At 38.5% G+C, this 130,648-nt stretch overlaps 1 protein-coding gene across 3 annotated transcripts; it reads right to left on the reverse strand.

The window, feature by feature from the left end:
• Window positions 1-45,963: 45,963 nt before the first annotated feature.
• LOC139991863 (neural cell adhesion molecule 1) lies at window positions 45,964-121,413 on the reverse strand. Of its 3 annotated transcripts, XM_072012226.1 has the most exons (10): window positions 121,243-121,413; window positions 120,607-121,134; window positions 58,535-58,879; window positions 56,758-57,069; window positions 55,223-55,374; window positions 54,984-55,128; window positions 53,927-54,220; window positions 52,989-53,378; window positions 51,302-51,619; window positions 45,964-46,805 (listed from the first exon to the last, which is right to left on the reverse strand). In XM_072012226.1, the coding sequence occupies exons 2-10, from the start codon at window positions 120,668-120,670 to the stop codon at window positions 46,264-46,266; spliced, it is 2,562 nt and encodes an 853-aa protein (XP_071868327.1). In that variant the 5' UTR covers window positions 120,671-121,134; window positions 121,243-121,413; the 3' UTR covers window positions 45,964-46,263. The 3 variants fall into 3 exon arrangements, with proteins under 3 accessions (XP_071868327.1, XP_071868326.1, XP_071868333.1); XM_072012225.1 differs by lacking the exons at window positions 120,607-121,134; window positions 121,243-121,413 and adding an exon at window positions 105,770-107,907; XM_072012232.1 differs by lacking the exons at window positions 120,607-121,134; window positions 121,243-121,413 and adding an exon at window positions 60,869-61,423.
• Between the last annotated feature and the right edge of the window lie 9,235 nt (window positions 121,414-130,648).

Genomic DNA, 130,648 nt, shown 5'->3' on the forward strand with positions numbered 1-130,648 from the left:
TATCGCTGTTACGATTACGAAACATTGTTGAAAATGTATGTATGAAATGATGTCTACAAAGTAGATTCAGACTAATCTTAAAATAAATCTTAAAATTTTCTGCATATCCGATACTTTTAAAAATAGCTTCGGATATTCGTTCAAATTGATCATATTAGATACAGGATGAAAACTCGCGTATCACTTTTCTTTTCCCCATCTTCTTCTTCGTTTCATCCTCGAGTATTGTTACTGCAATCTGATGAAAAACATCGTTCTTTTTCACGATATCTCCATACACCCAACTATACGAGTATGAAGGTTCTTGTTTCATCAATCATACCTCGAGCTTTCGCGTTCAGCGTGAGCCCAGTTGAGAGATAAAAAATCATTTCATTTTAAGGATCTTGGTTGATTGAAAGCTAGAATCGTCGCGAAACTCACGCGCCTTGTACGCAGCCAAGTAAATACATACTATGTATGTATTACGTGTACTTGGTGGAAGCGATATAGCGAGGTCGTAAAGTAAAGCATTAAGTAGAATCACCAATTGATATAGCCACGGTTACAGCTGTACTAATTCCTCACGTACGTAGACACTTGTGATAACTTTGGTAATAAATTATACCGAGCTACCATATAACAAGTCTGTCTATTCGTTCGTTACATCTAACGTTTTAAATGGGATATTAATTCTCTGAGAGTTTGCTAATATCCTATTAACTTTACAGATTTGCCAATTTTACGCTTCGTATTTTCGATTACGACAAACGTCATCGTTCGGTCGTCCGCTATTTTGTACGGTAATGAGTCGTAGCGTGATTTTCGTGGGTTTGTCAAGACGGTCTCCCTGGAGGAAAAAAAATACCGGAACGATCCTCCATTGGTATTTTTCCCCATAGGATGGAAGGATGAATGGAATAGAGTTTCTTAATCTCTCTTTATTGGCTGTAACTGGCTGTGACTTCCGGCCGTGCCTCGCAAGCCAAAGCCTTTTTCTTGTCTTCGATCTTCGCGCTTCCCCTCTTCACCCACACCGCGCACCCTTCTTCATTTGTTACCACCCTATCAGCTTTCGTTCCACATCCGCGCCTTCGATAAGAATGATCGAACGAGATACGTACATCTTCCGAACCGATTCGACGCTTCGCCTCTTGCATTTTCCAACTTTCATTTAGTCCTTTCCGTTTAATTTGACACGTGAGATCCAAGCGATCGCGTGACACGACTAAATTGAACAATCGATTATACCACGCTGAGTTTTTAATTGGCTTTCTGAAAATAATCCGATCCGAAATGTGACTGCAGATGTAAATGTAATTTGCTTTATTCGCACGATAACGTATATTACAAGAAAGAGTATATTTTTTATAAACTTGTGTATTTTTAACGTAGATATATCTTTGAGAGAACTAAACTCGATAAATTCATCTATGTACTTGTTTCGGTAATTGCGTTTTTATCGTGTTCGAATGAAGTTAAACAAGACTCGCGGTAATTCATCGTCGTTTATGAATCTCTGTGATAGTTTTACGAAGCTTCTAATGAAATATTTTTGTTTGGATGCCGTGCGATCCTTTCAAATTTCTTAATGTAATCCTTTCGAGTTCCTTCGATTATGGGAACAGATTCTACTTTATCAATTAGCGATATCGGAACTACGTGTAATCTTTTTCCGAAGAAAACAAAAGATACGTATGAAGTAAAACGTGTAATCTCAATCCCAAACCGAACAAATTTTGTGCCAGATTAAAACAAGCGGAACTTGTATATTTTATTACGAAAAAATCCACGGATGCCAGATCTCGTCGCCAAGAGAGACAGAGACAGAGAGAGACAGAGACAGAGAGAGACAGAGAGAGAGAGAGAGAGAGAGAGAGAAGAAAACGCTGCTAATCGAATCTCCGTATTTCCACACAAGCTGGACGAGAAACAAGAAAAAAAATACACACAATCAATAACGTGATATTTAACCGGAATCACTGGCAGATAGAAAATCGTCATTTCACTACTGTCGCGCCTCTTGCCTACGAGATGAAGAGTAACGAAACGCGTCGTCTAGCTAACTAACCGATTATCCGTCGCTATCAAATATCGAGAACTAATTGGTTTTGGGAGCGACCACCGCGGCCACGGGATCGGCGCTCGTTAAGTTTATTCGGTTACGATGTATCCACCGATTGCTCGGCCGTCGATCGGGGACGCTTGCAAAATGGCCTCCGTTGACGTAACTATTTTTTTTTCCCCCCCATTTCCCTCTATCCTCTTTTCTTCTTTTTTTGCGTTCGTCGATTAACCTCGGCTCTATCGTCCTCGGTTGAGCAGTCTGAATTCAATCCCGATCTAATTACGAGGAAAACTGATCTCCCAGGCGTCTGGGATGCCTTTCGTCGATGGTTCGCGTTCGATGCCGTAACTACATGTAGCATTCCTCTTTCTCACAGACGAATATCCAAACTCCATTTCGTACGCTTAATGGCCACGCGAGAGTTTACTTTCCTCTATGAAATTAGCTTTCACGCCAACCATCGCATTTTCAATTTCTCAGATAATAGATACACCCACGAGAGTATGCTTAATGCAAAAGTGGAATTCATAAAATTCTTGTTTGCTTCATTCATTTACTTGGTCATACGATTATGTTATACACATAAGTACCTATATATATATACATACTTTTATATGACTGCTGACATGGTTGCATTGTGTCATTTGGTCTTTTGGTTGAGGGATATACCGTAAATTATACAGCGAATTCTCTGTTAGTTCTGTTACAATTGAAAGAATTCTCTGTGAAGAATTTTCATTTTTTTTCTTTTTTTTTTTTTTTTTAATTAGTGCCTAAGTTCATTTATCAACTTTTGCTTGAAAATTTTTGATTCCCAAGTCGTTTACTTCGACTGACGTAAGATGTCTGAAATATTATCAACCTACTCAAGTGCTAATCAATACGATCGAATCGAGTTTTTCCATTGATCGTATAATATCGTTACAATAAGTTTCGGTATACTTATTTACCTCTACTTTCTTATACCATGATTGTTCACGTGAGTTTGTGAAAGTTCACGTAACAAGATGCATACGACATTGAAAAATCAATGGTATTTTGTGTTATATTACAAACTGACCTTTCTAGATTGGTACAAATATAACGCAACATACATAATGCAATTAGTTTGTTCAAATTTCTAATTCGTCTAAAATTATTCACTTTCTACAAACTACGAAGATTTATTCGTTATAACGTCAAACACTTTGCGTACGTATTGTTATTCTTACAAATAAACGAAATCGGTTTTGATTAATTCAAAGATTAATTCAAAACAGAATTTAAGCTCTTTAATATGCATGTATAAAATCGTAATAAATCGATCATATCGAAAGTTCAGAAAGACTGTGTCACCGTACGATCTAAATATCAAAAGCATTCGAGTAATAAAATGAATTTTATTAATAAAAATGTACAAAGTAGGTTTGAAAATACAAATGAATTATATTTTTTAATTATGTCCTTTCGGTTTCATCATGGAAATAAAATATTGACATTCTACATGGAAAAAGATGACTGTTATTACAGTAACAGTACACAGTTTGATATATATTTCACGGGAGAAGAGTACAAGTTTCAAATTTTAATTTTAACTTGCATCTTTTCTGTCGTACGACAAGTTTCCCGCAACTTGTACCCGTTAGCTCTCTCAATTCGAACGTACACGTTGCTTTCCTCGCATATAATTTCTGGACATTCTGTACATATTTACACGTGTACTTGCCAACATCTCTAAATTCAACATTTAGTTTGTAATTATTAGCTACTCAAAATTCAAGTATTTAGAAGTCGTTCTATATTTATAGCGGTTCAAAGGTGCGAGAAACGTATTTTTATATCCTACACGTCATAGGAAAAGAGATAAAAACAAACGCTCGTCGTCGTAATACAATTAGTTGAATTTAGGCAAATAGGCATTTTCCCCACTAACACACTTGCCATTGTACATTGTTGCGAGTACAGTCTAACCAAGAACGTAAAAAATGCTGAAAAGTTGCAATTTTTAATTAGATTTTATAATTAACCGCGTTTAATTAGAATGCGCAATTTCGACGCAGCAACCAATCAATTTAAATTCCAAAGTGCAAAGAGAGCACGGTTCTTAACAAATAAAAACAAACGTCTGCCTTTAACAACAATCGAACCGCAGTTGCAATGTTGAACTCATCGAACCGCAGTCGATTGTCGGGCGAACTCGCGGGAATTGTAACAAGCAAACAAATTACAAATATAGTTTCCACAATGCGCTCGAACGGTCAATCAATCACCGTTATCAACCGCTAAAACAACAATGTGTCGCGTGATTACGCGCATCGTTCGCAGCTGCATTCTATCTGCGATTTCTAAGTATTCGATGCACAATTGTGTATCTCTCTGCAAACTGCGAACTGCAAACGTATTTCGTACGAATAAATACAGATTAGAAATACTAATTAGTCAATAAATTATTATACGATGCTGCCTAAAATTCGTATTTAATTACTTTTAATCGTCGTACTCTCGGTATCGTTCTTTTTATTTTCAATCTCAATCACTGTCTTCTCGCCTTCGTTCGATCGCTATACCCACGTAAACTAAATGTAATGTAACAGAATTTAATAGTCGGCAAATAAATATATATATATTGTATATATAAGTAAATAAAGGACTATAACGATATAGCTGTTCTTGCAAATCTGTCTTTCTATTAAGGTTTCGATTCTTTTACGATAAAAATTTTCGCCTCAATTCTTCCTATCTCGCGCTACAGAATTATTCCAATCCATAAAGAAATAACGTCCGCAGCCTTTAAATTCTACCCGATAAAAGTAAAACGTGTTTCAATGCTTTTGAAATATAATGCGTGCAGTTTCTTTTGTAAAATGGTGAATGGGCACGCAAAACTTTCTATTAAAGATATCTGTGTTCGACAAATTATCGATGTTGCAAACATGTATATGCAAAGTTGCATGATTTTCTATTGTACGGATTGTAAAGAGCGTAGAACAATAGGTTGCCTACTTTTACTTGTTTTCTGAATGTACAATACTTTTATGTTTATCTCTTACCGTGTATGTGTACACCAATGTATGTACCATTTTGAAACGCTTTTCAACAAGTTGGACGAAATATTCGATAGACTGTGCATCGCTTCAATTAATGTGTTCAATGTTGGATGTAAAACACATTTTTTTTACACAAACTTTAACCATTAATTGCATTTGATTTATAATCGCATCCAAATTGCCATTGCCATAAATTATTACAGCGAAGGAATGCACGCAACAGATTATTAACAATGGAAACCGAAGAGAGGAATCCATTAAACGGTTAAGTGATATAGAAATTCCACAAGAATCGCAGTTTTCGCTGATCGTGAGCGTAAAGTATTCTCCTTCGCATACCATAAACGTAAAACGTTGAAATTATTGCAAACGCTTGACAATATAAAAATATAGTTTATCGTAAGTTTAAAAAATATCGTTTCAATTTCTCGCACAGTCTCGTTCGAAACTTTGCAGCGAGAGTTGCCATTCGCATGCTACGATAACGAAAGTTGTTCAGAAACAAATCAGCGAAAATGTTTCGACGGAAAACTGGTGTTTCACGCACGATACGTTTCATCAAGCAAATTCCAACAAAATATCACGTCGACATCAGGAATCCGCTCGCAACAATTTCTCACAGAGTTCACGAAACAAGCCGTACGTATCTAGTATCTACGCTTCAATGTGTACAGAGTTATCCATGAATAATGAGTAAGAATGTACCGTTTGCGTTGGAGCACGTGTACTTACGTGAGCTTCCTACCCTCGTACATGCTCCATCCCTTCGCGCGCGCACACACTCACGCACACCCATACACACACGACTCACATCGTATGCAAATGCGACAGATGTACGCGCGTTAAATAAGATTCGTTGCAACGATAGTATCTACAAATATTTGGCGTCAAGCGAACACGAAATCCGACGATTTAAGCTACTGTCACCGAAGCGTACGGTTTCACGCTCGTGAGCCACTGTTTGCGTTAACCGATGAAAATAAAGTAGAGCCTCGTAATGAATGACACGCGTATGCACTGAACAAGCACTCGAAAATGTCTTATTTATTTTGTGGACACGTTCGAAACGATCTTCGATAAGCGTTCTTCTATCACGTTGTGAGCTTGCAAATAATACGACACAAAGATCATTGTTATACATTGACATACTTTGACATTGTTTCACCGACGATTTCCCAACTATGAACGAGTACCGAAGAAATAAAAACTATTTTGGAAAAATCAGTGTCATTATTTTAGAGATTGTTTTCATCTTTTAATATACGGTAAATATATATCGCAACACGCGAATTATCGTATTCTAATATGTATATTCGTTTCATCGAAAATGTTTAATCAACTAATTATGATCGCAAGTACATTAAGGAACCGAACGATTCCAAATATTATACAAGCGATATGTTGATTATCGAACGAATAAGTTAATTAATTAAACGAATTCTAAAACGTATAAATCACGATTATATCGATTATAACATTAGCAAACTCAGAGGCTTAAAACTTAGTCGTATCAGCGCAAACTATTAATAATAATTATTTAATATTTATCATTTCCAAGCGTTACATATTCTATAGAATTATAATATTATTATGTTATTGAACGAATCTGACAAATCTCTTTCTCACAGCTAATTTCTAATTTCCTATCGCTGTTCAACTTAACGTCGATATAAAGTCGAAAATATGTTGCTAAAATATACGATACCCTGTAAACAGTTGCAGTTAATTATGCGATAATGAGCCGATCGTGGATCGATTCACGACATCTGTAATAATGCCTCCTATCTATGTAATTAATTTCATTCAGCTGGGACCACCGAACGAGTAGCTGTACGATCGTATTAATGGGTTCATTAATTTTCTTAATCAAACGTTCAGCTACCTATATTGTTGCCAAATTCAAGCCGCAGACCACGTGTAAGTGGAAACTGATGAACATAAATCGTTGCCGCGAAGGCGTAACGCGATCTAATTTCGACCAAATGATCTTCCTGCGATAGTAAGTATTAAACTATCAATTCCAGTGCAAATATGTAAAGCTAGCATTTCATTCGTCTTATAAAATATATTATCTGTCATACGTTACAACGAATACGTTGATAATATGGTATAATTGTATATATTTGTAGTATCGTAAATAATTGTGATTTATTTACAATGAATGCATGTATAGATGTTGATTAAACAGAAAAACGACGGTCGTTTAACGTGAACTAATCACGATAACGTACTATAACTTAGACAACTCAATAATTAATTTGCAACTCTCGTCACAACGGATCCAACGCTCTCTCTCTCTCTCTCTCTCTCTCTCTCTCTCTCTCTCTCTCTCTCTCTCTCTCTCTCTCTCTCTCTCACGCGGACCACACTATGTCGACAACGCAACTCGCACTCTCTGACTTCTCCACTGACACTGACTGTTAATTTGCCTTAGCATCCCCTTTGTCCCTTTGTTTCAGCCCCAACACGCACGTGTTCCGCAATCAGGGTCGCGTAGGCTTTTTCTACGAAACTATTCAATTGAAGGACCGACGACAATGTTTATGGCTTACCCGATATCTTTTAGGCCTTCTGTCCACGATACTACATATTTATAACACTTGCGTATCGAAAAAACTTCCGCGTTTTAATCACCTAAATAGGAACCATCTAGATAGGATTATCTAGATAGAAACGGCAGTCATGAGAGGATTGATTAAGTCGGATCAGCCGGAAAGTCGGTGATTCGACGCATCTTCCAAACGAGGCTTCAATCGTACGATTTACAAGCCACAGATACGATTTCCTTTGCGATAATAATTCCGCATCCCGTAGTTTGTCTGTCCGTGCTTCTTTCCATATTTTCGAAAGTATCGCGTGTCATCTGCATCAGCGGCAGCAGGAATTTTCAGATCGCCGCACCCAGTCGCGCCATCCTACGGCGTTGTCACTCCCTTTCGTTGGACTTTCTTTATTCCGATGGAAAGTTAACTTTAATTGGGTCGACATCGATCGCTTTAATGAGAAAAGTTGTGGAATCAGTGATAGGAAGAAGCGACAAACGAAGGGAACAGGGTGTGCCTTGCATGACTATCAGGAACAGGGCTACACGCTGTAACTTGTTTTCCCTTTAGCCGAATACATCCGTTCTCTCGTCTTTTACAATTTTTCCACTCTATTTCCCTTTCTCCCTTTGTTCCAAATTTCGAAAATTTGTATTTTCTAAGGAACTAGTCTGTTTCTAGCTATTCGCCATTTACGAATTACACCAACAACGCACAATGCAAGGAATGAAACTCATCGCAATATCACGCGCATATATCAGAAAGATTTTCTTCAGAAATATTCGCGGATGGTAATTCCAAGCGATGTAGTGTTCAAATTAAAAAATATCGTCTGCGGCCAAGTTGAAAAGTCTGGCAGCGTTGGTTAGGAAATTGTGCGCGCGAGATATTGTCGCGAATTTATTATGAAAATTTACGCACCGAGCACGCTACTGGAGTATGCTCGCGTCTTGGCGCGTAATTGGAAGAAACAACAGCCAAGGCAGGAGCAAGAAGAACGTAGCTTGCCAAGCACATTTTAATTGCGTAACGGCCACTTCTAATTATCGCGTCATGTTAATTTGCGACCAGAAGGACGATCGTTTCAGCGTTGTTTATACGGCGAGCCAAAGTTTCCGTGAAACAGAGGGAAATAGACAACGAGGCCGCCATTGCAACACGTAAATAGAAGCGATACAAACCACGGGAACAACGATCGTAGTTTGATCACGTGCAATTGCTGCTGACCGATATTATCATCGATAATAGAATCGTTTGATGTAGTTGCTTTCTCGCGAAACGTAATCAAAATATTAACTCGTTGGTGGAAATGCAGCGTTACACGGAGAGGAAAGAAAGTCTCGAATTTATTTTTCATTTTAATTTTAAAGAAGAGAATTTTTAAGAAATTTCCGAAGAAATAAATTTCTCAGGTGTGGAATTACTTTTGGCCGATTGAAACTATTGCCGAATTTGATTATTGGAAAAGTCCAAGCTCCTACAAGGAGAATCGCAATTTTCTTTTCACATTTCCGACAGCTCTGTCCGTGTTCAATTTTATATTTTATTTATTCGTTTAATTCTTTTTTTCTTTTTTCTTTTTTGTTTAACTGTCTCTTCGAGGAAATGGCTAACAACGTGATATAACAATTTAATTAATACTTTCAATCTAGATGCGAAAGAAACCGAAAGAAAAATTATTTTCAACTGCATTAAAAGAAAAAATTGGAACCATGTCTGAACGAATATAATTTCTCGTTTGGTTATTAACAACAAGAGTTTTATGTTAGTATTACGTTATCTTATAATGTGTGTGTTATAATATATTAAAGATGCGTAATATATAATATAGTCATCTACCATTTCGTAGTAAGTTGTGAAAAAGAGGCTGGAAAGGTAAGCTGATGCTTATTTCCTTTAACTTTGCATTCTTAAGTAAAATTCTTGATTTAATTTCTACGGAAATTGGATACGACGAAAATTAAACAACTCCAGGCGATTTGCGTTGATATTGTTCTTAATAGTACGTCGTTGCCAACCTCTCGCAAACTTGCAGAAACTAAATTAGCGAAATGAAATTGTCAAAGTTCAACTTTATTATACAGGATGATTCTGAATTACAGTGCTATGGTACTTCAAAAGATGAATCCAGATTCAAGAAGAAAATAAATATATACGGATATAAGTAATCGTAGCTTTACCTCTCGAAGATGGTACTAAAAACATTATGAACGAACCACCACTACGATAACATTTAAAATATTCGTATAAAATGAAAATAAAAATTCAATGATTCTCCCCTGTAGTCGTTACATCGCATGGATGTCAGACCTGTACCGATAATGGTAAGCAAAGTTTTCTTTAAAATGAAACTATAATTTCTATATTTACTTCACACTTTATACTTTTGCCATAATCTTTTAGTAAAACATTTAGCGGTCTCTCGGTAGATACACGTGGCACATAGATTTGCTTTTATTTACACAGCTCGCTATTTGAATTGAAACACTCTGCGCAACACTCTGTACATCTATTTATTTTCGTACCGTTTGAATTATAATTGTTTACGTACAGCATATTTAGATAAAGTTAATAATTCCAGAATTAAGCAAACTGAGTTTACGCTATAAACATTTCAACAGAATTCCCTCTAAAATTTCACGCTAAAAAGTAAAAAGAATCACGGAAATGGACAGGCATATCCGACACAACTCGCGCCAATTGAAACGTTCGCTTTCAGCGTTAAGAAGTTTCTAAACGTGTTCTTTCCTAGCGAAAGTTCATAAAAATATGTTAGTAACCATGCCGTCTATGTTCCGAGCGAAAGTACAGGCAGAATGAGGCGGTTAGTTGGTGCACCACAGAGTAAGGAAGGTGACAACATGAAAGAAGCTCAACGAAGAAGAGGACGAGGAGGAAGAAGAAGAGGAGGAGAGGAACGAGAAGAAGAGAAGAAAGTAGAAGAAGAAGAAGAAGAGAGCGGCACGAGGGATGATAGACAAGGGAGACTTTGCCGTCTCTGTTCGCGCCTCCTTTTCCCCTTTCCCGCTTAAAAAGCCGTTGCTTTCCTGGAAGAGCTTTCGTCGGATAAAGACACTTCTCTTTATGCGGTACGTGGAAAACCGTGGCGTCGCGTCACCAAGACGTGCATCTAACGCAGCGACAACGAGTTTTCAAGAAAAAGAACCGTGCCCCTTTCACGCGTCCCGTGTCCCCTATATAAACGTGTTTTACGAACTCGCCACTTCGTGTGTACAAGCGCAAAGGGGCCTTGGACAAAGAATACCGAGCCCGTGTGAACTTAAGACCGGATCGTTGATTCATGAAAAGCTTGTGCCTTGTGACTTCGTAACTTATATTTGATCGAGTAATAAAATCATTCATCTTTCAGCAGCGTGTGCATTTCGAGAAATATTATCAGAAAATTGTTTGAAGTACGTTATAGGAAATTTATTTATTTATAGAAAAAATGGGATACGCAAGTCACTTTTTAATTAGACAGGTTTTATACAAAGATAATACGAATGGCTTCTATGATAAAAGAACGTGGGTCCAGAGGTGATACAACCTATTTTGTTGTAAGCTACATATTCTTTTAAATTCACCGATCCAACGAAACCTTTTAACGTATGTAATTATTTATTTTTACAATATCCCTTTCATCGAGGAAATAGCTACGCTGAATTTTTTAAACAGGACGATATATAAATTATTGCAGATTTAACGTAAATAGTACAATTTTTTCATATTCAGTTAACGAATTGATACAAGCAATTACCTAATGAAATTAACTAACAAAATATTACGATTAAACTACGTCTGACAAAAGTAGAGAAATAAAATTTCTATTTATAAATTTGTACTTTTACCTCAAATATAAAATATTCTTATTTGTACGTTTTCCTACCGTATGAGCCATTATGTTACAATCTAATAATCCGTAACAAGACTGTACGATGTACAGGACCATATTCCGTGCAAACTAACGAAGGGTAAATATTTGAGTGCAGTTTCAAGTTCATTTTACCATCTGGGAATGGATACCATCCGAAAGCCACACGTATGAAAATTCACTAAACTAAATGGCACGCGTATGCGGAATAAACGAAAAATTATAAGTTATAAGAATGTTTTACTCCGTTGCAGAAATATTTTCAATTAGTATTACCAACTCGATGTGTATCTGTATCTGTATCGATTTTATGCCTCTCGTAAAATACGTACCCGTTAAAAAGCATAAGCAAAATTTGTGAGAACGTGTCGGATGGTGAATCGCGGCTATTCTTCCACGTGCAATCACGTTTGCGCCATGCGTCATAAAAATTCGTAAATCAAGCAAAATTTCGAATATGCGTAGTTTGACCTCGCGCAATAACATTTGAACGATTTTATTCAAGAACGCACGGAGTCGTGCACGCGGGAGACACACGATTGTAAATAATACGACTACAGCGATCGTTCGCGTTATTTTCAAATTTTCTCGTTTGCATGGAAACTATCGTTTTTGAGAAACGGATGAGCCACTCCATAGACGCGTGTAACTGTATCCAGGCCGTTCTCAAATCAAAGATTTTCTTATTTCCTCCTGAGTTTCTCAGTCAAGTAATTAATCTTAATCGTAACGGCACAAATTAAACCTTTAATCGTAAGCGTGAATCTCCCCTGATACATCCAGCCTCGATATTAAACGACTTTCTAAAGAAATGGAAATGGAAATCCAACTTAAAGAGCTCGAGGGACGTGGCAGCTTTAAGTAACATCTCCCTTGCGTCGCGTCGGTTACCGCCGTACAGAAACGTTGACAAGTTGAATAAGCAGGCCACAATGCAGCCATCGGCGGAGCCTCGTCCCCGTCTCTGATACGATCTTTCTATGCTCAACCCTTCTTGAAGGAACGCACGTTCGTAATTCGTCGAAGTGAAATTCATTTTTAAGGATCCATTATACCGCGATACAGACGGTTCCATTTTGGAATATTCAGGCCAGCTGCCTTACCGCGGCGAGCTTTAACTTCCACGTCCATGTGAATATCGCGCGCAGAAGGAGAGACGCGTGACGCGAGGAGAGAATCGCGAGAAAAGCAGGCAGAAGCGTGCAGCGAGGGGCGCACCGCGAGTTTTCATAACCGATCGATTTGGCCGCGAAGCAAAAGACAGCCAGCATGCGACGCACAGGCAACAGACAGAGAGAAAACGCTATGAAATCCTGCAGATCGCGAAGCAACCGGGGCATTCCCTCTGTCCGTACCCTTCCCACGCTCTTTTCCCTTTCGTATTTTCGGTGTCCATCGTAGCGTGAAGCAGTGATACCAACCGACCAACCAACCAACCAAACGCGATCGAGGAAGGACGCCGTAACGGATAGGAAAGAGAAACGAGGAAGTGATGCTGCCAGGAATATCTTTTTTTCTCTCTCTCTCTCTCTCTCTCTCTCTCTCTCTCTCTCTCTCTCTCTTTCTCTCTTGTTATCCCCCTCAAACGCTTTTCTAGCTGCACCATTGCTTTCGTACATGGAACAGGTTTTTCCATTTCGATCAGTTTGCGCGCGCGTTCCTGATTGTGCAATAGGGGATTACGAGAGCGTTTCACCCTGTAACCGAGAAATTCGATTCGTGAAACTTCCGACCTTTGCTCGAAGATGGGGGCGAGGCTTCTGATTCTTGGATCGGCCAGATTTCGTCATCGTCAAATTATGCTCCCTTCGGTGATTTTGCTGCGTTTACGGATGCTACTCGTACCTTTTTGGTGAATCGTAACGTCATGGTGTAGGTACCTCCTGGTGTAGCTAGGTCTGACGATGCCGGAGTATAGGACACGAGAAAATATGAAAGTCGATTATCGTCGAAATAGGCAAAGTATATTTACATTTTCGAATAAATGGGAATACATGCGCAGATATATGTATAATGGACAGAGGGATATAATTGAAAGCGATGAAAGTAGGTACGTATTTTCTAAAGGTATTTTCTAAAAAAAAAAGATAGAAATTTCAGTAAGTGGAAATGATCAGTTGCGTTTAATACGACGATCGGTGGCACGACAGAGCAGATAAACTTGAAGGAGGAGTAATTAGCACTTGCCTTTGCTTATTTTCGCTGAGATTGAGATTTCATTTCCTGACGCAGATCAGTTTTGGGGCAGGATGTGTAAAGATTACAGTTACTCGAAGCAAAATATAGCAAAGGTGGTAGGTATATTAATCAGGATGGTTATACAATTTCATGTAAATTCAATCGCAACTTCGATATTTCGTATACTCAACTTCGTAGCATATTTTTTAACAGTTCGTTGCTCGCCAAAATACAAAGATCCACCGGAACGACAGTGATACTTCTATGCAATTGACTTGGAATTTCTCCGAATCATTTATATTTGAAATTTTACGATCAATCGTGCGCTCTACTATATGGTTTGACGATCTAATGGCTTTAGGTAAATCTGCAAGCATCAACTACTTTGGCAGAAGTGTGTTAGGTTTGGCGAGTTCAGGAGTTTCTGAATTCAAAATTCGGGGCATCTAAACTTCGAAAATTGCAGAATTGAAAATCAGCAAATTAAAGTAGAACGTTTCACCCTTGACAAACGTTGTATCCCTTTTTGAACAGTATTTTCAGAAGTCAGAAGTTACGTCGGTCATGTTGAAATAACGTCTACTCTGGATGTATAGTGTTTGCAATAAGCTAAAAATAACTCCATTTTCCCGGCCATCCGTTGTTTAATTATCGAAGAAACATCAAATATTAGCATTTACCTTCAAATTTAACTTAATATAAGATACACCAAACTTTCGAATATTCGCAAATGTAAAGGTCGCTGTCGTAGTATTAATCGGTCCATCGCATTGGCGGAGATGCCTCCCTCGCACACCGCACAAAGTTTCACAAATCATCGTCAACGTCCGTCAATAATAAAGCCGGATTTCCGGAGAGGAACAACAAGATCACGAGCACCTCTTTCGCGAATTAAAACCACTGTGAATATTCGTTTCTAGCAAGCTTACAAATAAAGAACTCTTTCCCTCGATACGCCGGGAATGAACAAAATCCCGGATTTCCTCGATACCTTTCTACGGCACAGGGTAACCGCATCGAGCAAACGTCGAGTATCGGATGAAAGCAAGCCGAACCATTGGTCGCGTATCCGGTACGTGGTCGCGGGCGGAAGTACCGGTCGATTTTTCCGCGTGTTAACTGAAAAAGATTTAGATGAAAGTTTACGAGATACAAATCGCGAAAATGCCGCGTTCCACGACTTCCTCGTTATCGTTTGCTGTTTCTGTAACCTTTCTTCCGTTTCCCTATCTTCCATAATCTCTACTCTGCCCTTTCTTTTTTTTTTTTTTTATCTTTCTTCTCCCCCGCCATTGGTATTTATATTCTTTTTTTATTTTTCGTCGTCTGTTTCTTCCATTTTATCCAGTTTTTATTTTTCGTTATATATATACATATACTTCTTTTTTGTTTTCATTTCATAGTCATTGTCGTCTGTTTCCAACGAAAACGACCAACCCGCGCTTCGCTTTCAATTTCCCAGCTTTTAATACGGCCAGGTTTGCTGTTTTCCAACGGTTTGCTGTTACTCTGTCGCTATTGTCGTCCCAACGTTGCAGGCACGCCCGTAAATACGTGGCTTATGCTATAGCCGGAATTAATAGCTGGTGAGATACGCCAACAGTTATTACCATAATGACCGTTGCATAATTTGAATCAACCATAGAAAACGCGTCGCGGTCATCCACCGGTACCTGATGCTTTTTTCGTGTTCTCCGTCCACGTTGCACGTGGTTCACGAATGCCTGACAAAACACGTCGATGCTCAGAGATGAGACCGAAACGACAACTATTCGTCGCGATGCCACGCGTCCTTGAGCAAGAGAGTCGATACGCGCGATGCGTTCAAGAGTAAGAGTACAAACGCAGGCAAATCTTTTATATTTCGTAAACACTACGTTTCTTTCTTTATTCGATATCCTGCATAGATTGATTCTTCCGACGACCATGAGCATTCGCTCTCATAATTCTCTAAACTTTATCGCACGGATGTTTGCTATATGTCTATTTTACAATCCAATATACGACATCGTGAAACAGTAACCTCGTGTCTGGTTGTACTTTTATTATTGCGAACGAATTAACGCGAGTTGATCCGCCAAATGGTCACACGGAGTATTCGTAAAAATATTCTACAGATAAAATGTAGGCAATTATCGTCCTTCGTGGGGAAATATTTACGTTGGCCAAACTGTATTGCGATTAAAATTTCGCCTACAATTTTCAGCGAAGAGACAACGTTTTTAAAAATCGTCTCACGGGCAGCGTGTTTCTCCTTTTCCCATCCTTCTCCGACCACGCCACGTGGTTATCGAACCGTTGCGATGTCACGGCCAACGAACCGATGGTAATTAAAACGTATACGGTTAATTACGACGCGATACGCAATTTAAATGTTCCTCGCTGCTTTTTCCATGCGATTCGAAAATCGGCGATTACCAGATCGTACACGAAAATCGATTGCGAATATCCTTCGCTCGATTGAACGATGACACTGAGTCGTCGAAAATATTCGATGAAAAATTCAAACGGAAAGTAATTCCTCGCGCCTCGAAATAAATATCTTTTCTTCAAATTTCGTAAAGGAAATATTATCTAAATCTCTGAATGCATCGATTTTTCACAAGTTAAAACGTATTCCTCAAAATCTAAGCTTTACATTTTCATGCGACTATTTCCTTCTGTAACGAATCGCGTGAAATGCCTTGATTGATTTATCTCTTTTGTAACACGTAGCTCATAAACCGTAGACAGCTAGTTGTTCAAATATGTATGTATATCGTACAGATATCACGCAGTGGTTGGATATATTCTCGAGCATTGCCTTTTCTTGAACTGGCTGATTTAAAGTTGTACGGATGTTCCGCGTGTCTCGTCGTATACATCGTTTTATTTGGCAAGTCGACATTTCTTCTTATGCTCGTCCTATTTTCAGAAATTATGTTTTTTTCATTCGTTTATAGTTTTAAGCGTTCATACCTTTGCACATTTACATGCTTTTACGCGTCTACGTTTGTAAGCTTAAGAAATTCTGATTTTCCTTTAGCACCGATAACTCTATGAAGCCATTAAACACTTATTCTGTTGTCGGCAGTTGCCTGTCACGATCAGACACTCAAAACTTCCTTCAGACTTAATTCTCGACTTAGAAACATTTCGCACCGAACACATTCGGTTTATATACTGTCCGCTTCAAAATAAATATCACAGTTCTTTATACTAGTGAGTGGTTCTTGTCAGACATTTAGTTTACTGGCAAATACTCTTTGTCATTCCATTATTTCTCTGGCAAATAATCTTTGTCAGCTTATCGTTGCAGTGGCAAATGATCTTCGTTGCTACGTTCTCTCGAGCCCATTCAGTCTCGAACAAAAGTTAAACAGCATTTTCAGCAACAGAGTAAACATTTTCGAAATTATAACGTCTAGAAACTATAACGTCTTGAATTTCCATAAAAGAAACGGAGCTGATAATGGAAAATAAAAAGCGCAACGAAGCTTCTTCTTCTTCCGTTTTAAATAAAATCAAAATAGTTAGGTAACTACTGTTAACAGTTAGAAGCGTAATAAGATTTTCGTGCGTAATGTAAACAAATTGGAAAACAAGAATGAGAGGAAAATGGAAGGGTCGGTGTTGGTCTGCCAATTATGGCATAATAAATAAATGTAAAGTTATGGGTCGAGTAATTAGTTGGATAGAAGTTAAAGCGAGTTGCTGTAATCGAGGCTTCTCGTCAAGGTATCGTGCCAGGCCGCGATAGAGTTCGTCTTATACCAACCACAGTATATATTAATTACAACCTTCTGTTCGCATTATGCTTGAAAATCAAAAGATCCGCTCGGAAGGGCGCGAGTTTCCACCGGTGATGGAAATTTCGATATGTTGTCAGAGCATTGGGAAACTGGGACGAAATCAAAGCTACGTAGTTTCAACGTTAGATACGATGTGTTACACAGAAAATGAAACGAGATGTTATGCAAGTTTGCACGTTTATTCTGTTCGTTGTTCTAATTAACGTGATGCTATGTACGTGATATTCGTCAATTTTGATAATTATTATCTCCATTAATAATTGAATTTAATCGTGAACGATATTTGCGGTTGAAAGAGTTTTTAATCATAAAGATTTGAGCTCCTGAATATACACGAGAAAATTATTTTTCGCTGTATTTATTTAAACATACATATTGCAAGGAGCAAAAAAGGCAGAAGCACGTTTTTTTCGATGGAACTGCATTTTTTACGCGTGTCGATTTTTCAGAACTATCTATGTAAAAAGCTATTGGAGTACAATGTTTAAAAAATGAATAATGGCAAAAGCGAGGCAGTGGAAAAAGAGAACGAACGCTCGCTGTGAAACAATTTAAAACTGAATGAAAATGAGTTATCGCGTGAAATTATCGATGTTTAAGTAATGTGGCAGACGTTCTTAAAGTTTCCTTCCACTCCTGTTCTCTTGTATTCGACGAAAACGTCGAAGAAACCAATCGGTGAAAGGTGAACCCCAAAGCAACTGCTTCTTAGCTGGCAATTTCATAGAACTTGCTTCGTGACAAGGGGTCAAGCCACGGACTTGGTCGACAAGGCTTTATGTTTAACAATAAGTTTAAGCGGCAAATTGGCCGAAACGCGACCACTTACCGTATCAAATTACCCTCGCTCGATGACAGGGGCCAGCGTTGTTCTTCTTACTAAAAGCGTCAAGCTGCATCGCGTTGTTTTTCCACTTTCATGATCGTTGATTCAGTCTCGTATTTACGAGTTTTAATTTCTCTTATCTTACGGCAGCAGGGGTTAGCCCATAGCGACAGTGAGCTGTTTTCGAAGCAACGAGCAACTGACCGTGAATACGTGGCATGATGACGCCGAAATCGTGCGAAAACTGGTGGCTCGTGTTCCGCGCGTTTGATACACCTGCTGTCATTAATGCACTATGATCAAAGGATCAGCTCGACATTAATACATCGTTATATTATGCGTTATATACTCATCCTATAATCGATATTTATTTTTATAAATTTAATCTACGTTCTCTTGCATAAAATTATTCGATTTTGTACCGTACGCCTATCTTCAAATTAAGAGTGCCATTCTTTTCACATACTCGACCATTTCATTTTATTTGAACCTCTCTTTTATACGCGTGTTTTTTATTCAATATGGATGCTTTTTGTCCAAAGCACACGTTACATCCGCGCGTTCAATTTTCTCTCGAAACCATGTACAGAACACGGTACAGAAAGTAATGAAACGCTACGTAGAAAGCATGCGCGCAAATTAATTTGCCCGGTCGGAGTCTAAGAATCTTTGGGAAACGCGGTTTTTCTCTTGCCTCTTGATGTTGGATCGCATCAAATACAAATCGCGGTTAGGCAACGAATGCTAGGAATTAAACGTTGAACACTCTGTTACTCTTAATGACGTTGAAGTTTTCGAAGATCCTAGAGATCTCAAATCTGAAAGGTTTTGGCTCATTTTGCTCAATTTCCAGTCGATTCTCACCATCCGCGTAAGACACTTTCCAGTATTATATGCGTTGTAGAGGAAAATATTTTAATTTCTATTTCTATTTTAATTTTCATATTTTAATTTCTACTAATACACGTAGGGGCAAATTGTTATTTCGTAGATTCTGATACGTTTTAGCTGCAATTGTTTAATTAATATATATTACATACGAAAAGGGTAAATTTTCTTGAATCATAACTTTGATAAATACGTGGAACAAAAATATCATCCTTATGGACGATATAGGATATTTTTAAAAGAGATAGAAAGATATAATTTTGAGCTGATATCGTCAACTGAAAATTCGAGATTCGAGATCCTGGGCTTTTCAAAAGTTTCTACCAATTATGGCGAACCAAGCTTCTACCAAATTATTTCTACCAAATATTTCTACCAAAATATCAGTTCATACTAATTATAAGTTTCAGCACTCGAAACATGTAAACTTCAACTCGCAGCTAATTTTATGGCTACGTTATATCATTTCCACCTACAATACATTCGAGCCATTCGAATTTCCCTTGTAACTCGCAGATACGTATTTAATGTTACGCAGAAGTTCATCCCCCTCCGGTTCTCCGTTACTTTCATTGCGTCCAGCCTCGGGAAGAGACTCGGTTCTGTAATTTCACCCTTCGCTACCAACTCATTTCCATCGTCTATCGCCACCCTTCTGCCGTTGTTTCGTTACGCCACGCTCTTTCTTCCTATTTTTCTCCTGCCACTCCAGGAAGATTGTCCCAAAATATTTAAGCGTTAGAACATACACTGTCTACGCTTTATTTCAGCCAACACTGCACGATTTCCAGCAGGACGTTATTTGAGTTATTAAACGCGTAGAGAATGGTTTTCTAAATGGCAAAACGACATGAAATATTGTAAATTAATTTGCCTATATTATTTATAACTCGAGTATATGCAAGATATAATATTAAAATGTTTAATTCTTTGTTATTTTATTTCACGAAATTAAAATATGATAGAAAATTATGTATTTGAAAATATTTTACTTTTCGTTGTTCTAAAATAAAAAGAACAAGCGGTTGAAATAAACAATTTTTAAAACAGTTATTTTTTACTTATTTCATTCTTTATGCTTCGTTCGAAACAAAATTTGTTCAAGTCTGATTTTGACGTATAAATGGAAGGTCTTTACACTGTTACGGTTTATATTATTTTTTTAAAGAATTAAAACTGTGAGTCCGTGAATAATTGCATCGCAATTAACGATATAAAATAAATAATGAAACGAGAAAAAGACACAATGTAAATACGATCTATTCATCGATCTCGTTGATAAACGATCCAAGAGAGTCGTATATCGTGCGGTCATACTACTGTGCGTACCATAGAAATTTCTCTAATGCTGAAATTACGAATTAATCCTTTGATTATTTATCGTTAGAAATTGACAATTGACCATTTTTTCAATTTTAACTTGTTATTGAGAAATTGTTACGAATGATAGAGATTTTTGGACCAAGTTCTATCTGGTTTTTTCTATTTTAATTATTTCGATGATTCTGGTATACACGCCGTGGCTAAATTCACGATACAAGCGAAGCTAAAAAAGAAGGTTTCATCACGTACAAACAAGCTAAAATTTTTAAGTACATTTTTTGTCATGAAGTACAAACGTGCTTGTACATACAAGCGCGAATAGAAGTCTATTTATTCATAGCAGGCCTGGACAAAGTTTTAAACGAAGATAAAAAGTAACGATCTAAAATAATGAATCTATTATTTTTATTTTTAAAATAGCATAATCAGTTTGTGCTTTTTTGCATACGTTTGAGCCGCGAACGATATAGATGAATTATTTTATGACTTAGAAGAATTGTACGTTCTAAACTAAATAATTTTTCCAATAAGATGTTCGCATTAAACCTCGTTGCAAGGTCTATAATTTAATTTAATTCTAATTTCGGTTCTCTTTTTCCGAGATATAATAATATTTGAATTTTGATTGTCGTATTCTTGGCAATCCATGAACTTTAACTTTGGAAATCAATTTTGTAACGTTGGAATTCCAGGCGATTGAAAAAATTCGAGGGAACAAGTCCCAGACGTTTCAAAGAACAAACTGTTTTCCTCGTACCCGATGTCTCGAATCCTGCCGATAATTTTAGATTATTTGTATTTTTCAATTTTAGCTCTCCCATTTTCCTTGACGTCTGCAGTTTACACGCAACGAAATATTTTCTCGTTTTTCAAAAATCCCCGCGCTGCCACACATAACTGACACAAATTCATTTCCGCGCAACGCTCAAAAATTTTCAACAAACCTCCACTTGCGCGCTGTTCCATTAAAAATTGTTCTTGTTTCTGTGTTCTTCCTTTTTCCCACCGTTTCAGCTTGTGTTCCGTAACATTTGTACACTAATCTGGCCGTGCCTTCCGAGTCACCCTTTTCACACGCGAGTACAATTGCTCGTCAAGTGAGGAAAGTTCGCGCGATATCTCGTCACGTGCCATCCCGTCATCCTGCGTTTATCTTTTTGCCGGCTCGGTGAAATGTAAACGTTTTCGTCGAGTATGTGAAAAATTAATTATACAAATGTACCATGTGCGCGCTATTTCGCTCGTCCAGCGTTTCTTTCGCTACGTTTCACGCTCGTAATTTCATTTATCCTACCAGATGTTTGTGACATTAAGATGAAAGATCGCGTTTCCCTATTTCTCGTTTCATCCTGTAATTATTTGCCATCGTCAGACCTAATGATCTGTTGACAACGATAGAACGCACGAAGATTGATCTCGGTGATTTTTGCATTGCCGAAAACGTATCGGTAGCTTTTATTCGATGGACATGTTCGGAAGTCTTGTTGCGACCCTTTAATTTTACCTAGGTAGCTATATATGTACGTAAGGCAGTAAAATACTCTATGTTACGAATATTAAAATTATTCGATAATTAGCATCGTTAGGAAAAGCTTTATTATTTGATAATACCAGATTTATGGGTTCTAAGTCAATGTTTTTGCTATTCTATACTTTAGTTGCATGTTATTTTCGATATTGATTCGTCGAATTCGGTACGACGATATATTTTGTCAAAAGGGAAAACGTGTATTGAATCTGAACGTTTCGTTTAACGCATTCTTGATCCTTTTATCGAAAGAAAGGAAATTAAATTAAACATTGAACGTTTTCACGGTGCCTTGTCCATAATATATCGCGATATTATTTATAAGGTGAAACAATTTAGCATCGTAATAGATTTAATAAATGGAATACTAATTCTTCGCAAAATATCGATTTTCCCACATTTCTAGAATCATCGTTTCCCTTTCTCCGCGTGAAACGCGAATAAAAACCTCTGGGAACGGATTGAAAATAAAAAGTGTCCGTTCCACATTGTCAAAATGTTCTCTCTTCTCGTTGCCCAAAGAAAATCAATTCGTTGGTCCATTCACGCCAGAATTGTGAGTTCACTTGCATTTTGAAGTCACCGACGTAAATTACCGGGCCAACGACAGCCCAGCAGGAAGGTAGTCGAATAAATTTTTTAGGCGGAGGAAACACCAAGTCCCTTTCTCGTTTCTTCATCTTTCTTTTCTTATAGGGACGCGAAACGCGTTCATTCGACCATAGGGGAACGTGACCCTATGAAAGCGATATTCACGCGGCTCTGTGATCCCCGGCATCGCCTATATTTTCCAGCAACCTAGTAGTTTGCAAACAGTTTCTGAAACAAACAAGAAAGGTATTTCACTCCTAGCCGTTGTATTTTCGATAACCTTCGAAAACGATTACTACATTTTCCCTATCGAAATTCAAGAAAAATAACACGGTAAAAGATGTTAAAGATTCCACGTTGAAATTTCCAGCAAACATCAAACGTTCGATTCTTTCTCGTTCTTTGTTGACTCGTAAAAGAGTGCTGCTGTCGATCGATGTTTTTAGTGAAATTCACACAGGATATCGTTGAAATTTCTTCTTCTTCTAACCCGTGGCCAACTCCTTTTACCACTTTCTCTTCAGTTTTGTTTCGTATGAAAAACTGAGTAGAGAAAATAGGATATCGTAAGAAGGTGAAAATACAATGACACTTTTACCATTTCCCTTTTATGTTGGAAATATTGCATAGGTCGAGCGATAATCCGGAAACGTGCAGCAGAATTTTTCAATTTTCCTCCGAACAAACAGCACCGCCGCTCTCACGGATTCAAAGGATAACAGAGATCACCGAAGGGGAGGTCGTCGATAGGAATCACTTTCCGGAAGAGAAACAATATTACCCCTTTCTTCTGCTCGTCTAAGTTCACACGTGCTCATTGCGCGACTGCTAAAGCTACCTATTACTTTCTCGTATAAGGTTTCTCGTTTTAATTTCATTATCAACCATTTATTTGATTTTCTTCGCGACAAAAGCCATTCTATTCTTTATTCTGCTTCGCCTTGCCCCTCTCAACGATCCGGTGTAACCGAAAAAATGTTCCCCTGTGGAATTTAACGCAGCGCGTATATACAGTTCAATTTGAGGAGTCGCAAAGTAGAGAGTCGGATGTAATACATTTCACGCTGTTTCAAAGAACTTCTTAAATTTCTATTCAAATTTTTATCGATTTAATCGTAGTTGTTTTTTACGTAAAGATCTATAAATCTCTTTTTAGAGAATAATTTAATAAATACTTATCGATGAGCATTTTTCATACCGAGAATCGTACTGTTTTCCCTGAAATAAATTCTTCTTCGACATTCAGCGTTTTTCTTATGCTAATAAAATTATTAGCAGTAAGCGCAGGCTACGATGCAAGTCCTATAATATGCGTTCAACTGTGTGTGTTACGAGTTAATATCATTAACACTAGATGTGGAAAATAAAATGTCATCAACGATAGAAGATCGTTCTTATTAATAAGACTTTCAGCGTTTTTCTTATGCTAATAAAATTATTAGTAGTAAGCGTAGTAGTAAGGCTACGATACTAGTCCTATAATATGCGTTCAACTCCATGTGTTACGAGTTAATATCGTAACACTAGATGTGGAAAATAAAATGTCATCAACGATAGAAAATCGTTTTTATTAATAAGACATTCAGCATTTTTCTTATGCTAATAAAATTATTAGTAGTAAGCGTAGTAGTAAGGCTACGATACTAGTCCTATAATATGCGTTCAACTCTGTGTGTTACGAGTTAATATCGTAACACTAGATGTGGAAAATAAAATGTCATCACCGATAGAAGATCGTTCTTATTAATAAGACATTCAGTGTATCTCTTATGCTAATAAAATTATTAGTAGTAAGCGTAGTAGTAAGGCTACGATGCAAGTCCTATAATATGCGTTCAACTCTGTGTGTTACGAGTTAATATCGTAACACTAGATGTGGAAAATAAAATGTCATTAACGATAAAAAATCGTTCTTATTAATAAGACATTCAGTGTATTTCTTATGCTAATAAAATTATTAGTAGTAAACGTAGTAGTAAGGCTACGATACTAGTCCTATAATATGCGTTCAACTGTGTGTGTTACGAGTTAATATCGTAACACTAGATGTGGAAAATAAAATGTCATCAACGATAGAAGATCGTTCTTATTAATAAGAAGCTTAATTTTCTCCATCGATTTGAGATTAACTTTGTGAGACAAAGTTGATGGTAGAAGAACTAGACGATTGCACGGCGTCACGTCACAAGCCAATCTAATCTTTAAAAAATCAATGAAAGTACTGGTATACATACACACATATGTACATACCTTCGTATCTTTCTGCAATCGACGTGTTTTTGTCATCGAGATAGAATGTCTCTACTGCCGTTTTCGAAGATATTTCTATTCCGACTGTAGAAAAGCTTTCTAGTATTATCATCCTCAAGACTGATATCGCTGAAAGCAACGTCGCAAATTTTTCAAGCAACCCAATGCTCCTTCCTACAACGTCACTGAACGTAAATAAATGTTTCAACACTTTGAAACACACATTTCACGTGTTACGATCTATCTATGAATCTCTTGCGATCAACTTTTAAACACAAATGCTCGATTCCAGACTAATTAGCGTGATCAAGCGTTAGCCGAATTATCGTAATACGTAAACGATGCGATTTATACCCGGGGATAGCCAAGAATCACAGCTGAATTTCGAAGTTTATTGTTGTCAAAGAGGCTGCTATCGCGCGCGGGTCAGCCGTGTCACTTTTGGCAGTGTGCCGCGCGACATTAATCCTTGGGGAACGCGAGCTTAAAGGTGGTGCAGGTGGGTGTGAGCTCGCGGCAGAAGAGAAAAGTCTGGTCCTTCCCATTCCACCGTGACGAAAATACCCCTTTTGTTTCTTCTAACGCCGCCGTCCTTTTCTTCGTCCCTCGGCTACGTTCGTTTCTTTCGTTCGTGGATGCGCGCACGCGGCTTCTTCCTTCAACTTGCGTGCCTCTACCCTCTTTCTGTCTTCTTCCATTCGCCCATACGAACAGCTTCTCCGAAGGCCAGGTCCATGTTCCTGGGATAATGAAAGGACTCTCGAAACGAAGTCCATTGACGACGCCGGCCGATCCAGCTCGTTTAATCCGCACAGAGCACACTGCAATCCACTCGTATATCACGTGGAAATAAAGAGTTTACCGGCCGTGGCTAAAAGCATTATCCTGTGACGTGCCAGGAGAAAATCGCGCCGGTTACGTTCACGTGGACGTGCGCGGCCAAAAGACGCTATCGTAATTGCACCGACCACCAACTTTGGGTTTCCACCAATTGTCCAACTGTTTCCCTGTGTTTCTCTACCGGCTGATTCACGTACCTATTTAGTTTCCCACGAAACGAAGAATTACTGGGTTCGTATATATGAACAGTCGTTACTCTCAAGTTTAAACTTAACGAGTTAATCGTCGTATCATGATATATTTGTGGTTCTCTGAGCTTCCATCGTCTTTTTAACAGTACCTAGGTACGTAAATCGTGCTTTGTTCCGACATTTCGCCTCTTCGGGACGGACCTGAAACATCGTGCTACTAGAAATCTGTTCCTAATCGAACTAAACCCGAAGGATTGTAAATATATCGGTCGTGAAAGTTTAAAATCTAAGATTATCAGCCATATTGAGAAGCTTAATAAATCGTCTAGTTTCTTCGGAGGCTAGCGTAATTTCGTCCGGTCGAAGAAGATGGTTTAATCTTCAATTGCATTCGAGCGAAGTTGCCGAAGAAATTCGCCTTTCTTTCAATTCAAACGTACAATGAATTTTTTATAGGATGAAAGTTGAGAACCGCGACTGAATAAAGAATGTAGGGTAATCTTGCGAATTCTTAATTGGCGTTCTGATACTCTTCTGCCGCGGCGTATAAAAGTCTAGCTTATGCATATAAATGAAATAATAACGTTTTAAGTAAATAGAGAAAAAGAAACTTCTATACCTTCGATTGTACCAGCTATATATGTACTTGGCATATATCAGAAACTTTGAACCATTTCATTAAACTTCTTAGCCATTTTCATCGATGTTTGTCTACAATGGTATCTCAAGCGAATTACCTAAAAGGAACAGCGATTTAATCGTCGATAAAAGTACGAGTATCAGCCAAACGAAAAGCAACGTCGCTCAACGACATTAACGTGTTTTAATCACTCGTTCGATATACTTCTATACCTTTGTTATGTGTTCAATAAGCGAGAAATAATTATACGAAGAGATCACGCGATTATTACACCGATTGCAACTTTCTTCCAAAATTTATCTACGCGCAACATCTTCGAAACCATCGCCAACCAACGTCGAGCGAAACTGCTCGTTCAGATTTCGCTCGATGATCTTGAAGAAGTACCACAACGTCGCCTATCTTATCGCACATTAATTTCCACGAATCAATTTCGTCGTGCCATAATATTCCGCTATACGCAGCTATGCCAATTATGCAATGCCTTAAAACGATTCTTATCCAAAACTGACAAGTATCGAAATACCTCTGAACGGTACATGCACGTGCTAGCACGAGCTCTCGTTTTAATTTCTATTTGAAAGGAAAGCTACAGCCACAACGCTGCCGCACCTTTTCACGCACACTTCGGCGAGTTCTCACGAGCATTTGCACGCGATGCGAGCCGCTGCATTATGCACCAAGCACAAGGACCACATTACGGCGCATCCATTCCCGAATCCAACGCTCTCACGACAGATAGCGACGAATTATCTCGCTAAATTCTATCACAGTCGTGGCCGCGCGGATTATTTTCTACGGAATATCAAGCTTTGCTTTTACCCTGTGCCCCACACCCTTCCTTTCTGCCCCGATACTTTCCTCTCTCGTCTCCTCTTCTTTCTTTCTGTTTCACGCAGTCGCTCATCCTCCGGTTGGCCGCGTCGCGACGCGATCGTCGTAAAATGCTCTCGCAGCGCTGCGCCGTCGCGCGAAGAAGTTTCTGAGAAACCCGCCGGGAAATTAAAACTCCAACGAGTAGCTCCGAGTCGATGACAGCTATCCTTCCCCAGCCTCTTCTTCCTCGTCCCTATCATTTTCCTAATTCTCCTTCCACCAGCCTTCCTGAAAGCCCATCGTTAACGTAAGGCCGAGCTATTGGAATATTTCATTAACAATAGAACTTTTACAGGATCAAACCGGTCCGTTGCCCCGCGCTACGCCGCAGGAAACGAAAGGACGGGGCTGCTATCGGTTCGCGAGTCTCGTCCGTAGCCCACGGCTAAATACAGCCGGATAATTAATTGATATCGATTAGGTATTTATAACTGCAGAAGTCTTCCACGGCGTAATACTTTTATCTACATTTGCAACTATTGTTTCGTTTTATCGTAGAGAAGAGCAGCCAAAGTTTTGCGCGGAATGAATCGAGTCGAAGAATTTGTTGAGAAACGAGAAACAATTGGTGGTATTTATCGATTTAATTGCGTCTAATGATCGTACGCGTTTCATGGCGCAGAACGTTCTCTTTTTAATGTCTCTGGTAATTTATCGTTCGCTTCGAGCAACGTTTTCTTTATGTAATGTTATTATTCTTACCACATAGAATATTTGGTACGCTGTATACTATGATACTGTCACCGTTATTTATTCTTAAAATTGTGTAAAAGTGTAGCAGTAAAATATTAATTATTTCCGATACACGATAGATTTTTTATGTTATTTTTAATTTCTTGTTTACGCTATAAATAACGGTATCTAAATAACGAAATGTCCTCGTGAAATTGACTTAAACTGCTTCGTCTTTGTATGCTTATACGATTTGTTTTCGTCGAATTTTACTTATTAAGGAACTAATTACGAATGAGCATTGCGGTTTGTTTACACGAAACGTTATTATACATACGTATATTTATTTTCAAAATGATAATTTTAATAATTCATGTAGTTTGTACAGTCCTTTGGAATTCGTTTGTTACGCACGTGATTTCGCTGGTATCGAGATAGGGAGATGTTTCCCACTCATTCTTGTCACGATCTTACGGAATATTACGTAACTCCTTAGAGAGCAACGTGAACAAAATTTATTGGATAATTGTTTATCCACTATGCGACGAACGTTGAAATAATTTCAATATGCACGAGACATTGGACGTATCGTTTCGTTGTTACGTTTAATTATCGGAGCGCAACTAGTGCAATTATATCGCAGAGATTCTCAACTGAAACTTGGAACTGATAGCTAGAATGTATTGTATTTTAAAATTACGCGACACTTCTTTATTTATCATTACGAGTGTGTAACGTAGATAAAATATGCATTAAAAAAGAATCATGGCTTTAGGCTAAAAGAAGGCAATTTTCTGTCTTCTAAAAATTTCCCACCGGATAAAAGATCGCGTTATCAGAAACTTGCTACGAACTCACACCGCGATAGTTTTACTTTCGAGCTGATCGTGGCAGAATATTAAATCCAATTTAATAATACGATGCTGGAAGCAACGATACAAAATGGAACAAAGCTGGCCGTTTGCAATGAATAGGAAGAAAGAGCCGAACTCATATCCCAAATATTACAGCGGGACAGGTTTCTGTCGTGAAGCTTGCACTTCCCTTTAAGCCACTTTCAGATACTATCCTGTATTTCGACCTCGTTGCTTTCTACGTTCCTGATCCTTCTCTTCGTCAGTCAGCCGAATCGTCAAACGATTCCTTAAAATTGCTCTCCTTTCAGCAAAAGAGGAGATCGGTGATGGAATTTCGCGAAAGAAAGGCGAGAAAAGAGGAAGAAAATCAAAGGAAAGAGGAACGACGTTAATGATAGAAAAGGAAGAACTATTCGGCACTGAAAAGCCATGGAAACGAAACCAGCGAAAAAAATCACACGCAAAATCCTTTGATATTACGTAGTTTTGCAAAGAATATCTACAGGTTGTTGGTTTTTCGTTCGTTTAATTTACGCGCATCCCAAAAATATGATTCTTCTTGGACAAATTAAACGTACGCGTATTATAAAAATTCCAAAATAATAAATACAGAATTTAACGATTTACTTTACACAGGATGTTGAAAGAAAAGAGTCAAAGAAGTTTAATTCTTCAAAAGTTGTTCCTTTCAACATAAAATCCCCTAAATGTCAGTTCAAACATAACCATTTCTACCCCAATTGATTTCTATCTAGTATACTTACATAGTATCGTCGATAACGATAAGATTTCATTCTAATTCCATCGAACTAAAACTCACTAAGCCTGTCGACTCGTTCGCGCTCGCAAATTCTCTGGGTCGACTCGATCAGCGCGAGTCGTCAACGATTCCTGCAAAATAACCGTGGCCGCGATGAAAAGGAAACGATCGGGAACGGGGACCGCGCGGAAAGTCGGTGAAATTCCACGAAGAAGCGACGAGAGAAACGAGCGCACACCGGAAGAAAGGAACGAAACTCTCGACACGCGGAGAAACGGAGAGAAAAGGGACTAGCGGGACCAAGGAGAGAAAACGAGAACGACTGAGAGAAAGAGCAGAGAACGACAGTGGTCCGCGGTTACCACGAACTACACAATAGTTGGCCGTTTCACAATGGAGCAGCTCCGGGCTGCGGGCGAGCAGACGGAATGAGTTTTTCTCCGTTTGCCGCCGAGAAGACTATTTTAGTTCCTATTCTTTCGCCGCACGACACGCTCTTCCCTCTCTGTCTGCCGGAGACCTTTTCTTCGCCTCGAAGCGTCCCATTCAGGGCTTCGTGTGCCGTGTCCCGCCTCCATAAAGTTATTATTTTACGAAGCCCGCGATGGAAGAAACGTAAGGGCAGACACAAGGACAGAACCCACCTGGAAACTCATTTCGAACGAGCCGTGGCGTCAAGTCGAAATTAATTCGTTTCCGGCTCGCTGGGACCGCCATGGCGAATTCGAAGAATTTCGGGAACGCCAACTTTCTAACGCGCCACCAAAGCCCCGCAGATATTCGACAATGACCGGCCAAGAACAGGGTTGAGGCTGTGTACTGTACAAGTTCATTTACGAGTACTGGTATTCGTACCGCGATAAACATCGATTCATTGTCTGAACGTCGGCCGACTGACTGATAATTGAACGGCAACCTCGAAAACAGTCTAAAACACGTTTAACACGTTTTGGGCAAGTGTAGCTTTTAAATTATACCGTTTCACAAGGTTCGAACGTTTCACGCGTTTCTCGTATTCGATGCTGTTACATCGATTTCTGACGAAATAGTTCCAACCTTTACCGTTATACTACCGTTACTACTTTACCGTTGATTCAGCTTTGACCAAAATGTCCTATGGATTCTTAGAGTCCCAGGGTTTCCATTTAGTCGAAGCAGGTTGGTGAATCGTATTTGGATGGAATTAGAGACGTTGAAGGATTTGGGAAGGATGCGAGAAGTTTAGTATTTAATTAGGATCTGATCAAGTTAGTGTAATTATTTCAGAGAAAGCCGAGGAGGCGTGGTTATAGGGTTTCACAGGTCCTCAGGTATGAAAGGGTTCCCGACCAGACCGGCGTGAGACTGAAATTAATTTGTTTTCAGTTAATTTCAGGTTTAACCGGACCACCTTGATTGCTTCGAAGATTGTTTAGTCTAACACTGTGCCGCGCCGCTCCGCGCTTGTATAAATAGACGTTTCTGTAAAGCGATTATTAATTAGAACGCGATTGCGACTAATTATCAAGCGGAGAGGCAAAATAATTCGTTTCAATCTTCCACACGGCGGGACATCTTCTAGAAAAAAGTGGAATAATATTCGATTAGACGTCGTTTCGTTTTGACGATACGCCTTTTAGCGATGATTAGGGTAAATCGAAGAACGTAATGGTGTTCGTGTACGTGCAGCTCTCTAACACGTTTTTCACAAGTTGGTTTGCGTTTAACCTTCTGCGACTCTATTGTCGTTCTATCTATCGTTGAGCGGACATTTTATTTTATTCGATACTTTTCAATTTCATATAAAAAAATACATTCTGTTAAGCTTTCAGATCCTAATACAACTTAGAACGTTAGGTAAAGGAGCAGCCTTCGAAACAAAGAATTTGTTTCTATTTTTCTAAATTCCTCGCTTCTCCTACGCTAGACAACGTTTTCCTTTTTGGTGAAAATCTTCTCCCTGGAGTCTCGAAAATCATCTCTATTATACTCCATATACCGTGTAGAGAGATTATACTAAAGACTGTAGGGGATATTTTCAGTTGCTTCTAATTCTTTATCTTCTTTTACAAAGTTCGTAACGCGTAAAGTATCATAAATGCTCTTTGTCCAAAATTTCGTTGCTATTCTTTCATTATGTTAATCTCCCTTTCTTGTTAAAAATTAATTATAATCGTGCAACGGATTAAACAAAGACGAACAATAAGTAAAACATCTTATTCGATCTATTTCAAAGTTTATATATGTAATATGCTTATAAAATGAGCAAGGCAAGTTACTTCGGTTACTTAGTGTTCTAATTACTTAAATACATCAATAAAAACCGATAAAACGTTATTAAAGTTAAAGTTGGCTGCGAACTACCTTCTGCTGAAATAGCTTCGCATTAAGTAAATTTCAACTTTTTAAACACTAAATTAAAATGATAAATAGGTAAGAGGAAAAATATATTTGATATTTTTAATACTTTTCAAAGCAGTCGACGGGTGATTTATTAAAACAATCTTGTATTAATTTAATATAATATAAACTCTAACACGACGCACGGTATTTTGAAAATATTTGTCCCAATTCCTTTACTTCGCCTAATTTTACTTCCTTTCGATGAATTTATTTATCTCTTTCGTCACTAATATTTGTTATACTTTTACATTAATTTCAGTACTATAAAGTTGTTATATCTCTACAATAATTTCACGACTACGTTTTACAAAAAGTAACAGATTCAGAGCTATAAAAGTGAAACAGAGTCGCTTGCTGTATCAAGCAAAAAGTTACATCTTTAATGTTATTAATAGCAATTTCTCTGCGCGATATTGCGGAGATTATGCTCCTTTAAAGTATCAAACGCTTTTCTTCTACCGTCCAAAGTAAACGTAATATTTTGAAATTTCTCACCGGAATACCAACAAAAAATTCCTTCCTCCCAAGCTGTTCTATCCGTTTCTAATTAAAAAAGCTAAATTTTCTAACAGTTTCATCTTCTAATCCACGATACGTCTGAAATAGATCGTATAAAAATTGAAACATAAGGTAGATCAGTTTAAAACATTTTTTATTTCCCATGAAACACGGATGCACATCGATCGCACGAAAAAAATGGTTGCTCGAGGCTTAGGGCAAGCGATAAAAAGTATATTCGCGCAAGTTTGCGCGTGTCATCGAGCATCGTTCGAATAGCAGCTAATGATTACCGAAGGAAACGTAGATTGCGATAGATGGTCACTATTTTGTGACTGCAGTCCCCGTGACAGCGTGATGAGGTACAGCAGCGATGCCGTGAACCTTCTGAAACAACCTATTTTGTTTATCGACGAGGGGCGATCCAGTTGCTGCGGCCTTCGAGTGTAACTTTCTTCGTTCGACCAACCTTGGACGAGCCTACAGGACCCTTGTTACTGTTATCCTCGTCGTCGTTCCAGCAGCCGATTCTCGCGCTGTATGCCGGCACCGTACTCAAACGAAGACAAAGATTCCTCAGCGACTTTTCCATTTCTTCGCGGGTCACGCTGCTCTTGCCAGCGGTCACCGCTAGGTTCCTTGCATCCTCCAATGATTCCTCGAGTATATCTGCCAGGACCATCGAAAGAATGGTCTCCGCCTTTTTTGAAATGATATACGCCTGATCTGCATATCGAAAGGCGAGGACAAAATTGAGAAGTTCTGTGAAATTCGTGTGTAAGAATGTATCTAGATCTAGGAGACTGTTCAATTAGTTTGATTGTCTGAAATATCTCTGTTAATTTTAGACATATCATAAAGTTTCGGGATTCCTTCTTTTTCAGCTATTATTAGTCTTTGGTTCCTGAACGTTCTATCGAATGTACAGTTTCTTCGCCAGTAGATGTACCTGACAGTTCTAGAAGTTAAGTATTGTAATGTACAAAAAGAGTAGAATTTTCCTACAACTAAATCCTTTCACAATATTAGAATCTACGTTATTTTTTAATAGAGTAACACACGTGCGAGATAATCTTGCACAATTTGATGCATTTGTTGTGAAACACCCTATATACCGAAATTATTGATTCTTGCCAGCCGTTTAACACTCAATTCCCAGATGTAAAGTCGCAGGAAAGATTTAGGTGGCTCGAAGAAAGGGGTAAAAATATCGAACGTAGAAGTCGGTCTATGAGAATGGATATTCCAGGAAAAATCGTTAAAAGCAAATAAATGAAGAGCTGAAAAGGATATCCGACTCGTAAATGAACTTTCGTTCGAGTTATGAAGTATGGTCTAGTCACTGGAAGAAATTATTCATTTGTTATTAGATTTTTCTTATCTTTTTCGTGTATGCACAGGTACGTTAGCCTATTTTTGATCGCGACAAAAATCCAAGAGCCTATTATTATTTATAAATATTTATATATCCCCCGTGAAACAAATATATTCCGTTTAATCGCTTAATTATTTATTATAATTCTACCGAATCTTCTATTTTGACGTTACGCCGTCTCCGCGGCTGCATCGCGCACGAGGAAAATCGGCAATCGACGAAGAAAATAGACAGAACGATGAAACGATTCAGCTCGCAGACCGTCGGCAATCGAGAGGCCGTCGATGATTTTCCATTGCGATGGCGATTGAAAATTGAAATCGCTAGCCTTGAGCGGCAGCTCACAGGGCTGGTATATCTCGTACACATAGGTGTGGTTGGCTTTTTATAGGCGTGGGTGTATCTCATTTCGTAAAGTGCCGGACTACTTCAACCTGGCACCCTTCCATCGGCATCTACGCCCTTCTGTCTCCCCTTTTACCGTGATTTCCAGCCCCTTCACCCTTCCTGTCACCTTGTCGCACATTTTTCGCCCACTGCCTCGACATTGCGCTTCCAACAAGAACGCCGCGATACCTCCGCCTTGCGAAACGATTCTCTCAACAATTTCTTAAGACTCCGGGAGTAGATGGTTACGCGTTACGCGTCCTGACGTTCTTCGAATTCGCGCGTGGTGGAAAAGGAGCGTGCATCGAGTCGTAAGAAACGCAAGGTACGAATAAGCGTATCGATCCGAGCGAATGTTTAAACGTATGCTTTTTTGGCGAGGACGAGTGAATAGAGCAACATCGTAATGATAAATATTTTGATCTTGTATTAATTGTATTAATTGCGCGATGATTAATCGTTATACGATGATTTAAGAATTCGTTGGTTTCGCTCTACTTTAACGCGGATATCTCTACGCTTTATGCGTACTGAGGTCGTTGTTATTTGCTTGAAATTTTTCCATTTTTTTTTTTTCTTTCTTTCTTTTTTTAGAGAGAATTTGAAACTAATATCATTTATTAACGAGTTTCTCCTCTTTACTCTTAGAGCAAACGGATGGTTGATGAGTATCTGATAGAATAACGTTTCGTTATTTTAATTCGTTGAGGCGAATCATTTAACGAGATAGCATTAATCAAATGTTTTGCCGTATTCCACATAGAATCATAATTTATGCTATTAAGCTTAACAAAATTATTCGGAGCAAATAAAATATAATGAAATACATTAATTAGTTCGTGAAATTATAAATTATCTATACGCGTAAAAGTATGACTGGGAATAAACATATTTCATCTAATTTTCTCTATTCAATTTTCCATCGTATAGATATTGCATTTGGGTTTGCATTTGAAATAAATATACGGAAAATGAAGTCGTACATTCGCGATACGGTACGGAACTCGTACATTTAAAGGTGGCGCTATTACGTTCCAAGAATTTATACTGACGAATAAAGATAGTTTAATAAGATAGGAATACGAAGCGAACAACGTGTGCATTAAAATATAATAGAAAAGCTGCGTTCGTTTTCGTGGTAATATGTCAAGAAAAACAAAAGGGGAAGCACGTAAAATATTTTATGACGTTGCAGTTCCGTGTTATAGCTTAGCACGTAAAAGTTTAAAGATACATATTTTAAAAGCAAAGTAAATTCTACCCTTACTCACATTTTACACGGTATTTAATTAAACGACACTGAGAAACAGAGTACCGTTAAATATCGATATAAATTAACCTTTAGGTAAATTTTTATTTAGAGAAGCAGACGAATCCAGAATTATAAATATATGTACGATATCGACCTGGCTTAAGAATAACGACTAATTAATTATCGCCGATTAAATATTGACGTCATTTCGTTATTTTTAAACTTTTATAATTGCCATTACAAAAGTTTGGAACTTCGAAAGGTTAACACGTTCACGATGACGTGCTCGCTTACTTGTATTCCTTTTTGTTACCGAGCGCTTATTCCTGTCCCGTGTAGGTGGATTCTTCCGACGCATACTTTCGTCTAAAAGGAACTATAATTGTTCGTAATTAAAACATATCGCGTGAAATAATTTGGAAGATGGCATAAAATTTTACGCCTTAATACGTGTGTCCGAACAGCATACCGTTGATTTGTAACCAGCTTCGGAACGATCGTGATACGAGTACCGAGACTAAAATAATCGATGCGCACAAAAGTAATGGAATTATTGCGGCTACCGTTTCTTCGGTATTATCAAACTAATTTCAATTTCTAAGGAATTACTTTGTGTGCTATTAGAGAAATTATAGCTACAGATGGAATACAACTGCATACGACGTGTTATTATTTTTCTTATATTCCGCTTACGTTACAATTTACTACTCGCAGTGTGTTACAATTTTTCCAAAATGAATAAATAAGTTAATAAACGAGTAAATGAGTAAGAATAAAAGATCGTACGGAAGAAAGAAATTCACAATTTTTGCGATTTCTAATTACATTCAATTTTTTATCGAATAGAGAGCATCGTCTCCATAGTACGTGCATAGTCTATGTATATCGTAGTAAGAGCGACGCTGTGGATCGTTTACTAAACCTATTTGTACAAGTAAATAGACAGGATAATAGTGCATCTATTAATGTCGCTATAATTTCGCGTTACAAGTTCCGATCCGCATTTGGCGCATCGATTTCAATTTTCGATTGTGAAATTATTTCAAATAATTGACATCTTTGGTCGAATTTTTTCGTGCCGTTGATTTAACCAAATCTCGTTATCGTTGCTCGATAAAACCACCCGTTAATTTTCAAACGTGTAAGAACGATTTTATCGATACTCCGCTTATATTTACGCTTTACGTTTTAGAATGTCAGAAAAGTTATGTCTCTGTTGCTAGATAATAATTTCAGAAATAAATGTTTCGTTTCGTGCACGAAGCACGAATACGTACGTAGCGATGAACAACGTTTTCAAAAAACGAGACGATATTTAGAAAATGAACTTTATTTCCTTTCGATAGATCTGGAAGTTGCAAGTCCTGAAAATATGCAAAATTGCGATTCGCGCGTAGGACACGAAATTGAAATTTGAGATACGCGTATGTCATAGAATGTTTATCGTACGTTATATAGTATTAAAATCGTAGTCACGTAAAAGTTTCTATTTGTCGACGTAACGTTGCATCTTAGTGGAAACTAAGGAGATACAATTTTTCCTGCAAGTATTCGCGTATACAGGACTAAAAGTCTCGAGCACGAGGATTACGGTCCAGTAAAATAAATGTAAAATGCATTCATGATATGTTCAAGTGTAACCTTAAAAGTATGTCTATTGCCCAGCGTATATATTATCCCTGTTTGCCTCTTTTTCTTTTCTTTCGAGTTGCGTTCATATTTTGAAAAGCGCGCACGGTACCTGTGTTTCAAAATTCCACCAAAAAGGGAATAAGCGAGAAAGGATGGCGAATAAATTAAAATCGCTTCGCTACGCGCGTGTCTTTAAATTGTACGTCTTTGTTAAATGTTAAATTAAACGCGGAATAAAGAAGTATAATGTTTCGTTTAAAAAGAAATGTTATATAACTAGGTTCGCTTAAGGAAGAATTATGTTATTTGCGGTACCATAGTTAGCCGACTGTATTCTCGTGCGAAGGACCTCTTTTACTCTAATACGTACGATTAACATAAACGTGACGAAAAAAATAAAATAACAAAAATTACGTCGCGGTTAAACGCGATCGCAGAATCATATCGTCGTAAGTTTATTCTGTCAGTCGATGTTGTTTCTAGTTTTGAAAAAGTTTCCTCTTTATTTAAAAAATATAAAAAGATACGAATCGATAAAAACTTACTGAAACGAAAGAATTTTAAATACATGTTTATAAGTTTAAGAATATCGGTAATTCACAATCCCGAACTCGTACTGCTCGCTTTGGCAAAGTTTTTCTCCGAAATTACATAGAATTCTTCTCGTTAGGTTGAATTCTAACATGGTAGTCTACTGCACACTGTACGATAGTAAATTCTTTACTTGCCTCGTATATATAAATCTTCTAAACCCAATAAACGCATTAATAAATATAAAATATTTGGCTACCATATTACGTAGTATACCAAAGACGTTCGAAATCCTTCGAGATATTCAGATGATGGAACAATATTTGATTAACACCGAAGATATAGCTGTTCTATTTTAAAAACCCTGCCGTGTTTCCTGTTTTTCTTTTCCTCACGGACCGGCAATTTGCTCTCATTACTTCGAACAACCAAAGTTGCGGAGAATAAATCGCACGTAGTAGTCGCGTAGCCAACGTAAAACACGGAGCGAAAGCGTCCAATAAATTGCGAAACGAACAGTCAGTGTCAGACCGTGAAGAGCTCTTTTGAGTTGCTTCTACAAAGCGTTTAATACGAAACGCGGCAGGGCGTAGAAAAACCGCTACTCCATTACACTCTTTGAATCCGCCGTAATTATCTTACATCGCTATGTAAATCGCTGTGGATAGCTGGTAAAATTCCGTAACACGAAGTAGGCTGAAACACGAGGACAAGAACGTTCTTAGTCGATCGTCGAAAATGCAAAAATTCTCTTGTTTCGTCCGCGGCACTTTTCCTTAGTTCGCTTCAACTGTGAAAAAAATATGAAACGTCGTATCGAAGGAGCAAACTTTCCACAAGAAGAATTGAATTTTGGTCAACTGGAATTTGCTTCGAAGTAAAATTGTCGTCGTGCTTCGTAAATCTTTTCGTTCAAACGCACAAACACGGGAACACGTTCGTCGAATCTATCAATTTTCATATTTCTTCGCGTTGCGCGCATTTTGCAAATTTTTGAATCTTTAAATTTCGCATAAATGCGCGAACGCTCCAGTGCAGCGACGATACACGCTGGCATAAATCTTTTCGCTGAATTAACTTTCCGAAGATTACTCGCTCATAAGAGATATCGGTTTGCTGGAAAATATCCAGACAAATTGCCGCGAAAGAAGACGAAGGCACGATGTTATAAAATTTTACGATATCTCCGATATTCCCGATTTGGAAAGTCGGTGCCACGCCACGGTCCTCACGAGGCGTTCAACCTCGGCAATACACTTTTTCGCTCGTCGACGTCGAAGTTTATTTGGTCGGAGAAAGAAAGTTTTCCCCTGTGCATCCTTGCCCTTTCTTCTCTGACCACTCTTTCTCGGTTGATACAAATCCTTGCGAACCGAGTAGAGAGAAGTTTCGAATCGAGCTGCGTCGATGAAGAGATAAATCTCCTTCGAGCATGACGTAACCGTGCAACGCGCGGAATTTACGAGCGTGATGGGTCGAAAACGTTGCCCTTTGAAATTTTGATGAGGATCGGTGAGTCCCTGTTGCCTCGGAAACCATCAGGAATTTCTGAGCGCGAAATGAGATTGAAGGATGAGTGTACACGGTGCTCTTTGGCCGGTGTGAAATCACTCTTATCGTTAGAGTGATTCTGAATAAACAATGTTCTATAAATTTTTGTTTGCCAAACTATTAACCTTGAGGGCAGACTTGCTTCGGTTTTCCTTCGCAACGTTCCAACTTTGCGAAAAATATTTATTTCTAATCTAGAAGCTGCTTCCGCTTTTATAGCTTTCGAGCTTGCGATATTCCTTCTCCTGCAATGTTTATTATCGCGTATCGTCCGTCGATCTTCGTGTATACCTACTCGTTTTGGTTATTACATTATTACGATGAAACATTTAATCGAACGTCGTATAACAATGTGACTCGTCGTAGCAATAATTTTCAGGGATTTCATATCTACGAATTGGAACAAAAGAGAAAAAATATGTATAAGTATTATAAAATAAACGGTTACTTTTAAGTTTTCTATTATAAAACTTAATCGGAGAAATATTATCGAAAACGGGAAGAATTCAGACATTCAGAGACAAAAGCTGTCCATGTTATTCGATGAAATGTAAATTTCGTTAAAATAAATGACCCTCGAAAATTTCTCGAATTTACCTACGAATTTTCCAGACAAACCAATATAACGTCACCGCGTGCAACAAAATCGATACATTTCTAAGCTTCGAACGAAAAGAAAGAAATACGTTCAAGTTTAAACAACAGAAAATTGAACATCGCGCTCTCGTGGCTGAAAGAAACGGCTACAACAGAACGATCTTAATATTTTCAAGAAAAGCAGAAGTTACTTCGCGATATGTCGCGCTGTATCGAAGCGATTTTTATTCGACAACATTTTTCCTCATCAGCAGAAAGATACACAGAGATACATAGCGGTAAATTTCAGATACTGTTGCCGAAGTACGATATTCCGCGAAGTAAAAAGGATCGACTTTGCTCCGCGAAATTTTTCATATCGCGTTACACGCTAAGCAACGTGATTCTCTGCTGTAAAAACACACGATAAAAGCGCGGATATCATGGCGGAATAATATCCCGATGTTTCTAATTTGCAAGTGCATGCAAAATTCGTTCTAGGCCTTTGGCGAGCTTGCTTCCGTTTCATGGTGATGGATATCGAACATGAATTACAGTTAACGAGAACTTACACTTCGATCGTATTGCGAGTTTGTTGGCCTGTGAGCAGCAGCGAGTTGTAAATTTAAATATTCGAAATACAACTTTACCGAACGTGTTCCTCGCAATTTCGTTTTACGTTTTACGAGCTCTGAAGGAATATTTGAACTACTTCAATTCTTAATTAAAGGAAACGTCAGCTAGGTATTTCATATTTTATAGTTAACATATTATGTTGTTATTTCTATATTCAGAGATAGGATCACAATAGTTATTATTTTATATTCGATAAAGCGCCCTTATGATATTCAACACTGAATCATCGATCGTGCACTTTTTTTTTTTTTTTTTTGTTTTTAGATTATCTTCTGCGCTCCTCGATATTATTACTATTAATAATATTTTCAATAAAAATAACTGATTATTGAACCTGGGCCCATAACGTTTTGTTATCGTAGGAATAGTTTGATGGAACCTAAAGCGTTCTGTTTCGATTGTATTAAAATATCGTGAATTGTTAACATATAAGTAATAAACTGTTTAAATTCTTTTACTTTTAATACAACGTTGCGCGAAACTTATCACGCGAAAGTAACATCTCGACGATTCGTAAACAACGTTCGACCACCATATTCGACGCTTTGGATCAGCAGGACATCCGTGCAACAACAGCTTGGCTCGTTATAATCTAATGACCATAATCAAGACGTCATCCCCGATGCGACCGCCGAGGCAGAAGCGAATCGCTCGGTACTGCTTTATAATTAAATTTTTAATGCGGATATTAGTCTTCCGCCGCGATGGACGACGCGTAGGATCTACGGGGCGCAAAAAGGAGAAGGCGACGACACGGAAACGAAGATAAAACCAGGCGAACAGCCCGGTGGTCTGGTCCCGCTTTCTCTACTCCCCCTTCCTTCTCCTTTCTTATTAAATTTCCAAATCAACGACCGCGAAATATCTCGACCGTCCGGCACAGTTCTCGTGTTTCCTTTCGCCTATTGTCCAAACGCCATTTGTACCCTAGTCACGGTAAGTTACACTTTCAAAGTACCTCGAACGAATTTCAATTCACAATTCCAGAACACGAATTGGGAAGTACAGAAACAGAGTCAAATATATGTCGGATCATCTTTGGAAAACGGGGCGTGCGATGAGTCTTGCTGCGAGTTGTCCATAGTTGTCTTATACCGGATGATGTTTGTTTATGGGAATGTATTACAAAAGTTAACAAGCGATATCGATGATCGAGCGATCGAGATGTCTACGACGATGAATTTAGCTTCGATAACGAATACACGGTCAACGGGACGACGATCGCGATTAGGAACTCGATTTACGTGTTCACTGGGCTAGTCGAACCTATCGGATTGCCCCTCGGTCCAAGCGGAACTGCCCTTATATACTCCTCTCCGTATTCCTCGGGTCAATCCCTGTTTTTAAGGAGAGTTATTTAATCACTTTATACCTCTGTTAGGTACACGTCCCTCCCGCGATCGCGGCTACGTTCAGTGACCCATTATGTCACTTCGAGCCCGAGCCCACTGTCACAAATCTCGGACAATCGTAATTGACTCGACTCATAAACAGCTATTTCTCAGTTTTATCGTTTAAGTACGACTATAATAAAAAGTCTGGACCAAAGTATCGGGGACCTTCCCATGTATTCCGAAAGAAAGGCTCCGGCGTCCCTTCATCTCCGACACATATATCTACAACGACATTGTACACATGACAGAGTAATGTAAAACTATAGAAAGCTTCGTACGTGACATAAACAATTTAAAAAAATTTACTCATCCTATATCTATCTGTAATTTTCCTCCTAACATTCACACTTCGATGGTTCTTGATCGAAGTACGAAATTAAAATCAAGAGACGCGTATACGATGGAATGATTCGTGCGATTAGAATAACTTGTATTCATTTAGGGGCGGATGAAACTACCCTAACAAGAAATTAAATCGAATAAGTCACATTTCAAAAATAGCTCTTAAAGTTTACGAGTACTCGTCTTCTAACTCTATGTATTACGATCTAACGTTACCAAATATAATACAACATGATATAACGTTTCTTAGTCTCCAGTCCATTTTGTATGCGCGTATATGGCAAGAAAGTTTCACGGAGTTTCGTCGACTAATCGCGAAAATCGTTCTCTCGAAAAGAAAATACGCGTCTTGTGTTCTCGGCGAGGACGGACAAAATTTACGAGACGCCCAAACGTTAAGGCGTCCGTCATAAATTTTGGAAGGAGCACGAAAGAACCGGCCGCCGTATCAGCGTCTCGGTTCGCGCTGAAAATACTGTCACGAGTCGGTGATAAGCACATAGGTTATAAAGTTGGCCAGTTACTCGCGGAGATCCAGGAATATCTCGCGAGGGCGATAGTTGGATATACAGGATGTTTGAGTTATTGACATCTGATGTCTTCTTCCGATCGGGCCATATATAAAACATCGAAGAACAAAGGGAATTCTCTCGTTTCACGAGGGAAACGTATCCTGAGAGAAATTCTAGAATTTTGGATCCATAGCTTGTTCCAATTTCGTCTAACATTTTCTCGCGTCGGTCGGCCAAAGTTTATCTATCGATCTATTTCTGGTGCAACAAATGGCGAGGTACGAAAGAATGAATTTAGAATATTTCAACCTAAAAATAGAATAATTAAATATTCGGTCGCTGTGGAACCTGAAGCGTCCGAGGATTTTATCCGAATGTTCTATTATACGATCACTAATGGAAAAAAAGAGGAATCGTATCGAATCTTATAGATATTCGTGTATCGTGAAAACTAGTATATTGTAAATTTGCCACTTTCATATTCAGAATATTATTTATTATAACGCAAGCACTGATTCAATCCATCTTGAGAAATTTATCAAAATTTCACGATCGATGGCTGTGACTTTTTCTTGTCGGTGTATAAGATTGATAATACTAAATAAATAAATAACAAATTAATAATAAATAAGTAAATACATCGAGGATCATACTTTATTTGGAACTTGCTTCGCAATGATAAATTGGTAGAGGAAAATTTAAAATAAAGTTACAACAGAAAGCAAAGTTAAAAATAAAACAAATTGCGTTAAATGAGTTTCATAAACTGTTAGGATGATCGATCGTTTCGTCCCAACAGAGCGTGCAGTTACGCTGTAAAAATTTCGAACGTGGTATCTGTTTGCCAGCGAAATTAATAAGTTGAAAGAAACGAAACGGGAAAAAAGTCATTATTTTCATGCTTTACGTAAGAGAATCGCCGACGAAACAAAGAGAAACGAACAAACGATTTCTCGAATATCCGTATAGAAAACATAGATCGCGCATATTCTGTGTTTAATCGTGTATTTGCTATCGCGAAAAGTTAATTAATCCCATCAGCTCGATTCGCGTTGTTGACAAAGCAACGTCCTAGTTGAAAGTTCTTTCTATGAAATCTAGGAACGTCCTTCGCAATTTTTATCCTTATTCGTTACATTTTCATCGTAATGCCGCTAACGATAAGTCGTAGGGTACGGTCAACTGACGCGTGTCCGCGGAAGGAATACATTACCGGTAGTTTATTTCCAGGTAGCGTGAAACGAGATTCGCTAGGAGCAGCCTTGTCCTAACGATGTGATTTATCGTTGGCCATCGTCGTCTAGATCTCCGTTGCGATGTCAAGCCACGTGTGCAGTGAAATCTGTGCTGCATGAATCGCGTGTACGCGATGGTATACGTTAAACGAGCCGCTGGAAGAGATCTCTAGATCCGCGGCAAGGGATAAGCGGCTTACTGAAATATCAGCCGGTCCAGCAAATCGCTGCCTATGCGTCCAGAATCAGTCAACGATATTCCAAACGTCGAAGAGTTAATGGAAGAGAAACAGTCTGCTGTCAAACTGGAATTGCAGTTGGAATTTATGTAAAGCCGTATTCGTTGTGATTTCGCGGAGAGCGCGATTCGATGTCCTCCGTGTCGTGTCCAGAGTTAGGAAACGACGCAACGCTTCAAATATGTCGCTTTTTTTTGGAACAGATAGATCAAAAAGTACTAGGAATCGATCGTACGGTAAAACGAAGAGTAACCAATTGCGAATCCGACTGTAGTTAGTTTTTATCTGTGCCGTGTATCGACTAACGTCGATCACTGTATATTCGTGTTTGTGAAATTTAAAAAATTGCACGTCATCGATAAAGATAGAGCTGATTTTCGTATTTGATATTTCCAGATTACGCACAAAGTTAATTATAGACAATTACGCTAGAACCATCGATCGGTTTCTCTTAGTTCTCGAGTAATTACTTGTGCCATTGTCGATGTTAGTAACGTCTTTAATCGTTAGTTAATCGACAAGAGTCGAATTACAAGGAACGTGACAAAAAATATTGAGTGACATTTTCTATGAGAAAAGCTGTTCGGTAAAGCAACGTAGCGAAATAAATCCAATTTTGTTAGAAGCCACGTACAATTAGTAATATTCCAGATTTCTACCGCAGTTTATCTACCAACAGAATCAACGAGAACCTGTTACTTACTTACGTTCCATCGTTGCTTCAACGTCACAGGGTATATTCTTGAGAAACCAAATTCTCCTTCCAAGTTATTAAACAACGAAGTTTATTATTCATATATACAAACGTTTACATGCTCGTTAAAAGGTTCGACCAATTGATTGACCAAGCATAAACGCGTTTGCCAGTGAAACGCGTTCATTCTCACACGATACACCAAATATTCATACGAAACAACGTTCAACACGAAAGCACGGTACCGACGCGACGCGACGCGACGACGGATATCGGGAATACGGGAAGCTTTCGACTGGGAGACGAACATTCAAGGAAGAAAAATTATTGTCTATGTACAAACGTCGTGACGAACCAGACACTGCATGATCGCCTGTTATTCTCTCCTTTTTACATTTATATTTACGATTAATTTAAATCTAGGTGAAAAATAAGAGTACGACCTTGACAGTTCAGGAGGGAATCTTAACGGTACTTATTGTCTATTTACAAACGTCGTTTACCATGCTTAACGTTTTTGGCATGAGTCAATCGTAGTTTCGCGATAGGATAGTAAACCGTGAGCCGCGTCCGTTCTTTCCTTCTTTCACGCGAATAAAACCTATTCAAAAGTATCCATCGAGTCTCAAGAACGATTCCGTTCTACGGTTATCTATAATTGGAACTTTATTTGCTTTTACGAAGAAAAATGTTGCGATCGGTTACCTGCATTTTCGTTGGAAAACCAGCAACTGCGTTAGGTTTTTGCGGAGTAACTGTCGCTTCCAATTCGAATTTCAACTTTGAAACACACATTTGTAATCAAAGGAATTAAACTCACCTGAAACGAAGAAAAATGATGTCAATTTTGCGCGTACTCGCTGTACCGTTACAAAGAGGATCTCGAAGAACCTTTAACGCGATCGTCGACAGATGATACGCGCAACGAAAGAGAACGTAAGTCCGCGTTTATCATGCTTCGGACAATGTACTCCTTGATACGATCTAACTGAAGAATCCGAAGCATTTCATACGTTACGAACTATACCATACGTATGTGTTAACAACATCCAAATCGTACGGTATTACACAGAGTTAAGTTAATTCTCGAAATTTACTCCAACACGCCCACTTTCTACCTTCTCCAAACGTGTATCTCATTCATTTCGAAAGCTACCTGTACGATCAAACGATAGGATGCAAATAAAAATCTCCCAAGCGAGTATCAGACGTCGAAACTCATATGCCGGAGGAAAATTCATCGGTGAGTATCGGAAAACGAGTCGCGGCTCGTCAATTTGGTCAGCATCAGTCGTGACGCCACGATCGTCGACAAACCACCAGGACCGCCTATATACAGCTCTCTTGGACGCGCGAACTTCTCGTGTAAATATCGTGACTACGATGGACTGGAAGCGTGCTGGGTCGCAACGGGCTCAGGCTCTTCTCCACCTTTTTCACGTAGCCGTTAGGATAGATCCACGAGTCCTTCGTATGCAAGACCGACGAGGGCGTCGGATAATCCAGCTCCTCCAAATGACGGAAATCTTTCGTTCTGTCCGACTTCGAAGTCTCGTAATTCGGTTCGAAGATATCGGGCCTCTTATCCATCTTGCTTGGAATCACGTCAGGATCGTCATCGGCCATGTCGTTGATCGTTTCTCCTTTAATCTCGTCGCTGGTCTCCTTATTCAACGGCGCTATAACCACTCTGTCGTCTTTGTTCCCGTAACGCACCACTTCGGTGTGAGTTTTCATCGATTGCATCGGATGGTTGCGGCGATACAGCGTCAAAGTTATGCCGACGATCAGAATGCACACGGCTGTTATCCCACCGGCGAAACACGCCACCAGAAGACTGTAGTCCATGCTGCCGTCGGAGGTTCCGCGATCTGCGGACAGAAGGAAACGTGACTCGCGTAAAAGGCAATCGTTAGGTGGACGATCGAACGTACGAGGCTTGGTCGAAAGCGAATCGAACGATGCGCTCGTTATCAGTGCTGCTAACGAGGCTGTTAAAAGCACCGACGACTGTTAACGCGCATCGCGTACAATCGGCCGGGTTTTCCCAACCAACGCTCTTCTTTCGGCGGATCGAGCACGGCGTATCGTCGTGGATTTTAAATTTACAGATCGATCACTCGGTAATTGAATTTCGTTATTGAATGGCAGCCAGCTTCGACGTTTCATCTCAACGCTACGCTTGCGCAATTAGAAATGTAATTTAAGACTCGTTCGACCAACTCCTATGGATTTTATGATAGAACCTCGACGATTTAATCAGCTGCTCTTCCCAAGAGTTTGCCGATCGAAATTCAAGTCGAAGCTTTGGCTCTTTTTATCTGCAAGTACACTTGCCTGGCTTCTTCTTAATCACGGTAGCTTGAACGCGAAGACGAATAGAGCTAAAATTGTTAAAATTCATTCTCTAAGCGTACAGCTAGATGGTGGTCGTTTCTTAAACTATCCTTTCTGATATTTGTACGATCCGTATTTGTTGTAACGAGTATGAATATAAATATACAGCTTGAAATATAGCATAATATATTTTTTCATAAGAAATAAAGAATAACAAAATTGCAGTTGCGGTCGATTCTATCGTCCGGTAAGATCCTGTAAGATCCTGTAAGATGAGATGTGAAAGGTCCAAGGATCGTTATGTAAAAAGTTGAAAAATTCGATTAGGACTGTTTTTCTTGCGAGCTCTCAATTACTACATTTATGTTTTCAGTAACTTTCGTAATACTTTATCAAATTTAAGAACGTACAAATATTCTGATTATTTATGGTAATCAACGATATTGTTTCGATGTCTTTGCAATAAATCATACGAATACGAATTGTTGAAGTGATCGATACTTCTGAGAAAACTCTACATCTGGTCTTCGGCTTTCACAAGGCGCCGATGTCGTCGATAGCGCATAGACAAAAGAATGCGTCGACGACAGACGATAAGCGGCACACGTGCGACGTCTTTTTTCGGCGTTCCTTTAGTCATAGGGTAACACTGCTAGCGTGAGGATCTGGACCAGCTTACATATATAGTCCTACTTGTATTTACACTTCTATATTAAATTATATTTTCTACCTTACAATCTATCCACACGTTTCTTTGTTCACACATCTAATAACCTCAACACGAATAAACATCATTTGTAGCAAGATCTCGTTTAACGCGGTTGATAATTGCGGACGGGACAAAATTTCATACAGAAATACATTTCATAAACATTAATCTAATATTACGTTCGACCAGTTACAAGCTCGAAAACACTGATGCCTCGCAACCAGAAAATAGAAATTTAATTTGTAATGTCGTCGTTTACATTTAATGGCAAGATATTCCGATACAAAACGCAGCCTCGCCAATTATCAAAATGAAAAGAACGGCATTCTCGGAATTCTTTTCGGAACAAGAGAACGAACGGAGGATTATTTTCGTTGAAACGAACATTCGAAGTCTTTCTTGGAAAAGCGCCTTAAGACATTTCCGGCAAACTTGGATGGCTAGTGGATCACGAGAGAAACGCGAAGAACTTCCGGTAACAAAGATCGAGAAGGAAATAGGAAAGCGGGGCCCACTGACGACGATGGTCGAGCTTTTTGACATTCCGAAAACGCTTCGGTTCGTTAGCCAACGAACGTTTCGAATGTGCACGTTCCTCCGTATGCACCTGTACGGATGTGTACATATTTATTCCGAAACAAACATATACCAAGATAATTTGATTTGTGTACGGCTAACGTTTACAGGCAATTTGCAATCAGAGCAAATACATCCTAATGCACCGGCTTAACTTTCAACGAAATTAGCGAAGAAAGGGAATGGCAATAGGAGAGATCGTCGTTACGTAAATACTTAGCTGAGATGGAACTGTTCCAGAAGGAATAATTTCGAAGTATCGGATTGAACAGAAAGAGTTCGTTTTCGTTTTATTTCGTACCATTTTATACGTATATTATTCTTGTACTTGCTGAATTTGTTAATCGATCGCATACACATTTTCACGAGAGTATATCGTGAGTGTTGCGTAAATCTTGAAATCTCGTTAAAGCTGTGACGAAACGCGAAAATCTAAAAACGGGTATAGACGTTACAATGAAATACAATACGTGTAAAATAAGATAATGCCGCTTATTCGTTCACGTTTACAAAAAATCATTATTAATCACGTTGACAAATTTTAATCCTGATACTCGTATTACTTATATTTCATATTACGCGGAATAACGAATATTAACGCAATGGAACTACGAAACTGCACATGATGAACTCTGAATAAAATTATTGCAAACAAAATATGTATGTACGTACTCCGGTAGAATCTTCGACTATGTAAATAATAATTAGGAAAATATCAAGAAATATCATCCGAATTTGTTTGCACGTATATCATTCTGTAACAATATCATAGAATTATTCTTCTGGTGGATTATATCGAATAGATCTAAATCTTCTTAATGTCTTGTATTATCTCGGTCCTTTCGTACATCTTGAAACGATGCAAAAGGTCGAGGTGCGTCAACTTTTTCAGTTTCATTGTTCACAGTACAATCTCAACATGATATGTATTAAAAGTTCATTTCACAAAAGTCACCACCTCGCATAATGTAAATTGTTTTTAACAGCACTTCCCCGCTTTCTAATATCCCTAATACCACATGTCGTATTGCAATATTTCTATTATCCTCAAACACCTTAGCTATTTCACACCCAGTTACTGTGGTTAGCATAACGCGTTTCCGTCTGGGATATTAGAATGCTATGCAAATGCTTCTACTGTTAAACGTAAACCAGATTGTACACATACGTACATACATATACATATAGGATGTCTAGACGATAGAACGTTCGAATAACGTGAATTCGGATAAGAGAAATAGGACCAGAACATAATAGTATAGATGAACATTTTTTTAATTGAATGGAAAATGGATCCTACGTTCTGTTCGTAAGTAGGTTGGACGTTTTGGTCGACGTATTAATTAACGATACACCAAACAACCAACAGTGTATTCTCATCGGGGATTGACCGAGGTATCCATAGGGTGAATGAAAAAATGTAACGCACAAACGAAAGCAACGCCGTACCTCGTCGAATAAACCAGACGAACCAAAGCAATACAAAACGAATTCATTTCGTTCAGAGCAAACATTCGCATTTATAAAAGCACCAACCTGCGGTTCTTAACGGGACGCATTACGAGGAAATGACATGGACTCGGCGAAACTGGTTGAAACGGATCCGAAGAGGTTCGCAAAGGTTGACGACAGGGTTGGAGGTTCGAGGCGGTCCAGACCAGCTTCGCATTATCAGTAGAACGTATACAGGCTGAGATCCGAGATGAGCTCGTGTTGCGAACGTGCCTGTCCACGTACACACCATTATACGTGCATGTAGAGGAACGAATACCTATCCAAGAAGAGCGGGGAACGTTTGCGCACACAAGCCGAGATGGTCCACGGACCGAGATGAATAAACCATGAGGATGGAAATTAAAGGCGATAAATGCGCCTCGAATGAGACAGCAGCGAGGAAAGGGACTCGCTCTTTATGGGATTTTAATTCAACCTCCGCGGGGAAGGAGGATACGAAGAAACGTGTCGTACGGAGAGGAAAAGGCGACTCCGGCCAAAGAGAGCTTGAAATGATCGCGGATACGCGTGTAATTGCGCTCGTGAAACGCACGGACCAAGCTCGCAATGCGATGCTACGGCCCGTTCAACTCGTGATACAATTCCGGCTAATTGAGAGACGTGACAAATGTCACGAACGCGTATCCTCTTGCCAAAGGACCTCGTTCGTGTTCATCGTTTCTGTAGCCCAGGCTGAATATGATCTTAACGTTCGCCCTTCGGTTTTCCAGTGGTTTTCACGAGCTAAGATGAAAACGAATTCGTTCACTTTAGTAAGTTACGTATAATTGCTCGAGTAACTGGATATTGCTGCGGCTAACACGATATTATCGATCGTGTCTGTTTGCGTTTGGAGATACGCGTTAATTGTGTTCCATAATATCGTCATTTATAATATCATCGAATCGATGAAGAGAGCGTGTGTTCGCGAATTTTTCATTTTACTCGTATTCAGCGAATACATCAAGCTACATGATATTCGTAAATTAGGAGATTAATGTACTTACATGCTAGGAACTGAGTTGAAAATGATTCTAATATTATAGATAATATAATAGCGTGTTGTACATTTTCTATTTATTTGATTAGAAACCTGCCTTTTCTATCATAATGTGTTTCATAATGTGAAATACCAAATAAAGTAGCAAATTCACATTTTCCAGTAAACGTGTAACCAGCAAGGGTCTGAATACTTATACATCCTGCACACTTTTGACGTTAATAAGGAAGGAAAACATTCGTAGAACTTACCGGTGGTGTACATAGCGACTGCTTTGAGCGTGACTGGTTCGAGAACTACAGGATCGCTTCGACCCTTTGCGTTGACAGCGTAAAGATGAAGCCTATATTTACGACCGGTCTCTAAACCAGGAACCTCAAAAACCGGACCGGACGAGCTGGATCTCTCTGTGTGGTTTAGGTAAAAGGTATTGAAGTGATAAACGTTCTCCTCGCTATACACCTCCAGCTCGTAATTAGTTATGGGCAAACCGCCGTCAAATCCCTCCGAGCATCTGACGATCAACCAATCCGCATCCCTCGATTCGGTGGCTTTGAAATCCTCCTGACCTATTTCATGGAAAAATGTGGTGAATGGTTTCGAGAAGGATGTCCGTGCTGTTATATGTGAGAGAAAAAGAAAATTCAGAAAATCGAGGGTAGACAGTACTTGCCACATAAAAGAGAAAGCTCTTAACGAATATGAGTCGAAAAATTAATACTTTTAAAGATATAAATAATTTGTCGTCTAAACCGAGTGGCTTGCTCGCTTTGGAAATTATCATGCTGCGTAAAAGCAACGAATAATGTCTAAATTTGAAATAATCTATTTGTACTATACTGTATTTAATTATTTACCTATTTAAATATTCAAGTATCTATTTAATTGTATATTTAGATTAGAAAACTATTCAACATCTTTGGAACGAATAAAGTTACAAATGATTAGAAAATTTCCATAATCAAGATAGAAAAATTACTATTTTCCATGTGTGTTTATGCGGTTTTTGACTGTGTACTTGTACAATGGTATTATTATGTAATTATTATTATTTATCATACTGACGTTATCTTGTAACGAAGAACGTGGATGAAACAAATCCTTTTGCAAAAAAAAAAGAAAAAGGATTGCATGCAAAAACGCTGTGACTCATAGTTTCATTTCGCCTGATATGTCTACGTTATAACGCTACACATGTATGTACACCTCTTTTCATAGGTACGAGGCTACTTCCTGATCTTACATAATGCGTGATAATTAGCTCAAGGTACTAAGGAAACGATAAATCGGGCAAAATTTTGTATTCACGCAAGATAAAGCTCTAGAGCGCTGTAAAAATGTGTAAAAGCTATTTACAAGAATTACGACAAGAATTATTCGTTAAACAATCTCCTGACCTAAATAGCATAAAATAACGCAGCATTTAATTAGATAGTCTACCTAAAATCTGAATCTGAGTTGCGATACGACTGTAACAACAAGCGCAATAGAAAGCTTAGTAATAAACTGCTTCAACGACTTAAGAGCTATAATCTACATCGAAGAGAAAAAAAATACTTGGTTGCGAAATAACGAGCTGACAGGACTGAACGTAAAACGAGGAAAAGTAGCCTAACAACGTTTAACGCGTCTCCTCGGCGAAGCAAGGCCAAACAGCGTCAACTTCCCCATCTCCAGTGTCGCTTTCCTGTAACGAAAAACCGAGCAGCCCTTCGAAACGTACGGCAATCGATCCCCAAAGGGGTTGCCTAATTTTACGATCGTTTTCACGCACGACCGAACATCTTGTCTCTTGTCGAGGGAACGCCGGAAAACAAGCTGTTGAACATAGCATACGAAGCTATCGAGTGCGAGCTAGTATCCTCCTATATGACGGGCGTACGTAATAGCATAGTTAGCGGCGTTTAGGTCGAAACGAGGGGTTCCAGTGTCGCTTACCCATTCGATACGCGTACGGACCGGTCGACTGGAGGGCCGTGCAATTCTGAAGGGGATAGGGTTTGCCGGCGACGATGATCTGAAAAAGACAGGGCGTCTTTTGCACCCCTATCCGGTTTTTCGCCCAGCAGGCAACCGTGCCATAGTCCATGTCGTTTGCCGGAGTATAGTTCAACCTGGATCCATGCCAGTGGCTAGTGATGAGGCTGAGCGGCTTCACTTGCGTGAATCTGTTGGCCGGCACGTTCATCAGCTCGCCGGAATTGTTGAAGGTCCAGTGGAAAGTGATGGGCGGCGGTTTCGACTGCACGCCACATACCAGCGAGATCGTCTCGTGCTTCAAGGCGCCGACAACTTGGGTAGACGAGCCGTCCTTGCAAACAGGCGCGTCTGAAAATCAGATCGGACACACCTCCGATATATCGTGGTCAACGCGAATTCGAAACCCTAACCGAATTACGAGCTCTCATCATAAAGTCCATCTACCATGGCGAATATAGAAATAAGTGAGAAATTAGAAATCTTGTAGCAAAATTTTTATTTCATTTACCGCGTGATTATTACTCGAAATAGAAACGTGGAAATTATTCCGTAGTTACGGTGCTTTAAAGTACGAGAAGTGTACGATTTTTAAATCTTTTAAAAGATTGGGAGGAAATATTCGTATTACGATGATCCGGATAGCTTAATTGGTAAAAAACACCCTCCCGGAAAAACATAATAAATAAAAAAATCATTCCTCTTTTCTACTTACTATACTTATATTTTATGATAAAACTGTTTTCATTTCGTTATATTATTGCTCGATTAAAAAATAAACGCGATACGTATATTGAATTCATCCCGTCTTTTCTACTGATTTTTCACCGAATACCTGATTTTCACGTATTTAGAGGGTTAATCGATTAGAAAAAAAAAAAATGTAAAAATTTACTCACACATTATGTCCAACGTTACCGGTCTGCTGGTAGATTTCCCCTCGACATTGACTGCCATGCAAGAATATTCGCCGGCGGAATTTCTAGTCACGCTTCGCAAAACCAAAGATTGTCCGCTGGGAAGAAAAATTCTAGCAGTCGAGTTCTGATGCAGCTCCTTGCCGTCTTTGTACCATGCCAGCTTGTACGCTTTGGGATTCGCCTGAACGTCGCATTCGAAGTAGACGTCATCGCCCTCGTTTATGTCGTTTGCCTTCAAACTCAAACCCAGCTTGATCGTCACTATTGGTGCATCTGGGAATTTTATGCGCGATAAATCAATGTAAGAGTACCATTATGGACAATTCCTACTAGTATACTAGACACACCTACTAGTATCGATAAATCTTTCTTCCTATCTCTCTCGTATTTCATATTTCTTGTTGTAAAATACACCAATTGGAACAAATGACATGGGATAAGATTTCAATTTATATCAGAGTTGGAAACGTAAATCGTAAGTGAGAATAGAAAGGTTCGTCGACTGATCCGTTGATACCATTATAGTTCCAATGTAAAACACTATCGTTTATAACTTGAAAAACGAACCTCGAATGATATTTTTGTACGTAAACTTTTTATTACTTATAACAATATGTTGAGTTTGCCACTTCGAATCAGCGCCATTGTAATCCTTGAGTCGTGAGCTCTCGGTCAAGGTGTTACGCGTTTCCCTACTCGTTGTTCTAATAACTAAAGTCGTGCCCAGAAGTGAATACATACTCGTGGAAATAAAGAAACGGCTTATGAAACAAAAATACTGTAAATTAGTGGCATACTAAAAATAAATTTGCTAAGAAAGTAATATCATTTTGGGGAGTGTTGAAACATCGTTGAAAATTGAAACGAAACAGCGTAATATACATAGAAGGATGATACTATAAATTAAAATTTAGCAACGCAAAACATACCTAAATATTTAGTAAAAAAGAAATACTAGTTTTAAAAATGTTCGTTCGCGTTATCCCTCGTAACGCCGTCATCGTGTCAAAGTTTAAGGAAAATTCGCTTTACTCACAGTGAACCAGCAGTCGCCACTTATCTTCCAGAGCGCTGTTAGGTACAACCGGATTCTCCGCCCGGCAGATCAGATATTTTCCATCGTCCTCCATGGTGGGTACATAACTCAACACACTTCTCGTGATGTTCGGACTATCTGCAAACTACGAAGAACTCAGAATCTAAGCTCACGTGTGCCTGTCTTACAAAGGTAAAAACGAATCGCGGCTAGTACAAGTTCAAAAGTGTTCTACTCACATTTCTGGCCATATGTTTGACCTGATGGTTTCCCTTCCACCAGGTGATCACAGCCTCTGGCCTGGAACCCGAACTGGCGCATTCAACTTCGTACGTTTTTAACGCCGACAAGTGCGTTTCTTTGTTCGTAATATTCACTACTAACGGTTTCACTGCAATCCAACACGATTTACATAGAGGGATATTTCGATGGAAAAATATGCTTTTTAGTAAATTGCAATGAAATTTGGAACGTCGTTTGTCGAGCGATACCTATGTTATTTCAAAGCAGTTACGAATACAATATAATTTACGATATCGAGATTTTCTCTTGAAAATTTCATCGCCAAAAAGGAGGAACGTTTCAAATTATCGTGGATAGTATTTGCGGATAATTACGTTATCGTCTCTGTTTTTTGGTGAAATGCCCAAATAAATTTTATGTCCGATGAGATTAAAAAGCGACAATATGGAAATACAATTGACGAACATCTTTCTGTTTCTCGTTTCTTTATCTTATAACGTGTATTATATTAAGAATATTGCAAGAAAAAGAAGACATCGAGAGGCGTTCGATCTCCGCTAAATGCCAGATCTTCTTCGCGCACGTCGGTTGTCCTAATCCTTACAACGGTCTATATATATATATATGTATATATTATTAGAAATAAAAAGTAATGTTTATTCATTACGCTTTTATCTTCCATTCTTATCGTCCTTAATCTCACGCTACATAGAATTCATTTCAACTTTCTTCTCCAAACTTTAATCCCACGATGGAACCTCATTTTCTTCGAGTCATATTTTCCTCCCCATAAAATAACCAATTCGTTAGCTTCGTTATAAATTTGAGTGCACTCGTTGTCGTATCACATCGACGCGTACTATTCAAATTCTTCTTATAACGCGGTATACAATAATGCATATTGCATTACTCGCTCCTATCTAGTCCGGAATTAGCCAGGTCCAAGTCTACTCGATAAATTTTCAAACTGCATTTTCTCGAAAACGAAATATCGCACGAAAAAACTGTATTCTCTCTATTTTTCCTTGTTTTCTCTGTTTTATTGTTTTTCAACGTATAATCGCCTCATCGCCGATTGTGCCGCGATTGCTGGAACATATTCTCGCGTTTGTTCCAAATTTAATCGACGTAATCACGATAGTCGGCTCTCGTTAAGTCGATGCTGCTAATAAAATTTCGACATTTTTAATATAGCGCGTATATTGAAAGAAAGGATGGCTCTTTCAACTCCGCGTTTTACCACGAACTACCGCGTTTTATTCCGTTATTCGCTATTTGAAATGTACGTAGCTTGTCTGAATCGTATAGGGCACCCTGTGTAACAAGTCAAAGTGACGCGCAACTCCGATGAGCAAGAGCAGTCATCGACTAATCCCGTATTTCGACATGCAGTATTTGGATTATCGCAAAGTTTACAGAAACGCCGCGGTTTATTAATAAGCTCGAAACTTTGACAAATTAGGACGTAGCTCTTTACGGAAGCTAAACATTCGGTAAGACAGTTAACAAGTTGAAATAGTTTCTTACTTACAATTAATATCCAAAATAATCTCGGAAGTTAGAGGAGCAACGAGATGCGTGTTGCTTGCCCGACAAATTAGCCTAGCTCTGAGGAACTTCCTGGTGACGTTTGTGATGTCGAGATGATTTATCGTAGTGTCCCCGTGTTCTAACGTGTACGTGTCGTCCGTTTCCTCTTCGAAATGCCACGTGACCTTTGGCGGCGGTGAACCTCCGATTACCTCGCACGACAACGACAACTCGCTACCCTCGTTAAAGGGCTGCAATACCTTGGCCAAATTTTTACCGGGCCCGGTGTAAATCACAGGTTTGTTCGGTGGCACTGTCGTAAGGACGAATTTATGTAAGTCATGTACATATAGTTTCCAACGATTTCCCCGACACGCGTTATTTGCTTACGGAGAAATTTATTTCCCATAGTTTTTTAATTGCTTCGATCACGCGACTCGCGCTACACTGGAGAAACCTTTGACAATTTTACTAAACAATTGTACGAACATCTACAATTTGTACAACGAACTGATCTATAATATCGTACGAGTATCCGTGTTACAAAGTAACTGTAGTCCATTAAGCAGATTTAAATAGATCAACGTTACATTAACCTTAGAGCAATTAGAGAGAAGAGAGGAAAATTTCTAGGTATCTTAATCTCACAGCGAACGTTCCGTTGCTTTGTTTATTACATTTCGTCGTTAGATGCCATCTCTTGTTCAGGAAACAGAAACTGTGAAATCTACCATATCTGGTATTAACAAGATGAATGTAATTAAACGCCATAAATGATCCTGCCGCCACGAAACGGCGCTAAATTACGGGAAAATGGCTTTCGCTTAAGTACACGCTGTATACGCGTATGATAAAACTGCTGGAGATGACACTCCGTGAAACAAAGACGCATGATACTTAAAAAAAAGTATACAAACGAACAATTCTTTATCCGTATAACAACGACACTACGAAACTGCCGTAATATGTAATATTTGTCGAGCTCTTGTACCGTGTCCAATTAATTAAGTGAAAATCGCGTCGGTGTCTAAGAGTAACGAGATATTCGTAACATAATAAGTTTCAACAACACGATTATGTTTATTCTTGCAATCGAATAAAGACGATGCGTTGTACGTACTATCCTGAATGTTTACGACTGTATATTTGTTATAGAAGATGTTATATAAAAATAAGCTTTCCATTTATCTTGTAACGACGATGACTTGGATCGTACCGGTTACAAAGCAACAGATATGAAAACTTCCTTTCGTTAAAATAACTCGCTTTGATCGGTAGCTCGCTCTAATGTACAATTCTGAATAGATAGAAAGCGAAAACCGATTACGTATACACGAAAGCTTAACGACACATTCTCATCTATGAAACAAGCTAAGCAAATTTTGATCAATCATCTCTCTAGCTTCTGTACTTGCGATTGGACAAAGATTTTCACGTCGCGGTGACCAGCTATCGGCAATCGTCGCTGTCGCAACGAAGAAAGTCGGATCTGTTCGGCTAATAAAATTCTCTGACATTTCTCTTTTAATCTGCAGAATTTTCAATTCCAGGCGTTAAAACTAAATCTCATGAAATAACCGAAAACGAGCAAAAGGCGGGCTGGAAAACTAAAAAGTACGAAATTAAAAGCGACAACGTCGAGATAGCATCGAGTTTCGGAATGAAAGCAATTAATCGCGATTGATCATCAAGTGGAAACAGTAACAGAGGGGGAGAGAGAGAGAGAGAGAGAGAGAGACATGAAATACACTGTAAAAAGAGAGATAGAACACACTCACCTATCACCGTGAGGTTAACCTTCTGATTTCTCGTCGGGCTATTTTTGTAATCCACCCTGCACCTGTACACGCCCGCGTCGGTTGCCTCCAAGGGATCGATCTCCAATTTCGCGGGATCCACGTTCGTCCTCATGGTCGCCCTTTCGTCGAATACGTATGAATCTGACCAAAGCTTCGCCTGAGCTATCGATTTGCCGCGAGCATCTAGACTGTATATCGGCTCGCCGTCCCTCTCGTCTTTGTACCAAAAAACCATGCTCACCACCTCGCTTCTACTCGCTGGATCGATGTCGCAAGGTATTTGAGCTTTGAAGCCAGCCACCGCCGACACATTCAGCATCGGTACTGAAAATTACCACATATATTATTCAAGCTTCACGTTCAACGATATTATACTCCGAGGCACGTTTTATTTCCACCAAGAAATCAAATAACCTTAATTAAGTGCCGTGTTTAATCGCATTCTCGCATCACGCTACATTTCTAACTTTCCGCTGCTTATACGCCGTCACCTACCGCATGCCTGCGTTACCTATCCTCGTTAGTTACTAACCTGACCTTATTGGCTATCAATTCATAACTTTCAAATATAGTAAAACAGAGACCAGCCATCGTAGTCACGCCATTCCGAAATATATATCGCAATAAAAAAATGTCGTACTTCACTTAAGAGGAACCATATATATATATGCCGGGTTGTCATTAGAGTTCGGGGGGGGGGGGGGTGTAATGAATCTTCATGTGAGTTGGCCATCGTTGTTGTATATTATAGGTGATATTTATTGATACGAATGTGAGTATTACAATGATGAGTTTAGTAATGAGTTTAGGTTCGATAACGAATCCACGGTCAACGGGATGACGAATGCGATTTGATACAAGATTCTGGTGACACTCAACGTACTTGTCTACGTTGTCTACTAGTCGAACTTATCGGACTGCACCTCAGTCCAAGTGGAACTGCCCTTGTATACTCCTCTCCGTACCTCTCTGTATCCCTCGGATCAATCTTTGTTTTTCAAGGAGAGCTATTTAATTACTTCATACCTCTGTTAGGTACACGTCCCTCCCGTGACCGTGGCTGCGTTCAGCGACCAGTTATGTCGCTTCGAGCCCAAGCCCACTGTCATAAATCTCGGGCAAACATAATTGGATTAAATCATAAACAACTATTTCTCAGTTTTATTATTTAAGTATGGTTATAATAAAAAGTCTGGACCAAAGTATCGGGGACCTTCCCATACATCCCAAAAGAAAAGCTCCGATGTCCTTTCATCTCCGATATATATATATATATATATTCGGTAAATCATCCATCTAACACGTGACACTCTTTCATAATCCCAATACCGTCGTATTGTATGATTATTGATGATACTGAGAAAGATTTACACCTGATCCTAAGAAGCATTATTGCTGAACACTCAGTTGCGCATAAAAAACGAGCGTAACGTGGAGGCGTGGAAGCGCCTCTGAATATCTAATTCCGAATATCTAATGGGTTTCTTACTAGGACCAACGTCTTGACGTTTCCCAGTTATGAGCACGCGTTTGATGCTGTTACGGTTCTGCCTGACTCGCTCTTATTCTTGCCACGGTACAGGATTTGAACCACCCTCTTTGTTTGATGTTCTTTAATTCTTTCGTTTTGTGCTTCGGGTGTTTTAAGCTGAGAACCAAGGGATTTCAAGAGGTTTCTTTCTTCATGTTGTTCTCGCTTGGCACAAAAGATGATTTAGTGTTTGTCATTTATCGCTTGTAACGTTGGGACGAGAGTAGAAGACGAAGGCAAGCGATTCCGATTTCTCGTGACATGTAACACGGATGATAATTGAATCTTTCTTTACGTCTGCGAATCTTTCTTTTGAAAATATCAAAATGAAAAAGGTTTTGGTACTTTCGTACTTTATACACGTATATTCGTCCATATTCTAATCACGGAACACACCAGTTACCCTAAACGTTCTGCTTCATCTTCGAAGAAATACCCGCAGTTGAAATCTATCTTCTCGCAGCATCTGGTTGTGTAACGCGGCCTCCCGCCGCTACATACATTTTCTTCCTAATTCAACTTGTACGTAGTAAACGGCGCCGTATCTGGAGATTCAGGCTACTACAACGAGGATCCTGAATCCCGTATATTTTCTTACCGCAACCGCGAATTTCCAGTTTTAGTCAGTCACTGACCGAGAGCCGAGTTACTGCAAATTGGCCGGAGCTCGGGACCGAGGCGCGGGTCGGGGCAACAAAAGTTCGTACAAGCACACGTACGATCAGCGGCGGCCGTAAGCGGGTGTACAAACCGAGACGGGACCAATTAATCGGTCTACTTACCGATTTATGTCCCTGGTCCTGGGAGCTGCCGCGGCGTCGCGATTTTATTGGCTTTCATAGCCACCTCATCAATCGTCCCGCCACCTGGCCACCACCCGCCTCTTGACCGTCCGCGCACCAACCTCGTTATCCTTTCCCTCGTCGTCCTTACATACAACGTCTACTCGGGAAATTGGCCTTCCTCGCTGGCCCCGGAGATTAATCACGCGCGACCCTATCGATTTACTGCATGAATGTCCATCGTTTTTTCGTCCTCGTTGCTCCTGGCTCGCGGAATCGAACGAAACGTTCGACGAGCAAGAAACAGCCAAGGAAATGGAAGATGTCGAGTGCTGTAGGTGCGAGCGAACTCTTTCCGTGAGAATGGCACAGTTTCTTGGGTTTGTCGTAGCCTCGCGATATAAAGAAACTGAGAGCGTTCGATTGCTTTAAACTCTTGGAACGTTAGAAACTAAGCTTAAGATTCGTAAAGAAAATCCTAAGATTATTTCCGTACTTTGATTACTTGTATCAGCTAATAAACTAACTATTCCGTGAATATCTCCGATTCTGTCGATGGTGTTGTTAGCATTTAACCCTTTTAAGCGCGGACATGGCGAATAGCGTGGCTCGTCCGTGTGACGATGTTGTCGTGTCATGATGTTTTAGAAACGTGACAAGTTCTCGGTTCGTGGAACAATTAAGAAACAGGAAATGACTTGTAATTATAGATATACCTAAATCACATTTACACGTTTATGTATAACAAACGAAGGAAAATATGTTAATGTGACTAAACAAGCAAATATGCTCCAAATTGTGTCGCGTTTGGTTTTGTTTTAATGATAGTAGAAGCTCCTTTTTAAATAAAGCAAGCTTCGTTTTCTTCGAGTTATAGCTGTTAATAGAAATTCACGATAAAACAGAATTCAACGAATGAAGCTTCGTTAATAAATACAGGAAACTCGAAAAGAAAAACGTACGAAAGAGATCAGATGTATTTTACGTTTGATGTATTAATTGATTAGAGAAAGAATTTTAAAAGCGTAGAGAAATCTAAAATTTGATTACAGAATTATTATCATAATGTAAGCATAAAAGTAAAATGAGTTCCAAATGTGGATGGAACATTCAGGCAACTAAGCTATTGATTAAGAGGACACGACGTATTTCCATTACAGCACAAAACGCATTTCAACTCGTAATTTAAATATATCCATTATACGTATTAATTAAGCATCAAACGAATATGAAAATTATTGGAGAACCATACTTTTACCGAATTAACGTTTAAACGTAGCCGATTCTATATATCTGTTTAAAAATTCTATCGCGAAATGCTACGATTTTATTGTTAAGCATGGAAACAAAAGTTTTTAAACCAACAATAACTATTTAGCAAAAATATACATTCAGAATATAAAATACGATTGTGTAAAAGAGACATTTATATTCATCGAACTGTTTTTATACAATGGATCAAAATTGTATTTCGATATTATTTTGCGATCTTAATTCTAATACATCATTTTCTCATGGTATTTGTGCGTCTGGAATAAGCATGAAAATAGTCGGAAATAGTCGGAAATAGTCGAGACATCCGTACTTTATTTATGTATATGTATTTTCCATAATTTGCATCTTATGAATCTTAAATGCGAAACTCGTTCGTATTACTTTTTTCAATGCATCACTCACTCTTTCGCCTAGTATCCAAAGAGAATTATTCAAAAGTTCGTTCTAACAGAAAATTCAGTGTCATGCTTCATCGAGCACATATTACACGACGTATTTCACAGCCAGAGGCACTAAATATCTAACAACGAGACTGCTTTGGCGCAAGCAAGAATTTAGCTTCCAGTATTTAACACGTTTCAAAAGAAAGTGAAGTCGTATATACATATATAATCCATACGTGCGCGCATGTATATACGTATGTACGTAAATATATATTTTTTTAATACATATATATCTCGAAAACTGTGTGTTTGCTGCACACATCTGAATCATATCACCGCTGCGACTTTCAAGAACTAATTTTTCGATCGAGGTGTTACAGGCCCTCGTACTCGTTGTCCCAGTAACTAAAGCGTTGCCTAATGTCTTATTTGCCTTTATTATTGGCTCGTTATACTCGCGTTAAATATTTTTCAAACGTGCATATAGTATTACCTCGGAATATCCAAATATTTAGCAATTATTCTAACAAGCTCACGAACATTAGCCTTTAAAACGGTACGTTACCACGTCGCTGCTAAATTACTAGAGGCGTTTATTTATCGCGAGCTATCTCGTACATTTATGAATTATAGCTTGTTACATTTATCCGTCGAATCACTATTTAACAAACATAGCAAACTATAATATCATCCGCAGGCAACATAGAACACAAGATATCCAATTATTAGATCCAATCTAATCCTCGTCCGAACAAAACAAACACCTGTTAGCAACGCTACCGACGTAATATTGTCTCCGCAAATACGGAACATCGTCAAATGCTAAATAATTCGTAATACGTTCGCCCAATACAAACAAATCGATAATCCAAGCCACAGATGCTTGGAAACAATTAGCAAGTACTTTAATTAACAGTAAGTGTAACGTTTTAGAGCAATATACGTATACAACAAATTATATAAATAGATGCGTGTATATATACGTATAATTCAAGAAATTCAAGCAGAGTAGATTTAGACCTTTACGTTCCGTGCTCTTCGTTTCGAAAAGTTTCATTGCAGAAGCTCCCTGATCGATCGATAGTATTCACTGACGCGAACCAATACTTCGAGCTATGTTATTGCGTGATCGTGCGACGATAATGAAATCACTCGATGCAAACAGGAAGTCTGCATTCTCTCAGGTCACACGAACTACCGAAACCTATAGTCTCGGTCTTCCATGTCGTAAACTCACGACGCGCTATACGAGCAATCCGCGAGTAGGGGAACTGATCTCTCCATTGACCCGTAACATCGTCTTAATCCCTCGGCTATCACAGTGATCGGGATGTTCAAAGTCCTAGGAGGACCGATCAAGTCGGAGTTTCCCAGCGATTCGCTAATCACGTTTCCATCTGTTTCTCGTAATTTATGATAAACCGATGTAATAAGCATCGAGTGTTCAAATTCACAGAGATTGCGTAACGATATTAACGGGAGTTTTACAGTACATCGTACGTTATTTAAAAAACTATAATTACAATTGTAATACGTTTCATCGGGTTTCTTAAACCGATTACAATTTGGTCGTTAGGCTACAGTTCCTCGGAAACGAATAAACAAAGTTCCTCGTCAGCTACTTTTCCTGGTATTATTTCCCTCGCGTCTTCTTCCACGTATCAGCTTCGTCTCGCTCTTACTCTTTAACGTCTCGTAAAAAGTTTAGAAGCATCTCTGAAAGTGTACCTTTCCATATCGTTGCACGTTTTTCTAATTTTGCCATATCTCTCTATCCATCCTTCTACCAACGATACGCTATACAAAAGCGTAACCGGTGCAAGCAACTTGCATCGTTCGGGCAAACCGGATAAATGCGGCACATGGAAGGCTCGGCCATCGGTTATCGGTGCGAGAGGTGCCTACGCGCAAACAACAGTCGGACCGAACGTTTACAGATTCGACATGCGTATTTCGGCGGATATCAACGTTTACTTGAGGCAGTTGGATAGATCCGCTCTCAGAGCACATCACGTATCTGACTACACACCGATTCTCGGATAATTATTCAAAGCAAACGCGACCTCGTGTCGCGGGTCGGTAATGCATCGTATTAGCCGCTTCCTTCTATGTACAAGTCCATACGCGCGGATTTCAACAGACGTAATCCGTCGCGAAACACCACGCTGCGCAGATGCTCCGACGGGTCTGTGATCTTATTCGATGGAAATGCAAATCGGCCTGATCGGATTCCGCGAAAACTTCGGACGGAATTACGTGCTCGGTTATCGACGATAATGCTTATTAAGAAACGAAATGCGACGCGACGTTAATAGAGGACGATGATTTCTCTTTCCGTGGTGTCTGACGACGACGCGCTATCACAGACAACGCCAACACGTATCGTCGAGCAAAGTATTCCGAGAGGTTTTGAAGAGAAAAATAAATCGAAGATTTGCTTGCGAAATGATCGATCTTGAAAATGTACCAAATAGACGAACATAGTACATACGCGCCGCGCACTTAACTTTTAAGCCAATTGCGTCAAGAAGAAAAATAATAGATGTGCTCTTACGTCATATGATTCCTTCTCGCTGTATCTAGTTGGAAAAGAAATTGTTTATTTGAAATAATGTTCTATGTATAATTTTATTGCAATTATAATAAAAAATTCTACGTATAATTTTTAAATAATATCATACGTATATGGAATCTGTCAGATTAAAAAATTCCGATTCTGGTTAAAGCCTGCACGTATGTAGGACGCATTTAAATTTATACGAACGAGAAATTTTTTCTCTGAGAATTCATTTTGGACAGATGAAATCAGACTGCAACGTTCCCGCCTAGTTTTCGTCGTTTGAATATAATTCTACGAAGATACGAGATGGAATCTTCGAATACATGATACATTTATCATAGACAAAATAATAAGACATTTAAAAGGCAGCATTCTGAGAGAGCACGAAGACATATATCTTTTTATGAATTATTAAATTCACGCTTGGAGAAACAATTTGATTCCAACTATTTCACTTCAAGATGAAAATTAACGAATCGATATTTGGATTGGAATTTTTCATACTAGCGAACATTGAAAAACCTGTGTCCTGGGACATAAAATACAGACGTGGGAAGCTTTTCCGAATCTTACTGTTATTATAAACATAGTTTCATCAAATACCATTTTGTAGTTTGTGTGTTTGTTAATAAAAGTACATTTCACAATATCGAATAATTTTTTAATTTCATTTTACAATCATTAACAAGTAAACGAATATCTTATCTATTAAAGAGATGAGTTCAGTATGAACGTTGTCAAACGATTACGTCATGAATAATGTAAACAATCTCTATGCATACATACTCCCTTTATGCATATATACATGACAGCGTATCAAATTTTCTACAACATTGAAATATTACATTTAAAAGAATTCCTTTTCAAACGGCCGACATCACGTTCACATTTTACGTATAATAGTTAGCTGTAGAATTTCGTGAATATCCTATCGCACAGTGCGCGAAGCCATTCGCACGAAAACAAGTCACGAGAAGCACACAGTATCGAATCACGTCCCAAGAACAAGAACAACTTGCCGCACTGGTCCGATAACGAGCAGTTGCCAGGCTATCGCAAATTCGTGAGAATCCCGTAAACACGTCCGCGTTTCCAACGGAATTCTCGTCAACTGCAAGGGACGCACGCGTTCTTGCGACTGTTATCGTCCGCCCATTTAAACGCGCGATGACGCGACGCGATGCTCGTTCCGAGGAGAAACGCTCGTGTAAACAGCGCCGTTCCTGCAAACACGGTAACAATCCTTTCCCAATAGTCCCCAACGACACCCAGGAAAACAACGTCGACTCGGCAAACACGCGTTCTGGTCGACGATTATCACGCGTCAACGCAGCTACGCGAGAAAAGAACAAAGGTGGATCGAAGCCTAAAGCGTTGATATAATTGAGAATTTTATTTGCAGAAGCAGAAGAAACAATGGACTTGGCGCAAACGGAAGAAATTAGTCGCTAGGTCGTTTCACGGAGTAAACCACCCGTTTCGATAAACCGTTTTAAAAAGACAGTCAAGAATACGCTAAATCGAAATATAATTGACGAAACTATACTCGATAAACGTAAACAGCAAAATTTAATAAAACCGACGAATATTATAATCTAAGTGATCCAACTATGAGACCTTTACGGAATCGCTAATTGTGACTTGCAACTATGCACTTTGTATCAATCTTGTAGAATGGAACAAAGCAGTCTCATTCAACGTAGTAAGAATTTTCGTTCTGAGAGATACTTGTACGGCTTATATCGGCCTTTATTACAGGCAGGAATTTCACGTAAGAAAAGCAAAATGTTCGAAGAACTTTACCGGTTAAATTTCCCTGCGAAGGAATACGCTCGCTATTTTCTACGTAATCTACGTTATATAAATGGATTGCGTTTGGAAATACGAACGAAAATTCTAGTTGAAAGAACGGCTACATTCTTACTAACGTCTTACGAATGTGTCTCATTGAGAGTGGAACTGCGTTTGAGTTAAATACACGTATTACTAGAGGTAAAATAACAATGAAAGAACTTAATCTTACATAGATGTAAAAAATACAGGTTAAATACTTTTTCAAAAACTATATATCGTCCACAACTTTCATCAGAATGGGCAATTTCTTTGAGAATATTTCGGAAACTACAGCCAAGCGACGTACGTACGTATTCAGGGAAAACTTGCTGAGAACGAGGATCTTGACATATTTCGAGGTAATCAAACTCAGCGAGCTGTGCCCTGATGTAAAAGATTGTCCAAGTTCCTTCCAACTTACACCTCTTCGAAAACATACCCACGATGTAGGAAAACACGCGCTATACAAATTTACATAGGTATATTTATCATCCATTCGGGAAACTCGAGCAATTTGTCAGCCATTTGTCTCGTACAGCTCGCGCACCATCCATCAAAAAACATTTCAGCCGATCGTTGATTCGAAAGAAGAGTCAAATAACGATAAGACAGAGGAATGGGCATTTCGAATCGCGGAGAAATTTCAGGGTGATTTCCATCGTGAAAGCGTAAAAGCGGTCGACGCTCGAAAGTAGAAACCGGTGCGGCGAAGTGAGCGAGCGAATAACCGCGACAGCCGAGATCCTTCCGTGACGAAAAACGAACGAATAAACTTTAAGGCTTTTAGGTTACAAAGGAGGATTGTAAAAAGCGGGAAACAAGGAGTGGGAGAGGAAAATAGACCGGACCATTTCGACGTATGACACATTTTTCTCGATGCTGGCGTAGAGCTTCACCCGTCGCAATTGGATTTTACGCCGCATCAAGCGCGCCAGTTCTCTCTCGCGTTACACGCCGCCATTATACGCGGCCTGCATACACCGTTTCCAACTTTCGATCCAAAGACTTACCGCTCGCCTTTATAGAGTATCGCCGTACACAATTTCGTATTACCCTCTTACCGTCTCGGCAATTTTACCTTCCTCCACTTCTGACCTCTGCGCTTCTCAGTCCTCGGAAAGTATAGTCCTCGAAAAAACAAACGTAAAACGTTGATGGGAGGAAAATACGACGAACCATTGTGCTGCTCGTACTTTGTACTGCAAAATTTTTATCGATCTGCTTCGCTCTTGGTACCGTTGACCGTCCAGTTTATACAAATTTTTCGATCGTATCTTGAATCAAGTTATCTGGGCTCGATTATGCTTGGAACGATTGGAATAAAATTCGATCGTTTCTCGGAATTTCTTGATCGTTTTCCAAAGGAATTTCTTTATGCTTAGAAACGATGTAGCAGACTGCAGACAGTTGGCAAATTTGGACGACATAGCGTAGAATCGAAGGAAAGGGGTCACGTTCGGTGAAAGGGTGTAACCAATCGTGTTCGCTCCCGCGACGCGCGATCGAAGAAGCAGATAAATTGATCGCGATTTATTCCGTCCAATTTTTCAACCTATTTACGCATAAGTGTTATGCGTATGTGCATGTATGTGCGCAGAGATAGCGATATCGTCACGATGCAAAACAGTTTCACGACATATGAAGCGATTTATAGTGAAGCAGAGACGTAACTTAACTTTCTCGGCGTACATGTAACTGGTATACTGCTGAAAATACGCCGTTTAAGCATTTTTAGTGCCTCGTATCCTCCCTCCCATTGTACGTTGCGCCTTTGAAAGGGCTGCCGAGGCCCAGCGCTATACGAGGGTGTGCGTCGAGATGCTGGAACGTACAGCCCTTGTAAACTATTCGAGAGGGAGTTAAGTCGCGAGAACCGTTAAATTGATCGTCGCATGACCGTTTCGAAATTTCGAGATTTACGACAGGGTCTCGGTTATCGAACCAAGGAAAAGTGCTGCTAAGAAGTTAAAAATACATGGTATTGCGAATCCATTAAATAACTCGTGTACCTCTCACTGTATGTTCTGATGGAAGTCCGACTGTTGATACGCGGATAGTCGTAACGCTAAAATCTTATTTCTGAAAAATGGCAATTTTTTTTTATCGTGGTATAAACCTGGGTCAACAGAATCTTCGGTATATTGCGTTATAACACTCAGCACATAGTAATATTTAATACGGTGACTGCTGCACTTTATTAATTTAATATCTTATTCACCCATAGTGCGAAAATTTAGGGCAACGTAATTTTTAATAACTGCGATCTATGGTAATAATACACGAGACGAAATTAATTACGACTTCAAATTTTAAGATGTTACATTTAATTAATTTCAAGTAAATAACGTGGAAACGATTTCTCCCGAGATAATTGGAATTCTTTGCACACGAATAGCGTAGCGGCTGCTATAAGGAACTATAACGCGCTATGTACTTCAATATTGGGAAATTTATCGTCAGTCACACTGGCAGAAATTTTAATATTGTGTATTAAACTATCGTAATTAAATGACGGTAACGACGCAAAGACATTAAAATTATTATTACATGTGCTTGTTATAGCGATCTGATACCATGTTCTCCGTTTAAATTTAAGTTTTACAATTTATTCACTGAATACAAAAATTATACAGAGAATTATGTTATATTCAAGTTTCATAACTATATATAAAACTGCATAAAAAGTGCTATACCTTACATTTCGCAATTTATTCGTCGAATAATTGAAGTGAAAGAAATCAACGTTGTCAAATATGAAATTCATGTTCGAAGATAGCCTACTTTCGTTAGCCTCGATACAAACGATCCAAGTTAGGGAACCTTTGTAGTTGCACAAGGCACTCGTCGATGAAGAAACAAAGGGCTTTATATCAGTCTAATAGGATAGACAAATGAGGCGTAAACGGAAGGCGATCGTCCTGCTCCTTGTAAACATTCCTATACATTATCCCTGGATACGTTTGCGATTGAGTTTACCGTAGTAATGTCCACAACCGAAATCGAAGGGGTGGAGATAAGGGATGAACGCGCAGGGTTGTTCCTGGACAAACAACGCGTGACCAAAAGGCGGCAGAATAGTATACAATGCACAGTGAGGTAGGAGTTATGAGTAAATGACGAGCAAACAACGTCTAAATACTCGAAGCTTGTGAAGAAATATTCACGATGGCTTGTTTGTTGCTAACGATGACAAGAATAGGATATATTTTTCCGATAGAGAAGATAATAGCGATAATATATGCATTGATAAATTTGAGAAATAGCATTCAATTGCCAAGCTATTATTTTATTTCTGTCGCGTCAAGTTCATAAGGCAAAGATATTGTTCCATCCGGAGGAACAAAAACGCGAGGATTTTCGTGGCTGATTTACGACGCTCGCTTTTGCGGCCAAGATATTATCTCGCAGAACGGGACTTTAGCAGCTTGAACGACAATTCTCTTCGATATTCGTACCAGTACATGCTTTTAACTTCCCACGTCCATCGTAGTCGCAGTAACTGTTAAAAACACGGTTATTTCTGAAGGCTGATTTAGCAGATTGTAACTGTTGAGAATTTTGGATCTTAATTGCCGAAATAATAGTATAGGAACACTAAATTTACACTTGGCATTTATATTAGAATAGTTATATGTTTATTTGATAAACGATTCCAGAGATATTCATCGATACGCGCTTGCACGCGTCTCACCTTCTATCATGCTAGACCGTTAACTGAACGGTTTACATTCCTTTGTTTTCGTTATAGCACATAAAATTATACATATCTCAATAGTAACAGTCCGACTGATCGAGGGACACCCGGAGGAATTGCCGCGTCCCTTACCTTCGCGCGCTTCGAGCACGAGGAAGCGCGGTGAGCGACGCTTCAGCGTTTAGCGAAAACCGATCAGCGTGCATACTTGCGACACTTTTGTTTCGTGAACGTAGAATCGATATCGTTGAAATATTCGAAACGATTTTACTACAGTCTCGACCGTAACCTCGATTCATTAACATCTTCTCCACCAGACGCGGAGTAAGAATAGTTTGTTCCGTCAGCGTCGGGAAAGCACAGTCTCGTGTAACTCCCTTGCAACGACGAACACCTCCTCCACCAAACGTGGAGCAAAGAACCGTTTCAATCTCTCAGCATTCGGAGAGCAGTCCCAGCTGCAATTCCCGACTCGTCGACATCTACAAGCATTCGTGGAGAGAAAGAATCGTTCCATCGGTCGAATCGATCGGTTCACGGTCTTTCCATCTGCATTTCCCGAGTCGTCAACATCTACCAACTTCCGTGAAGACGAACTCGTTCCATCGGTCGAATCGATCAGTCGACAGCCCTGTGCGAGTTCTTCCACTGTAAGCGATATGTCCAAGCATTCGTGAAGTATCGTTTTAATTAACGTTGATCATCGATGAACAGTCTCGCGCGGTTCTTTCAATCGCAAGCAGCATCGACAAGCGTTTACGGGATAGCGTATCGTTAACTATTCGTCCTGATCATTCGTGCGTCGCGTCGCAGCAATCGCAGACGATTCGGAAGCTTCTCGTCGTTCGGAGAAGTACAAGCCTTAGTGTCGTTGACCGTTCGTTGTGCTTTCGATCAGTATCCCTCGTGAACTAATTACTCGAGGTTAATTCGGTGGATAACAAGTACAGTTTTTGTAGTTCTTTTCCTAGAAACAATATTCTTTCAGACTGTGATACCAGCACTGTATTTTTGTTTGATTTGAACGGCTGAATATTTTGGTCATCTTCTTGTTACGTTTCAAAAATATCGATTGCCATAAACTAAACACTCCGTCGCACCTCCTGGTTAATTTTCTTGCTATAAATCGATACGAAACGTTCGTGTGCATCTAAGAGAGTCGTGAAAAGAATTGACAAGAACGTAAGTTTCTATTAAAACGTTTCTACAGTTAGTTTTCTGGATACGTCAATAAAATTTTCACAGTGTGTAATTTGTTACGTTGAACGCGCATTTCAATTTTAAACTACCACGTACTTTTCGCACGTGCAATGTTTATATATTGTATAATTATGAAAATTATTTTTCAAACATCGTTGCATAATCTTCATGGTACGTGCTTCGCAATCCGATTGCAAATATATCTCACATATTCGTCTTTTGACACTTTTTACATAAATATACTAGTTAAAATAGAAAGTGAATTATTAATATAGCTAATCTGGTAATTTTGCGTAATCTATTTATAACATACAAGCTCTATCCATCTGTATATTAGATTTTCATGCAAATATGTCAATCTCCTAACTTTTACTGTGGGTCACTCGTTAATAAACAAAATTATCGGACAACATGTCCAATTAAACGATTAAGCATTTCTGGTAAACAACAGAATTCCCCCGTTGCGTTGATTCCTCTATTAATTTATTTCATATCGATGTACTCGAATAGGCTATTGCCAGAACTCTACTTGCTCCGGTTCCAGTGAAATTATGCCTAAGTGAATAACAGTATCGCGTTTGTCGACGATAAACCATCTAGCTAAAGCCATGAAAGATGATATAAGGGGCTCAAATTGTCAATTTGAACCGTACGGTCCCCTTATTCCGAGACATTACACATTGCACGTATTCGCGCTCGTTTGCCTAATACAATAGCCATACTACTTACGATACATGAAACCATGTTTGGCCGTGCATACGTTCCTCGCATCGTATCGCATCGTAAGGCGCACCGATGCTCCAGTATACTACTGGAATATGCGCTTGTTCATAGGTCTGGATAACAAACGACGGAGACAGTGTGGTAAATGGAAAATGCAGAAGGGAAAAGAGTCGAGGGACAGAAAAAGAGAGCATAGAGACGCGGAGATAGGAAATGTTTCGTCTTGACCGTCTATAACGACGGAATGTTGCATTCTCGAATCTTTGCTTCCGGCAAACATTGTTACTACATTTGTGGATAAAGTAGAAGATAACGAGAGATATGTGAAATGTATTCAGGCGATAAACTTAAGCGAATCGATAGAAAGTATAATTTAATCTGAAATGAAATGTTTATTTAATCTATTATTATTTATTTTAAAGTCTCTAATTAGTTTTCTCTTTTTTTAAATAAATCCGGCAAAAGTGATCGATTTTTTTTTTTTTTTAGTAGAGTCGTTTCATAGTTGTACACCGATACGTATCTTTTCAACTACGCGTAATACGCGTGCACGAACATGGATTCTTCTTAATAGAAGAATTTTAATGGAACTTGAAACCCGAGAACGAAGGAATCGAATTGCCACGTGAAATCGGTGCAGTGTACCGATACAAAGAGGCTGTGTGACGAAGAAAAGAGAATTTTAAGAACCGGTGGCGACTAAGGTAAAGGGACAGGACGAAGGATAGAAAAAAGGGGAGGTAGGGGAAAGCATAAGGGAGAATAAACAGAGATAGAAAGATAATATAGGAATACTATAAAAAAAGGGCGAGCAAGAATAAGCAAGAAATAAGAGACGAGGAAGTAAAGGGAGGAAAAATACGATACAAAAACAGCTAGAAAAATATTGTAATAGATAAAATAAAAGAAAATAGGAAGAGGCAAAGAAAGAAATATGACGAAAGGAAGAGGAAACAGCAATGGAAGGGAGAAATATGAGACGAATAAAAGAAAAATGAAAACACCTCGAGAGTCAAAAATATTTGTACGAAACGAGGAGAAGCAACGGAGATAACAAGAAGAAGGATAGTGATAAAATATAGGAATTATACGAGAAAGAGAAAGAAATCTGATAGGACAACGATAAAAATAAGGAATAAATGCGAAACAAAGAGTGGAGCGGGTTTGCGATATAACTTGGGATAAGGAAGTTATTTGTGAAGATAAGAGAGTAGTTCTGGAAACAAAAGTATAGGATACGTGTAGAAAATAACATGCTCGCTAACAAGGAAGAAGCTACTTTTATGCGGTGTCTTTAAAGTAGAAAACGATGAGCGCATAATGATGAAAATAATCCCTTTTAATCGATTTTATTTGAATATTCAGAGCAGCTTGTTGAATCAATTAAATTTACGATATTTGAATGGTTCTAGTTTTTCACATTTTCCTTGTATTTTCAATAATCGATATAATTGTAAAATCTCGAACGATACAAAGAAATTTTTATAAAAGTCACAATGTATTAAAATTACGAATATTAATTACATTTCGCTAAAAAAATTTGTATATTTGCACGATTGTACGTTAAAATATAAAAATAAACGCATCTCTGATATTTCAAAAGCTACCGAAATATAAAATTATTTTTCCTATATTTCTGCGCCAACGAGAACTGGTTTTTTCGACCAATTCATTACACAAACCCAACAAAAATTCGATGAAAAATAAGAAATACGTTTACGACAAAGGCAGCCGGATAGGCAACGCGAAAGGAATTTCCTCGGTTCGATTCTCTTTTCAGAGTGAACGTTTCGCTTTCATAGAGGCCACCGTGACGTAGAAGCACACGGTAGATCATTGTTTCGAAGATCTCGCGGTCCCTGTAGTTTGACCAGCCGTTTCATCGACGAGAATCACGCTCGTTCATCACGATTGATGCCGGCAATGTTTCTTCGCGAACGTTCGAAGCCAGGAAACGTATAAAAGTCAGAACGTTATAGGAAATAGCAAGTCGATGGCCAGGCGGCTGACCTCCAGAATGAATCCGGATCCAAGGGATAAAAAGGAGAAAGGGATTCCTCCTTCCTTCCAATCAACCATTTCCTTTATATCGCGCTTTTACTTTATTTTTGTCTCTCGTTACGTTTAATCTTTGTTATATTCGTTAAGCAACCATTTTTTTTTTTTTTTGTTTCGTAATCGTTACTTTACGCTATTTGTTCTGTAATTCTAACTCTATGTAATTGTACTTTTCGTAATTTTACATTTTTCGAGAAAGATGTAAAAAAAGAGAACTTCTGTAAGGTATCTTACAATTTGCAAGGAATCGTAGTCGTCGACGATAGGCGCGATGAATCGAAAATAACCGAGAATCAACCATTAGACAGTGAAGTAAACGTTTGATATCGAAAGTATAATAATCCAATGGTTTATAAAGAAATATAATGAAATAAATGATAATAATAGTACAGCGTCAGTTCGTCGATACGAGATTAACACGCACGAATACGACAGGCAATTACTATACAAGTATCTACTAAATATCGACTAATACTCCATAAGACGATAGTACGTATGTATATTGAGCGAAGAAGAGAAAATGATGTTTGTAGAGATACGTAGGATATATTATAAATGTTGATTCACGCTACGTATATTTTATAGTATCGTGCTGAGAAACGCGAAGCAAGAGGATGAGTATTCCTTTGCGAAAATTATCTTGGAATTCTGGAAAGTTAGTAAACGGCAAAGGTAAAGGATTAAGAGGTTTTAGCAGAAACTGAGCAAATGCGGTGTGTAACCGCTTAAGAATCGCGCTTTATGATATCGTAATACTCGTATGTTGTAATACGTATGTATCGTAATACTGCCGTTTAATAAAGCAATTTCAGTTTACCGATGTGCGGAATCCAGCCACAAGATTGTAAATTCTTGAATCATTTGGTATAGTAAATATTTCTCGTGATTGTAGTTGGAGTAGATTGCAATTTAGTACAATTAGATAGACGTAGATTGTAACCGTTTTAGCAGAAAATATTACAACCACACTTCTCTATAGGTATACGAGTCGTTCAAATAAAATTAATAGAAATAACGGACTTGAAAAAATACATAAGACAAAGTAAGAGTTATTGGAGCAGATTATTTTCGAATAACATCGCGAAAACGCATCGTAACGTTATCGAACGAACTAAACTTTCATCGTACGACTAACGAATCAATATCGATATATATATTTCGTTGCGATATACATAGCGACGATGTAAGATTTAATAAATTCAAGTCAATCACGATAGAATTTCAAACAACTTGGCCGATAGAGCAGAGATCAATCGCCAATCGTCTTTACGAAATTGTTCAAAAATCCAATTTTCCCGCGACTCGAGGGAAAAGCTTCGGGCGATCTGTTCTATTCCTCGCAGACCGCATCGATGATCGATAACTCGAAAGAATACGATCTCTGCGTAATTATTTCAAGAAGCTGGCGGATTCGGTCACGCGTCGCGTCGATGCATCCAGTCACGCGATTGATATCGACAGCGTTTTTACCGAACGTTGACTCCGAGTGAAACGCGGCAAGATCCGGGCGTCAGAAGCGTACCAATGAATCCGGCTTCGGGAGGATAAAACGTAAGGAAAGTGCTTCCCCCTTCCAGCCCTCTCCCATCCACCATATTCTCCTCTTTTCGCCCCTCGCGCTCTGTTTCTTCCCTTTGAAAGGAACGCTCTCTTTGACGTTCTTCTTCTTGGATTTCTTCGTGCTCCGGAGACAATCGTAGGCCACGGACAATCGCGCGGACCAATCAGTCGCGTATTGAGTCCCGAGCCTCCCCTTTTCGTGCTGGTTCACACGGGCAAGAAAGAACAGGAGAAACGAACGGATCATGGCTGCGGATAAGGAGCGTACAAACCGAAAGAAGAAGAAGAGGAGGAAGAGGAAAAACGTAAGAAAGGAAGAGGAAGAGAAGAGGACGGAGGTACCGTGATTCTTGCGCGGCAACCTGAAATCAGTTTTATCGGGTCACGGCTGACGCGCTCCGTTGGCAATCTCGTGCTTTCCATCGGTCGCCAAGACCAGGCCACGGTTTTAACGATAAACGGCTTAAGCGAGAAACTGAGCTACCGAGGAAGGGCTAATAAAGGCAGCAGGATTCTGCGGAATGTATAAATAATGCTCGTGAGAAAGGATTTTCGATTAAGGGTTAGATAGAGATGACGATTACGGTGGATTCCTGGCATTGTTAAGCTACACCGACTTTTCGTGTAAACCGTAAACGGATCTTCTGTTCGATCGATTGCCACGATTGGATCTCGGTATCGAGGATGCAGTTTAAACTAAAGCTTAGCGTGTTTCGGGATACACGCGAGCAGCAAGTATCCAAGTTTGTCGCATAGTTTCATATGCTTTGAACGTGATATACCGCGTGGAATATTTTAAGGAGACAGGAGCGATAAATTTACGATATACGGATTAAAGGTAAGTTAGCTAATCGCGCTAGTTATTTCTATTGATATTTAAAATAGCATCGAACAGAGGTATTTTAATTTCTTTCGTTTAATAAAATACAACGCGACACAGTACGTTTGGATTGAACCATCGTATGGTCTGTTAATAACATCACTTAAATTATCATAATACTGCTCTATGTAACTATGCTTTATATTTATGAACATAAGGATAGACTAAAGGAAGGAATCCGCAATGTACACTTCATCGTTAAATTCGCGTCGCTCGTAAATTTATCGCAACAACAGAGCAACATTTCCATCGTTAATCCTGGACGTTAATGTCTTTGAAATTGGTATTCGTGCTTTCGTTTCTCTTGTTTCTCCTTTTTACGCTTTCTCGTCATTTACCATCTTTTGTCTTTAACGATAAATCTCGCTGTATATTTGTCCAACGGCAACGCCCACGCATTTGCTTGTACAATTTCTATTCTAATTACAATCGCCTCTTTCTTCCACCATTTGCCATTCAAATATTTTTCCTTTTGTTACACCATCGTACTTTTCTTAAGCGATTTAAACTGTTTTTTATTCGTTGCCGAAACTACATGATAGCACCACCATTTTACCCGTCTAGGGACAGTTCGATAAAAATTCTTACAAATTTATTACCAGGCCATCTTGCATAATAAATTATCATGCAGTAACATCATATAATTACAAAATTATATAGCAACGAAATGAAATATTCAATAACTAATAATTCAATTGATCTCCAACGTTCTACATATGTAATGCACGTACCGATACACGTTGTATAAAATTTAACGCGTTTTTTCCAGGACACCGTACATTTTCCACGTTCGTCTTCGCATAACTTCGCAGAATTCCACTTTTCCGACATAACAGATTTACTACTGGGTAATAAAATTTCGTATTTATTGCTGGCAATACTACGCGTCTCTAAAATCCAAAATGCCCAACTCCTTTCTGCGAAATATCCGAAATATCTTTCCCCCGTGTTGGTTCGCTTCGAAAGGAAACATACAATACTCGAAGGATTTAACAACCGCTAAGCAAGCATCGTTCAAAAGACGGAATTCGCTGGTTAAAACGAGAGCAAAAGACATTACCGGCGAGAATCGCGTGGAATGTATAAATAATACGCGTAGGGCGATGCCCCACGATAATTAACCTTACGACATACATATGTACATTGACGAACACATGGCAGCCGGTCTTAATGTCGTAAATCCGCCAACATTTTTCATGGTTACCGACCCCATACATCATGCCTTCGTTGTTCGTGACACCTCCTTTGCGAACGAGTCATTAGCGGACTGCGGATTTTCATGTATTTATGGGAAATTTCAAGGTGCAGAGATATACCATAGATACGCGCACGTATTATGCAAAAATATATTAAGTATTCAAAGTATGGTAGTCGTTGTAATATTCAGCAGGTAGAGCAATTTTCCACCGAGGTTCTACTTTCTTTCAATTATGTTTAGAAAAATATGATATCTTATTATTGTAGGAGTCGGATGGATTTTGAAAGGACTCGATTTAATCGTAATAATGAGTTGATAAATGAAGAGAAAGAAATTAATAATGGCAGTAACGAGAAAAAAGGCTTCCTTATAAGCTACGACGCGACGTCAAGGCGACTTGCATTTAACGACTGCCTGAAAACGACTAAACGATGGCGAACGGTACACGACGCTAAACGTAAACCACCGATGATCAACAAATGAGTTCTTTTTTTATTCTTTGCTGTTATTAATGCCAAGAAGCGATGCACGCAACGTCTGTAATAATAAGAAATAACGCACATTAAGTCTATCGAAAATCTTAATTTCGTTAACCCTATTCGACTGCCTCGCGTGGACTAACAGGCGAAGCTCGATCCTCCAAATTATTTCACGGTGACACCCTACATTAACGAGATCATATAGATTCGCCATATCACAGAGGCGTCACTCTAAAGTAGAGGATAATGTACTTAATAGTTGATTAACAGATAGTTTCTTAATTTAAGCATATTAGAATAATCATATGTATGTAGTTATTACTGGTGTTCTACGAAAGAAGATTTGAACATTGTCTCTATTTCAAAGATGTAGCCACCAAAGAAGATGAGTCAGGAAATCAACAAAAATAGATCTATCATATATTTTTTACGCGATCTTCGAACAGAGTTATAATTTTTATGCTGTTCAAAATTGAAAGAACTTGACGAATACGCTGCAAATGGTAATCTAAAGATTTCTGTCGAAGAACGATACTGAGAAACAATATTCGTAAATAAATTAGATAACGATAATTTGAAAAGTGAAAAATCTAAAATATTAAGCAAGTAAGAAAAACAAGACTACTGCCATTTGTAGCGACATATTTAATATTTTATAAATATTTTATGAATTAATGTTCATATCGTATTAATAACAGTCATACGTAATTTACACCTTGATGGATTTATGGACAATAACTTAACAATAATAAATTAGTGTTTCTTATTAAGAGCATTAAACACAATTATAAACGCACTCGGCGGTAGAGAATGATAATTCATTTTAATTGTAAATATATACCTCGTGTTTATTGCTTAAAATTGTTCCAACAGAGCTGTTGAATTTTTCATGTATTTCCATTCAAATATAATATTTACGAGCAAACAAGCACGCTGGTAGCGCGAATTGCATGTATAATTTTCGCAAACATTTTGACTTTGACATCGTAGTAATAAATTAATGTAAGTGAAAATTAAAGTCAGTCAGATGGTCGAATACTTGAAAAGAGACGTTCGGAAAAGATGGCACGATAAACAGGAACAAAGCGCAAGCGTATAATAAAAGAATTGACGTTGCTCGATACGTACATTCCAGTCTTAAATCGAATTTAGTTGCTAAACGAAATGCACAGTGGAAAGAACAAAGCGACGAGAAAAATTTAGCGAATAAATTAAATATAGAGAAAGAAAGAAGAAATTCCTCTCTAAATTTATTCGTGTCGAATGACAAACAACAACATTTTCTGCTATTTGCTTTGTTGCTATCCGTCGATTCTAAGAACACGTGTATAGAGAAAAGGAAAAGAAAAAATCCCTGCTTCCATTCCATGGAAACTTTTCAATAATTGTTCCAGTATCGAGCAAAAGGATTCGCGATTGAAGGTGATTTTTGCATGTATTTACCCGCAATTGGTATGTGTGTGTACATGTGCAAATACAGCGATTTAACTTGACTTTTCCGACGTATTTATAATTAGGATTCTGCCGAAAATCCGTCGTTCAAGCATTTAACAATTACATTCGAAATCTTTTCAACGTTTCTCGGTAACCGAAGGCTTTGCAATAATAATAATAAAAAGAAAAACTACATCAAATGGAATTAAAACGTAAAAATTTGGAGACACTGCGCTGTGAGTTGTAATTTTATGGAAACCGTATGGAAACTACCCTGTCGAGCGGTTTCACGATGACGAAACGATAGAAAGCTGAAAGAGAAACACGGTGAAGCGTGTCAGAGATGGAACAGTCAGAGACCGAAGACCGATCCACGAACAGCGATCTCGATATCTAAGATCGCTTTTCCGATAGTTCGGACACTGAAATATAACTGACCTATAAAAAAGATAAAGGAGAAACGTGCCTTCCACGAGTCTACTCACCGCGGTCGTTTAACAATCCTATCTTCCGGAATTCATCTTCCCTAAAAACTCTGCGGCCAAGCTTCAACTGGTTTTAGCGACAGCTCGGAGTTTCTGGAAAATTGACTTAAACGACTTGCGCGCGTACAGATAACGTGAAGTTGGAAGAACAAAGAAAAAGAACGAACGAATTTGACAAAGTGAGGAGACACAGTGTCGATGTTACATTGATTTCAATAATATTTCGTACAATGCGACTTATTTGGAGAAATATTACATATCTCTTTCCTATTTCAGAATTATTATAACAATTTTTTAATATACGATTTTTCAAGGTTTCTTTGTCTTTGAAAGATTTTACGCCATTTTGCTAAAAAAAAAAAAAACACTAAACAGTTGCGTAAAATAATGTATAAGATGAAAATAACGCAGCGTATCGCAGTTTGTCAGGTTTTATGAGAATTATTTACAATAAAATGTGCTATAAAAGAAATATACACGTGGCCGTATGTATTTTGTCAAAATACATTGAAACGCGATTTTGAAATTGATATTTGTTATTATTAACAGAGATATGTATCGATTCGATGAATTATTTTGAAAAATACTACTCAATTAACAACTGCATGTTTCGTAGATGAAAGCCTGTTCGTAACAAATAACTTTTACATGTTTTAATTTTCGGCTTTATTCGTTGCCTTTATCCAGACATTCGCTATGGACTTTATATAATAACATCGCCAATTTTATAACAAACTGTACACAATGTGTACAATATACAAATAAATAATACCTAAGCGATGAAAAGCTTGACATATTATACCTACGAAAAATATTGAAGCAACAAACAAGTAAAATTCTTCGAGCATATAAATATAAATAAAACCCTAACTCCAAAAACTTCCGATTTCCAGAACTAATAATTCTTACAGGTCTGGAATAACGAAGCTAGTTCGGAAAGTCAGGAACTTTTCAAAATCGTAAGTTTTATATTTTCTCGCGATATATCACGATGTTAATATCTAAACGCTTTTCGAATTATTATCAGAACTAAACGCGAGGCAGAAATACAATATTGTCCATTCTAAATTGATACAATTAATAAAATTAATTCTTCTAGGATCATTCTATCGACGTTCTAAACGCTAACTGATTGTTAACGCGTCTGGCTTAAGTTCTTGCTTAACTTTATCAGAAGCGGCCAGTACATGATCGTCGTTTTCCACGACAGCAATTATTGAGATTAATAAGGGATTTCGATACGACGAACGGAACCAAGGAATTATATCGGTCACCAGAAAATAGTACCTACGTGGATAGAGTACTGGCCGCGCTGGGATTCCAGCGGAAGCTGCGAACCGATAGTTTGCCACGAGACGGATTGGATCCTTCGAACGAAACGAAACGAAACGGATTGGATTCGAAGCAAAGGCGTCGAAGTTAAGTCCGGCTTTCGGTTCCTTCTTCTAAAAGTAGAATAAACAGAAACTAAATTAAGAACAAGGAGAACCGTGTTTCGCGGTTTGTCGCGGTTTCGGCCGAGGGTAAGGAGAAACCGCGACGTTCTCGATGCGTTTCGTTTCTCTGATCCTGTTTCCCAAGTAATCTCTTTCAACGGCTGCTTACTCGGAGTGTAAATTTCACCGACGCTAGAAAATCACTCGAGGGAATCTCGTTGATACAAGTTCGATTCAACAGCGCTTAATTACGTTCGTAGCCGTAACAATACCATGTCGTTCGAAAAATATTTTGCTACAGAATTCCTGTAACACGACGAAAGAGTAATAATGTCTCATCGTACGCAGTATGTTTTGTAAAGCGATTCGTAGAAATTAATTTTCCTAAAATATGTTAAAAATGTGTTATAAATAAGTAAATAAGGTAACTAATTGATCGAAATTCTGGAAATAATATTTATCACGAATCGCTCTTTTATTTCGAGGTTTTATAATCAAAGTTTCGCCTATTCGTCTTCCCATGTAATTTATCTTCGCTGTAACTCGTTTAATTGGTTGCAGATATGAAATTACGCACATCTTTCATATGCCCGAAATTGCATGGTAGATCGCAGATGATAAGAGATCGTAATTTATGAATTAAATTAGATTTTACAAATAAAGATATCTACATACGTACATTCTGTCTCCGTTTAAGATTGATCCGTAGATAAGTTAAATTATATCTTCGGACTTTACGTGTTTCTTCTACTTTCAGCTATTTTATGTTAAAATATTGCGTTCTGTTAACGTTAAAAAACGTACTCCTATGATCTTTAAATAGGAACATATTAAAAATACGTTATTCGAATAAAACCTTCCACTATTCAAAATCAGAGCCGAGTTAACAGCTCTTAAATCGAGAATACACATAAGCGTGTAGCTTTTTTCTTTCTGCGGGGTTTTTTCAATAAAATTTTCATTCTGAACAAAAAGCAAATCAAACGTTCCATTTTAAACACGTTTTAATCCTTTTCGTTGCAATATCCAAAGGTATCTCTCGTATTTTACAGCAGCACGGCATCAGTGCGAACTACAAGCAGCTTAAATTAACGAGAATTTATATTTTCGTTTATTTGTAGCAGCTCTTGACAATTTTTTCCATTCCAATTTAACAGTGTAGTTTTTGAAATAGGCTCCTTTGTGACGCGAAGGTACCTTCATTTTCGCAAAAGCATTACACACTCTTCTTTTCAACCTTTTTCAACGTACATCGTTTCTTGCTCCAAATAGTTCCACCGTTCGTAGTAAGAAAGCATATTAAATTTAACGAACATTCGACATAAAATTTTAAGCACAGACACGTTTTTTAAGGGTTTTTCAAAAACATTTCCCGCTTGAAACGTTGTCCGCGTCGCTTTCAGATCTCCGTAATACATTTATACGAAATTAGCTAATTTCGTCGAATGCTTATCAGATATACCATTGAACTTATCAACCATTTAGCGTAATCCGAATGAAAGCGCGTCGATTCCGTTCGAATTTGACGCGGTTTATGTCTAAAGTATCGAACAGGGCTAGGGATCGGTGCCGCGGCAAATAGGATTACCAGTGATAAATTAGTCGTCGGAGCATCGCGATATGAAATTAAATATCGAAAACGACACGTTGCCCGATCCCTCGACCTCTGTTCTCCGTCCGCTATTCTCAGCGGTTAATAGCCGCGCCGAAATTACCATGCGTTTCCACCGTATAATCAAAGCAAATTCCCGATAACTGCTATAACGATGTAAAACGAACACAAGGCAACCGCTTTATTCCATTACCCTTCAAAGCGGGAGTAATGACTCCCCACCTCGGCCGTGCATATCATGGTAACCGAGTAAATTGCTTGTTTTATATGCAAATCTCTTTACTCTCTTCGCCGTAGACGGAATTATAGCCACGTGATAAACACCACCGCACGCATAGCCGCACCGCCTCGCGATCCATCCGATAATCGACACCCAGTCTTCACCAGAGGCTGAGTGGAACGTCCAACGATAAGAAAAATTAGCGTCCGCGCGATTCCTAACAAGATCGGACGCCAATCTTTTCTTCGAAACGAAAATAACGAGGAGACCGCGCATATTTGTGTAAATTCAAAATAATTTTACGAATAAAATTCGAAAGCTCGTCTTTTTTTCGACTTTTTATCGCTATTCTATTTGTTACGTCGGCCGACCCTCTGCCTAGACCGGGCCACGCGTCGCGGACCAGGATGGCAACCAGATGTCTTCATCCTTACCGGGTACCCTCGATAGTTTCAAGGACCCTCCATAAGTTCCAGGCATTTTCTATTTAAGGTCCTTCAGACCGACCAAATATTCTTTCACCGAATAGTTTATTGTCTACTACGGGAAGATACGGAAAAATTGGTTTCTCTCGCGTTCAATATCTTCCGTTAGCGACTTTCTCTCGAGGGCGGCTACGACCCTTCCTAGTCCACCAGCCGTCTATTATCCAATCAGAAGCAACGTCTATTGCCCTCACTTTCCTAGCCAAAATTGTCATCAACAAATCCGATGTTTCCGTGCGCGAGACACACTCATCCTTAGCTTTCCTCCGCCACAGCATCGTCACCGAACGGCACTGATTTTCCATCTTTCGAACGGTCAACACCTTTGACCGGGTTTCCATCCCAAGATCAGTCACCTATTTAACTTATACATACGCAGCAGAGTAACTATCTTCGTTACAAGTTGTTGGAATAAACTGTAACTTATAATTTGTTATATCAGTGTCATATTCAATTTAACTACCTCTATTATCCTAACCGAAATAGGGGATCGATCGTTTCGCGGCGTCGATTGTCTAATCGCAACGGGAATTTACGACTCCCGTTGACGTGCTTCCTCGCGATCGCGTCTCTCCGCGAGCGAACGAAACACTATGGTACTGGCCGGAAGCTGAATTCGCTACTTGGTGAAACGAACGTCGCAATAAATTACGTTCGATCACTGGCGAAAGTATTTCGACGCTTATTCGACTAAAAACGTTTCACGAATATGCTATGTATAGTACGTCCTATCTGATTTTCAAGCTGTGTACTTGGTTATATCTTTATATGTTTTATCGTCGGTTTTGGAAGTTTGATTACGAGAAACAGACATGTCTATGCGCCGTGATTGTCAGTGATCCATCAGGGAGTGAAAGATTGATTGAAGGTTTCGTGGATCTGTGTATGTGATTCGACATTCGCACAATAGGGGAATATAAATCGTACGTAAACGTTGATCTCGCTGTGGAATATTTATCGAAGAAATTAATTTACTGCTAATCGATGATATCTCACTACTTTCCAAGTAATATGAAGCGACTTTCCGAGTATATGGAACATAAAAGGTAACGACTTGTTAGAGCAACAAAGTCTCAGATATCGTAGATCTCGTAGATATACACTGCGCTTCTTGTTGCGGTTATTAGATGTATGTGAACAAAGGAACGCGTGGATATATTTTAAGGTAGAATATATAATTTAAAACAGAAATGTAAATACAAATCGGAATATAATTGAGCTGGTCCAGATCTGCACGCTAGCAGTGTTACCCTACGACTGAAAGCATTGAAGCCAACGTTGCCGACTGTTGTTTATGGTCTGCCTTTGTCCCAGTCTTTTTTCTATAAATTATCGATGGCTTCGCTGCTTTTTTTTTTTTTTTATTGATTATTTGTTTAAATTTTTACAATTTGTCCAGAAGGACATTTGGTAAAATATTATAGCTTAAAGAATAAAAATATAGCATGTGGATGGTTACCCCCAGCGGGGTTCCATCTTCTAGGTTGCCTATTGCATCTCTATTGCGAGGTCTGCGGGATGCTTCCTCTTCGGTCTTCTTTCTATTTTGGTTTTATTTGTTTCAGCAACCAGTTGGTTTGGGTGTGCTGCAAGTCTTTCTTTGTACTTTTTTGCGTATCTAGCGATTTCCTCTTTGACCGTTGGAATTTTTAGATCTTTTCGTAGGTCTTCATTTCTGACGTACCATGGAGCGTTACCTATTGTCCTTAACATTTTTGCTTGCTCTATTTCTATTTTGCTTATGTGACTCATTGCTGTCGTCCCCCATAATGGGACTCCGTATGTCCAGATTGGTTTGATCATTGTTTTGTATATATTTAGTTTATTCATTATGCTTAATTTAGATTTTCTATTGATTAACCAGTACATCTGCTTCCTTTCTGCACTTATTCTGTTTATTATTGATTTTATATGGTGCTTCCATGTAAGGTGTGTGTCTAAATGTATTCCTAGATATTTGACTTGCTTTGTTCGTGCTATGTGGGCGCCGTTCAGTTGGATATCTGGTGTTTTTCCTTTTCTAAGTGTAAATGTTATGTGGTTGCACTTGCTGGTGTTCGCTTTTATTTGTTTGTTTTGCAGCCATTTTTCTATTTTTGTAATGTGTTCTTGCCGTTTCTAGATTTGCATGCCTCGCTAGTATGGCCGTATCATCCGCAAACGTCAGTGTTTTGCTGTTGACAGTTGTTGGTATATCTGCCGTGTATAGTGTGTATAATATTGGTCCTAGTTCGCTGCTTGAGAAAACTAAAAGACCAGATGTAGAGTTTTCTTAAAACTGGCGATCACTTCGACACTTCTGAAATGGTGTACACTGTACATGTATTTACAAAAGGCGAGAAGAAAAGCACGCTAATGTGTATGTATGTACGTATATATATGGTGTACATACATAAGTCTATCGTTTACGTACATTGTTAACTTTATCGCAGTTTTCCAACTTTCACGATTATACGTCCCTAGATATGTAAGTTACATTTCTTTAAATGTTGCGATTGGACGCTTTTTAATACGAACGCGTCAATCGCAAAATCAAATATTATATTGTGATTATAGTTCAGAGTAATTACCAATTATACAAGTTCCAAAGAAAAGGCTGGGAACGCGTTTGAACCTCCGCGGTCGTCGATCCCTATGAATTCGAAGAAAACGCGTAAAGTGAACTAAAGGCTCATATACCTCGTACAATCTTGCGATTTCCGGTATCATGTCACTGGATATGGTTTAATTTTTATTACACTTTATGTTATTTATCATTATATTGTTCTTACATTAATGATATAAATAGTTGTTTAAAAGCTACTTGGAAGTTTGCTCTCGTCGCCGATTTCCATAATTTTCGCTCAACCTTTTCCTATGCACGTAACCGCCGCGCTGCTGCATGTAATTTCTCGCCTAGTTTCCGAGATATTCGCGAAAACATGTCGTTACTTGAGCGTTGAATTCTGCCCGTACGAGTGTACGTATCCGTAGCAGAGTCTCAAGTAAGAAGTAAGTAAGAAAATTGCATGCGTAACACGTTAGCAGACAAACATAAGCTTTATTAGTGCGCAAATGGTTTTAACAAAAATTCAGAGCATCGTTCCTCGCGTATCTGACAACCCGGGTAAACGCAAAGTTTTTAGCTCGGGTGAAATTTTTCAAATTGACTTTCGTACCGCTAGATCGGTCGTTCGAACCACAGTGTACCGGTTATACGCATAGGAAAAGGTTGTTCAGAATCATGCGTATTAAAAAGTTATGAAAATCGGAGCGATCGAACTCTGTCACGTTCTGTGTACATTTACGAGAACAGTTGATTCTCGTTTAATCGAATCACCGATCCTATACTCGTTCTTTTATACAGACGGAATCATGTAACAGGTTAGGCGAAACATCTTTGCTTTGCTGCGAGAGCGAAACGAATTCTCGAGTTGGTTAATGTTAATGGGTTCCGATTTTTAAAGGTACCGCGAACAGACGGATTTTCGATTGAAAGCATTGGCAACGAAACTGGAGATCGTACTGCCAAGTCTATCTAAATCCATTAATGGCTAAGTCAGACCGCTATCCATTGCGAAGATCGATCGCCGACAACTCGCGCCAATCTGCATTTCATTCTAACCGATTCGTTGGAAGAATTACTCGACTACACACGGTATAGGAGCGAGAGAATCTACCGAATTTCTTGGAATTCTATTACAAAGAATAATAAGAAGCCGAATGAAAATTATACATGTGCATACGTCGATAGAACGAGAATACGAAATACTCGACAAACACCGAACAAACTTCTTGTATTTGTCATAGATTCGGTTTAATGTTCGCTCGAATTAGCCATGGATGAAGCACCAATTATTATCTTCGGATTGAATCATCTACTCTACAAAAATTCTGCATTATAAAATCGTTGCGCATTTAATGGAGAAACTAATGGCATCATGCGCAACAATTGGCTGTGGCTTATTACGTATACGCGAGATTATTGGAAAGAGAAAAAACATTACCATTGTTATCTAGTTTAGACAATTACTAACAGTGAAATTAGCAAGGTTTAGCAAGTGGTTTAAGTGATTGTCGGATTCTCCGCTCAGAATTATAGCCTTGTTTTAGGTAAATAAAACCGGCACGACACATTATTCGACGTGTTCTCGTAATAAACCGGCAAAGGAAATTTGGCAACGAGTGAAAAGGAGGAAAATTTATGCGACTGCGTCGTATGTTGCGTAGGCAGAAAACGAACAAGGGGACAGTCCGTGGCCGAAAGATGTTGAAGAATCTAGGTGTCATCTATTCGCTACTAACAAGAACACCAAACGTAAATATCTTTTCTCTTGGGAAATCAGAGCCGGCAAATGCCTTTACCGTTGACTCGTCTAAATCAGATTTCTATGCGTTCGCATCTTTTAGCCAAATTTCAGGAACGTTCGTAAACGAAAACTTTTGACTTTGCTGAGACGTTTCACTTCGCGTTCTCGGCTACGAGCTGCCGGAAATTTGTACCGGCGAAAAATTCTAATTTCAACGAACTACGTTTAAAATTGCTAGTTCCATAAATAACTACGTCGATAATCTTGAAAACGAGGCGGTTGAAATAGAATCGAACGATCAAGTGAACTTACCTTAAGCAGAGTTCGATCGCAATTATTCGAAGAAGCCTCGTTCGAAGAGATTACGATCTCAGCCTGAAAATCATACGAAAATCATACGCTTTTGACATTTCGATATTATCCCAACCCAAGTTTGGTGAGCAATTTTAAATACTCTCTAAAATATGTCCACGAGCGTTTGCTTTCGTTGACTTTAAACGTTGTGAGATCTGGCGAGCGGTAAATTACCGCATTGGTAATCTCGAGAACGAGGCGGATGAAACGTAATTGTGATCCAACTTTGCGCAACCCAAGTACGTTTGATCGTTCAAGCTATCGTTTCGCAATATCATTGTCCGGGTTAGCGGCTAACGATAGCGACGGCAGGCTCAAGCACGTTGGACAAATTTAGGTACAACGCATACGCGTGATGATAAGGAATTTTTCAAACGTGCCTGTTAAGGTTATTGGATGTATGTGAATACAAAGGAACGCGTGGATAAATTGTAAGGTAGAAAAAATATATATATTGAATATTAAAGTGAAAGTACAAAATTTGGAATACAATATGAGCTAGCAGCGTTACCCTAAGACTGAAAAACCCTGAAGCCAACGTTGCATGTGTACCGTTTATGGTTTGCCTTCGACGCAGTCTCAAAAGACAAATCTACGCGCTGTCGATGGCTTCAGCGCTTGAGAGAACTAAAGACCAGATGTAGAGATCTCTTAAAATTGGCGACCACTTCAACAGTGCCAATACTTTTGATCCGCTGGAAACCGCTACATTTTACAAAAATGTTAGAGAATTCTTTAGAAATTTAGAAAGAATTTTATACAAAGATACGAGCTGTGCTAATATCTTCGTTTGGCACTGTATTTTAAACGTACAGTATATTTGAAGCACATGTAGGTATCCGACTCTTGCGTGTTTCGCTATATTAGCAATAGCAGCTTCTCAAAGAGACTTGTTAATCGTAAAATGAAATATGCATGGCAAATAAAACTTTAAATTCTCCTGCTTCGAGATGTGTCGATATTTGATGTATGACGAAATTTTCGCGTTTTACATCTCTTTCGTAAAGACTACGGAGCTCCGACTATCCTCGGCAACGTTGCAGTTCTTCTATCCTCCAGTTTCTGTCAATACGTTTCCTTGGATGCTGCAAGCATGTTTGCAGTAACATGCGACTACTAACTTTACGACATTGCTGTACTGTTTCCGCCGTGTGTAAATATTCTTCTTTTACGCGGTGTTCGCGTTCAGCAAAAAAACCCAATGGTATACGAGCAAACAGCGAAAACAGAAACATATACTCCCGCGTATGGTATATCCGTTTTAATTGGATACGATGGAATATCTCGAAAAGTATATGTTAAAATGAACAACGAATAATACATACTTGGAAATATCGTAAAATATACCTATTTATGCCAGGATATTAAATTAAATAATTTAATTAGATATTCATAAATATCGAATAATTCAAATGAATCAAATATACGTAGTTGCACGAAAGGTGGAACAGCAGAATTTTAATAATATTAATTTTATCGTTCAATTCCGTTCTTTTACGTGTAATACCATACGTTTTATTATGTTCTCTTGTTTCCGTTTTCTTTTCGCTCTACACGCGTTCTTCTCTTCATAGCGCGATAGCGTTTCTTGACAAAAGTTTCACTAAATCGTTCTCCTTTACCGGACGACGTAGGATCACGGATCTCAACGGATCTCGGATACATAAAACGAGGAAAAGGATACTAGCCAGGAAAATCACAGTCCACCAAAAACTATTCCAACTGATCGCCTCTAACGAACCACGGTCAAGCTCGTTACTCTAACTCTAAGCGAATTAATTTCCATTGCGGATTGATTAACCTCGAAAATCGCTGCGTATCGAGTAACTTTGTCATACTTACGGTTGTTCATCGATCAGAGCCTGGTGTACGCATAACAATTGGAACCGAGATAACCGAGTATTACGTTTACACGAGTGTGGTTCCGTTAGCTGGCCGAGTTAATTATAAATCCAGCCGCAACGGGCTTGCAAATCGATACGGAAACGTCGTTGGAAAAGGCAACGGAGCAGAGATACGGCCACTGAAAATCCTATGGGCCAGCCACAACCGACACATTATTCACAATTCGGCGGCAGTTTGCGGGGGAATTTTGCAGGCAGCTGCTTTCTCGCGAAAAGTTCACTCGTACGAGCACGTTCGTCTAGTTTAGACTTTACATCGAAACTCAACTTTCCAACGCAGCTCGAGCTTCGTGTTTTTCGCACGCGCCGCTTATCGCTTTCCAGCGAATAGTTTCGCCATTTTTTCCTTGCCTTGCGAGAGCCAACAGCACCGTGCTCGTTTCCCCAACCGATGTCTTCCTTTTAAGCGAATTCGTCGTTCCTCGCGTTCCCTTTTTCCCTCCTTTTGCTTTATTTCGTTGCTCTTTTTCCAGTCGACGAGCACCAACCGTTCTCGCCAAGATACTCGATAATAAATCCTACAGAGTGATTTACGAAGCGATACCCATCCCACCTGCGCTCGGTCCACCTCGCCGATTCTCGTTTGCGACACCTTGCCTCGCGCAGTTTGCAAATTAATAACGTCGACAACCATAGGTTCTGTTATAAGGCTCTTGCGCTAGATGATTGCGAAATTAAGTGTTACAGGTTTGCCATCGTTCTCACGGCACCTGGATGATTATTAAAAAAGTTACCGGTAACGTCGTTGTTTTTGTCCGTCGTATCGCAAGCAATTTGTTTATGCGTCCATGCGCAATCCAAGTCCAAGTTTCCCTATTTGACGAATTTTATTCCTCTGAAATTACGCAACATCGTTCGATCGCCGCATTGCAAAACGATTTATTTCGGAAAGCTTGAGTAAAGATTTAAGTGTCACGTCCCGCGCTCCGCACGAGCCGTAACGAGAACAAGAAACCACTCTATACACAAATCTAAATAAACATATCAATAACCGATTTGCAATTTGAAACCGTGTTTACAGTATTTGAAGTGAAAGGCAGTTAAAGCCGCTAAAAGCTATATCTTGCGAAAATTTATCTATGTTTTTATATTTATCTAATTATGTTTTCATAATGATATTGAGACAATTTAAATTGTAAACAAAGTCGTCAGTTGAACAAACGTTGGAGATCTTCCCAAACATTTTCAAAGGAAGGACCCCGACGCTTTTCCATCTCCGACAGATATAAATAAATGTAGCGACTCAGAGAAGTCAGTATAATAATTATCCTTCGTCTATCGAATAACAATATTACCGTTCAAAGAGTTATCATTTTGTCAACCGAAGAATTTTATATCTGTCAGTCAATTGTCAATATCGAAATCGAGCAAGATTTGAATAAATCATTAGATATTGTTAAACTACTTTCAACCAGCTTTAATCCTCTCCCGTGCTAGTATCCCTGCACATAGCAGGTTAGCCGAAAAGTGGAATCGGTTTTGCCAGTAGCACTAAACTCTAGTCGACGCTACCCGTAACGTTTGAAATAAATAAAAATTTGAAATAGTCCTTAGACTATTTCTGGTGGCAGCAACTACCGTATTAATCAGAAATCCAAATAAATAATTCATACACAATAATATCATTTCAATATTTCCCTTCCGACTAAACTCTAAATCAAAAGAAAAAAATTTTTACAAAATTTCAATCTCAACTTGACTTAAAACAAATAAATACGTAACATAAGTATTAGTTTCATGTACGTAAGTATCGAAATAAGAAAAACCTTTGTTTCTTTATCGAAATATTATTTGACTTGGACTTGTATTTTAATTATTACCAGTGACGCGTACACGTTATATAGAAACGTAAATGATATAAAACTTTCCGCCCAATAATTTCGATAATTTGGAGAAAGACACTTCTAGGCGTTAATTGAATCTTATGGACGCTTTTCGTTCGCTTTCGAATTTCCGCCAATTTTCCTCGCACTTTGTATCCTTCTATCCTTAATATTTATTTATACCTGGATACCGTATCTTCAAATTTTCCTTGAATTTCACCAACTTTTCAAACAACCGAACACTCTACCAATAAAATCTACTTTGCGATTCTAATGGTTTACGATTAGACGATTTCCATTAGCCACGCGGATGATGTATTCGTCGATCGTGATTAAAGCAAAGGCGGAAAGACCAGGGTACGCAGAAAGCGACTGCGTGAATACGAATTTCATAAATCACGTAACAGCGATCGACGACGCCATTTGTACATCCACCGAATTTCGCGAATCGTATAACCGTGGCAGGTTGAAAAATCATGCGACGTCGCGCGAAATGTGCTTTGCTTTTTACGCGCGTGACCGGCGCAGCGCTGTGCCGAAATTGCAGGCGCACAGCGCCCTCGAAATAAAACGTACATGACCAACCACTTAAAATTACCATTTTCGTCTGGACCAATATTATTATTTTCGAAAAACGAGTGAATCGAATAACGATTCCGCCATTTCCATAGAGTGAACAGTTGGATCGAATGAAACTTTGTTGCGAAGGAAGCTTTCCAGGTTTAAAGACGTTTTCCCATTCTGCGATTGTTGCCTTTTTATAAGCAAAGTACAGTATACACGATATATCGCATTTTGAATATGATTATTGCACGCTACTTTAAACCAGTCAGTTTTAAACAACTGTAGTGTGCACGTAAACTTACTGTTACGACCGTTCGCGGAGAGACGTAAGTTCCCCTGTTTCGGTTAAGATAACAGAGGTGGTTCGATGAATTTAAGGCTGTATTAACAGGTTAATATAGCTTGTATTTTTAACAATAAATTGTATAATAATAAAAGCGTCACAAATTATTTAGCGATAAATACGGTTAATGCGTTACAGAAATTAGACTCGACTTTTTGATATCTCTCGATATTCGTTAGACTTAGCGACTTTATTCGTCAGACCTCTCGATGTATGCAGTTAGAATCTTCCAAAGAGACTGATTGCCTTTCGATCGTTTCTTTGTTTTTCCGGGGAGACGACCCCCGCTACGCTATGCCACCTTCTTTGCGAGAATAAAATAACGGACCGAAATCGACGTTTCTGAATGCGCTTGTCACACATTCAAGAAGACCACCCGCTCGAGAAGGGCCGCTCGCTCAGTAACCGGATAGATTAAACACCCTGCATGCCACAGCTATCGGAACAATAACTAAAAAGGCGCCTCTGACACACACACCCGACGGTGGCCCCTCCAAAGGGACTATAGACCCTCGATAGAAAAACCCTCCTAAACTAGCGCTCGAATCAGTCCGTTGTAACATTTCAAACCAGTCTGTTCTAACATTCCGAAGCATTCCGTTGTAACGCTTGAACCGTCACTCTGTTGGATTTCTATAACAAATTTCATTGTCGCGTACGAAGTTCAATTTTCTTCAACCCCATTCGTGAAAGAATCATTTCGTTCGAACCGCGACGCGAGGAGATTACCGGCGATCCGTTAATTTCGCGATTTCTTGTGTCTCCGACGTGACACGTTCGTCGATACATTGTATATTGTCCGTCGGGCAGATAAAACGATCCGTCTGCGACGCTGTAGGACCGCGAGCGACGAAATACCAATACCAAGCCTCGTGGCGTAACACTTACGATCAGTGAAAGGGAAGATACTATTCGTTTATTATTAGTTTTAATATCTTTGACAGAAATAATTTCACGGATGATTTGTCTTTTATATATAAAAATATAAAATATATGGTACGTTTAACATCATCATCGGATTAATTCCTTAACGACAAATGATCACCTACTTTAATGACAGCTATACAACTATAGCAACTATAATGGCTAACTGCGAAACTTTCTTTGTATAAGAATCACTGTTGTCGCTAAACTGTTTACAAAGATTTAAGTAACTTTTGGAAAGACGATAAATTACACGATGTAACAAAACAAACTTGGCACGAACGGTATTCGTCCCATACCGCGCTGCAACTATGACGCAGCTGGTAGATAAATGAGACAAGGGAAGGTTTTTACGTTTCTTAGTTTCCAATTTTTATCATTTTTGTTCCAGTAAATTATCTAGTTACAAACGTGTTAAAATATACTTTTGTTCCCCTCCTTTACATATTGCAAGATGCATTGAAAGAAGATACAATGCAGGATAAACATATTTTCTTTTATTTAATTTCTCTCATGAACACTTCCTAAAACTTAGTATCATAAATGTAGATATACATTTAGAAAATTAAAAGTAAGACCAAAATTGCCAAAACAATTCCCTCGATTCGTCGTTTTATTTTCAGCGTGCTTTCTCTGCCGAGCTAAGCTCGCGGATTTCAGTCCTAGGATACGTATGGAATTACACTGTGAGCGAAAGTTTTCCCCGATCTCAAGTACTACGAAAAGTCGCCTATTTTTAACATTTTAACCTTTCGCTGCACAACAGAAATTCGTGCGAACTGGATGCGTGTATTACGAAATGTTTCCGGTTATCTCCGGTTGCCGATCGTTACGCCGCGTCTCGCAGGGTACGTATACTGAAACCTATTTTTTCATACCGTCCCGGTTGCCACGTAACCCCTGGCACAATGTGCACGCGAATGATATCCCGAGGGAAGCGTCTTCCCTTTCACCTGTACTATATACGTAAATACTTATTTCTCCTGAGGTGGCGTCACATGGCGTCGCAACCAGCTTCTCCTTGTCCAGAATTCGTATCACGCCTTCTAAACTCTCTTACGTTAAACACGATATCGGCGTTTTTCATCTTTTTCACAACGTCGCTTGATTAACTTCTCAGACATTTCCATATATCCTCGCGTAATATTTTGACCGAAAGTTGTTGGAGTTATCGTGGTTGATCTAAGAAAGCAGTGGAAGAAAGAGACGAGCAGATCGATGCATTGAACGAAGGACTGGAATCGATGGTCAGTCAAAAAGGTTCATTGGAACAGACAGAAGTCACGAAAGAGCAGCTCAAGAGGGAAGATGACTAGGTATTAACATCTAGATGGTTGAAAACTAGAAACTAACGCCAGCTTTGGATTCCGACGTTCAAACTTAAACACGCAAAGTAAAATTACATTATACAAGACCGTATTAAAACCTGTTTGGACCTATGGAATCCAACTATGGGGAACAACGAGTAATTCCAACATAGAAATTCTTCAACGATTCCGATCGAAAACCTTAAGATCCCTGATAGATGCACCTTGGTACGTCACCAACGAAACGATACATCACGACCTCGAGATACCCACAGTCACAGAAGAATTATCCAAATTCAGCAATAGACACAGCACAAGAGTTAACAACCACCAAAACCCTCTAATTACTCAACTGCTCGACACGTCGGAACAGATCCGCAGGCTAAAAAGACATTACACCTTAGACCTAAGCGCTGGATTCAAATAGAATCAAACATACTATAAACACTTATTAATCATGCCATAGTACCACGTCGGATAAATTTACTTAAAATTCTCTAACGAGAATCGATTGTAAAATAAACGCAAATAAAAAAAATTCTGGTCTTTTAGTTTTCTCAAGCACCGAAGCCATCGACAGCGCATAGACAAAAGCGTGCGGATCTGCATCAGCTCAATTATATTCCGAACTTTGTATTTACACTCTAGTTTCAAAATATACATTTTCTACCTTACAATTTATCCACGCGTTCCTTTGTATTCACGTACATCTAATAACCTGAAGAAAAGTGATCAACAGATAGCGGATATTCGTGCAAATTCCTATCTTTACGAACGTAGGTAACTGAAAAAATGGCATTCAAGTAGGAAATTGTTTTATATCTTAAAAATTGCTTCGACTATTACGTCTTGCGTATCTTTCCATATTCCGTATATTCTGTGTATCGTTGCTGTTAGAATTTAATTTTGAAGTTAAGATTAATAATCTGTGGAAGACACAATGTTGAAATAATATTCAGTGACGTTTATTAAACGGAACTACAGAACCTGATGTATATAAGCGAGTGATATAATTAACAACGTATACAAGAATCGTTGATTGTTGGCCAGTTACTCTCAGATTAGACTTAGGTAGTGACCCATGATCCCTTAAATACTTTGAGCCTCGCTCTCTATACAGTAACGAGTATGACCTGTGTAAGTGTCCCTCTCAAATGCCTGTGTAGGTGTCTGTGTAAGGGTTTTGTGCCTATGCGTGAAATATCGTTTTATTCCAACAGTTGCGCTATCAAACGTTCCATAAACGTACGGAAACTGGCAGACAGGCTAGCGATCAATCATCTTCGCACTTATACGCAAGTACAAATTTTTATCTCTTATCCTGTATAAACGTTATAACTGTTGGAGCAAATAGCTTTTCCGTCTTCTGAATAACATCACTTCCTTTCAAAATCCTAGATTCGTAACATTCTTCTGTGTTTAAGCCTCTGTGGCTTTCCTACGTTTAACGAACTATCCCATCGATTAACAACAATTTGTTTTCATTTCAATCGAACGAAAGCAAGTATACGTGAATAAGCGTTATCACTTTCTCGTTTATATTTTAGTGACACGATGGGAAAACAAATTGCTTTCATTTGTTAATTTCCTGCGATCATGGTCAATAGGTACCTATGCGATTGAAATTTTAACAAAACGCTTGAATGGAGAAAAATATATTTCCGTATAACCATTATTCGTACTTTACGGAAAAAACGCAATTTCAATGACCGTTTGAAGTACCACTTGTTATCGTTTTAATCGCTTTCAATGTTACGAATAAATAAAAAAATTTGGCCTCTATAAAAGTAAATACGAAGTACGTATCTACTAAATTTTTCAACTATCCTTCATAATACACATGTACATGTATATATATATACAAAAGTAATTAATGTGTACATGTATTGCTAAATACAAACACGAGTTATCGGTGAAAAGTTTCATAGCCATAGTTTATAAACATTAGATCAGTGAATAAAAAATATTGCGTTTTCCAATAATATTTTAATATCGTGTATTTAATGAAAATAAGGTATAAACCTCAGTGACCTTGACCTTCGATTATGTCGTAGAATAAAGAAGAAAGTCGTGGTTCAAAAGTTATGAGAAAGGAAAAATTGTACGCGTTACGTTACATTTACTCCAGAGAATAAGTAGTTAAAAATGAAATTGCATACGTGCGTGGAATTGCGATTCTTAGATCGAGGTTAGGTCAACTTGGCTTTTGGATGAAAAATCGCGAACTTTGCTTTCATCGACTCGACGCTACATCGAATAATAATACGACCTCGAACAATTCTTCCACTCTTTCTACGAACGAATATTTTCTTTTAAATATAAATTCGCTAAAGTATACATAGCACGGTAGCGCGGAATTTTCGCCTTGACGTCACGCCAGTACGTACTATGTGCTGGATATATGCACCAGTAGCCGGATCCAGGAAATTGCACGAATGGTTGACAGTGAGACGAACGTATCCTTGTCCCTTTAAACGCTCACGTGTCTGCCAATGGCTGGAGACAATCGTGACTTCAAGATATATTCGTTTCTTTGCAGCCGTTAATAATACGTTTCACGCGTTATAGGACAGCGGCTCGATAAACATTTTCCTCGTCTCTCTTCCCGTGCCATCGAACATCCATTAGTCACTAATTAAACGTCCCTTGTTCCGCTTCCGCTTGCCACCAATTTATGCTTCCTCCATTCTTATTATTGTTTGCTCCTCGCCAACTATTTCCTCGTTGTTAGCACCCGCCCATGAGACACGTAGCTGCCAAATAAGGAGCATCCTTGAAAAGTACGATTAAAACTATCGTAGAACATAACTGCCGACAGTATTTTCGCTTCTACGTTCGATTCCCCTTGAAGAAAAATCTGACGAGATGGTTGAACGATTAAAAGATTCGCTATGGAACGACTGCATCCTGGAAATTGAGATTGTTACGTGGAAACCACGTATCTTGGTACGGGCTAACTGTAATCGTGCACTGTACACGCCGTCTTCTCCGATGTGCGCGCACAGGATAAAATAAACGCCGACGACCGAATCAAGAAGCAATTTCTATTTAAATTTGCATCATTTCCACGTCGGACACGATTTATACCGATTACGAATTACTTGCTCTTCGGTCGAAAAGCCCGACAATTTATCTTTATCGTTGCGGATTGATAAAAATTTATGTAAATAGATCGTAGACATTGTAATCGCGAGAAAATCCGAAGGTAACTGGTTGCAAGAAACGCCGAGACATGGCGACGAAAGCGTCAAAGGTGAAGCAAAAAGGTAAGTTGGAAGTTGAAGCGAGGTTGAGCGAGACGAGGAATTGTAGTTCGAAGTTAGGTAAATAGCGAGTAACAGAAATCATTTAGGTATTCGTGTCCTCGTGTACGTATATCGCAGTAAACGTAATGCGAAAAGTAGTTTGCTCTTTGTCGTAACTTTTGAAACACGATCGTTCCACGTCTCGGACAAAGTGCACGTAACTCAGGACCCTCCGTAGCACATCCGAAATTGAAGAAAAGCGGAAAAGGGTCTCCCTTTCCCATGATGGACGATCGTCGAAAGTAACTCCCATATGATTCGATGGACTTTCTCAACGACTGTCTTTCGTCGTTACGGATCGTTCGAAGAATTATCTTCTCTCGCAAGTTTCTTTCTTTCGATCGCTAATAAATACGCGCTCGGTTTTCCAAACGTAAAATCTCTTCGTAAGACGCGCGATAGCAAGGAGAAAAATAGGAAATAAGTCTCGTAAGAGATAATTTATATGTATAGCTTTAATAACTCGTATCGCAACAGGAAATCCTCGCCGCAAACTTGACCAACACCGGAGAAAAACTTCTGCGAATAACTCGCGATACTTTGGCTGTTGCGTCGCAACGAGTAAAAACTTGGCATACTATAGGTGCAAACATAATTCATCGAAACGGTGCGGAACGTGCGCAAGTTTTTTGAAAAAAAAAATCACAGCTCGTTGGCGGAAAATTATATCTCCGCTTAACGAACGGCATAAAATTCGTAAGCTCGATTCCCCGTCGCGTCCAACGTGCGTTTAAATATTTAAAAGCGTTTTCTCTGGCTGCTAGGTACTAAGCTGCACCACGCCAACACCGTTCCGCGGGTAACGTCATCTCCTTCCGCGTATTCGCCACCATTTCCGTCGAGGTTTGTACTCGCAGCTCCCTCTTTATTCCTGATCAAGGAACAAGGAACACCCATGGAGCGCAGCGTTCGTGTTCTATGAACTTCCCTCGTCCGCGCTAGAAAACTTCGGAAGCGGAAGCAGTTAAAAGATAGAAAGTCCGCCACCGCTGAAATTATTTCAGCTGTCCGTTTATTTGAAATTTGTCGCAGCAAAGGAAATGCTGCGTTGTTCTAGACGTTTCTCGCAGCCTATTGCCGTTTCGTTGCGCGTTTTACATAAAACATTTTAATTTGAATATTTGGACGATGCGCGTCCGTGGAAAAAGAAAGCAAATTGAAGGTACGCTGATGAAAAGATGTAAAATATAGTGATAACACCATGTTGAAATTAACAAGAGGATGATCGAATCGTCGATGAGAATTTTATGGTTGTATCAAGTACCGAGGAGAATGTTTTGTCTCTTATAGAATTGCTGAATTTTCCATCGAACCAATGCTTTGTAACTTTCGTATTAAATGTGATTTAACGTTGGAAATATTAAAAATGCCGGGATTTAAAGTTTAAAAGATTCACGCGTATGGCGAATGTTTCCCAATATCGAGTAGATCAAACAGGGATAGCGACGAAAATTAAAATTTGCGTCGCGCTTTTACTAAATTCTTTCAAATGCTTGTTCAGAAGATTGTCATTTACGAAGCAGAAGAAAATTCGTATTAATAACGCCAGTCTCATTTGCAACATATATTTAACGAAACTGTCAATTGGAAATAATGTAAATAAGTCTGCGCGTATAAACTATTGGATATATATGTATCTATATGTGAACATTTCTTTATTAAAAACCTATCGATTCGTTCTTTTTTGTTGGGAGAATTTGATTGCTTTTACATTTACGTGTTTCAATTTCTCATAAATACGTAACAAGACCGCAGTTTATTTATAACCGGCGGTACAACTTTATTTCCCGTTAACATATGGAAAATCACGATAAACGTTCTCTATATCCGGCATGATAAAAATTTTCAAGAAAGAACAATTGTTCTTGAATACGGTTTTTTTTAAATTATAATGACTCTAATGTTTTCATCGAGTATAACCGAGGAAAATGGTAGAGCAGCGCGCAACAACGACGTTACCTTCGCGTCGTTACAACAAAACCTTCCAACGAGCAACGTGTACGTATGTGGCTCGCGTGTCGAAGATTATTCGATATCAAAGCTTTTAGAGAAAAGAAATAGCCACGGAATGTAATATTTCGTGAAATATATTAAATCCGGCTGTCTAAGTCGACCGTGGCGCGCGATCTAATTTTTGCACGATCGTGCGTTTTCTACGGAGTTTGGCCCCATCGTAATGTCGCGGATTTATTGCAATTTCGCGTTCGAAGGTAACCAGAAATGCTAGCTAAGTATGTACTTGGGTCTTAAGTTGTTGCATACTCGCGTTTCTGTACGGATACCTTGACACGGTTCACGCGCACGTTACCATCGTCACCGTGTTACATACGTACATCGTAATCTTTCCATCGCGACGATAAATTATCGTTTGAGACGTTTTCGTTCAATGTGCAAAGAGATTCGAGGAAATACCGCGGATCCAGCGGAGAACTCGCGGGTAATTTGGCTGCTATGTACTTATAGCATACGCAAAGGCATACAACAATGGCAGGCGATATAACGATAATATTTAACGAATAAAAGAATTTATTGTACCCGCTGTGTTCGGATAATTTGTCACGGAACGGTATTCAAAATCCGTACAAATTCTTACCACGCCATTTGGATCAAATTGTAGAGAACGATGGCCATAGAGTGAAAAAAGGAACTAGTAAAGGAGTGCGTAAAGGAAAGAGAGAGAAACTAGGGAAATGACCAAGAAGGGAAAAGAGCAAGAAAGAGAAGGAAGGAACCAGAAGAGGTGAGAAATGGAGGGACACGAAGGGAAGCAAGAGAAGAACAAGAAAGGATGACGGTAGAGCAAATTATAGAAGAAAGGAGAAAGAGAGAAACAGAAGAGAGGGAAAAAGGATAAAGGAGTCAAAATATAATAAACGTTATAGAAAAATAGCCAAAATACTTAGAAGGGAGGATGAAGCGGAAGGACGGATAAATACTAGCAAGATTAAGACGTGGAAACGAGACCAAAGCGAGGGAATACTGGAAAGAAGAAGACCCGAGACACGTAACAGAAGAACGCGAAATAACGAGAACACCAGGGGAAACAGAAAAAATATTACACGAGACGGGAGAAGGAATAATGGAACTGAAAAGAATAATGGAGAAGAGAAGGGCGATACAAGACGGGGAGGAAGGACCATAAGGAAGCACGGCAAGGAGGCAAATGCCCAAAAGTTGCCATAATTATAGAGGGGAGATAAATACATAAGAAAAGAGTTTAGATAGATATAGACAAGGAAAAGAGTTTAGAGCTTAGTTAGATAGATACAAGGGAGAAGGCAATAAGCTGATAACGCCATAAGAATGAGAAAATGTAAAAAGCGTGATAGGTAAAAAAAGATGTAAAACCGGAAACTCGTCCAAAGCCGAAAGGCACCGACTAAGCAAAAATAAATAAATAATAAAATTATAGAGAACGATGATGGTTGTATGTACGTACTCGTTATTAATTTCATATTACATAATTACGATGTAAGTTTTCTCCCTCGGTTAAACACGCGTATAAATCTCGTTATTGTGGCACTATTTCGCCCCCGGAATATACGCGTTTGCGTTATCGTGACAATATTCTATCCGTATACGATGAATATTATATATACGAGAACAAGCTAATTTGATAACAAACTCTTTCCCTCTGAGTCGTGATATTTAGAAAAATCCTAAATCGCCTCTGAGAAATGAAAGATAGCACACGTATGGTATCATTCTGGTCCGTGACTGCAGATACCTATTTATCGCAGACGTTACAAAACCATAAAAGTTTACTATACAGCACGAATAGTCGTTTCCATCAAAGTTTTCTATAACAAGAGTTCAAATACTTTGAGCAACCGGCGTTAAGTATATAAATACTGATATTTTAATTTGAATTTTTTGAAAATATAATGTATCGCGATATATAGAAAAATATCGAAAATTCATTACGAAAGATTAGTAAAAGAAATAGAATTTAATTTGCACGTAACAAAGTGTCGGATACCACTATGGAGATAGTATAAATTCAACCATCGAGGAATTATTCGCCCTGTGATGTGTCAATTTTCATGCAATTAAGGTTAAAGCGCCTTCAAAGAGGCAGGTTCGAAACCTCCCGACGCATAATGCACTAATTATTATGTCTACCGTATGTGCAATTTAACAACTATACGTATGTTTAACCTTCTCTAATAATCACCTGCGTCGGTCAACATCGTTTAACACAGGTATAACGCTTATAAATTTTAGTCGTCACCTTCATTACCTGGATTAATTAAACCTTTGCGATGTATCGATCGATTCGTGATAAAAGCTGATGAAAGTTTCACGGGTATCTTTTCTTCCCGGTCATTACCATCGTCGACTATTAACTTTGCATCGATAACGCTAAACGCGCTATAAAAGCTCGAAAGAATTCGAACAGTTTCACAAGTAGCTACATATAAGTATTTTTCTAAACATTTAAACAAACTATCCATCGATTGGAGATGGTCCAGCTATCGCGAATTATTTTATCCGATACTTGCAAAATAACTCGATAACGTGGAAAATTCATTTTTTGATGGAATAATTTATTAATCAAATTTTCAACAGCCACTGGAACTTCTCCCATAATATTACACCGTCCTTTTCACGTACAATTTATTAATAATTTATTTTATTACGTACAACATTTAGGTACATGCACGTTAACTATCTGCGATTTGTGGAAACCTGCGAATAAAGTTAGAAATATCCTAGCAAAGTTCGACAACGGAACTTTCCTTGCCAACCTAGTATTTCTATAGTATTCATACGTACTCGATATTCCAAGTACGTAGGTACTTATAGACCGTACAATCACAGCCAAATCCAATCTTTTAAATGAAATTCTTCCGGCTAATGTAAAGATCGGCTTGATCTTACATCGCCAACTAGTTACGGAACTAAAGCATTTCGAACTTGTTCTCGAAGAAACAAACATTTCAAAGCTCGTAACTTTCTAGCGTCTCTAAGTCTGCCAAGTAAGTAAGTAAGTAAGTAAGTAAGTAAGTATCTATACGGAAGAGATGCGCTCGTGTCCATCGGTTTCCGAGTCCCGAGGGAGTTCGGTAGCTTTGATTTCGAAGCCGCAGCCGCAACACACGTTACTGCCAATTATTCAACGTACACATTGTCCCATTGTGAATCAGTCGAGAGATGGTGGTCGATTACTGCATCCGAAGTGGAGTCGTTATGTCAATTTGCATAATGCATCGATTAAATAAACGGGTTGCGGTACCGTACGATGTCGTAGAGCACGGAAACCGAAGCATGCCGGCCGCAAAACAACTATTGACAGCCGAATTCTCCACACTGTCCACGTATATCGTAGCAACCATCGAACGTATTGAAATTAACGCGCCCTCCTCCCTTCTTTTTCCTTTCTACCAACCCGTCCGCTACACCTACATATACACCGTTGGTCATCGTGCACGAGCGCCAGCCTCGTCGCGAACCATAAATGCTTCATAACGATTATGAGCCTGCCGACAGCGTCATTACGGATGACTGACACCGCGGCCAGTTGTCTTTCGGCATTAATTGGAAGCGTAATTGCAACGATCGCGCCGTTTCCCGTAACATTTTGACGGATCACGTTAAATTCGTCGCGACCAGTGAGAATTTCAGCAAGGGCTGACAACCCCTCGCGCGATCGTTCGTCGGGTAAAGTTCTATTCGACGATCGACAGATTTTTATCGGTTACCTTCGATCAGCTTTATCATCGTCGCGACGATGAATATTCGATGGGTTACGAATTCTTAGAAAATGATTTCTCGCGTTTTTGCTCCGATATCGTGTATTAATTATTCGTGTTTTATCGGTTTACATCAATTAGTCTGTAGTCGATGAGTAGGTATAATCTACGAGAGAGATTTGGACAAACTGTCAATGATAGTCTGGATTTTAAACGCTATCGCGTGTAATATAGTTTTTATTAAAAATTATCTTCATTTTCAAAGCTCCTTTTTACCGAAAGACTTCTTTCAGAGTGAAAAACTCATCTTTCGTTAAGCAAAAATAGGAAAATCGAAAACGTAGCTGTAAAATATTTATCGTTGCGTGTATCGAATCACTAAAACTTTCATATCCATTTCACGGTGAACCAAATTGCAACAGCGAAGATGTACATATATGGTTTATACACCGTATAGGAGAAAGGAGTAGAATGAGATAGAATATTAAGCGGAGCACGGCGTCGCAAAATATTTGCAAATGATCAAAGTCAGAGGCGTGCGGATGGATCAAGATATATCGCTTGAAAGAATATTTCGATACGAATATCGTCGCGATTAATAAAAATCACGAACGCGTAACTGTTAAATTTTGATTTGTATTAAACTAGCCGCACAGGTGACGGAGACTATGTTTGAAACGATAGCCGGACAGTCTCCCGAGACAAAATCTACGCGTTATACGGCCATTTTACAGACATCGCGCGTCCCGTATTTTAGGTACAGTCTTTACGACCGTGTCGTTGAAAATCGCTTGTAATCGCAAATATAATTACAGCTGTGTTTTAATCGAACGTTGCTAGCTACGTGGTTGGTTGTGAATCAGAAGTTTCAGTTACTTACTCGGCTCGTCGACATCGCCAAGGAAAACTTCCGCCGCGACAAACCAAACCATCGTGCTCATCAGCAAAAGCATCCCCTTCATCCTGGGACTGTGTGTAATTGAACAGACGAGTCCTGGCGAATCCCCCTGCTCTCCCTCGAATATCCAACACCTTAACTCCAGGATAGCAAGTTGCTCGAGATAGCTGATAAGTTTCAATGAATCTAGTTCTCCGATAGGTTGAGTTGCAACTTCGCTCGCCAACCGATTCTCTCCGTCTTCTGGGATTCCAGAAGCTATTCGTCGTGGCACACCGTCGCGCCAACTTCACACAGCACACTCGCTTCTCTGTAACTTCACATCGCGATTTCTACCGCTTCTACTTCTTCTAACTTCTTTTCACCAACTTATAGACACGAACGAATAAACCCGAATATTTACGTACGTACAACTTGGACGACGTTCGTCCACGTCGACCGATCGACGATTGTGCAGCTTCCCAGAGACGAGAAAACCGTCGATCAACTTTCGCGTTACCGTGACCGTAAACGATCGCATACACACGCGTAGAATAATGCACAGACGCGTGTACAAACTGTGCAGAGTCGAGCAAACGGATCGAACGGGGTTCATTCACGAAACGACCGAACGAGAATGCGGCTCGACGAGGGTGCTTCGTCTTTTTTTTTTTTTTTTTTTTTTAATGTTGCTCGGTCATCCCCTTCGATGCAACTGCGTGCGTTCTCTATAAAACGTCTTCGTCGTTATTAATGGAGCTACTCGATCGGTTAATCGTACGCTCCGTCCACGGTCCATTAACGCTCGCTTCATACACGGTTACACATCACACGACTCGCCGTCATCGTTCGCCGATAATGACGTAACGCTGCCCTTTTTCAGTGCGAGTTGGCCGCGTAGGACGCGCTGTTCCAAGCGACGGAAATAGACGACCCCGACGATGCCGATGATAACATCGAACCGGTGTCATTAGGGTCCATCGGATACGATCGCCTCGGAGGGTGCATGGGATGTCATCAGAGTCGCTTTATGGTTCGTCATGATGTATCGGAATCCCGCTACGTCCGGTGACGACGACGACGACGACGACGACGACTCCGCTATCTTTTCGATTGCCACGATCACCCAAGACCCACGAATATCGAAACTAACGAGCAACAACGAGGACTCTTATTTTCTGTTCGACAGAACGATTACAAACTCGTTTTCGTCCTGGATACGATTCTACGACCAGTAGCCTAGAAAGTACTGGTAACTCTTGGTCCCGCTGGAAATACGAACGATTAAGGTCGCTTGCTCGGAATCGATGGATTTTTATTCATCCGCTGGAATGCTCCATCGAAACGCAAGAACAAGGACAAGCGTTTGTAAAGAGGTATCAGATCGCATCTAATTATATTCCTTTGTTCCAACAGACCTAATTTCAATCCTATTCACTGTCGCAATTACCTCGAGCTGTAAAACAGACCTGTACAATTACGTTAAAGGCGTACACAAAATACGAAAGATGGCACCAATACGACGAATCACGAGTCTTAAGGGCAATAATCGATTTCGTGTTACGATCGTTTTACTAACGGATAATAAGAGAAGCGTATCGGTAGGAAAAATTCAGTGGAAGTATGGCGAATATCGACGGAATTCAGGGAAAAAGTCGCGTAATCTCAGCGCGTGGTAGAAGGCGCGCTCACTGCTGCGTTGCGGCAGGCCTACTGACAGGGGCAACCGAGCTTTCGGTTCGGGTCGGCACGATTCGTGCGATTTCGCCACCCTTCGGCTCCAGTTTGGCTTAAAGCATTCTCCGACCACTTTTCATACCCCCTCCTGCCACGCTCTGATCACTACAGGCTATTCCCCTTGTTCAACCCCCGCTGAACAGATAAATGTTAGAAAACGGTGTGAGAAGCTCCAACGTCGTATTTACTATTCATTCGTTATCCAGGGGATTAGCGGAGAACCTTTGAAACCGATTACGGGTTATTTAGGTTCTACTCCCTGTGTGCATGTTATGATGGCGCTGTTGATCGACGCGAATAAAGAACATTAGTGTTAGAATCGAGCAGATTCTAGCCAATGAGGCTCTGGCTTGGTTGGATGATCGAGTCAGTTCGTACTTTATGCGCAAACCTGTCCATAAGTTGTTTCACTTTTCTTTTTTATTTTTTTTTTTTTTTTTTCGTCTTTTCGTTCTAAAGACTCTTGACGCGATTAACCAATAATCATCGAAATTTTTCGAAACGAAGTTTTCCAAATAACGAGGAATTCTACCATATCATTTTTAACGCGACGATCACTGTGCGTCCAGCGGGTATAGGAGCAAATTTATGTTGAGCATATTAAAAACCATGTTATAAATTCGTATAAAAGCCAATAAAGGAAGTTTGAACGCAAGCTCCTGTATTAATTATTGCTACTTCTCTCATTAAGCTCGTTAAATTTGAATCGCTGGTTAATCAACGCGTATCGTTACCTCGCTTGTTGTTTATCTAGAAAACAAAAGACAACGGAAACTCTATATTAAACAGAATAATTTTTAACACAGTAATATGATAAATCTATCCGTTGTTTCTGTCGAAACTTTGTCCACCACAAAGTATCAAAATTGATATCTCAAGTTGATATCTGAATTTTTTAAACGCGCCATAAAACTAACGCAGAAATACTTCAAAGTAGCCGTTTACCACATTTTATCGCACCACGTGTGTCTGCAGATGATCATTAAGGCAACAAAAAGGATTATTTCTCAGTTGAATGCCTCGATTTCTTATTAATTCAGGAATACCGTGTACATACACGTGTATAGTATATGGAATATTTAAAATGACAAATAATTCGGAATAAATAATTTACAAAATAATTATTTCTTCGTCATTAAGATTTCCTCCATTTTTGGTATTTACGTATCGAATACAAAGGTACTTACTTTCAATTTTTTATAAAGTATAAAGCTAACGTATTTATAAGATTGCCCTCGTCACCGATTTCGATCGTTTCTCAATACACTGTCCCGACAATTTTCATGCGAATATGTATATTTTTACATGGACGCGACTAAAGAAATGGGAACTTAAATGGAGATTCGTTTAACCTATCAAAGACTACGACAGACATTTTACCTTAAATACTCGGTATATTTTTGCACGTTGTACGTACTTTTAAGATTCGCCTAAACGCATAGAAATCCATTGCCTGATTATATAACACGCACAAAGTCCTATTTTATCGTTATTATCGAAACTATTATTATTCGTCGTTACTTACAGCACAGCTGAACGGATGTCATTTGGAAGGATGCGAGTCTGAGTCGTCGAACAGAAAGCAGCACGCCATATTTGGAAAAAGTTTTAAAAGTTTCTATGAAACAGAAAACACAATCGTCACTCGTAAACAAACACCGATAACAAGACACCTCTCGAAGCCGCTGTTTATTAACTATTTATTATTTAGCAATCGGTTGATCTACGATTCGTTTAAGATTTACAAATACGCGTTACTGTTAAACGTACGATATGTTCGCGTTCCGTTAGTTACCGTTACTATGCTGTTACCGTATCTTTTTATTAGGAAGTGTATCAGATATCCGGAAATAGCTATCCTACTACCCTCCATCGGCAGTACGACGAACTTAACAGCGTTTCGTGCGCTCAGCCGATTTTTACGAAACTTTCATCGGCCTTTGCAACGCAAATACACTGCCGCGAAACCTATTAAAGCGCGGTAGAAAGGACAAAAATGGATTCGTATGTCCGAAAATGTTGCAATATTTCCACGTGGAAAGTCGAGCCAGCCGTTATCCAAACAGCGGGCAGCTTTTTTTCTCTCGCCGCGCGGAGAAAAAACTTTCTCGCCTGCAATTGAAAACCGTCCCATTTGAATGTCGAACTTTCGAATGAACATTTTCATAAATATGTATCACGGGTTGGTGCTTTCTCGGCTTTTGCCTTGGTGCAAACTCGACAAAGGGAATAACATTTTTTCCTCCTCGGCATTTCTTCTTTCTTTTTTAGTCTTTTCTCTTCGTTTTTCTTTTTTTCCTTTTCTCTTTTTTTTTTTTTTTTTTCGTCATTCTGAGAATAAACTGAACGGTGCGCGATTGCGATAAACTGTTAAAGCTTGATTATTGGATTACGCAAACCGTACACGTCATTCCCCGTTCATCTCGATGCTGCGGGGAATCGATTTGCGCACGTGCGCTCGATCGGCCAGCCGTGTCGTGGAAATGTACGATGGTATAAACCGCTTCGTGCCACGTTACAGCGTGGTGGGCCGTCTTTTATATTATCGTTTGTTAGGAGCCTTACAATATCGACTAGAACTAGGTTTTGAACTTTTCAACAGCGTAATAAAACTAATGAAACACCGATCCAAGACGCGTATCTTTCTGTACCTAGAATTAGTCGCAATTATTTATCAAAAAACTACTGCCAACTACTTTACATAAGATAGGTACATATTTAATTACAATTTCTTCGATATACATTCGCAATTTGCGATAGTAGCTTTATAGATCAGCCATAGCGCATGCTTGTAAATTCGTACGGTTTTTGGTAATGAAATACCTTTCATTTAAATATCGTTGTCATTGTTTTTATACTTTGGACAATGATTCTAGCGTCGAGTAACTAAATATCTCTAGCGTAGATTTAAACGCGAATGAACAAATTTCCAATCGCTAGAAAAAGTATTTGAAAGAAACTCTTTTATCTGTTACGAAGCTTGTTACGAGGACGTAACGTTTAAAAGATCGGGAACCTAAAGATACCGTTACCGACAATTATGATCTCTCGAGTCGGTTACAAAGGATCTCATCGAATGAAATAGGAAGCGGCACGTTCGTCACCATTACGAGCGGGTTACTAAAAGCACGGAAAAGTCGACAATCGTGAGCTCGAGAAGGAAGTTTATTGCTTCTGCAATAAGTTTCCAGGGCGCACCCTAAGAAAGGGGTCAAGTTCAAAATACACACTAGTCACGCGATGCGGGGTACTCGGAATTTTAGGATGTCTTCCCGTGATAATAAGCTGGATACTAGATTTTTCATGATTCGTTATGTTTCCAATATTCAAACGCTATCGATAATGACAATAACTTGATTTACCAATGGAAAGAAGAAAACGCGTTTTGCCATAGAATTTTTTACATATTTTTAAGCTAACATATCGATACGAAGTAACTCTGACCTCGTTCGATGTATTAACAAATTTCTAGCAGAAATTTAGAAAAATGTCACGACGAGATCTTTTAATTTTATTGGCGTTAAAAAAACGAAGAAAATTCTTGTTCGACATCGGCTATCGAAATAAAGAAATTTCGTGTTTTGTTAGTAGTAAATAATTAAAACTTTTACGCTCTTCGAATCCTCGCCTTTGCCAGAATTATTTTGGTCGGAATTGTTCTACGTTAAGCGATGCGCGAATGTTCATAGTTATACAAAAGCGCAGTGTCTCTATAATAGCACGATGAGTGGAACTCGGGAAATTGAAAATGTTCCATCCTTTTCTATCTACAAAGGACAAGCGTAGAAAATAAAAAAGGATAAGAAAGAAAAAGTAACGATAAAATAAAGGGCGATATTTCGTTAAACAAGGGGAACATTTCACGGCACGCTCGCAAAGAACAACGACGAAAATAGCCAAAACGAATTCTTTAAAATGCGCTTCAAGAAAGAGAGAAACACCGCGTCGCGTCGCCGTCGTGACAAGATTTACTTGTTTCAACCCTTTGCCCTCAAACGTCATCTTTGTTTCATCTCTGCCACGTCACGTGTTTCTTATGCCAAACTGTGCAAGGTGTGCAAATCATGAAACCTTGCGCTGTTTTACATTTAGCAAGCAATTTTCTAGCGAAATTTAACTTCAACAGGTTTATTCGTTCAACGGTTAGCAACGAAATCAAGTACATTCTAACTTGATTTTACATTTTTTTACATTTCCGGGCATAGGATTTTCTATATTCCTATATTTTCTTTAAGCGGATGTAGAACGACATTAAATTTTGTTAATGGCTGCAGTAAACCACTTCTTTCGAGTCATCCACCATCTCGATTTTCCGGTTACTCGTCATTTTCATCCGTTTATCGCAGAAACTAACCGATGAATCAAAATCGGATTGCCAACGTTTCCTGTTTCATTATAAGACACACGATGCATAAATTTCACTGTACATCGTCTCTGTATTTCTGTTGAAAATGACAACGCGAATGCGCTGGTTACAATAAATAGTAATTAGAAGATAGTTGTAGATACAATCGATGGATTTAACCGATAGGTTTAAGATGTTCTTTTGTTTCTATCCCTAGTCCATGTAAGAAAGTGCAATAAAGGTTTTTCGGCTCAGAACGGTATGAAAGAATAAAATAATAGCTATCGTGATCCTACCTCTGAATACAGAAATTAGTATCTTTTTAGACACAACTAAGAAAATAAAACCCTCGTAGGAACGTTCTTTCCGCTTCCTAAATATTGAAAAAATAGGTAACCATCTTAGATAATTTCTCAGGCGTTATGTGTATTTTATATATTTGTTCGTCTTTAAACTTATTAAATATATAAAAATCGCACAATCTACTTATCGCGCTATTACATGTTTATACTACTTCGGGAAGTAACTATGTAATACACACTCGAAAGTTACTCTATTCGTGGTATCTTATTGAATATAACAAGAAAGTATATCTACGTTTGTAGGATTCCGTAAAAGCAAACGAATTCAATATTTCAGAAGCGCAGAGATCCCCGGACACAATAATAGATTTTTCACGGCGTTGCCGATGCAGTTCCTTGAACCGTCTCTAAAAAGCAGCTAGGTGGGACATCGGATTTGCTGACACGAAATCCTCGTTCTTGAACTGAACCCCTGGGATCGGAGCAGATCCGACTCAGGGTAAATATTGGAATCACGATGAATCTCGTAGATCGCCGTCCCGCTAGTCCGACCTTTTCCTATAACGACTTTTGTTCTTGTAAAACTATAACGTTTTTAGAAGCGATTTACTACGAAGAAATATTCTTCTGGCTCTCCTGATTCAGGTATAAAGATAAAAATAACAGTTAGAACGTCCCAATCCGCTCATATATTAATCCACGTCGAGCGGCTACGATACGGCTACGTTAAAACAGATACAAACGTTAACAATATAAATTTTGTTGTTCTTCTATGCCACGAGCTTCGTCATCTTCGCATACGTATACTCCGTGTGTTGGTTGCAGAAGGAACAACGTCATCTCGTCCGTATCATATTTTCCGAAAGTTTCTTCGCGTAATTGCACTTTAAATTTCAACAAGACTGTGATAAGCCCCACGTTTGTCCGATTTCCAGCGCATCTTGCACCTGCAAGTGCAATTATTCAAAGTTATTTTATCGATTGTTGTCATTTTAGCGGCCTTGAAGGTAAAAAGCTTTATATTAATTAAATGTTGCGTTTCCTCAGATACATTCGGTATAAGTAGATAGATTTATACAATTTATTTATTGAATACTCTACGCTCTAGCAACTGTATCGAAGCCTTAACGTGTTAACAATGCGATTTCTAGGACCATTCCTAAAATGCAGATGGAACATTGGATGTCTGTTTCTCGCGTTGCCATCCATGAATCTTTCAGCATCGAAGACTCGCGCATTCGGATAAATTTTCAGATCTCTATGAATCTGCTAAACAGGAATGACAATGTTTTAATCCTTTCGTATGGTTACTTTCGTCCCTGAGAACGTGTAATCCTCTAACGCTATTCCGAAGAGCCACGATGCCACTAGATACTTTCTTAACGTACATACGTATAAAAGAAAAGAAGAAAATATTCAAATACGTAAATTATGTAGGCGCTGTAAATTTTCTAATCAATGAATGACTTTTCAGAAAAATAAATTGCAATGCTTATTTTAAAAAAGTAAAGGAATCGAGGGCACGCGTCCAAATACTTCGTTTCTCTACGAAACTAGCTCTCTTCGATCGAGAATACATTCGTCTCGTTACTGAAAGCGCAAGAACCGATCAGGTCGGCGGTGTATCTCGCCGAGATTTCACGACACTCGATCAACTCGCCTTCCGCGATCAATCTGTCCAGATACTCGTCGAAGTGGTCCGACCACTCTAGCAACAAGTGAAACATCTCCTTCAACTTTCCGAAGGTGAAGACAGGCGAAAGCCTGGTGCTTAAGGGCCTCCATCTCTCCGCTTCTAGTCTGAAGAGATGTTCCGATAATGGCTCGACCTATAAAATATGCGTCGATATATTGGCAAACTTAAGAAATGCTTTTTATCGCCGCACCGGCGATTTAAATTGAAGGAAGATTTTCGAAAGGCTATTTACTTTCCTTCGACCATCTTTTACCGCCATTTTTTACGCTACACCTCTAAAGTACACCTCGGCAGACAACGTACTGAAACTAAAAGTAATAAATACTGTAAAACCATGGAATATAGAAGGTTCGATGGATTTGTATGTTTTGTAAGTGCTAAATTCAGTTACTGGTTAACTCGTTAATTGTCATCCGAATTTTTTTATTACCAAGGAGAAACGTAACTGAAAGTTCGTCTTAACCCGGAGGGGGACGGTTATAAAAGATAAATAACGAATAAAGTATTTCCAAATTGTCCACATGCATTTAGCATTGCATATAAACGAATAATATATTCGGGAAATTGTTCGATTCTGCATTTGAGAATTTTGATAAATTTGAAAAGATAAAATTAATTAACCATCGGTGTAAGTATACAAAATACGTAGGTACTTTACTATTTTGTGAATTATATTGATAAAACGTAATGTAATGCAATACCTTGACACGTGCATCTCCTCTATAGAGGAATCGATGCTGACGTATCTAGCCAAATTGGCATCCATCAGTGGCACTTAAAAGTCTACACGAGTCACGTCCAGTAAGATTTAATTTCACGAATTAACTCGAATTACATTCGAATTACAAAAGTATCTTAACACTTTGGCTGCGCCTGCAAACAGCTTCGTACAAGCCGACAAATCTTACGCGATCCATTAAACTTGAAATTGCGAAATAAAAGCAACCGACTTGCCAATCGCTCGCCTGCCTTGTCCCGTTCAAGCTCGGGGCTACATGAAATTTCTACAAAAGCGTAATCACCAGAGATTAAGAGCGAATAAAACAAAAAAACACGTAAGAATCTTTGATCCGGGTATCAGAGAGCGAGTCGAACGCCAAACACGTTCCCCTTTTATCGCGCAATAAAAGAAAAAACCTACCCTCGCACCCTCTTTTAATGACCAACCCCGTGGAACGTAAATCGATACGCTTCGCGACGCAACGCCGGCAGGCATTCATTTAATTAGCCAGCTTCGACTGAAAACGAAAAAAAAAAAAAATAAATAAATAAATAAAAGGGATCGAAGAGGATAAAAGAAACGGTATAAGGGTAAAGGGGAAAATAATCCAGTCGTGAGCAACGGGCGCGTACCATGTTGTTACGTCTTCGTTCTCGTTGAAACGAAGCAATTTACAACACAACCAAACGGGGAAAAAGCGCGGCATGCGACGTTGCAGGTGGTTCGTTATGCCATCAAAGGGCGAATCGAGTTCCACTCAAGCACAGTTATTAAATGCAACATACAAACGTGTTGTGCAACATTGATTTTCTCTAATTGCCCTTGTTCCTGGTCCGTCATGGCTGAATTCCCAGCGAATCGTTGTCGTGGATTGTCCTCACCCGTTTCACAGGGGGCAGGGGGTTAATTAATATGCATTGTCATTTAATTCGTCTCCATTGTCGGTACGTGCGCGGGACGAAAAAACAAAGGGAGAAAGGCCGAATTTTCACGGACGATTTTCCTGCAAGAGACGAGATCGGGCATTATGTACGAAGGATTTCTAATTTATGAAACAATCACCTTTACAAATAGACGAGTCTAAAAGGTTACTGTGGACGAGCCACGGTAACTGTTTATGCATTTTCACGATAGAGTTATCAAAATGGCTAAAACGAATAATTTCTAATTTTTTATACTCGCATTTATAACGATGCATTTTTGGCGATTCTTGAACGATTTTTTACAATATACACGGATTACTCCCGAAAGTACGTGTTCGTGCTTTCTACTTCTTTACCGAGCCCCACAATTATCTCTATCTGTTTAGTAGCGAAGAAATACAGAATTCTTAATCATCTTATATTCAATTAAACATAATTTTACACATCGGAATTAATTTTTGACCATTAAATTAATTAGGAAAATTAAATAAAACTATCGATTAATTTCACAATCCTACACGCACCTCGTAAATAGGAAATCGTAAGTAACGAAATAAATAAGTATTATCCATTTGCGAATAATATATTATACATACGTCGTTATAGATGAAAGTAAAAAATTTCAGTTCCCTAATCTACGTGATACAGAAACATAATACCATATAAGTATTGAATATCTATATCAACTTTTCAGAAGGTTATTAATAATAGATTCTCGACACCGTGAAAAATTTTATGACCGTACATTTAATACCGCTAGAATGACACGAATGCAAAAGGGGTTTTATCATTAATGCGAGTTTCCTATTTCGATAAAATACTGTTTCGTACCTATAACAAGTGGAAAATACTTGGCGGAATTTATTTTGTCCAATTGCGCGTAGTCGTGATAAAGTATCATTCATTGCGCGTAAACCGTGCTACTTTGGTACAGATTATCTCCGTTATCTCTGTAAATAATATTTTATCGAATCGTCTACAATTGCACGAAATAAATAAGTTTTCGGTACGGATAAAACGTATATGCTACATGTTTAGCGAGTATATTACATTTATCACGATATACGCTAGCTATAAAATATCATTTATCAAGTGACTTCTCTTTTTATGCGTTACGTTCGTTTCATTCGCGAGTGAAGCAAACAATTACAAATTCAAAGCACCCTGGTGTTTCAAAGCATGCAGTTGTTAAAAATCGATAACTTGTATTTTTTGTATTAAAAATACGCATATTACAAAGGATATTCTTGACATTTATAGCGCCATAAAGGAATAGCGTAAAACCTTTCAATTTAAATGAGTCTAAACTATTCAACATACCAGCAATTTTGTAAAAATTATTGCAAACTTCTCCTAAATATAACAAAAATATCTACATATACATTTCGTTCTAACCAATTTCTGTTGAAATCTATGGCAACGTGTTGCATCTTTTTTAACAGGTTGGTACATCGTACCAACTGCATATGCATATGTAGGTGGTTGTTAGCGACGATAACGAAGATTGAAAATATCGTAAGGATCAAACTTTCTTATATATAACATCGTACCGAAATCTGTTTCTTACGTAGATCCTTCGAAATGAATTCTTGAAAAAAGTCCATTGTTTCAGGCGCTGTCCCTCTTAGTCCTTATAGTCTGAGAGAAACTAAAAAGAGAAAGTAAATTGTCAGATGTAGTACGTAACGCTGTTATTAATATTTATTTCCTATAAAATGTAGAAAGCACGTATTTTTTGCATCCGACGCCAGAAACGTAAGAAATCTTGAGAATGAAAAAATAATTATTTCCTACTTCCTTCGTTATTTTATTACGTTATCATTAACTGGTCCTATTAGTCGATATCAGTATAGCAAGATACAGTAGATTCTAAAAGTTATTCGAGTAAAATAATATTAATTTACGTACATATGTACCTGTACACTGCATATTACGCGTATGAGAGTTGATCGACGCCAGAAACTTTGAAAAGCTCGTCACGCAGTACGTGTCGCATTGAAGTAATCACATTGGATTACTATACAGTTTGTAAGTATGTACTACTTCTTTCAATACAAAGATACGAAGATTCGTTACATATCGCCACTTGCTCTTTTCCTCTTTTCCTGCTTTCCATCACGCTTTCGCTCCATTGTGCATGCTACTGCCAGCTATCATTATCTACTGCCGGAAATAGAATTCTTCCCGCTTCCCCGTTCGTCAATGAGACACGGACGTGATCAAAGTAATCTCGCTAGAAGAGAAGCAGCTGATGAGACAAACTAAACTGTTAGCAAGAAGAAAAAAGAAAGAGTTTACGACGGATACGGAAATGAATGGAAGAAAAGTAACAAAATCGCTTTTCTGCTCGTGTTTATGAAAGAGGAAATTATTCTGTCCGGTTGGATTATCCTGTTCCGTGTTTTCTTCTTCGTCGTTTGATTGTACGTGACCACTGAAGAGTTGCCTGAATGATTTTCTCCATCTACAGCTGTACTGCATGCGTTTGAAATTTCTATCTCTAAAATGAAACAATAATTAAGCGATTAATTAAAGATAAAGTTTTCCGATTGGTTTCTACCGATTCTATCTGAATCGTGATGAGAGAAGCGACTCGTCTAACCATAAATAAATAAAATTAAAACGATAAATTGAAAAACGATACAAATTTAAAAACTACATTTTCAGATTTATACTTCAGATTCACATTTTTATATGTTTTTATATGTCGGAGATGAAGGGACGCCGGAGCCTTTCTTTCGGAATATTTGGGAAGGTCCCCAGATACTTTGGTCCAGACTTTTTATTATAGTCATACTTAAACGATAAAACTGAGAAATAGCTGTTTATGAGTCGAGTCAATTATGATTATCCGAGATTTATGACAGTGGGCTTGGGCTCGAAGTGACATAATGGGTCACTGAACGTAACTCTCCTTAAAAATAGGGCAATTCCACTTGGACCGAGGCGCAATCCGATAAGTTCGACTAGCCCAGTGAACACGTACATCGAGTTCCTAATCGCGATCGTCGTCCCGTTGACCGTGTGTTCGTTATCGAACCTAAATTCATCGTCATAGACATCTCGCTCAATCATCGATATCACTTGTTAACTTTTGTAATACATTCCCATAAACAAACATCATCCGGTATAAGACAACTATGGACAACTAGCAGCAAGACTCATTACACGCGCCGTTTTCCAAAGAAGATCCGACATATATATATATGAAGAATGTCTAAATATTTTACATCAAAGATTTAAAATAAAATACAAATAACTACTCGTTCAAATTCGAAGCTTCTAATTCATTAAACATGCACAGAATTGAATCAGATACAAATTGACCGTCGTATCGCTCCACTATCTTCTGATTAGTTTTGATCTTTTGACATTTAGAATTGTGAAATATTCCACCGCCGGTATCTCCAACCATCGGCAATTTTTTATTTGAAAGCCGGAATTTATTCTTTAGTTGCTTAAGGCTTCTTCGCAGCTCGAGGGAAAATTTCACTTGAAATAAAGATAAAAAATGATAATTTAATATAATGAACCATTCCAATTAATTTATTACTTTTATTTCAGAAATAATATAAAGAATTTAACTCTATAGTTTGTGTGAAGATCAAATAAATGATCAGTCAGTTGTTACCTTACGTATTCCTGTTATAACTTTTTAACGAAGCATTTATGAACATAGCTTTATATGCTCTATGACATATGGAATATACTGAAATCGTTTTGGAAAAAAAATCTAGCTCAACCTATATAGCGGCTAGCTTGAACGATATACATATATACATGCTAACTTGCGTCAAAACCCATGTGATTTTGCTGAATGTCGCTACATCAAAGGAAACTGTACGCTCGGTGTGGACAAATACTGCAACGATCTTCCTACCTTGTACACACTGAAATAACTTCGAAGATGAATGAATGACACACGCGCGTTCGAACGAATTTTTATGCGTTCTTGCACGAATTGATGCGACTGTGCCTAGTTTCGCTCGTTTTTGCGCTGTATACCCTACTCGACGAACCGTATCATAAAAGGGAACTTGGATAATCAAAAAACTCCGAATTTTTCGAAATTGTCCAGAATTGCAATCGGAGAAGCATCGGGTAACTGTCTCCTTTTTATTACGTTCTCGTTCTTCGGGATAAAAACACAAGAAATAAATAGAGACGAATAAAAACGCACAATTTGTTAAAACTTTGACGTTTAGATAAAACACAACATTCTCTAGATCTAATCGTTTAGATTTTTCCTTCGTTGATATCGTCCTCAGATTCAGAGTTCGAAGAAACGATGATTCATATGCATCGTTCGTATACGTATATGTTAATAACAATTGAAATATTCTGGCGACTGATCGTGGACCACTTCGTAGGATAGAAATTCTTGAAATATATTTAAAATATTCGTTGAAATTTTGTTTTAGCGAATCGCTTTCGGAATTTCGCTGAAAACCTTTGCATACCAACGTACGTTGTTTTGCATAAGGAATTCGAGGAATTTTGTAATCTCATCATAATCGCCAAATCACAATAGTCATTCTGTAAAAGGCGAATTTTAATTTACTCCGTGAAGTTATAGTACGTTTAAGATACGATAAAACGAATTAGCTTCGAAAAATATCAAATTACGATTTACGATTATGAAATGCGTGTCACGGATCTGCTCACGGGTTAATGTAAGCAAAACGACGTATGTCGACTCAATCTCCACACTCCATCTCGCACATAGTATCATTATAGGCGTAATTTCGCGAAATTTATTAGAAAATTGGGAACCATTTTAACTCGAATATTTACAATAAAAGTTATTTTTATATCGGCAACACTTGTGAGTTGAAATATTCGTTCTTTACATGGCAACGTTGCGATTGTTTTCTAATAACGTAAATTTAGATAAAACTTCAATTTTTTAGTGAATACCGAATATTAATTTCATTGTATCTTCTCCTTGAAGATATTTTTCAACGCAGTGATGGATACTCTTAAAAAGTAAATTCAGATAATGCTGCAATCTTTAATGAATCTTGAATATCAACTTCTCTATAATTTCTTTATAAAGGCAATGATGGATGTTCTTCGAAAGTAGATTTTATAACACAAGAAAAATGAACTTCATTACCTGTTACAAAGTACTGTAATAGGGGAAAACAACCTTTGCAACGTTCTTCGTTCTTCTCCTCCATAGTTTCTCCCGGACACTGAATCCTTGCCGGGTACTTGTAAAAGTTTGCTTGTAAGAGGAGGTGATCCGATGCATCCAGTTCCTCAAAAACGTCGCAAAAGTAATCTAATTACGAACAAAATGTCAGTACCCAGCGCAAACGTAAAGTTCGCGTCGTAATTCGTAATTCCTATGAATTATTATACGATAACTATAACGCATTACTAGACGAAAGCCAAAACAAGTTACACTACTACTGTACAGTATGATATCCTCGCATAGTTTCTCGAAAAGCCTTGTCCTCGGTAACCAAGTTCCTATAAGTTTCGTATTTTAAAAATTCACCACTCGTTCCAGGACCAGATTTAGCGAAGGACCCAGATACATCGATGCAAGAGCTTCCTTTATGAATTATGCAATGGATTCACACAGTGCGTCCGGGGTTTTGCTTCGTACGAGTTCCTGCGATCCTCCAAAATAGAATGACTATGGACACAAGGCGGACGTAGGACGACCATTATTAGCATAACCACCAACACGCTTTATCCAATCTAAATTGTTTTCAACCACGAAGATGTCAAGAGTATAAGATACCTGGAACGATTACCATCTACATGGATCCTTCGTAGTATAGTGCATTATTAATATATACATCGACGCTATCCAGTCTGAATTCTTGTTGACCACAAGGACGTCAGGAATCTCGAGTAAGTCTGAAGCGATTACCACCTATAATGGATCGTTGGTAAGTAGCATCTTTGTAGTCGTTCCAAGTATCTTACCGTCCTCGAACATGCGTCGAATCGTGTAAACGACGATGCAGTTGAACGAAGATACTTTTGGAAGCAGTTTTCGCGTAAATCATACAGTTTGTCACATTCATCGATAGTGTCGTCTCTATATATCCTTGTACATAATATGTCCTTCCTAGGGTAGCTCCTTGTGTGTAAAACACATATATCGCTCTACATTCTACGCGTCACGTTCCAGAATACTAGCAAAACATTGTCTCTGTGGTAACTCGTGTTCCACCGTGCACTAATTAAAAACTGTTTGCTATTTGGGTCACAAAGCGCGACAATGTCGATGACCCGTCTTCGTCTCGCTACTGCCTAACTATGCAGATATATTTACTTTCTAAATCACTGTGTGAACGTGGAACACCGTACATATACGGTGTACACAGCTGACAACGAGACGCTGCTCTTTCACCTACATACATACATATAAGTATAGGTAGCATACGTAGGTAGCGAAAGGGTTAATACGTTCATTACGTATGGCGCGTACGTCGTATCTTAGAGCACAGCGTTTCACGGTAACAACGTGATATCAAAGCGAACGTTTTGATAATAGTAGTCGTTCGTTGTGTCAATTTTCGATATTTCGTGGCAAAATAGTACGCTCCTACGTATATGAACCACCGTGTGTCGGCTATCGATTTGTAAGAGATACCTCAGCTTACTCGAAAAACGTGTGTTCTGCTGCCAAAACATTTACATACAATGCACAGTTACGATTGCTCCTCGCTGTTGACAAAGTCAATTTTCAATCGTTGATAAAGTCTACATGGAAAAACGATACAGTTAGGCAACTCCAAAGAAATTCATTTTATTTACCTATGAATATAGTAATTCTAGGAATATAACAATATAGGAACACTATCGAAAAATGCACTCTTTCCTAATTTCTATTCGTTGTTTACGAAGATACTGCCTTCTACTACTAATCGTCTAATATGATCTAATATAATCGTAGATGATATCGTAGAAATACTTAGTAGTTATAAATATATATGTATACAAGAAACAGATATCGAAAACGGAAGGTCACTCCAGATACTAACTATGGTAAATGTCCAGGAAGAAGGAGCCACCTCGACGATTTCGACGACTGTGAAATACATGTAAATCTCAACATTTTGAACAACTTTCTCCTATAGCTATATGTATTATGCATATATAAAAATATTCCGTCGTTCGGTCTTAGTTTTCAATCTGATTTTGATTTTTGGACATTGCTAGCAAGTATATAGCAATGTTCTCGAATTAAAACCTTCTTAAAAATTAATAGAATTGGAAAATATCGATTATTTTTATATTTGCATAAATAAAACATTTCCGTTTGATCGGAATCTTAATACTAAATGATACGTTACTTTAAAAATTAATTGTCGACACTATAGACGCGTTAAGAGGAAAAGAAGTACCCCAAGGGTTTTCCAAGTAGCGCTATAGAATTAAAAGCATAGAATTTGCTTTCCCCTAATATTTGTAAATATAACGTGTTGCTTGAATAAATAAAATTCTAGGCTCCAATTGACTAATGACATCAGAGGCCGTAACCTTTTTCCATGGGATCGATCTCATTTATCTTAGATTGGTCTACGTTTCGATGTGAGAGCACACTTTCGTGTTTCACCACTTTTACCAACGCCACGTGACCGACGTGATAGCGACAAAGAAAGAAAATGCGGTGAATGAGAATAACATTGAGAAACGGAGAGAGACAGAGAACCTATATGCATAATTAGAATATGGTAATGGTGCGTTGGCCCATTTGCATCATTGAAAAATAGTTCCATGTCACGGGATTGCCTTTTTTTTATATTGACGTCAAGTATAATAAAAGGGATAACATAGCATTTTCTGATTAAATGTAGATTTTATCTCGAAGAAAATGGTTTTGATAAGAAATCAGGAGCTGAATAAGAGGTCTGAAGAGTCTTGTATTTCAATATCGCTTGCAACAACGATATACGCATGATACTTAACTCTTAGATCTTTAAGCTTTTACGATGATTGATCGATGTCACACGTTTGGTTTTTCGGGATCAGTTTACTTCTTCAGGGTATATCTGAAACAAATCATTAAATTTTTGTAATCCTCGTATTTCGTTTCGATAAAATAGATTTGAAATCTTTTTTACGCCATGATAATAAACCAAAATATAATCCACAACTGTTAAACTATTTAACATTAAACTATTTCCAATCATGAAAATGTCGATATATGTTTATCGAAATAGTCTTGTTCGAGAATATTCCTCTTCCGCGAATTGCAGAAGAGAAATGAAAGAAGTTTTATCGAATGATGGTATTATTTTTGCAAGAAAAAATGTTAAAGTGTAACAACGATACAACTTCACCTTAAATGCTATATCTTGGAAAAGGAAAAAATATTTCGGTATACAATAAACGTACGAAGCTCATCGAGACACCAACACAGCTTTGATCTGTGTTGTATTCGATTATGTAAACAAGTCCTGTTGAACATACAGATTTGTTTAATAATGTCACCCTGAATTGCCATTATTTTTATCTCGATGTGAAATCTCTTGATCCTAGACGATAATTCTACTGAGAAAATAGAAAAAGGCACGCAAATATATAATTAAATGTGTTTACTCGCGTCTATTATTAACTTTACTGCCTCGTTTCTTAATTTATGTTCAAATAAACTCGAGTATATTGTAAAATTTTGATGTAGCTTACAGGATAGCGTTTATTAATATCACTTTAATATTCAAACGTTTTGATATTTGGAGAAACCATTTGGCGTTGTCGAGAATGGTGATCGTGACACGTAATTTGTGCATTGTGAAAAGAGCCTCTGAAATTGAGAAATTGATTAAAATTTTCCACGAAAATTTAGATCCATTTAGATCATATGTCTGATAACTTTTGTAACTTTTACCACTTAGATAAATCTTGAAATTACAACAACTTATCGGTTAAATGGTCCCATAAACATATCAAAGTATCTAAATTAGAATAACGATATCAAATTTCTCCTTCGTATACCTATGTCTGAGCAACGTTATAATATAGAAAAGACTTAAATATTCGAATAGCATTTTATCAATACCGTTACTGAGAACATTCAGATTCGGATGCAGAGTTGAACGAACGATCGATGAAGAATTCATTTCATTTGATATTTGCGGAGTAATACCCAGAGAATATTAAAACTTTACACACGTAATCGAATTGTACAACAACATTTAAAATTTAAAAGCGGTATATTCGATACGGCAGTAGATATCATTTTATTTTATACTTGATCGTTAACGTCGTAAGGGAAACAAAATAAGGTACGTGCGATGTTATTTTATGGTTCCATTTACCTTTTTTTTTTTCTTCTTTATCACTCTCTAGTCGATCTAAATATCGTATTTTATGGCCTACGACAGTATCGTAAGAAATAAAAGACGTCGTTACGCGTTGCTCTATTAAATTTTATTCGATGATTCTCATTTACAAGGATATCGTAAAATTTGGTTTACGCGATTTCCCTATACCATCGAAAAAACTGTCCCTATACCGTGACATCTTCAACTTGTTCGTGCAATTGTGCAACGTTCGAAGATCGCGTGCTTCGATCAACGTAATGTAACATCTGCAGGAGAGAAAGGTCTTTCGAGACTCGTTCAACGCAACAACAGCTACTGGCTTTTAACGTGTACATATATATTATATAGATTAGATAGATAACAATTAATCTAAAATCTATTAAATTATGAAATTAATCACTTGACGTTTTCACGAAAATCTAAGTAAGTAAGTATACGATACAGGACGAGTTCTCTATATGCTCCTTACATATGTACATATGTTGTAAAATAGTTTATGAGATATTAAAAGAAAAAAATAACGAGAGAAAGACAAGTATAAAAAGCTGATAAAAATAAATAAAAAGTTCTCGTCCGTATTACATTTTTCAGTGTCAAATTTTTTAAACATCGGATCCGGAGGACAATTATCGCCATCCATGTTGATTGCTCTTATTATAGGAACTCCTATAGATGTTGGGTCTGCTGTAACCTCAAAAACATGCATCTATACGAAGTCCATGATCAACCGTATATTCACCCATTTGAACAGTAAATACGTCTGCTAGTACCTATAAAAAAATTGTATTGTTAATTATTGATATGAATATTAATTTAATGATACGAATAATTCTGTAACCTACTACGGTTAGTTAAAACATGATTTTCACAATATCACTACATATGTATTTTACATAATTTCATTTCGTTTCTATTACAAGAACATATAATTGCTTTTTAACATGAATTATGCATGCATTAATAAACATGCATTATATGATAATATATTAATTGAATTCTTCAACCTGTATTTTAATCACTCTGTTTGCATGGTATGATTATGATTTTAATATAAACTATAATACATATCATTAATAGAGAGGATAATATGAAACCCATTTTCGTTTTTATAAATTTTATCTAAAACTATGTGATTAATTTACCTAATTACTATACACATATATACATCTAATCGTCGTTCATTTCCAACTTTCATGTCTAATTGGAAGAATTCAAATGAGAAAAAGAGATTTAATTAGACAATTCACTGATCTTGCTATGGTGGTCGTTCGAGTATTTGCGAGAAGAAAATATGCCAATAACACTTTTTCCAATGGATACGAGTTCGTCATTTTCCTCAAAGGAAGCGGAATTATTCGAAAAGATCCATGAGAAGACGCGTCTCGATGAGATGTACATTCTTTGATTGTTTTATTTACCGTAGTTATTTCCTATACACATCGCTAAGTAATTAAACAACTTGACGAATGTTACTGCTGCGTGAACACAACGTGTTCTGTCACGTGAAACGAGGAATTTTTCTATCTATCTATACGTTCTCCACTGTACATGGTTAAAGACTGTTTTAAGAGCAAACCGTACAATTTGAATGAGCAAATAAGGTAAATGATCCATCGAAACTTTTAACGTTGGAACGAGAGTTCGAAAAATGATCAATTTCTCATTTTATATTTTCTGTCTCGTTCTTCTCTCGCCTAAAACTAAATGCATCCGTCAGAGATTGAAATTTCTCGAAGAAATATGCCTGTGTATCAACAAAAATGATCTTCTCGGTCTGGAGGCAGCTTCTATCAGTGGCCTTTCTCCTCTTCACGTGACCATATTGAAAAGAATACGAAATAAGGCAGCTCATCGACCGTTAACATTGGCATGCTCCCAGTTAATCGACAAAACGGGCATAACGTGACCTGTATCCGCTATTTTTCGATTCCTAACCTCGAACGAGTTATATCGTTGCTGCCTAAAGCAATACATCGCTCACTGGCCAAAAGATAAATATACGATATCCTTGATGCATTCTTTTCACGATGAAACTCTTGCTCTCGAGAATATCTACACGAGAACCTAAATAACCCCACGAATAACCTGGACACTGGCGTTTCTCAAAATAGGCAAATATATTTATCAGAATGTTAACGTTAATCTTTCTCCGACATTTCCACCTATTTTTGATATACTAGATGTTGTTCGATGTCGTTCAACGATTGCCTGAAGTTAGTTATCAGCGCATAACCTCAATCGTCAGAACATCTCGATAAAATTTCACGTTTCAAGTGACATCGTATATGACACAGTTATTTATACTTGTTTCTTATAAAAAGTTAAAATTATAATACGTATACTTTTTACATTTGATCCTAGAAATACGATAAATCTTGACAATGAATAAATAATTATTTTCTAAATCGCTTATTCCTATTTTCAGCCGATGCATTCTCGATCAGTATATAATAAATTCTCAAAACAAAACCTCCATCACAGACTTAACTGTACTGTCAAAATTACTAATTTAGTAATTAGTCGATTATTACGAAAATATGTGCATGTGCATTAATGTGCACTCTGCATAAACATCTGTAGTTCAATGATAATGCGTCGAGCCTAATATTTCCTGAACGAATCGCTTTCGTTAGAAATTCAATTTATCCCTGGAAACATAAATCGACGAAGCGAAAGCGGAAGTTTCGCAAACGCTAACTGACGACCTGCTATCACTTCGATAATACACGGACGCTTTACGAGCTTATTCCAATTCCGACTGGATGGACACACGGTTAAATGGATTTCGTCAATTCATTTACCACTTGATCTAGCCGCGCATTTCAATTATATGTGTACTCTTTGTCAGTAGTAACCGTTAGCGTACCATCGCGACATCGTGGCGTGCACGTGCACACTGCACGCTGCACGCTGCACGCTGCACACTGCACACGCCAGCCACACCAACGACAGTTGCTGATAAAGTCGTGGGAGCGGATGCGGTCCACGATACAATTGAATTAATCTCGATCGAACAACACCGTGCCACAAAACGAAACAGGAAATCGCGTTGCCGCGCGCAAAATCGAGCAAACGCGGCCAGTCCGAATCTATTGCCCGTTATTAGCCGTTACTGTTTTCCAGAACGTTGCTCGTTATTGGCCGCCGCCGCGTTTTTTCTTCCTCTTCCTATCTGTTCCTCTATGCTGCGCTTCGTTAATTAGAATGTAACCGGTGCGACGCGACGCGACGCGACGCGATTAAATTACTCGGCTAGAAGTAATTTATACGATCGCGAACCAGCTTGATCGTTCTAAATCCCAGGCATACATCGGTTTTATAGAGAAATTTTGTTGTCGGCCCGTAGATTTGGAAAAATCGCGCGTCTCTGATATCTTTTGTAAGGGAAACGTCCGAAAGATAAAGAACGCCGAGGATTTATCTATTCTCGTCGTTGCCGAGATCTTCGAGATAATAGATTTTAGGATAAAGAAAATTTATTGCGTAGATACCAGATTTACTTGACTGACTCGTTCTTAGTACATCGGAGATTCTCTTTTTTAGCGTTATTTGTTAGTTAGGAAGAAATTTTAGCTAGTTATTCTTTTGCAGCATAAACAAGAAGTTATATTATATCAAAATGTTAAATATGATTTCCTAAAAATAAATAATAAATGAAAAGAAACCAGCAGTTTCTTTTAACGACATAAAGTTTGCATACAGGAATACATACCTAGGAAATTGAACTGCAGTTCCGACAAATTTCGATTCGAATTATAAGTTACAGCACTCTCGTGAATTTATGATACGCCCTTACGTAGATTGCTATTGAGAGAAGCTATAGAAACCCCAAGTTCTTTAAATTTTAATTAGGATCCAAAGTTTTCCTGCTCGTAACTAATTAATCTAAAAGTTCTAAGAGAGAAGAGTTTTGGGGAAACTTGTATTTAAAAACATACTATAAATCCACGTAAGTTATGAAATTTGTTTTTCGCCTTGTGTAAATAGATATGGACAGTATTATAAACACCTGTAACGAGTAAATTTGTAACTCGTTTTCAATTATAAATTTTTCTACATACAAGGTTACCCACTTAACTCGCAGTCCGTGTAAGCAAAAACGTACGACTATGGTAACAATGCAATGGGTACGCTTGCTACTGCAATCAAACGTCGCTTTCCATCGATAAACTGTTGCCAGAAGTATAATTAGGCGAGAGAACATAAAGCGGTTTGGTTGTCACCGAAAGACTTTAGATTTGACGTCGTAATAAGGAGTAGACGATCGCTGAGAAAGCGAGCCTCGCGTTTTCGCCCGATGATTTCGTGTGCCTGTACGCTCCTAAAGTTGCGAAGCAAGCAATGGCACCTGGTTCTATTCCCACGTCTAACTCAATTTTGTTCTTTTAATTGCTGATATTTTGGATTGTGCTTACCTGAAATATAATTACAAAGTACCTTTCTTTTAAATTGCATTTAGACGTCAGAATTATGAGCGAATTACAATGAAATTGTTCGCGTTCCTGCAAACATCAAGGTCCTTCTTCTATATCGTCCAGTAATTTCCATTTTTGACGTATTAAACATTCAGAGACGCCGAACTAACGCGAGAACAACAAATCATACGAGAAAGTTAGAATGTTAACTTTGTAACGATATGCTCTTTTTACTTACATATACTTACATCGGTGATCACAAGGACGCTGAACAAGAAACAGATGTATCGTCGATAGCAGAATTTCAAGACCCATGTTTTCTCGTACAGCCTGTTGATCTTATAGCGTACCATGAATTCGTTAAATTCGTTAGCCTCGAGAACCGAGGGAATATAATTCTTCTCATCCGTGAAATGTCTTGGGGAAGACGATCGTCCAACGATGAACGAAGTTAAAAGGAAAAGCGTATTACGGTAAATCATCCATGCTATGCCGAAGGTTCAAATTGCGTTTTCTCTCAAAGTTCATCTGATCGAAGATTCGAATTAAGTTAGCCTGCTCGTTTTGAAGAGCCCTCCTCGGCTCCTGGAACTTCCAGTCCACCTCCATTTGCTTCTCCGCTATCTGTTTCTGCAAAGTAGCTATACGGTGGTCCAAAATATTATAATCCACCTTTGACGGAATCGCTGGTCCATAACCATCGCACGGCACCGCTTTGCTGTCCTGGTGCGCCATGTCCGATGTTAACTGGCCAATCTTATCGCGAAGCTCTGCTAACTGTGTCAATCTCGACGACTGCAGAGATAAGGAACACGTTGTTTCGATTAATAATACGTCAGCATTTTCAAGATTGAAAAATGATCGTTTGTTATAAACAGATCGCAAATATTTACGTAATACGAATATTTTCATGAACACGAGTAAAAAATGTTAATCACGTGGAATAAATTCAATCGATAAAACTAACGATTAAGTTATAAATATTCTATCTTTTTGATAAATGAACAGAATTGTGACTGAAATTTGTTTAAAGTTATATCGTTTAAATTTTTAATCGAATTTGAAGATACATTTAGGACATTCGATTTAGTAGAACGGAAGCGTTTATTAATTTCTGGAGTACAGAATGATTTATTGAATCTATCAGGTTTATTCACTTATTAAGTAATATCATTAATCTATATCATTGTGATTTGCATGCGGTAACCAACGTCGATAATACAATATAACGATATTACATGATTCAGTAACGCATCAATATTCGTATAACATGTCAAAAAATATTTGTACCTACCTATGTGTCAAACATTCCCATGTATGAATAAAGCGCTTTTTCAAAAATCAGTCTTCGGATCTATCGCGTTCTTTATTTGCAGAAAAGTCTATATAATTGTTTCCTTCATATCGTTTTTTCAAATTTCTTCCCCGGTAATTCATTCGCCTTTATGAAATC

This window comes from Bombus fervidus, chromosome 11 (assembly GCF_041682495.2).
Source record: "Bombus fervidus isolate BK054 chromosome 11, iyBomFerv1, whole genome shotgun sequence".
NCBI lineage: Eukaryota > Metazoa > Arthropoda > Insecta > Hymenoptera > Apidae > Bombus > Bombus fervidus.

Coding starts and splice junctions, on each gene's coding strand:
- LOC139991863 (XM_072012225.1), bottom strand. CDS start 105,851: ATGAAGGGGATGCTTTTGCTGATGAGCACGATGGTTTGGTTTGTCGCG. Junction 58,880..105,769: donor TGGCGATGTCGACGAGCCGA/GTAAGTAACTGA, acceptor GGTAATTTTCAG/TACCGATGCTGAATGTGTCG. Junction 57,070..58,534: donor GGTTAACCTCACGGTGATAG/GTGAGTGTGTTC, acceptor TCCTTACGACAG/TGCCACCGAACAAACCTGTG.